The sequence below is a fragment of the Monodon monoceros genome, unplaced genomic scaffold (assembly GCF_005190385.1).
Source record: "Monodon monoceros isolate NGI ecotype Baffin Bay Population unplaced genomic scaffold, NGI_Narwhal_1 Super_Scaffold_15, whole genome shotgun sequence".
Classification (NCBI taxonomy): Eukaryota; Metazoa; Chordata; class Mammalia; order Artiodactyla; family Monodontidae; genus Monodon; species Monodon monoceros.
Genome location: NW_021703771.1, coordinates 74,213,863 through 74,358,041, shown reverse-complemented (window position 1 = coordinate 74,358,041; position 144,179 = coordinate 74,213,863). Strand labels below are relative to the sequence as shown.

The window sequence follows — 144,179 nt, the reverse complement described above, 5'->3', positions numbered from 1 at the left end:
CATAACTTAAAATTTCAATCTTTTATTCATGACTTCATCTGACTTTACTTTTTTTTTCTTCATATTTGTTTCCACATTATCAGCTGGGAAATTATGCCTTAAATAGGGGACTTCATAGTCTGTCTTTTTCAAAAAACAATTGAGCAATGTCTTGTGGTAATTGAGTCTCACTCAAGAGACATGTGTTGTGTATTTTGCAAAAAGCAATAAAATATTTTGCAATGAGAATTCATTTTCTAAATCTGTATTACTGCTATTGCTGCTCACGATGAAACAAGGAAGCTGCAAGGTAGGCTGTTTGTAATTTCATGGCCATAGCTGTTTCCCAAGTCAATACGGACTATGCGATATATCACAGCATTTCTCCCCCTGGCCTTATGGACCCTTACTGTGGCTGATAAAGAAAAATAATACTCGGATTTCTGGAAAAAATATAGGAGAAAAGGAAAAATCATTATAGGATTTATACTAAGGAAACGTTTTAACTTTTATGAATTCTGTGGCATCAAAATGCTGAACACAGTATGTGCCTTATTAAGCTACCAGATCCACTCCCATTAGAAAACTTTATGAATGCATCTATTTTTTTGGAAATGTAAGTATGCATGAATACACATACACACACACACACACACACACACACACACACACATACACAATCAACTCATCTTTCAGTGGGATCCTGGCAGCCTAGTGAGACTGCTAGTTACCTCACAGGCAAGCCTAGGATTCCTTGGGGCCATCAGGCTATAAGTGCAGTGAGTCTAGAGAGAATCTCCCAGAAACTCCACAATAGACCTGATCCAGGTCAGAGGGTAAATGGATCCCAATCATCTTCCTAGAATTTCCCCCAGACAATCAGAACCACAAGAAAGGGATTCAGATTTCCAACCCCAGAGCTTCAGATTGCAAGCAATCCACATTAAAGGCAGCTACTCCCAGGGATGCTTACAGCCATCCAAAGCCCACACAGCCCAAACCCGAAGTCCCCAGGTGTCCCCAGGTGCTCTCGAGGATGTAGAGCTCCCCTGAGATCCAGAATCCTGCCCACGTCACCCTGCTTTGCATCATGGCAAATGCACAGCCTTTCAGGAGTTCTCCACAGCTAGAGGGTAGGGGCACAATAAGAGAATAAGCGTAAACTTTGCCAAAAAGTTTAAAACTGTTTCCCTTTGTCCTACTTCTAATCACCTCTATACTCTGCTTCACTCCATAAGAAGCTAACAAGGCCATTTGTGAGTTATGAAGACGCAGACTCTCACCTCAGACTGAGCAGATTCGAATTTGACCAGAGTTGCTGCAAGTTCACTCCGGGCAGCCTCGGCCACATTCCGATAGTGGTTTAACTGCTCCCGAGTAACTGTGACTTCCAAGAGATGATTATAAGTTTCCTGATAGGGTTCCCCAAAAGACAAAATATACAAAGGAGAGTTAAACAATCTTTTCCATGCAGCTGTGCAAAGCAAGATTAAGTACAGAAGCATTCTTTGTAGTCCAAATATGTTGGAAAGGCTGCCCAGAGATGTGTTTGGTTCAGATTATTTCATTCTCCTTCTCAAAATTTTAAGGGAAGCAGGAGGCAGCCCAGGAACGAATGATAGGCTCCCCCAGGATGGTAGTGGAGTTTGACTTTTAAGAGTTAGTATGTCCCCTTGGGGGACTTCCCTGGTGGTCCAGTGGGTAAGACTCCACGCTCCCAATGTAGGGGGCTGGGGTTTAATCCCTGGTCAGGGAACTAGATCCTGCATGCTGCAACAAAGATCCCACATGCCACAACAGAGACCTGGCACAGCCAAAAATAAATACATAAATAAAATAAAATATTTAAAAAAAAAAAGATTTGGGCTTTGACACTTTACAGAGTTTCCTTCCGCCCAACTCCAATGTTATTTGACCTCTGACCAGAACAGATAGCATCAACAAAGAACCACCAGAAGAGATGGCTAACAGGAGGCAGTTTTTATTGTTCTTCTATTTCCAGACTACAAAGATTATCAACTCATCTCTGGTCTGCTGAATAAGTGTTTCAGGTGTTTATCAAAGAGACCCTGTGATTCAAGTATAGAAGTCTGTCTCCTTCATAATTATCCACTATGCCATTTATTCTCAATCTCATAGCCTATCTTGGTTTTTTGTTTTTGTTTATTTATTTATTTATTTTTGGCTGCGTTGGGTCTTCGTTGCTGCACGCCGGCTTTCTCTAGTTGCGGTGAGCGGCAGCTACTCTTGGTTGTGGTGAGTGGGCTTCTCATTGCGGTGGCTTCTCCTATTGCAGAGCTCAAGGGCTCTAGAGCGCAGGCTCAGTTGTTGTGGCGCACGGGCTTAGTTGCTCCACGGCATGTGGGATGTTCCCGGACCAGGGCTCGAACCCGTGTCCCCTGCATTGGCAGGCAGACTCTTAACCACTGCGCCGCCAGGAAAGCCCTATCTTGGGGTTTTGAAGGTTACTCAGATGAATGCCTGAGGCCAGAGATAGTGGTCATGCCTGGAGTCCTTCTCCATCCAGAAGGGAACAACTCCCAGCTCCACTGACGGCTGCCAATGCAGAAATATGGATCCCAGCGTGGCCTCATTACTCTAATTTTTCAAGACAAGTCCTATATTTGGGCTTTTTGAAGTAAAAATTCCCAGTTTTTCCCTCTGGGTAATTAATTTAAATTAAAAAAAAAACACCATATGATCCCAATAAACACATCTGCAGAGCAGATTTGATGGGTTTGGGCTGTGGGTCAGTATGTAACCTCTGGTTCTGTTTCTGTCCGATTCATGCCATAACACCCGCTTTCTGAAAGAATTATTCCAGAGTTTGGACAGATACCCACCTCTATGAAGTTTCCAGGGCCTGGGGTCTTTGTGAAAGACATACAAGAAAGCCATTCATTTTTGAAGGAATATGAAAGAGGTCACATAAAGGAGGGTTTCCCTGGAATATCTAGTGTCCTCGGGGGACACACCAGTAAAACCTGTTTATGATTCTGCCCGGCTACTGAACTGCCAAAGACTACTGTTTGGAAATACTCATGAATGCAAAGTCATCTTAAAGCCCTGAACTTCACAACAAGCGTTGTCATGACTAGTGTGTTTCAATCCACAAAATGCTAAACAAAACCTTCAGCGCACTTAGTAACAGCCAGTGTTTGTCAATTACAACATATGCAAGAAGATGGTAGGCATGTACTCCTGGGGAGAAAGCATAAAACAATTAACTGCATCTGTTAAGAGAACCACATCCTGTTCAGCCTCACCCAGCATTCAGAAGGAACTTTTCCACCCTAAACACTCCAGCAATATTTTCCAGAATAAGCCATGTGAGGACCTAGGTCACCTACAAGAGGTCTGAGCTACAGCACGTATGGACCATTTTCTAAATTTCCTTAGGGAAATAAGTTTCTTAATGGCCATGATTATTTCTTTCATTGACTAACATGATTTTTTAGGACATGACAGAGTCATACTATAATTTTATATCTCTTTCTTATGAAAAAATAGTGTCCGTTGGATATAATATTAAGAGCCCCTGAGACAGTTCAGAAGTGGGCCTTTATTTGAGGAGGTTACAGTGTAATGCAGGACACCACCAAAAGCATTAGCGTCTTCACGTGCTCATGGGCGAAAGAAACCACATATTAAGATATTATTACCTTTGACACTGGAGCAGGGCCTACGTGAGGAGGACTCTTGATTACTGAGTTTAGAAGACAGGCGCTAGGATCTAAATCACCTTTCAAAGTCCAGCAGACTCGAGATTATTCAACAGCAAGTGTTTACAAAAAGCCTGTTCTGGGTCAGGCACTGAGCTTACAGTCTAATAAGAAAAAGAGCATTTATCAAACAACCACACTGGTGATTGTGTAATTACAAACTGAAATAAATTCAAGCAAAGAAAGAAACAGACAACAAAGGAAAGTGACTTAAAATTAGGGAGGTGGAAGGAAAGATTTCCCTAAAGAAGTGATGATTAAATAGAAATTAAATAGGCAAGAGGTACTGAAACAGGAGCAACCCACATCTTTCAAATAGCCAGAAGTCCGAGCAAAGGTCCTGTGGCAGGAGTATGCCCTGTGTCATTAAGGATCAGAGAGAAGGCAGTGAGGCCTTCTGAGGGGTCAGAGCAGGTGAAGAATACTGGCAGCAGGGCTCGAAAGACAGCCCTGAGCCCATTGATATATTTTAGTACCTGACAGGGCTTCTTTTTAAAAATACTCCTCCTTGGCTATTCTTACGTGTTCATTTTACCATATGAAATTTAGAATCAGCTCATCAAATTCCAAAAATTCCTGTTGGTATTTTTATTGGGAGCATGTTAACTTTATAAATAAACTTAAAGAGAATTAACATCTCTTAAATGTTGAGCTTTCCAAATAAAATCATCTTTTTTCCATTTGTTCAGGAATTCTCATATGTCACATATGTAGCTGTGATGGTTAATTTTATGTGACAACTTGACTGGGCCACAGAGTGTCCAGATATTTGGTTTAAACATTATTCTGGTTGTGTCTGTGAGGATTTTCTGGATGAGATTAACATCTGAATCAGTAGACTGAATAAAGCAGATTGCCCTCCCCAATGTGGCTGGGCCTCATCCAATCCACTGAAGGCCTGTATAGAACAAAAAGCCTGAGTAAGGGAGAATCTGTTCTTTCTGCATGTTTTTGAGCTGGGACATCAATCTTCCCCTGCCTTTGGATTCAGACTCAGACTGGAATTTACACCTTCAGCTCTCCTGGGCCTCCAGCTGGCCTACTGCAGATCTTGGGAATTCTCAGCCTCCATTATTACTCAAGCCAATTCCTTGTCATATATATATATGTATATATATATGTATATATATATGTATATATATACACACACACACACACACACACACACACACATATACATACATATACATCCTACTGGTTCTGCTTCTCCAAAGAACCCTGACTGAGCCGCAGGGACACCTCTGTGTTGAGCTGGGCTCTGGAGTATACCACACTGACATAAATCATACCAATGTTTTCTTTTTTTTTTTTTTCTGTTGCTATACCAATGTTTTCTTAAGCAAAAATAAACAAATGGGACCTAAACTTATAAGCTTTTACACAGGAAAGGAAACCATAAACAAAATGAAAGACAACCTATGGACTGGGAGAAAATATTTGCAATGTGACCGACAAGGGCTTAATTTCCAAAATATACAAACAGCTCCTACAACTCAATGACAAAAAATTAAACAACCCAATTAAAAAATGGGCAGAAGACCTAAACAGACATTTCTCCAAAGAAGATATACAGATGGCCAATAGGCACATGGAAAGATGCTCCACATTGCTAATTATTAGAGAAATGCAAATCAAAACTACAATGAGGTACCACTTCACATCGGTCAGAATGGTCATCATCAAAAAGCCTACAAATAACAAAAGGTTGGAGAGGGTGTGGAGAAAAGGGAACCCTCCTACCTGTTGATGGGAATGTAAATTGGTACAGTCACTATGGAAAATACTCAGTAGTATCAAGGTTCCTTCAAAAAAAAAAAAAAAAAAACTAAAAACAGAGTTGCCATATGGAGTATACCACAGAAATCCATTCCTTCAAGACACTCTGAGGTAGCTTGAAATGAGAAGAAATGCACAGCAGTAGCATGAGAGGATTACAAGGATAAGAAAAACAATATGAAAACTGAAAGAAGACATGAATTAATTTAGTTATGCCTACGCTTTTCCTCTTAGCCCTTCCTTGGCCGTCCCATAGATCCTTATGTAGTCTTCTTCATATTTGGCTTGGATTTCTTCTTTGACCTGAGTTGTTTTAAGGGCTTAGTTGTTTTTGTGGCTCTCTGTCCTCAGAATTTGTTACGATGTCTGTTTTATTGCACTGTGCTCAGACAACCCAACTGTATTCCAGGCTGACATTCACGGGTGTACACCAGTGGGGTGGACCAATGTCCATTCAGAACTGGGTCCATTCAGACTGGAAGGTTGTCCTTCTTATACCAGCCATTACACATTTTCACCATCATCCTTTTCTATATTATTTCTACTTCAGGGAATTTATCAAGGTTTTTGTGAATACTCAATTTTATGAACATCCAATGGGTATTTAAAAGGAAGGTATATTCTCTATCTTCTGAGCTTGAAATTCAATATGTATCAATTAGTTCTACTTTATTCATCATTTTAATTATGCATTTCTAGTCTTGTCTAATTTCTACGCTAATTTCTACTCTATCCTGGCTCGAGAGAGGTGAGCTAGAGCCTCCTATTACTACTATAATTCTCTATCACCTTGTAGCACTTGTATTCTTGCTGAATGAACACTGGTACTGCTTGACTTGGTGCAAAGATTCAGAAATTTCATATATTCGTTGTGAATTATACCACGTAGCACGGTAATGTGCCATTATTTGTCTGACCCTTTTTGCTCATAATTCAACTTTTTCCAATATTGAGATCATGACTCCTGATTTCTTTTTGTTTGCATCTGACTACATATACCTTTGTTCCAGCTTTTTATTGTCAACCTTTCGGTATCACTTTGTCTTGGGTGTCTTATATGTAAATAAAGTTGGTTAAGCCCTTTGGATACCCTTCCAATTACACTATATCTATTAAAAATTTAAATGTAAATACTATGACCCAGCAGCTCTACCTCTCAATTATCTCCCCTTGAAAAACAGTCACATATGTGCATAACGATATAACAGCAAAAAAGAGGGGGTGTGTGAAACAATATAAATTCCCATCAACAAGGCAATTACTAAAAAAGGCACTCCCAAACTATGAATACTAGGCAACAAGCAGTAGGAGATCGTGCTGTATGTTTGGGCATAAGAATATCTCCAAGATATACCACTGAACAAAAGTAAGAAAGTACAGATCCACAATTTGATACCTTTTTTCATAAAACACATAGGGAGGGAAAGCACTGTCTTTTCTATAAATGTATTTAGAGAAGAAAAAGAGAAAAAGGTCTGAAGGGACACACATCACCTTAATAACAGTCCTCACCTCTGGAGCCGACAATAGTATTGGAGCTGGGAGGGGAAAGGCTTTGTTTTTTTCAAGAAGGATATATTTATGCATTATTTGTATAATTAAATATAATTTAAAGAAAAGAAAAATACTGGGAAGAAATGTTACTGTGGTTATCTTTCAGTAATAGGACCACCTTTTATTTTCTTCTTTATTATATGTTTTTATATTTTCCAAATCCTTTATAGTGACTGTACATTAATTTTATAATCAGAGTAAACATCCCCCCTTAAATAGAAACAAAAGGAATAAGGATAAGAATAGACAAAAATCACAAAACCTGCCATGTGGTGCCTTTATGGAAAACACAAGGACAAAGAAACAATCCCAGTAGCATAGGAATTTGAATGCATGTGAGAGCAGACATCTCAGGGGTTTGCTCTTTTAATTAAACCCCCTAAAGTTAGTAAGATTTTTGGAAAATTCTTCAACTTTTTCTATAAATATTAAGCAATCTTCACTTTAAAGAAACGAATTTTACCCTATTCAAAATGGCAAGATTAAAAACTCATCCATTTGTCCTCACATGAGGACACTCCAAGTTATTAGGTCTCCCTCAGCCAACCCATGAAGCAATTTTACATTAATTTTAAAAAGCCAACTACCTATGATTTGATTCAGCTACTGATATTATGATAATGATTGAAATTGCCTCACAGGGTGGCTCATAGGCTTTTCAGAATAAAGGATAGTTTCAAAGCGCAAAGGCAGAAAGAAGAGATCAGCTTATTCATAATTTAGTACACAATGTGTCCAATTATCTGACCTGGGGACAATGTCTTGGGCCAGTCTTGCTTCTATGGTTTAGTTGTCTTATTTTCCCATGGACAAAAAATAAAAAGAAAAGAAAAGGAGAGGAAAATCACTGCCTACCTCTGACACACAAAAGCACCTAAATCCATTCCTATCTTTCTATCCCATAACCAGCCTCCCCTTTTGTTCCAGCATTATTCCATACCGCAGCGTGTGACTGTGTCCCCAGGGCACTTCCACTGTGGAATGCTTCCTTTAGCCTCTCTCTCTCTATCTCCTTCCCTCTCTCTCTATCTCCTTCCCTCTCTCTCCCCATCCCTCTTTAAGCCTTCACTGCTGCCCCAGTGAGCAATCCCTTCTAAGACTCTCTCCCCTACTCTCCAACTTCTTCCCCCCAAGTAGTTTCTTCCCTAATTTACAGAGCATAAATTAAGTCTTACAAATTGTATTTCTCCAACCAATGCCAATTTTGACTACTCATCAATTCTTCTCTGGATTTTCAAGGATTTTCCTGGCCCTCCTGCTTTTCCTTCTTATATCTGCATTTGGTTTCCGGGGTTTACTACTGCCTGCAGGGGACAGTGTGATGGGTGTGGAATTCAGGAAATAAATCTGAGTGTCTACATTTTAGCAGTTGTGGGACAAATTTTGGAGGAAGACATTCCTGCATTAAATCAAGTTTTGTGAAGAAGCCGATCTATTATTTTTCCATTGTTCTCTAATCCCTTTTTTCTTGGGTGTCACTTAAAAACCCTTCTAACTCTATATCTTTATTGCAGAGAATGCAGTATTCCAAAATGTTCTTAATACTGTGGCTCTACTAAAAGAAACTGAGTCATCTTTTCAGATGGGGAAGGGTTGCAGTTAGAAAAACTTAGATGTCAAAACTTTTGAGGGTTTGCTTCAAGTACTAATCCTGATATAACAATATATATTAAATATGTATCTTATATATACTTATATATTAGATATGTATCTCATATATATACATATATATATGATCATAACTAATATTCACTGAACCAGGAACTACTTCTTTTTTTGGGGGGGTGGGGGGGAACTATTTCCATTCAATCTTCACAACAGCCCTATGACTATTCTTTTTTTAATTAATTAATTTATTTACTTTTGGCTGTGTCGGGTCTTCGTTGCTGCACGCAGGCTTCCTCTAGTTGCTTTGAGCAGGGGCTACTCTTCGTTGCGGTGCACGGGCTTCTTATTGCAGTGGCTTCTCTTGTTGCGGAGCACAGGTTCTAGGCGCGCAGGCTTCAGTAGTTGCAGCACACGGGCTTCAGTAGTTGTGGCACGTGGACTCAGTAGTTGTGGCAGGAGGGCTTCAGTAGTTGTGGCTCACAGGCTTTAGAGCGCAGGCTCAGTAGCTGTGGTGCATGGGCTTAGTTGCTCCGCGGCATGTGGGATCTTCCCGGACCAGGGCTCGAACCCGTGTCCCCTTCATTAGCAGGTGGATTCTTAACCACCGAGCCACCAGGGAAGTCCCCTCTGACTATTTTTATCCCCCAGGGACTGTTCTTATCCTCTCATCAAAAAATGAAGCTATTAGGGACTAAAAAGGAAATTCTTTTGCCAAATAGCAAACAACTGGTAGTAGATCTGGAAGCAGTGATTGCTTTTCTGTGCTATATAATTTTAAAATTAAGTTTAAAGTAGGATTAATGAATGGGCATATAAAATGTCCCTGCCACTGCAGGAGACACTTCGGCGTATACCCCGTGACCCACAATTCTACTTGTCATTCTACATGAATGTTCGTGGTTCGCAGTGTCCATCAATACAGGAATTGGTCAACAACAGTACATTCATAAGATGGGAAACTAGAAAGCAGTTAAAAGAGCAGAACTAAACCTATTTAGAGCAGCACAGATAGATCTCAAAAACATATTGTTTTTCAAATAAAGTAAATCAGAGAACAAAACTAATAGTATGATACCGTTTATGTTTTTAAAATACATGTTAGACAAAATAACATATTTTCTAGGTTTAAGTATGAATGCAAAAAGTATTTTTCTAATGGTCTGGAGGATACTCACCAAACATATTTAATAATTCCCTCTGGAGAAGGGGATCAGGATTAGAGGTGATTGACAAAAGGAACTATAGTTTATATGTAATGTCCTCATTTTTAAAGGAAAAGTGGATATAATTGTAATATTAAAATCAGTTTCTTAATTAAGTGAAAGGACAACTGAAAGCATGTTTAAAGAGGCCAATTTTCTATGTTCTCAGCTTTCACACCCTAATCTTCAGACTTAAGAAACTGAATACCATGTGAATTCTTTACTGGCTGCGGAGGCAGCAGGAAACCCTGAACTTGAACCTCAGCGTGCACAAGGCGGCAGCGGTAAAAAGAAGAATCATTGAGTTTCCAGCAATACTTGGAATGTATTTTTTGGGCAGCAAGAAGGTTTTGACTACATTTCGGACAGGAAGTTCACCACAAAACTGAATGGAATAATACAATATTATAGCCAAAACAGTATCTTCAAGGATTAAAACAAGAATTCAATGATTCTTAATGTTTTTATTAACTCTAAAAAGATCTCCAATTAACAAAGGACAAGCCAGAGAGAGAAAACAACCTAAATAACATGTGTTGCACTAAATCCCTGCTTTCTCTTCCAGGGTAACTCTTAGCTCTGCCCGAAGAAAACTCAACAAAAATGATGTTGCTTCATCATTTTGATAATATTTCTTCTGTTAAAAGGAGGCCACGACTTCCAGCATACACACTCCTGCCAGCGACAGTCTCCTGAGAGACGAATTTTGTAAACAATGAGAAGACTGTGGAACGTTAGCATGTGTAATCTCTCCAGGTTTCACATTAGAAAGAAACCAAATAATTTTTAACCTCCTCATGAGAATTGTTGCAAGGTGACAAAGCAAGATGACAACGCAAGATCCACAAGTAAGTTTTCAGAATTAATTTTTCTCTTTTGCGTCCAGAATAAAACGGGTTAAAGGCAGATTTCAAATCCCAAACCACAGGGCTTAGCAAGTCTCATTACTAATCATGGAGAGGACAGGGATGTCCTCGGCACACTCTAGAGGACAGACCAGAGTGGGCAGACTCCTGTTTAGGAAGCCCTTCCTTTCTAAAGATAGAACCCCTAATCTCACCCTCTCTCCTCCCCAGGACCTGCATCACATGATCCCTAATAAAGAGCTCAGCAGGAGGCAGCTGGGGAAGATCAAAGGAGGGGTCAGAGGCCACAAGAAAATCAACTAATGGACAGTGTATTCACCTGAATAGTAAACCTCTCGGGACTTCCCTGGTGGTCCAGTGGTTAAGAATTCGCCTTCCAATGCAGGGGACGCAGGTTCGATCCCTGGTCGGGGAACTGAGATCCCACATGCCACGGGGCAACTAAGCCCGCGCGCCACAGCTACTGAGCCTGTGCACTCTGGAGCCCATGCGTCACAACTAGAGAGAAGCCTGTGCGCTGCAATGAAAGATCCCGCGTGCCGCAACTAAGACCCGATGCAGCCAAAAAAAAAAAAAAGAAGTAATCCTCTCACTCTTCTCATATTTGCAATTTCAAAGTCTTCGCACTCCATTTTCCCCTCTGCTTAATTTTCTAAAAGACTTGACCCATCAAAATTCCCACCTGACCACACCACTATCTTTCAGTTATTCTCATACAGCCTATGCTTCTCCTTCACAGCACTTACACAATGGCAAGGAATACATTATATGTGTAATTAAGTATTTAATGTCTCTCTCCCTCAAAAGACTGTGATGTTCACAATGTCATACCTAGCACCTAACCAGTACCTCACAATGTAAGTGTTCAATAATTATTCGTAGAATAAGTGAATGGATGGATGGATGGATGGATGGATGGATAGATGCTCTTTTTATTAATATCTTAGTCCTCCCATTTGATTCACTCCACAATCTCATCCTGTTCTCATCTACTATACCAAGTTCCATCAGTCTCTGGAGCTGGCTGACTTCTACTGCACACCGAGCCCCAGCGATGATGGGCTAGTTTAGGAAACATACAGATTCTCCCACTATGACCCATCGCAGCCTGTCCGTCTCCAGTAGCATTAGTATCCAGACACCACGGATGTATCACATAACCATAAGCCCTGACAAGAGAAAAGCTGTCTTGCCTTTGACTCTATGGGTGTTCTGGAACATACTTCCCAGTCACTGAATAGCTTCTTCTATATCATGGCAGGATCATAAACTAAAGGCGAGTCCCCACCCCACTAGTGTTTCCTGTAATCTTCACAGTTTACCAAAGGTCAGGACCTTAGAGAACGACTTTAACTTCCATGCAAAGTTTCAAGTTTATTTCTCATCCAATGTCAAAACAAGAAAAACAAAAAAGGAATTAAGCAAATGGCAGGAAAGAAAGATTGAAAGAGGGAACGAATAAGAGGAAGCGAGTGTCCTGTGTGTGCTGTTGGTGCCGTGCACTTGTTAGGGGCGAACCGGTGTGACTTGGCCCTTCCAAGCAGATCAACGTGACTCACACGATCTACCCGAACCACGAGGTAAAGCAAACAAGTTGCTCCGTAACAGGACACCTGTTCACTGCAGGAAATCACAACAAATCTCAAAACCCGTGGAACAATCCAACGGCGTAATGCCAAGCCTTTGTTCAGTAAAAGCACTTCTATAGCAGGGCCAAAACAGTGGAGTCCAAATAGGCATCTCTCTCGGGTTTTGGTTTCTCAGGGATAATTTTGAAGTAGAGCAGAGAATGAATGAATGCAGCTTCTTCGGTCAATCCTCTGAATGTCATTGGACAACATCAGCTTAGTTAATATCAGAAACACATTCCTGAGACCTCTCGTATTAAGACTCATCGTCTGGATCCAGCCTCCTGCTGAGACCAGGAAAATACGTCCTGCTAGGTGAGAACAGAGGCTTCGTATATCTAACTCCAACCTACCAAGCTCTCAAATGTCACATGTGCTAAGCTGATGTAATAATTTTAAGGCGTTTCAACATTAGGACTGAAAATGGCTCTGTCAAAACTGCATCCAAAAATAAACGTAGACGGATGCCACAGCTGTCTCGCTCTCCTCCCTTCCACGCATCTCCTTTTGCGCTGACCTAACCTTCCCACTGCTGCAGAGCAGACGGGATGAAACGCACACCTGATCAGGTCCCTCCCTACCTACCAAAGCTGCCCATCTTAGACAAGGTAAGGGATAATCTCCTTAAGTTGTACAAATCTCCTCTCAATCACCAAAGGCCTGTTATCAGTGTTTCTGTCCCAATGTCAGTATCTAGCCTAACCTTCAGTCACAAATGAGATTTGTCTAAACATGCCATGTATCTTTCGTTCCATGCTTCAGGTCCTTCTGCCTCCTTCCCAGTCTCTTCCTCCACTTGAGAAACGCCTGGACTCAACTCAAGAGTTAGAATTGGCTTCTCTGTGAAACTTTTCTAGCGTACCCAGGCAGAATTCTTTTTTTTTTTTAATTTTTATTGGAGTACAGTTGATTTACAATGTTGTGTTAGTTTCTGTTGCACAGCAAAGTGAATCAGTTATACATAAACATATATCCACTCTTTTTTAGATCCTCTTCCCATATAGGTCATTACAGAATGTTGAATAGAGTTTCCTGTGCTACACGGTAGGTTCTTATTAGTTATCTATCAATATTTTATATATATTAGTTTGTATGTGTCAATCCCGGTCTCCCAATTTATCCCTTTCCACCCCCTACCCGCTTAGTAACCATAAGTTTGTTTTCTACTTCTGTGATTCTATTTCTGTTTTGTAGATAGGTTCATTTGTACCATTTTTTTAGATTCCTTACCCAATTTACCACTCAGCCTCAGCTTGTTTTATTTATTTTGGTTAATAATTCTCTGATTGTCTAATCAATGAAAAAAGATAAATGTCACCCACATTCTTACCAGAGACAATACTGATATATTTTCATGCATTTCTTTATAGTACTTTTCTTATACATATATATTGTGTGCTTTTTAAAAAACATAATTGGGGTTACACTATAACAATAATTTGGTATCCTATCTTCTTCGCTAAATATTAATATTTTCCCAAGTATTCTTTTAAAATGTTAAGAGATGCACAACGTTCCATCATAAAGCTGTAATTTAATCTCACTATTCTATTGATAGACATTTAGTTCTTTTTCCTATCTGTCACTATTACACATCTGTTAGAATTTCTGATTGTTTCCTTAAGATAAATTCCTGGAAGGGAAACAACTGGGTCAAAGTGAATAAAAATTTTAAGGATTTTCGTACATATATCAACACATAAGCAGCACTAATTTACATTCCTACCGATAATTTATTATAATAGTTTCATGACACTAAGGGTCACCGCTTACTCAGCCCCTTCCCAATATTTCTCTATCACTTTAAAGATGGCTGCATTTTAATATTTATCAAATGAATAATAACACAGTAACATAAGTTATCATTTTCTGAGGATTTGAGCTACATAAGCACAACGTGAGGACTGTGCTAACATGATTACATTCGATCCTTACAATTCTTACAGAAGACAATTCTCCTCCTCTCCCAGGCTTGCCCAAAAGATAGTGAGTGACAGAACCTGACAACAAACCCACAGCCTACCTGACCTAAATCCATGCTTTGACCAGCGGGCCTACAAATGTTTTTGCTTATGCAACCTATCAGTATCAATTTGTAGAATAAATTTGAATATTTATTTATGTAAAAATATACTACTGTCATATTAGGCATATTACCAAATATACACAAAGATACAAATTAAGACGAGATTAAAATAATAATGCAAATATTTTCTTCCTGAACCTCTCATAAATCATTTTGCACACCTCCTGTAGACACAAGCCCACTTCTGAGCAGCACAGCCCTTATCTTCTACACTGGTTTTTATGTCTACCACTAGGACATAAGCTCCACGAGGGCAGGCCCTGTGTCCGTTTTTTAGCACTGTATCTCCAGTGTCTACACTGCCTGGTACACTAATGAAAGACATGTTGAATATTAATAAATGAATAAATGATTCAGCTGCAAGGTTGTGGGTTTGAGGGAAGAATCTAGAAATCAGTTTTATTTGTATCCCTAGCACCAAGCACATTTCCTAGCACATGATGGACACCTCTATAAATGTCTGCTGAGTGGATATACATTTGCTGTTTGATGAGTAAATGAGTGAATGGAGGGATGATGGATGGATGGATGGACAGATGGACAAACAGAATGGAAAGGCTTCTTCCCCTCTGTTCACATCTCTAGGATTAGCATATCAAAGATAAAAATACCTGGCTGAACTTACTTATTTAATTTCAGTAACACTTTACTACTGCTAAACAGTGGTCCTGTTGGAACAAGTATAGATGGAGTTTCACTCACCTCTTGTAAAAACAGAAAGTAACAAGCCTCATATTTTTAAAATTAGCTCTGGCGAGAGATCAACCTAGAACAGAGATATGAGCTTCAGAAGAAGATGGGAGGGAGAGGAGATAGTTGACCAAGATGCACTGGGGAGGAAAGGCCATGAATTATTTATTCATCCACATCTTGCTAGATAAGAATAAAAGTTTAAAAGACTGAAAAAATACTTACCTTGAAGGAACCAAAATTATAACTCAATCCTTGTTAGGGTGAAGGTCTCATCCTATCTAATTTGTAATTTTTCTGTATCTTGTTATGAAAATATCTTGGCTAATAAAATTGCAGTTGTTTCTTTACCTCATCCTGTCTTTAGAAGCTTATTGTCACTCCCTGTGTAACAGCTATAATCTCAAGGTTTACATGCTACATGGACATGAGGGGAAATTACATTAATCCACACTCTCAGTATCTCTAGTTTGTAACCTTGCTGATACATCACTTACATTCACTTGTTAATCAGAAAACATTAAGATGTTTTGTCTTGCCTTTTTCTTCAGCTGTGACTGTAATTTTAAAAATCATTTCTAAAATGAGCATAAATGTGGAAGCTCTTCAAACAGCTATTAGCCTCTCTTTGCTTATTTCCATTCTTGAGGTGGATATGATTACCTCACCAGAATGCAAACTCCATGAGGGCATTATTATTTATAGACACCAGGTAGTCAATACTAATCATGCTAGCTCTGTATCAAGCATGATTCAAATACAATGCCATTTAATCCCAAGTGCAACCATGTGAAGCTGTTACAACTATCCACATTGCATAAAAAAGAAATTTAGGTTCAAAGATGATAAGGCATTTGATCTGAATCCCACAGCTGTGTTTTCTGGCTCCTCTCTTCCCCTCCCCTCCCCTCCCCTTCCCTTTCCTCCTTCCCCCGGTCTCCTTCCCTCTCCTCTCCTTTCTACCATCAACTCTAATCTCTTACTCTGGCTCACTCTACCTAGCCACTGTGACCTGTTTTCAGTCTTTAAATCAATGTTCCCTGAGCCTCAATCTAAATTAGTTTCCTGTGTTATTCACGCTCGTGTCGCCTAATACTTATCCTTCGTGTTATCACCAAATTAACTATTATTTATTTGTATGATTATTTACTTAATATCTATGTCCCCCACTAGACTATGAGGTCCACAGAGGCAGGAAAATGCCTGTTCTTTTCACCACCGTGTCCCCTGTGACTGAGTATCAGTAAAGATCACAGAGTGAATGAAGGAGTGAGTGAAATGGCACAGCCAGAATTCAAACCAAAGCCTATCTGACTCCAAAGTCCATATTGTTAATCACTATGTTATCATCCTATATATAGATATGCAATCATTTCTCCCTAAGTTGAATTCTTTTCCGACCTTCATTCAATATTGCTGTCTGCAAGGCAAGTAGGGCTGCTGTAGTAATGAGGTGCATTTCCATAACTAATTTTAAGTTCACAAAATTTAACTTTAATAAATTCATAAATCTCTTTCCAACCACTTTCTGGAAGATTCCTGGGGGAAGGGATAAATTGGGAGACTGAGACTGACATATACACACTACTATATAGAAAATAGATAACTAATAAGAACCTACTGTATGGCACAGGGAACCCTGCTCAATACTCTGTAATGATTATTTGGGAAAAGAATCTTAAAAAGAGTGGATATACGTATAAGTGATTCACTTTGCTGTACAGCAGAAACTAACACAACAGTGTAGATCACAACAGTGTAAATCAACTATACTCCAATAAAAATTAATTTTAAAAAACGATTCTTGGGACTTCCCTGGTGGTCCAGTGGGTAAGACTCCACGCCCCCAATGCAGGGGGCCCAGGTTCGATCCCTGGTCAGGGAACTAGATCCCGCATGCATGCCACAACTAAGAGTTCACATGCCACAACTGGAGGATCCCGCATGCTGAGACTAAGACCCGGCGCTGCCAAAATAAATAAATAATTGATTAACAAATAAATGAATAGATTCCTTCTGCTTTCTACAAGTTCCTGAATGTTGTATAGGTCGGGTCTAGTCAATTTAGAAGCTTATATTTTCACTTAACGTAAAGTCCTTTGAATTTATTTTTAATCTGTTACCAAGTTATCTGTTACCAAGATAACTTCTTAGTTAAGAAAGTCACAGGCAAGTTAATTAATTTCAGGTCCTATTTTAAGTGACTAGCAATTTCTCAGCGTTTATATTGGATATATCTCCATGGGAGGTATCAGGTGTAGCTATCAAGGCTAATAATGGATGCAGATTTGGGAACACTGTCACATATGGAATAGCTTCTGTGAGTGGAAGGGTGGAAACAAAAATCTCTGTTGACAACTAGATGGGACATTTTATTCATTGGAATCCTGTATATATCTTTTTGCATATTAATGATTCTAGAACTCTTCCCAAATGGGATTTTTTTCACTCTATCTATTATCAAACACTTGATAAATTATCTTAAAGTGAAAAATTTTCCAAGATACAATATTTTACTTCCTATGCTGAGTGGTGTGCTTGAAACTTTAATAAGTTGTCTATTCAAAGTGGCTCCTCAGGAATATTTCCCTTAGAATGAACTTGAAATATAGCTTAACCCATCTTCCAAAAGAGCAATTGTCTAGTGCAATAAAATTGTCATAGGGAGACTTAAGTCTTGTTGGACTTCATTTCAATACTCATCATTTTATGTCAACCTTTAGGAGAAGGAAAAGCAATTTTAAGACAAAATTTTCTTCAGCATTACTCACAATTCACAAGACGTGAAACAACCTAAAAGCCCATCACTGGACGAATGGATAAGGAAGAAAATGTGACATGTTTATATCTACCTATATCTAAATAATGGAATATTACTCAACCATAAAAAAGAAGAAAATCCTGCCATTTGCAACAACACGGATGGACCTTGAGGGCATTATGCTCAGTGAGATAAGTCAGACAAAGACAAATACTGTATGATCTCATATGTGGAATCCAAAACAAGCAAAAAACTCATTTTTTTAAAAAAAAGAGGGGCTTCCCCGGTGGCGCAGTGGTTGAGAGTCCGCCTGCCGATGCACGGCACATGGGTTCATGCCCCGGTCCGGGAAGATCCCACATGCCGCGGAGTGGCTGGGCCCATGAGCCATGGCCGCTGAGCCTGCGCGTCCGGAGCCTGTGCTCCGCAACGGGAGAGGCCACAGCAGTGAGAGGCCCGCCTACCGAAAAAAAAAAAAAAAAAAAAAAAAAGAGGACTTCCCTGGTGGCACAGTAGTTAACAATCCACCTGCCAAGACAGGGTACACGGGTTCGAGCCCTGGTCTGAGAAGATCCCACATGCCTTGGAGCAACTAAGCCCGTGTACAACTACTGAGTCTGCACTCTAGAGCCTGCGACCCACAATCACTGAACCCACGTGCCACAACTACTGAAGCCCACGTGCCTGGAGCCTGTGCTCCGCAACAAGAGAAGCCACCACAATGAGAAGCCCGCGCACCGCAACGAAGAGTAGCCCCTGCTCACTGAAACTACAGAAAGTCCGTGTGCAGCAATGAAGACCCAACACGGCCAATAAATAAATAAATAAATAATTTTTAAAAAGAGATCAGATTTACAGTTACCAGAGGTGGGGGGCTGTCAGGGGTGGGGCCATTGGAAGAAGATAGTCGTAAGGTATAAACCTCCAGTTATAAGATAAATAAACGCTGCGGGTGTAATGTACAACATAATGACTATAGTTAACACTGTTGTACGATATATTTGAAAGTCCTAAATATATCTGAAAGTTCTCATCACAAGGAAAAAAAGATCTTCTTTTTTTGTATCTATATGAGATGATAGGTATTAAATTTAAGTTAACTAAATTTATTGTGGTAATTACTTCACAATATATTTAAGTCAAGTCATTATGCTGTAAACCCTAAACTTACACAGTGCTGTATGTCAATCATATCAATAAAACTGGGAAAAAATATGTTCTATTATCTATGTCTTCGTATCATCTCTTCTGTTGCTTAACAATGCTTTCTATACAATGTTTCTACACACAGTTTCATCTCCCTACAGGACTACATTATAAATTTTGTGGGTCCTGTGCACTTTTACCTTCATGGTCTCTTTCCTCCATAAAGATAGTAAAAATTATATTTTATAACTAATTGGTATAAAGAACATATCAAAATATTACATATTAAAATATTTTTTCAACTTAAAAGTTATTTTTTTCTCTCTCTCAACTGATTTTAAAAGAAATTAAAACATTCTTATGGGTTCCTTAAAATATGGTGGTCTCCAGTGACACTGATGGATAGATTGGTCCTGTCTCTCTAAGAAAATCAGGCAGTAGATATGACAAACTCTCCCCAGTTTTCTGCTGTTGATTATTAGCTTTTGTGTTTGTGTGTTGAGCACCTGTGGGCCTTGCTCCACTGTCCGTTTTTTTTTTTTTTTGCGGTATGCGGGCCTCTCACTGTTGTGGCCTCTCCCGTTGCGGAGCACAGGCTCCGGGCGCGCAGGCTCAGCGGCCATGGCTCACGGGCCTAGCCGCTCCGCGGCATGTGGGATCTTCCCAGATTGGGGCACGAACCCGTGTCCCCTGCATCGGCAGGCGGGCTCTCAACCACTGCGCCACCAGGAAAGCCCGCTGCACTGTCCTTTGTGGTGGACTACAAACCCATTGGTTCTCACAACCTCCTCAAGCATGGAAGGACTCAGCGAAGTACCCTGTGTATTAATTAAGGTTCTCCAGAGAAACAGAGCCAATAGAATGTAGATAGATAGATAGATAGATAGATTTATTTTCAGGAATTGGCTCACATGATTGCAGGGGCTGACACGTCTGAAATCTGCACAGTGAGTTGGCAGCCTGGAAACCGGGAAGAGTTGATGTGGCTGTTTGAGTCCAAAGACAGTTTGGAGGCAGAATTCTCTCTTCCTTGTGGATCTCAGTCTTTTCTCTCAGGCCTTCAACAGACTAGGGGAGGCCCACCCACATTATGGAGGCTAATCCGCTTTACTCAAATCTACTGACCTAAATCTTAATCTCACCTAAAAGATACCTTCAACTGTGAAATATAGGCTGGTTTTTGGCTATATATCCTAGCCTAGCCAAGTTGACACACAGAAGTAACCATGACTGGGCTTCCCTGGTGGCGCAGTGGTTGAGAGTCCACCTGCCGATGCAGGGGACACGGGTTCGTGCCCCAATCTGGGAAGATCCCACATGCCGTGGAGCGGCTAGGCCCGTGAGCCATGGCCGCTGAGCCTGCGCGTCCGGAGCCTGTGCTCCGCAACGGGAGAGGCCACAACAGTGAGAGGCCCGCGTACCGCAAAAAAAAATAATAAATAAATAAATAAAATAACAAAGAAGTAACCATTACTTTGCTGTACATGTGAAACTAACACAACATTGTAACTTAACTATACTTCAAAAAAAAAAAAAAGTAACCATTATACCCTGTATTTTGAAAAAAAATATGATCTTGAGGTTGCTACCAGGCTGTTACACAAGGTTACAACGATCTTCATGCAAATATCACTGCCACACTAGAGAAGAAATAAATTGTCTCAAGGTCAAAATAATGTGAAACAAAACTGTATCACCTGTGTCTTGAACAAACCTAGCCTTGTAAACTTGAATAAATCTGAATATTTTGATTTTGTTTTTAAGTAAATGTCAGCCTGCCCATTTGCCTTTATGAACAGAAGTGCAAGCATTCTTCTTTACCCAAATAGCATGGTTTTTAAGCCAGGGGCCAGAAATGGCCTTAAAATACTTAGTTAATTACATCAGAAAGGAACATTTAACAGTCAGTATGGACAAAACCATAATCATTGTTTTTGGCAGCTATTCTCAAAATTCAAACTGTCAATTCTAAATAAATCCAGGCTCCAACACATGGGAAAAGGAGAACTGGAGGGAGGCACGACCAGTGCTTAGATGATGCTGGCCCTAGTGCGACCTAACACCTGCCATGAGTGGTGCAGGCTGCGGGCACTAATGAAGACCCCAGCTAATGCCCTTGCTTCCCAGGATGTGGCCCTGGAGTGGAAGCCTCTCACAACAGCCCTACAGGCAGGAAGCTCCCGGGCATAGAATGAATGGCGATGACCGAGTGTTGTGCCCACTGGGAAGCCCCCCCACCAGCACCCACTCCTCAGGTAAGGAGGGGAAACCATACCCTGGTTTCCCTGACACGAAAACACTATTTTTTTAATTTATTTTTTTAACTAATTTTTATTGGAGTATGGTTGCTTTACAATGTTGTGTTAGCCTCCATTGCACAACAAAATGAATCAGCCATACACATACAGATATCCCCTCCCTTTTGGATAGACAACTGATGGGAACATACAGTATAGCCCAGGGAACTCTACCTAATGCACTGTGGTGACCTATATACATTATTGATACTATGTATAAAATAGCTAACTAATGAGAACCTACTGTATAGCACAGGGAACTCTACTCAATGCTCTGTGGTGACCTAAATGGGAAGGAAGTCCATTTTCCCAAGTAAAGCAAAAAGGTAGACGTAGATAAGACAACAGACTTAAGGGACTTGGGATGGAAATAAAGAGCGTACAGCATGGCTGAACCTTCAGAGCCAGGGCAAAGTTAAGGATCTCAGTAGAAACTGCTGTCCAAGTCCACGAGGGAAGTCGGGGCCAAAGGGAACAGAGGATGGTGCTCAGCCCAATGCTCCACCCCACCTTCAGTGCCAAGAAACTCATAACCAACTCCACTCCCACTTGCAAAGACTTAGTTCATCTAAGGGGAAAGGGAATGAGGAAAACAAATGGAATAAGTTTCCTTGAATTGACAAAATGGCATTTTTCTTCTAAAGAGAATAGCCTCTGCTGAGCTAAGCTGAGTTGTTATAAAATGTTACAAAATGTTTGCCCACCTAAGTTACATCGTCTCTAAGCCTTATACTCACTGTATATGTAGTAACTGAACTTCAGTCACTCACCAAAGAGAGCTATCCATCACGGCTAAATACATAAAGAAAACCGATACATAAGCAGAAGAGTAACAGAAACAAGTTAATGAATCGCTTCAGGTTCTACAAGTTAGAGTGGCAGAAAGTTTATTTCTCTAGAGAAGTGACTTCGCTAAGGTACAGCTTAATACACTTCAGCCTTTAGGGATAAATGTTATGAGGAAACTTCATATGAAGAAAGTTGTGCAATTAAAGACAATGTCCATTATGTTCCATCATAGTTACACTTTATGTTTATTTGAAAGACCTCTGTGGTGTGAGCTCTGAGCACCAGTGGTTGTACTAACTTTAGCAAAGGCTGACTATTAGTCAGCTCCCGCTGTTGTAACAAAATACCTCAGATGGGTGGCTTCAACAACACATTTATTACCTCACAGTTCTGGAGGCTGGGAAGCCCAAAATCAAGGTGCCACTCAATTCAGATCCTCCTGAGAGCTCTCTTCCTGGCTTGCAGATGGCCACCTTCTCACTGTGTCCTCACATGGCAGAAAGAGTTCTAGTCTTTCCTCTTCTTATAAGGACATTAATCCCATCATGGGGGTCCCACCTTCATGACCTCATCTAGACCTAATTACCTCCCAAAGGCCCCACCTCCTAATACTATCACATTGGGGGTTAGGATTTCAACATGTAAACCTGTGGAGGACACAAACATTCCATCCACAACAGACTGCACATTGAATTGCATGGAGTGCGAACAGGTAAATCCGAAGTGCAGGCAGTGGAAGGGCACTGGGGGTGCAGGCAGCCAATCCACGTTCTGTTCATCAATTAATCACCCCAAGTTCTCCCTACTTCCTAATCTGTATCCCTAACTGGCAATTCCAAGCATGGAACCTTCCAGAGGTCTCTGGGAAGAACAATTCCACCTCCACTGCTATCTTCTCCTATGCCATTTATTCACCAGCATGACGCCACTGCCTTTGTATTTTCTAGAATGGTTAAAAAAATTAAAAATTTTTGGTCTTATTCCCAACAGTGCTGGAGAATGATTCTATTACCTACTTTTTCTCCTCTTTTCATGGGGTTTAGAGAAGCAGAGGACATAAACACATGTACTCAAGTCCAGAATCTTGAGCAAAAAGCCCAAATCAGCTATTAATAATCCCATTTTCACAAAGAGCACACTGAGGCCTGAAGGGTTAAGCAACGTTTTCAAATGGTGGGGCTGACTTACACGGTATCTTCTAACTTACTGTCTTATACATAGCTCTTTATAAGCCCCCTCGAATTATTTGGGAAGTTATGGTTAGTTTATCAATATTTCCTAGAAAATGTAAGGTGGAAATCAACCTTAAAACATCCAGAAACCAGACCTGCAGAAAGTGAGGAATGAGCTCAGGACAACAAAATCAACTCATTTCAGAGTCAACAAGATCCAGGGTTCTTGACTCCCTGTGGCTAATACTCTTTTTAGGCCAACAGACGTTTGCTCAATAGATGACTGAGTTGACAAGCAAACGATTTTCTTATGAGGTGCCCATAATAGGGAGAATTTGTTCCCTTCATTTGTTCCTCTCAGTTTCCCTGGTCTGCTTATCCTCAACCATCACATGGTAAATTTCACTGTGAATTTAAAAATCCTTCTCGCTCTCTCCTTAGAAAACCTCTTATTTCTCTGGCCTTCCTTTATTCATAACTTCAAGAACCATCTAAACGGTGATGAGCCCCGTCTATCAGACGATCCCCAGCCCAAACCTGTCTTTTGGGCTCAGGATCTACCCAGCTAACTGCCTTCCGGATATAACGTGAAAAACAGACAGACCCTTCACACCCAACACGTCTCCAGCTGAGCTCATGCTATTTTCCCCCAATTTGTTCTTTCCCCATCTCGGTGAATGGCACCACACATCCACCCAGTTCCTCCAGCCAGAAACCTGTGCTTTACAATCTCTCCCTCCCAGTTCCAATGCCTCTGTCTTGTTGATTCTCACCCCCAAACAACGACTCACCCTCAACCTCCTCGTCCACCACCCAAGTCTCGGTTACCATAACAGCCGGCACACAGTCTCCCCGACGTCAGATTTATTCCCCACCCTCACCACTCACCTAGCCTCTAGTCCATTTATAGCCAGAGTGATCTTTTCAAAATGTAGAAGTGCTCAATATGCCCAAGGCTTGAAATTCTCCAGGGACTTCCCCTTGGCCTTGGGACAAAATCCAAACTCCTGGGCTTCCCTGGTGGCGCAGTGGTTGGGAGTCCGCCTGCCGATGCAGGGGACGCGGGTTCGCACCCCGGTCCGGGAGGATCCCACATGCCGCGGAGCGGCTGGGCCCGTGAGCCATGGCCGCTGAGCCTGCGCGTCCGCAGCCTGTGCTCCGCAACGGGAGAGGCCACAACAGTGAGAGGCCCGCGTACCGCAAAAAAAAAGAAGAAAATCCAAACTCCTAGGGAGTCCCGCATAACCTGACCCCTGCCTACCTCACCGGCTTCATCTCCCACTACCCTTCCCACCTCACGGTCTCTCCCAACTACTCTCCCGCCCCAGTGGCTTCCACGGTTGCCTGAACGGACTTTGCTTCTTCCCATTCCCCACGGTGTGCGGTGGAGAAAACTTATCCAGCACTCCCAGCCCCGATCCTTTGCCTAGCTAACTCCTACTCACCTCCCAGAGCTCAGCTGAAATTTCACTTCCTGGGGTAAGACCGCCCCCAGCACCAAGTCCAGGGGACACTTTCACTCCTTACCTGACCTGACCTCCCTCTGGCACTTGCCACACAAAGGACACCCTCCTTGACCTCTCCGGACTCACACCCCCCGCGCCACCACTCTCCCAGGCAGCTCCCCGTTTCTCTGACGCACCTGGCCCTCCTCTGCCAGTGCCTCCTGTAGCTCATCGTCCTCTACCTACTCCAGCCATGCTTGCCTTCCTCCTTTTTTCAAACTTTTATTTATGACCCCATTTATTATTTACTTAACTATACTGTGAGCTCGATAGTTAGAAACAGCCTCTTCTACTTAGTATCCCGATTTATTACAGGCACGTACTCTCTTTAAAGTCTTATTTCAGTCTTACAGGAAAGTTACAAGAATAATCAAGTATATGCTTCGCTTAGTTTCATCAGCTGTGAGAACATTTTGTCACATTTGACTTATTCCTTTCTCTCTGTACATTACAATCACGATAGCCGAATCATCTGGGAGTACTTTGCAGACATCGTAGCCTTTAACCCCTAAATACTTCAGCATGTATCTCCTAAGAACAAGGACATTCTTTTGCATACAGCTGTCAGATTCAAGAAATTTAACTATGATACCGTATTATTCACCAGTTATCTCGATAATGTTCCTTAGAGCAACTATAAATGTGCGGCATGTATTGTCAGGTATCTTTAGTCTGTTTAATCCAGTTCTTGGCCTTCCCTTCTCTTTCATAACATCAATAACGGGATAAACTGACATATGGCTCCTGACATGAAGCACTGAGAAGTAAACAATGTGTCTCATATAGAATCACCATAAATGCCAAAAGTGATTAACTTGAATCTAAGGATGAGGAAACATGAGGCATACCCAAACTGAGGGACATGCTACAAACTGTACTCTTTTTTTTTTTTTTTCGCGGTACACGGGCCTCTCACGGTTGTGGCCTCTCCTGTTGCGGAGCACAGGCTCTGGACGCGCAGGCCCAGCGGCCACGGCTCACGGGCCCAGCCGCTCTGCGGCATGTGGGATCTTCCCGGACCAGGGCACGAACCCGGGTCCCCTGCATCAGCAGGCGGACTCTCAACCACTGCACCACCAGGGAAGCCCAAACTGTACTCTTTTTAAACACATTGCCCCTAAGGGCCTGTAGTTGCCCTTGTTATTTCTGAGAACACTCCCTCCCATCATCACCGACAACTCCGCACAGATGGCTTCTCCTTGGAGAGCCCCCCGGACCCACTCCATCCCCATCCCCACCCCAGTCAACCTCCATCCTGCTATCCCACTTCACTGCCTTTTCGAAGCATTTAACACACTTTGAAATTACTTTGTTTATCTATTTGTTTTCTTTTGTTATCTATTTCCCCCACTAAAATATAACTTTTATGAGTAGTGGGACCTTATCTAAAACAGTGCCTGCTTTAGACTTTAGACTAAGAATTTCCATATCTTTGGTGCCCTAAGACTCAAAGAACATTCGCCACATGGGTGACTCATGCAATGTATGATTCACCAAGCAGAATTTTTCTGGTTCAGGTTACCTCCCAAGTTCTCATTTTTGCTTACTCCAAATATTCACAAAATTTCAACACCAAGACCTTCCTTTTTGATTCTCCACTCTACCCATTTCATTTACCCTTAAGTAGAAAAGACTTAGGAAAATGTGATAATTATAGTCAGTTCTTAATATTGTTCCCCTTTGCACTGACGTTGAGATTAGTTGATGATGACCTGGAAATGCTGAAAAATACATTTCTGTACAAAGCTAACAGGGAAGGTCCAGGAGGGACAGCACAAGGGTAAATTCAGTCAACAGAAAGGAAGTTATTTCAGTTACTCAGAAATAAAATTCACATATTTCCTTTTATTAGCAATATTTAAACTATTTTATTCAAGCATATCTAAACATGTAGAGATAGAAGCAATAATCAATAGCGGTGCTGGTATCAGTAAGAGAAAGAGTGCAGTGTCACTGGTCCACCTCAGCAATGCTTTGAACTTCTCTGACTTACATCAAAGTCACCAAGGCGCCGATTTCAAAGGGAAAAATTGGAAGCGAAACAAAGAAAAAAAGAAATCTTGGGTAAATAACCTAGCATAAATAATTCCTAGTACAGCAAATGTTACTCCCTTTTTAAATTAAAATTTTTAATTGTCCTTGAACACAGAAAAAGTAAGTCTTTGTAATGAGTCAACTTAACTCAAGTACAAACCAAGAAGCACTCACTATTGTTTCAAATACACTACCCATTACATCTGGCAACATTGAGTAAAGATACACACGACCTTTTTAAAGTATGAAAGGAAAAACTTGCTGTCTGTTTGGGGTTCAAAAAGGTTTCTCCTACCTGTTCTTTGAATGCTTTCCCTCATGCTGCATTCTAAAGCCAGGTGGTCAAAGAATAATTAGATACCAAGAGAAATTAAGTGTTACAGTTAAAATAAAGTTGGATATACAAATGAATTAACTGGTTATCATTCTTTTGTTTTAGCTTTTTATTCTGAAGTAATTTTAGACCCAGAAAAAAAGTTGCAAAATTAGAACAGAGAGATTCTGTTTACCCTTTACCCAGCTTCGCCTAATGTTAATTACATAACTGAAGTCTGCTAAAACCAGGAAATCAACGTTGATGCAATACTATTAACTAAACTACAGATCTCATTCAAATTTCACCAGTTTTCTAATAATGCCCTTTTTATGGTCCAGGAGTCATCTCAGGCTCCCACACTGCATCTAGCTGTCACGCCTCCTTAGTCTCTGCCTATCATGACCTTGACACTTTTGAAAAGTACTGGCCAATTATTTTGCAGAAAATCCTTCAAGGTGGGTTTGTCTAATGTTTTCTCATGATCAGATTGTTATGATTTATTTTTGATAGTATAAAGCTCTTTTTTATTTGAAACAAGGGAAAACATTTAGTTACTTATCTAGTTCAATCCCTACCAATAGAGTACACTTTCTAGGAGTTTGTCCAATTGATTGTTTCATAGTCTAAAGGTATTTATTCCCTTGAGCAAGGAGAAAAAGTCATCCTGTTAACTTTTACAGCCATATCCCAAATATTTTATATACTTTTCTTCTTCTTTATAATGACTTAACCAAGTTTGTATTTTTAGCTTTTTAAATAGTTCCCTTACCAAATTTTTGTCTGGTGTATCTCTCAAATACTAACAGAGGTATGTTAAAAGTGTTCTACTGTAGTTGTGGATTTGTTTATATCTCCTTATAGATTTTTGCTTCTGTCAATTTTTGTTTTATATATTTTGAGGCCATTTAATTAGATGCATACACATTTAGAATTGTTAAAGTTCCTGATGAATAAAAATTTTTATTATTATGTGATAGTGATATAATTTGTGTTATTATTGTGACTTTGTTTACCTCTAGTAATGCTTTTTTGCCTTAAAACTATTCTGTATAATATTATTATGCCTAAAAGCTTTCTTTTGCTTATTATGTGTCTGGTAAATCTTCTCATACACTTTGCTTTCAACTTTTCCATATACTTTTGTTTATATGTGTCTTTCATAAATAGCATATACCTGGATTTTTAAAAAATTCAATGTGACAGTTTTGTTGGTTAACTGAGCATTTAGTCCACTTATATTTATTGTAATTACTGGTACATTTGTATTTCTTTTCATCATCTTTTTTTTCTTAGCTTTTTCTGTTTCTTTTTCTCTCCCTTCTTACCTTTTTGGGGAAGCTTTAGGGTTGTTGTTGTTTTTTCCTTTATATCTAGAATAGGAGGCTTCTGACTTAAGTTCATATGAAGATGTGATTAGAGTCAGATCTTTTCTTAAAGTGGATTAAAAGGAGAAAACCAAAAAGAACAGAGCAAATCAGAAGAGAGAGGAAATGGTTCTTTAAAAGGTGGAAAATAGGGACTTCCCTGGCAGTCCAGTGGTTAAGACTCCATGCTTCCACTGCAGGGGACACCGGTTCGATCCCTGGTTGGGGAACTAAGATCCCACATGCCACACAGTGCAGCCAAAAAAAAAAGAAAAAAAAAGTGGAAATAGATACTACCTCACACCTAGTAGGATGGCTATGAGAGAGAGAGAGAGAGAGGGAGGGAGGGAGGGAGGGAGGGAGAGAGAGAGAGAGAGAGAGAGGAGGGAGGGAGGGAGGGAGGGAGGGAGGAAGGAAGGAAGGGAAGGGAAAATACAAGTGCGGACAAGGATATGGAGAAACTGGAACATTTGTGCAATGCTAATGAGAATGTAAAATGGTGTATCCACTAAAACAATATGGCAGTTCCTCAAAAAATTAAAAATTGAATTACCAAATAATCCAGCAATTCCAATTCTTATACCCAAAAGAATTGAAAGCAAGGTCTTGAGGAGATATTTGTACACCCATGATCATAGTAGCATTATTAACAGTAAAACAGTCCAAGTGTCCTTGTACTGATGAATGAATAAACAAAACATGGTATATACATACAATGGAATGTCATTCAGCCTTAAAAAGGGAGGAAATCCTAACGCGTGTTGCAACATGGATGAACCTTGAGGGTATGATACTAAGTAAAGCAAACCAGTCACAGAAGGACAAATGCTGTATGATTCCACTTATATGAGCTGACTAGAGTGGTCAAATTCAGACACAGAAAATAGAATGGCGGTTGCCAGGAGCTGGGGTGACGAGGGAATGGGGAGTTATTGCTTAGTGGGTACAGAATGTCAGTTTTGCAAAATGAGAAGAGTTTCAGGGATAGATGGTGGCGACAGTTGCACAATAATGTGACTGTACTTAAGGCCACTGAACTGTACACTTAAATATTAAGATGGTAAATTTTATATGTATTTTACCACAATTTTTTAGAAGTTTGAAATGGTGGGGAAATAAAGGAAAAGTGACTTGACTTCCTTCATAATTATACATGACCAGCTCTATGTCCTTTACTTTAAGGAACTATAGCTGTTGATTTACATTCGCTTCTCAAAACAACCCCATCAGACAACAATTCTAATTAACCCTTGTTTTACAGAGAGGAATGGAACTTGCTCAAATCCCCAACAATGGTATATACTGGAGCCATAACTTTGGTTCAGGTCTTCCAAATACATGAAAACACTGACACAGCAAAGTAGCTCCATGTTTGTGGCCTCTGCGTCCAAATCCAAGCACTTTTCACCAAATGAATGCTAGAGCTTTTTGCTGACTGATGATATAATTTGGTGACATTTTCCAGCTTCCATACCTTATTTCAGATGCATGGCAAAGTTACACTGCTCTGCTCAAAGTGACATCTGTCAATTTCCCCAAAGCACGTTTCTGTCTTCCACGCTTGAGCTGTGACACTTCAATTCACACAATATTGCTCTTAGTATTTGTCACTTTTCCTAGCCTAGTAAAGCTCTGCTGATGATAAGGGGTAAATCCAACTTGAGAAAAATGCAACATTAGATTTGGTGCAGGGATGATACTACAAATGACACAGTCTTGTTATGGGTTATTGTAGACTCTTGATTTTTCATTGACACCAGGGACTGTGTCAGATTCATTTCTGTATCCTCATTCCCTCACACAGATCCTCAGTAACTGACTGCTGACGTGGTCCTGAGGTAAGGATGGAGGTGTCAGGGGTGGTGGCAGTGGTGTTGATGTACGGCAATCTCACAAGTTATAAAGACTAATAATAGCTAATAGATAAAATAGATAAACAACAACAAGGACCTACTGTGGAGCACAGGGAACTCCACTCAATATCCTGTAATAAGCCATAATGGAAAAGAATCTGAAAAATTATACATTATATACATATAAACAACTGAATCACTTTGCTGTACACCTGAAACTAATACAACATTGTAAATCAACTCTACTTCAATTTAAAAAAAAGAAAAAGGAAAGAATAAGAAGAGCGAATATTAAGAAGCATTTACTCTGTCACTCTGTTGGGAGCTTTACATATATGAACTGTGAATCCTCAAACCACACTATGTCATAAGCATTATGATCCCATGTTTCAGATGAAGAAACTGAAGTTCTGAGACATTAAGTAATTTTTTTGCCCAAGGTGTCACAGATAAGTGGTATACTCAGGACTGCTTGAACTCAAAGCTAATACCTCCGGTCCCTGCAGTATTCTACTTCCTCATACAATTGCATATTATCCCTGTTTTGTATTTTAATCAGTTTTTCAGTGTCATAATGGTGTGGTAGGAAAAGTACTAAACTTTCAAAGAAAAGATATTTAAGTTCCCGCTCCATTATTTGCTAATTGAGCAAGCTATATCATCTGTATAATGGGAAATTTCTGCCTTGCCTATCTGAGTTATAAGATTGTCTCAGATGAAGTATTTTGGAAACTGAAAAAACAATTATAATAAATGCTGGCCTTTTGCTTCTACTTTTATTCTCAATAAAATTTAGGTCTTTCAGGTCAATTAACATCTTGGGCTTGGTGGGTATTTTCCTTTATGTAGGTAGTGAAATTTATCCTAAAAATCTCAATATGGGGGCTTCCCTGGTGGCGCAGTGGTTAAGAACCCGCCTGCCGATGTAGGGGACACGGATTCGAGCCCTGGTCCGGGAAGATCCCATATGCCGCAGAGCAACTAAGCCCGTGCACCACAACTACTGAGCCTGCGCCCTAGAACCCACAAGCCACAACTACTGAGCCCGCATGCCGCAACTACTGAAGCCCACGCACCTAGAGCCCGTGTTCCGCAACAAGAGAAGCCACTGCAATGAGAAGCCCGCGCACCGCAGCAAAGAGTAGCCCCCGCTCACCACAACTAGAGAAAGCCCGCGCGCAGCAACGAAGACCCAATGCAGCCAAAAAAATAAAATAAATTTACTTTAAAAAAATCTCAATAAGATGACTCAAAATGATCACTTATTTATTACTAAAACTTACTTATTTTTCCACCTTTACAGTAGAAAACTCTGGCACATACCAACGGTTTGGAATATCACCAATAGTGGGACAAACTGACATCATGCACCTCTTGCTGTGACACACTGTGACACACCACTTATATAGTATTCCTACCAAAAATCTTATCATGAAAAACAATCAGATAAACCTATTCTGCAGAACAAATGACCTAGAGTCTGTAAAAATATCAGTATTACTGAAGACAAAGAAATGCTGAGGAACTGTTCCAGGTTTACAGAGACGAAAGACACACAAGTAAATATAATGTGTGATCCTGAAATGAAAAAAAAAAATTGCAGTAAATGGCATTATGAGGACAATTGGCAAAATTTTAGCTGATAGTGTACCTTAGAAAATACTATTACAACAATGCTAAACACCCTGAATTTGATCATTGCATTTTGGTTAGAGAACGCCCTTGTTCTTAGGAGATACACACTGAAGTATTTAGGGATGAAGGGCCATGAAGTTTGTGATTTACTTTCAATTTGTTCCCCAAACAAATATAAATGATATAAAAATTCTACATACTCATGCATGGGCTAATATTCTTAATTCACAGAGGATACCAAATAGGGATAAAATATGCAAATGTCCAGTGGAAGAAAAATTAATTTTATTTGTACAAGACGGTACTAGTTTTCCAAAAATATACCAGGAATCAGAAAAATCTAAATGTAGGTAAGGCACTATTGGGTCAGCTGTAAGGCAACAATCAAAGCTGCTGAATATTACAACTCCTACAGCATGTTGGAGAATCCACCCCATGTTTTGAATTGAAGAGTGTGCCCCAGGGATTTTTGTGGTCAGTACGGCTGGGCTGAGGACACCCTCTGGGGCTAGCAGTTCCGCTGAACACAGTTCCCCCGTATCTCTGGCAAGCACCCCTGACACACTCTATGCCTGGTGGGCCCCTGGTGCCAGGTCCAGAAGAGGACACTTAACCCAGGCTGAGCCTGAAAGTCCCCAGTGCCTAAGTACCTCCTGGGAGTAAATGAGTAAATGGAGCCAACGACAATCGAATTACTGTTTCTGGAGTGGCTGGCAACCAGGAGGCCAGCGACTTTGCCCAAGACTGGCATTAATCCTACCACCTCAGGCTTTGAAGAAACTGCTCTGAATCACGTCTTAGTAGCTAAGTAGTCTAAGTTAACTGCAAGAATGCTTTGCTCCGGGGCCGGGGAGGGTCTACAGGAGCCAGACACGCCGTTTTTAGAACTTAACCCGTTTAAATGGCCAAGAGAAGCAAACTGGTACAACCTCAAAATTCAACAGCATTTCACAAACTCACGACTTGCCCCTAACTTCCTAAGATTAACCGGCCGCTGGCAAGTCCAGTCCCGTTCCGACTACGATCTCCCCACGCCATCGAGAGGAAAGTGTGCCGGCGAGGAGCGCCCAGCACAGCCCGGGCCGCGCAGCCGGGGCCGAGCATCCCCCGCGCCCTCCCGGGTGGAGACGGGCCGCCGGTGCCACCCACGCGCGCGGCCGCGGGCTGCTACGGTACCTCGGACGCTGGCGACTTGACGCCGAAGGCGGCGCGGCGGGTGGGCTGCGGGCGCCAGCGGCCGGAGCAGCTCATGGCGGCCGGAGCCCCGCTGCGCGCTCGGACCCGCGGGCGGCGGGGAGCCAGGGGGCGCGGGAGCCGGCGGTGCGCGCGGTGCGTCTCCTCGGGCAACCGGTAAACACTGCGGCGAGGCCCGGACGCACGCTGCGCCCGCGAGACCCGGAACCCGGGCCTGGCTGCGAGCCGTCCGGGCCTCCGAGAAGCGCCCGGGGGCGCCGGACCGACCCCGTTTCTGCCGAGGGTGTCCCCCACGATGCGCGGCGCAGCGGCCGAGCGGCCGCATCCGGCCAGGATGAGGCTCACCCACCCGCCGGAGCGACTGGGGACAGCGGGGCTGGAGGCTGGTCTTCACCGCGGGACTCCATCGCGAGCGCAGTTCCGGGTCTTGTCCTCAGGTCAGGGACAAATGATAGCGAGGGGTCAGTATTGACAGGACTGGTGGCGTGCGCTGTCACGAAGGTGAATGAGCATTTATTTAGCGCCCACTGTGTGCCAAGGCTTCTGCGTCTTCCAGCGCCGGGCCGCTTGCTGGGTGTGCAATCCGTGCAGTGGCACAGGCCCTGCGCTCAGAAGGGCCTCACGCTTGGTTTTACTCCCTGCTGTCCCACTCTTGAAATTCTTAGTGATTTTTGAACAAAGGGTCCTACATTTGCCTTTTGTACTGGGGTCCACAAATCATGTAGCGTTCTCTCATTCAACCTTCTCAACAACCCTGCAGGGAAATATAAATATTAGTAATACTAGTGTTAGAACAGCCATAGCTTCTGGTTATAAAACACTTACATGTGTTCTTTCAAGAGCTTTTCTAACTGCTTTCCAACTAAGATTTCATTACTTAAAAGAAGATTATGAAGTAGATATAAGAATGATCCATTTTTAAAGTGAGGAAACAATCACAGGGAAATGAAATAAATTGTCCAAGAGTATACAGCTGGTCAGTGGCAGAATGATGATCAGACCCCAGACCATAAGACTAAAAGCACAGAGAAGGTGAGTAACGTGCCTAAGGTCCCACTATTTGTAGCAGAACCTCAAACTGGAACCCACATTCATCTCACTTCAAGGCCCTTGATGGACCTCCCTGTGTGCTGTGCTAAAATTAAATGAACTCACAGATGTGGCAGCTTTTCTTAGATTCCATCCAACCATCCTACTCTGAGGACTTCTTGGCCTTGAGGATGGCTTTTGATTTTGTTTTATATTTATTTTATTTGTTTATTTGGTTGCGCCGGGTCTGGCTCCTTAGTTGTGGCATGCGAACTCAGTTGCGGCATGCATGTGGGATCTTGTTCCTTGACCAGTGATGGAACCCAGGCCCCCTGCACTGGGAGCACGGAGTCTTAACCACTGCGCCACCAAGGAAGTCCTTATGGCATTTGATTTTACAGTAACATTGCCACGTATCCAGTCCAGAATCACCTCCATGCTTTCACTTGAAGCAACATTAAAAAAAACAAAAAAGTCCTTAATGCAAATGAAAACTTTCAGAAATCTCCTATTAATAGTATAGTTTGTAGTAAACATGCTTTCAACTTGCAGTTTTTCCTTGCAGTAGAATCACTACACACTTGTCAATTTTTCTTTTTTTTTTTTTAATTTTATTTATTTTTGGCTGCGCTGGGTCTTCGTTGCTGCATGAGGGCTTTCTCTAGTTGCGGTGAGCAGGGGCTACTCTTTGTTGCCGTGTGCGGGCTTCTCATTGTGGTGGCTTCTCTTGTTGTGGAGCATGGGCTCTAGCTGCGTGGGTTTCAGTAGTTGTGGCACGTGGGCTCAGTAGCTGTGGCTCGCGGGCTCTAGAGCTCAGGCTCAGTAGTTGTGATGCACGGGCTTAGTTGCTCCACGGCATGTGGGATCCTCCCAGACCAGGGATTGAACCCATGTCCCCTACATTGGCAGGCGGATTCTTAACCACTGAGACACCAGGGAAGTCCCACTTGTCAAATTTTCAGTGAAACGACACTGCCCGAGGAAACACAAAAGCTGATTGAAACCTCAAGTCACCTGGAAGAGAAACTGTCTGAAAATGTCCCTTCTCCATTAACTCCACGTCCAATTGTTGCAGAATTCAGTTTCATAAAGTCTAATTCTGGTCACTGTGGTCAAGCTTGTAACTCTTCTTCATGACACCAGAAGATATGAATTTACACAGTCTTTAAAAATCGGTGTTGGTGATGAATGTGTTAATTAAAGAGATGGGAGGAATCCTTTCAAAATATAACTTATATCAAATCACCACTATGCACACTTTTAACATCTTACAGTTTTGTCAGTTATACCTCTATAAAGCTGGAAAAAAACAAATACACACAATAAAAGATTTTAAATCAGTGTTAAACAGATTCTTCTCTATGAAAGCAATACAGTTTTGCAGTAAGTGGGAGAAGAAAAAGTACCTGGCCTGACCCTTCCCTGGACGCCTGCAAACTTTCTGGGATGTCAAGACATGAGCCAAGTGACCCTTCAAGGTAGCACCCGATGATGTGTCCCTTGAGAATTGAAAGGAGCACCCTGCGTCCGGAGGTACGTCTGAGCTGGACCCTGGAAGGGACTACAGTTTGGGACTAGCTGGCACTATGGTGACAGAATACGCAGGCTGGCAGTGGGGGGAACTCTGGGTATGATGATAGTTTAAGCAAGGCCTAGGGGGTGGGCACAGTTAGTGAAAATGCACAAAGCGCGGCGTTCCAGCCCAGCTTACTCACAAAACTGCATGTGTGGACAATATATTATGGTTTGTAATATCTCGGTACAGACTTCTAGTTTTCTTTATAATGACAACAGAGTCAGGAAGCTGCCAGGTGCGTGACCTAGTCCACCTCATATACCTGCTTCTTTATAGAAGAGGGAGGTTCCTTATTAGATACCAGGCTAGTGTATAGGAACCCTTCAGCTGGCCAAGTTTTTAGCCATAGTTGATTAACAATGTTGTGTTAGTTTCAGGTGTGCAGCAAAAGTGATTCGGTTATATGTGTATATTCTTTTTCAGATTCTTTTCCATTACAGTTTATTATAAGGTATAGTTCCCTGTGCTCTACAGTAGGACCTTGGTGCTTATCTATTTTATATATAGTAGTTTAGGCCAAGTTTTTAAACAGCAACAGGACGAAGGCTGCAACCAAAGGAAGATAACAGGGCAACAGGAGGTGGGATACACAGGAGGAGAGAGAGGGAAGGCAAGGAGGCCTGCAGGGGGAGCTGTCACAGGCCAGGTGAGAGGAGGGACCGGCCGGCTGGGGGTGGTCATGTGAGGAGGGGAAGGTTCGGAGGGGGAATCCACTGGAGGCTGAGTTTACCAGCCAGGCTGAAAGCATAGTGAGGCCTGAAAAGCAGTGAGGACATAAAACAGAGGAGGGCAAAGGAGAGAGAGTTCAGTTTGGGACAAATTTAGTCTGAGGTGCTGACAGGAGAAGGCAAACAAATATTTTGTAGTTTGGGAACGGGAAGCCCTGGGCACACCCAGCTTAAACCAGAATTTCCGGCTCATTCTGCTATAATGTTAAATCTTATCCTGAAATATGTTTACAAAGCTGGCACGTTGAGATATACATTCAATAAACATGATATCTGAGACAAGATAAAAAATGCCTCATCGGTAGCTCTGGGAAGCGAGGAAGATCTACATCTCTCTGGCACTTGGGCTTTTATTCTGGAGCTTTCTTGTGGTTTCGTAAGTTTATTTCTCCGGTTTCTTCCTTTTGTTTGTTTACTTGTCTGTCTTGCAAATATACAAGTTTCTCATAGGAAAAATCTGTAATAGGAAACTTCGGGGGCTTTCAATATATTTAGAAACCTGTCTGGAAAGCACTCCTGTAACATTTTGTTTGTCTAAAGATTGTTTTCAAAGAATGTTTGATTTAAATATTTTCCTAACCTGAATGAAATGTTGCCAAACCTGCAAACTACTTTAGTCATCCAACACAAGATTCCTTGGTAAAAGACCACCAAAACCTACTTCTATCCTTTAAGTGACTGCATTTAAAGGACTTTATAACCATTCTCAGCCCTGTCTTAGACTTGTTTCAGTTGCTTTGCTGATTTCTATTTGATCGCTCTAATAATTAGTCCTTCTTTAGCGATGGTTATTGTTTTACCAATTTATCCTAAAACAAATCCCCGTCCCTTATTTGTCCTAGTAGGACAACACAGCTAGTTGTAAAACAGTCTATCACTGTCACTTCCAAAGATCTTCATAAATTTTCATATCATTTATTTTTAAAGTCCGTTTTCTTTTCCCAATACATATAACTGTTTCCAACATATTTTATACCTAAAATAAATGTGATCCATTTTATAACTTTATGATAAGCTAAGCTTAGAAACCACTGAGAGCTCTCTTTATAAAAAATAACCAATTCAGGGACCTTTGGTTTCAGCATTAAAGTCAATCACAGACTGCTCTTTTTATTAAAAAAAGTAAAATCCTTATCAAAAACTTAAAGTGCTTTTTAAAATATTTTAGCTGCGTAAGTAGAAGGTTCTGAAAAACATCCATGATAAATATATACTTTCGAAACTCACATGATTTTTATCTCACTTTAAATTCAACATATTTTCACTCAATTGCAACCTATATTTCCTCAAGTCAGCAAAGAGATTGCGTTGTACATAACGCCATCCTCCGTGGCCTTACTGAAGCAATCCTTCAGTTGTAAAGTTGCAAATTTAAAATAGTTCAATATCTTAGGAAAAATTTGGAAGGATTAATCATGCAGTCAGTGTTAATATTTTTTATCCCAAGGGGACAGTGAACTTTCCGGCAGACTGTCAGAAGAACTACTTCACCATGTGTGTCTTTACAGGAGAAGTGTCAACCAGTCAGGAGGATTATGGCAAGTCTGGGATGAAGCAAGAGCCCTAAGGGCCTTCTTTGACTGCTCTCTCCTCCACATTCCCTTGCAGCTTTTAGATAAGTCTCCTCCACATTCCCTTGCAGGGTCTTTTAGATAAGTCTCTCCCCTTTGGCGTTAGTTCCCCAGGAAGAGCCAGTGGTCAGGATTCGTAAGGAAGTGGTTTACTGAGGAGTGCTTCTAGGACAAGGAGGTGAGGAAAACAGAATAGGGCAGGAGAACGAGCTACTCCAGCATGTGGGGCAAGCCTGGAAACTAACTTCCCACTTTGGTTCCAGGGGGCTGGCCCTTTGTACCTGCAACCCCCCTCCCCCTGCCCCATCCAGGTCTCCTGTCAGTCAGCCATTGGCAGGAGCACAAGTCTCCAGCGAAAGGGACAGCCTTTTACAGCCAACACTCACAGCAGCTGTTGGGGGGAGGGGGGATTCCAGCTAAGGAAGGGGGTTCCAGAAAGGATAACATCTTCAACTGCACAATTCAGACTCTGAAATAACTCTTCAGTCTGTTTCTCCTTTCTCCATTCTTGCTATCAATTGATTGCCTTAGACTAGGTTTTAAGGAGTTTTTTAGGGCTTTTTCTGTTTGTTTTTTTTTAATCTGGGACTTTATACCAGTCTGCTTCTAATCCATTTTCAAACCAACACAAGAATTATTTTTTAAAAACCCCAATCTGATCAGATGATTCCCATGTTCTAAAACTTCAAGGAAACCCCACTGCTTATAGGAAAAGAGGGAGAGTCTTATTAACATCATATGCCTCTTTTTTTTATAATTTTCATAGGTATTTTATTTTTCCTCCTCAAATCAACTCCTCTGAAGTGGGTATTATTATCCTTTTATTACAGATATAAAAACTAAAGTTCAGAGAGGGAACTTGCTCACATGCACATGACATAAATGGCAGTACAGGTATTTCAAGTGAGATCTCTCTGCCTCCAAGTTCTCTACTCTTTATAACTGATGTTATTTAACAGCATTTCTCAAAACTTGAACCCATCCACTCTGCCTACTGTGCTTCCCCTATGCAACCTAGATACAATCCAGGCTGCCACATATGGTTGGTCAGGTTGTGCACTGCACGAGGGCACCGCATTTTAAGGGACACTGTTCAAAGCAGAGACATTTTTGCTATTTTGAAATTTCTTTGTATTTTTATTACGCTTTTGTAAATTTTGAAGATGGGCTGTTTGTACATTTAATATGACATTTTTTTCAACTGATAGAAATAAAATGTCTTTTCTAAAAGGTTAGATATGTACCAGCTGCTTTGATCTATGAAGGAGGACTAACTTTGATAAGTGAATAATAACTAAAACAACTTGGGTTTCTAAATAAGAAGCTGGTTTTCTGACACACTGATCAGTGTATATCTTTAAGTTTTACAAATACAGTCAATCCTTGCTATTTGTGGATTCAATATTTGCGAATTTACCTACTTACCGAAATTTATTCACAACCCCAAAATCAATACTCACGGAGCTTTCTCGGTCATTCACTGACGTGCACAGACTGGTGAGAAATTGGAGTCAACCGACATGCATGTTCCCAGCGGAGATCAAACAAAGCGACACTCTGCCTTCTTGTTTCAGCTCTCAGAGTGTAAACAAGTGTCCTTTTTGTGGTCCATTTAGTTCCACTTTTTTTGTTTGTTTGTTTTGCATTTTTTTGCTTTTGTGTGTTTGTGTGATTTTGCTATTTTAAATGGCCCCAGGCATAGTGATGAAGTGCTGTCTGGTGTTCTTAAGCCAATAAGGCTGTGATGTGCCTCACAGAGAAAACAGTGTGTTAGATAAGCTTCATTTAGGCATGAGTTACAGAGTTACTCATGGCTGTTGGTCATGAGTTCAGCATTAATGAATCAACAATATATATTAAAGTGTCTCTAAACAGAAACACACGTAGGACAAGGTCATGTATTGATCAGTTAATGAAGATGCTGTGACCAAAGGCTCACAGGAACCTAAGCCTGTATTTCCCCTGGAAGCAGTGGATCAGTATTTGCTAATTCGGTGTTTAAAGCGACTTTATAGAATATAACTACTGTGAGTAACAAGAATCTATTGTATTCCACTGGAATTAATTGCTGATTAAATTTGACACTCACAATGCAGTTTGTATCATCTGATGTTTGGTTTTTGTTTAGAATGGTATCTTGGAGTTAACAATTTAAATCTACAAGTGTTTTCATTATGACAGCTGCCATTAAATAATTCATATTTAATAATGCAATAATTATGGGACCTCCTGGTGGTGCAGTGGTAAAGAATCTGCCTGCCAATGAAGGGGACACGAGTTCGAGCCCTGGTCTGGTAAGATCCCACATGCCTTGGAGCAACTAAGCCCGTGCACCACAACTACTGAGCCTGTGCTCTAGAGCCCATGAGCCACAACTACTGAGCCCACATGCCACAACTGCTGAAGCCCACACGCCACAACTACTGAAGCCTGCGTGCCTAGAGCCCGTGCTCCACAACAAGAGAAGCCACCTCAATGAGAAGCCTGCTCACCACGACGAAGACCCGACAGGGCCAAAAAAAAAAAAAAAAAAAAGCAATAATTAAATGGGATGAGTCAAATGTATTTCCTGCCAATTCAGTTACATGACCATGTAATATAAATTTTTTAATTCTATATTCTTGTTAAAAAATGATCCACCTGAAGTAAAATTAGATTTTCCAAAATACTCTATAGGTAGAAAGTTTTGGAAATTTATCACACATTGCAAAATGAAAAAAATCTGTGAATCCTTGTTATTTTTTTTCTGTCTCATAGTATTTTTTAGTCTACCTATATTTTAAACCCTTTAGGGATGAAAAAATGAAGTGAAGAGTAAAAATGAGTTCAAAGATTTGCAGCATTTATCATGTATTCTAAAAAGCAAGCCAAACGTTACTTCAAAATAACAACTTTTAAGTGCCTTTGCTCTGTGTTCATTTGGTATGATTTTAAAAACAAGTGTTATCGGCGAAATAACGCAGGAATTGAAATTCATTGTGCATGGAAGCATCAAAGAGATTAGGAAATTCTTTGAATAAAAAAAGAAGCAGTGGTGTTTACAAACATATTTTTGGTTGTTATGTAGCAATATAATCTTTAAGAGAGAGGTTTGCGATGTTGAAAGAATATCACTGCTATGTCGCTTCAGTAGATGCATTACTGAAAGATTAGAACAGATTTTTCCCAGATGAAAGCCAGCCCTCCTTGGTAGCTGGAAGTAGCAGACTGACTACCCAGTGAGACTCTGTAGGGTCAAGCATTTCCCCCGCTTTAACAAAGTTGGCAATCAGTAGATATACCCTTAATTGAAATCAGATTATAAATGAGATCTAGTTATTTTCATACATATGAAAAAAAAAAAAGCACCAGTAGAATATAAACTTGTATGAGAGGTCTTGTCCTTTTTTAAAAAATACTAAAAGTCCTTGAATTTATCTCTGGCCTTGGAGGCCTTCCAACAGTGGTTAAACGGACAGACCCTGGAGCCAATCTGCCTGGGATGAAATTCTGGCTCTGCCACTTCCTAGCCTTGTGATCTTGGGCAAATTTCTCTACCTCCTTGGGCCTGTTTCCTCATCCGTACCATAGAGGTAATAACAGTACTTAACCCATGGAGTTGTTGCGAGGATTACATGAGTTAATGCATGTAAAGTGCCTGGGACAGACCCTGGGACAAAGTACAAAGTAAGTGTTAGCTATTCGCATTATTATTTTAAAACAGAGTAGAAAATTCCCCCACAAGACACTGCAAAAAAGCACTAGAAAAGCAAAGGGTTTACTCTTATTCTAAATTACTCAGAACTTTGGACTATCACAGGATTAAAAAAAAGTTTTTTTTAACTACTCAGTATATAAGAATAAATTCTTAAAGCATTTTCATTACTTTTGGAAAATAAGGATCTTAGAAAGAGGCTGTAGGTAGAAGCAACAGAGGCACCTCATCTCCAAGAACTTAGAAATCAATTGCCCTTGGGACTTCCCTGGTGGTGCAGTGGTTAAGAATCCGCCTGCCAAGGCAGGGGACACGGGTGCGAGCCCTGGTCCGGGAAGATCCCACATGCCGCGGAGCAACTAAGCCTGTGTGCCACAACTACTGAGCCTGTGCTCTAGAGCCCGCGAGCCACAACTACTGAGTCCGTGTGCCACAACTACTGAAGCCCGCACGCCTAGAGCGCGTGCTCCGCAACAGGAGAAGCCACCGCAATGAGAAGCCTGCGCACCGCAACGAAGAGTAGCCCCCGCTCACCACAACTAGAGAAAGCCCACGCGCAGCGACGAAGACCCAACACAGCCAAAAAAAAAAGAAGAAATCAATGGGCCTCAAGGTATGGAGGCAATCAAAGTGTCCATCAACAGATGAATGGATAAAGATGTTATATATATATAAACTTTACATGTGTATATATATATATATATATGCTTTATATGTATGTGTGTATATATACACATATACATATATGTGTGTATATATATATATATTTACACAAAGGACGACTACTCAGCCATATTAAAAGTGAAATTTTACCATTTGCAGCAACATGGATGAACTTGGAGGGCATTATGCTAAGCGAAATAAGTCAGAGAAAGACAAATACTGTATGATATCACTTATATGCGGAATCCAAAAAATACAACAAACTAGTGGATGTAACAAAAGAGAAACAGACACAGATATAAAGAACAAGCCAGTGGTAACCAGTGGGGAGAGGGAAACGGGCAGGGTCAATATAGGGGTAGGGGAGTAAGAGGTACAAACTACAATGCATAAAATAAGCTACAAGGATATATTGTACAACATGGGGAATATAGCCAGTATTTTATAATAACTATAGGTGGAGTTTAACCTTTAAAAATTGTAAATCACTATATTGTACATCTATAACTTATATAATATTACTGTACATCAACTATACTTCAATTTAAAAAAAGAAATCAGTTGGCCTCATTTGATTAAACCGAAGCAGAGATATGCAAAACCCCTTATAAAGACAATGTTTCCCCAGCCAAGACAGGACTGTAACTTAATGGAATATATTAACATATAATGAAGAAAATGGTAACCACAAGAGAGGATATTGTCCAGTGGAGGCTCAGGGGAAAGATACTGAACCTCAACTGTTAATGTCATGCCCATTTGATAACTTTCTCATCTAAATTAATAAATAGGATTTCAAGTTTTTAAAGAGCAAGATCCCACCCTCACAGCCTACAAGCCTGTGGACACCAAGTCCTCCCCAGGGACCTGGCCTTCCCTCAGGATGGTCATCCATACACAGGATGTGTCCGGTGTTGAAGACAACAGGACCCTCATGTCACGGTTCTGTTTCGACAGGGTCACTCCAAGACAGCGATGAAAACAGGAATGCAGTTCTTCGGGTTCTTTTTGCTCCCACAAGTTGAAGTTCTTGAAGGACCAATGTCACATTCCAACCGAAAAATATGATAACTTGCCAAACAAATGTTCCATTAAAAAAAAACAACTTTCAAAAGCAAATGTGGTTTCTAAATTAAGCAAAACCCCAGCTTCTTCTGGATCTTTAAAATGTCTTTATTATTTTGGAAAATCTTATGGCTTTGGGTGGGGGAGTGTGGGATTTTCCTGACCCCATTTTAGACATGCTTTGGGTTTCTTTTAAAAGGATGCCAACTTTCCTTCAAAAAGCAACAAATAATTCTTGTTAATAAAAAGTTTATAGAAGTTGAGAGGGAAGACTGTTCCTCATGTGCTCTGGGTCTTCAGTATCGATTCTAACTTCCTGTTGAGGTTTGTGCAAAAGTATTCAAAAACATTTTGATGATTTTTCTGACTCGGACCAGGCTAGATTTTATTACCAATTCGATTTAGCCAAACTTATACATACATATAAAGTCATCCTCATCTACTCCTCTCAACAACATCATAAAAATAAATTTGTCTAATTTTTGGAAAGAGATTTTAATCTTCTGCTAATTCACTGATTTGACCTCAATTAAAATACCCTCTTTATAAGCTTGCATTATGAGTCACAAATTTCCTTGGTTTATAAAACCTCTAATGAAGAAGAAAGAGAAGGAAGCAAGTTACAGGAAGCCGAGTCTTTGGCTAATCATTTTCTAAAGAAATGAACGCCTCAGCCTTTTCAGGGACAGACGTCTCTTGAGGTGCTTCCAAAATACTGACCTATGAGTGTAAACTGCCTTTATTTCATTTGCTAAATCAGCCACAGTTACTTAATACCTGCTCTCGATACAGAACGGTGATCAGAGTGTACAGTGAGTTCAAAAGAGTAAAAGGTATTTAAGTCTAACCTCGAGGACTTTCTGGTTAACGAGGAATGATAAGATGCAGAAAAGAGAAAAACCATAAAACGCAATCGCAAAACAATTAGTCACCAAGCAATATTGCAAACATGGTAAGTCATCATGGCTGGAGTTACAAATGTACCTGATGGTAGGTGAAAGACTTCACTAGGGAGGTGACTCTTCCCAGCACTCTGAAAAATAAAATGAGGAAAAGTCAGAATTATCCTCATTCCTTAGCACACCATGCTTCAGAGGCAGCCATTCTATAACATATCTGCGAACAAAACTCTCTGAATCAGTTCTTACACATTTCAGGATTCACATATAGTCACAAACACTCAGACATAAATTCAGCCTGACTTGCCCCGAGGTGAAAACATAAATCCAGGGCCCAGGTTTATGTTTTCCAATTATTATATTGCAATCATGTATGTGTCAGGGACAGGTTAGCTGTCCACTAAACATGGTTAGGCGTGACCTTGAATTTCTGGCCTTTGGTACGTGGACGGAAGTAAAGTACATCAGTCTCAGGTTGGGCCTGTAAAAACTTCCCGTGTGATTCTGTACGCTCTCTCTTCCCCTGCGATCTGGCTAGATCCTGATTCCAGGATGGCATCTGAAGCCACATACTGAATGTGGTCGAACCTCCATCAGCCTGGGTCCCGGAATGTCTGCGTAGAGCAGACAACCCCGTCACCTCCCCTACACGCGTCCTGGCTGATTGGACTTCCCATTTGTTAAGCCACTGAGCTTTGGGTGCTTATCTGCTATAACAGCCGACATAACCTTACCTATATAATGTATCGTATCTGAAAAAAAAAGAAAACATTTCATTTTTAAAAATAAAAAAATAAAGGGCTTCCCTGGTGGCGCAGTGGTTGAGGGTCCGCCTGACGATGCAGGGGACACAGGTTCGTGCCCCGGTCTGGGAGGATCCCACGTGCTGCGGAGCGGCTGGGCCCGTGAGCCATGGCCGCTGAGCCTGTGCGTCCGGAGCCTGTGCTCCGCAACGGGAGAGGCCGCGGCGGTGAGAGGACCACGTACCGCAAAAAATAAATTTAAAAAATTAAAAAATAAAATAAAACATTTGAATGGCAAGTAAAATCAAAACTCTTAAGTGTAAATATGGTTAGAAGAAAACATGGAGCGATACAATTATTTGAGGGGGAAATTTTTTCTTAACGGGGTCAACTCTGTAATACAACTAGCTGTGCCCTGTTGCTCCCGCCCCCCTCCCCGCCCCATGACCCCGGCAGTGCTGTGGGACCAGAATAGCTTCTGCCTGTGGAGAAGACTAAGACTCTTCATTCACTAAGACTTTGGGGTGTGTGATTTCTTACACAGTAACCCCGCTCCTTTTCTTTTTCCTGTGTCATACCTCGCTTCGAAAGCCACGATTTACATTGATTCAATCGCAAATATTAGGTACAGTCTCACCAAGCATCCTTAGTTTCCAGAACTTACAATGGCCTTATCATATACCATGCATTATCTGCATTTTTGGAAATTATTTAAATTTTCAACCTATGTATACTCTTAAGACGATAAACTCCATTTTCCTCTAAAGTATTTCTTTACATTTATCTTTCTTCCATTTTTCTCTGTCATCAGCCTAGTTCAGGCCCACATTACATGACTCCTTTGCCTCAGTTTCTCCCCACTCTCCCAATCCATCCAGCACACTTCCTTTTAAGAGTCTATTCTCTGTCCATGGATAAAGATGTGGTACATATATACAATGGAATACTACTCAGCCATTAAAAAGAATGAAATAATGCCATTTGCAGCAAGATGGATGGACCTAGAGATTATCATACTAAGTGAAATAAGTCAGACAAAGACAAATACCATGTAACATCATTTATATATGGATTCTAAAATACGACACAAATCAACGTATCTACAAAACAAAAACAGACTCACAGATATAGAGAACAGACTTGTGGTTGCCAAGTGGGGCACAGGTGGAGGGTTGGATTGGGAGTTTGGGATTAGCAGAGACAAACTATTATATATAGGATGGATAAACAATAAGGCCCTACTGGATATCACAGGGAATTATATTCAATATCCTATGATAAACCATAATGGAAAAGAATATGAAAAAGAATATATAACTGAGTCACTTTGCTGTCCAGCAGAAATTAACACAACATTGTAAATCAATTACACTTCAGCAAAATTAAAAAAAAAAAAAAAAAAGAGTCTATTCTCTGTTCAGCAAGCACAAGTGGCCCTTACGGAATATGCATCTGAGCAGGTCACTCTTGCTGGAAACCCTCCGATGGCTACCCATCACACTTTGAATAAAAATCCAAAGGCCTTTCAATGGCCCCTAAGACCCCACATGACTTGGCCTCAGCTCCACGCTCCCGGCTACTATAGCTGCACCTCGCTGTTCTTCCTCAAACGTGGCAATGACGCTCCCATCCCAGGGCCCCTTACACTCACGTTTCCCTAAACCTGCACCTCTCACTTTCCTGATGACTGGCTGGCGGTTTCCTGATGTATTTCATCCGGGACCAAGATCAGATCTGGCCTGTTCAAAGCCTGTCCCCGACCACCTTGTGTGAAACAGCTTCTCCTTTATGCCCCTACCCAGAGTATATCATTTCCTGACATTAAATCACACATGGGCTTGTTTCCCCTCACTTAGACTGTAAGCTCTTTGAGGATAGGATTTTGATTTTGTCCATTACTCCATCCCAACACCTAAAACAGTACATAGCACATATCTGTTGCTCAGTAAATAATTCTATAAGGGAATAAATGAACGAATTCCCTCAGAGAGTTTGTAGCACCTAATGATTACTCTTTCCAGCTCAAAACCATTCAGGCCCCAGCATTACTAAGGCACAGCTCCCTTCTGCAGCCTTATTTCCTGTCTCAGAGTCTCCTGGATGTTGACGCTCACGGCAACATGTGTGAACCTGAAAGGCATTATGCTGGATGAAAGAAGCCAAACTAGAAAGGTTTGTATTGTATGATTCCATTTATATGACATTCTCAAAAGGACAAAACTGTAGGACAGAAGAAGATCTGTGGTTCCAGGAATTATGGGTGAACAAGATCTGTGGTTCCAGGAATTATGGGTGGAGGTAGGGGTGACTATAAAAGAATAGCACGAGGGAGCTTGCGAGGGTGGCGGTGATGGATGGAATTGTTCTGCACCTATTATGGTGGTGGTCACGAATCTATGCATGTGCTGAAATTCATAGAATTGTACTCCAAAGGAAAGAAAGTCAAGTTTAGTATAATTTTTAAAATAAAATAAATAAATATGCAAAAACAATTTTGGTCCTGTGGACACTAAGATCCAGACAAATTGAACTTTTGCTGTTCCTACTTCTTGCTCTGACTTTCCTGCCCTCTCCCATCCGCTCCCGTAACCTCTCTTGTAACCTCTCCTTTTCTATCCCCTCCTTCCTAAGTCTCTCTCTACCAGACTCTCTACATTGAAAGCTTCCTGCCACAAAACTGCCAGACTGATCTTTCTAAAACATGACCTCCTCAGAAACTTTCAATGGCTCCCTTTCACTTATGGCAATGGTTTCCAAGCCTTTCTCCTTTTCTCCAGTGAATCTTTGTCCAACTGGAATCTTTTTCAGGAGCCGAGTGTGCAGAACAGACCAATTTGGAGATTTCCCTGGTTCACCTAGTTGACAAAGGGTGGGGTGCTAGAGTCCCACTGAAGCGCCTCCCCATGGCTCCTTCTTACACACCACCCCAAATCCCCAACACTCCTCCATGGAGCCCCAAGAGCTACTAGAAGCACAGGATGAGAACCAGTGGCCAATAGAACAAAGTCTAACTTTCTAGAGAGATATTTCTGATCTCTGAGAGATCTTGCTATTTGTCCTAAAGAATGTATGGGACCATTAAAGGGCAGGAGGCTTGGAAGATTTGGGGTTCAAGCCCCAATCTAGCCACTTACTAGCTGTGTGAAACTCTTTTGCCCTTAGATCAAGTTAAGGTAAGAATAACCTATCTCACAGTGCTCTCGTGATGATATGACATAGTATGAGAATTCTTTTGTAGAGTATAAAGTGCTTTGTAAAATGTGTGATAGAGTATTATTATGAGAGGCAGTGTAGGTGTGGGCAAAAACTATGGGTTTGGGCTCTTGGTTCAAATGTAGGTCCTGTCACTTGCTACCACTGGCGAGTTTCTTATCGTCTCAGAGTCTTTTATCTTGTGTGTAAAATGAAGCAAATATAGCATCACTTCTGGACATGAAAATCTCCAGAAGAAGAAGAGGGATATCTCCTTCCATAAGCCCCTTTTTAAGCGCAATCACTGGCAAAGGGAGTGGTACCAACATAGGGAAGGATGTTCAAACAGCTGGTGCCCATGCCAGGAAAAAAGAAGGGAAAATGACTTTTGTATTGTCACTCAACAGTCTCAGCTTCAATTTCTACCTTTGGAGTCCTGTTGCTAAGCCAGACTTCTCAGTGTAATAAAATATTCCTCCATTCTATAAAGAATGTCTGTCTATAGTGTCAACAGTCTACAATGTGCAATATTTTCATCAATTCTTTTAATTGAAGATAAATTGTATTATTTGGTTCTTCTCACTGACATATTTAATTATATCCTCATGATTTGTCTTATAGAAACTAGCCAGTCTTTCAATGGGTTAAACAGAGATTAATAGAAACAAAAGTTTTCTATGGAGAGAAAAATGACATTAATAAGTAGGAAGAAGGAAGTAGAATTTTCCACAAAGGTAAAATGCCAACGTTTGTGCAAGAGTAAATAGGATTATGCTGTCTTGGTGCATGGCAGAAAACACAATTGGATCATAAAATCATAGAGCTAAAAGCAAATTTATGGCTTATATACAAAACATTAAGCAACAATAATAGAATGCCTAGCTAAAAATCACATAATTAATTAGTAACATAACTGGGACTGGAGTTCAGATTCCTTGAACAAGAACTCTGAACAAGAACCTCCCTCAATAAAGGAAGGTAGCTGATGGGTCTCCTGTAAGATCATCATTATTAGGGTTTCAGCAGTTCAAATAACATTCCATTTGGGAACTAATGAGAAACGAAACAGAAATATAGAATTAAGGTATAAGCTTACAGATTAATATAAAATTGTGCTTCATTTAATTTTAAACAACTTATCAGTAATGCTATCAAAGACCAGGCAAGAATTGGAAGAGTTTATTTGAACAGATTTTGGATTTCACCAAGATAGCAAAACAACTTTTATATCATCCCTTCAGTTGAAAAAATAAGCCAGTTCATTCTTGTTAAATCACTTCCATCTGGTCGCAAGAATAATTTCCCTTCAAAATAACTACCCACTGGTTTTCAGCTGGTTGGTGGCCTGAAACATGAGAGGCTTTCTTTTCATTACTGGATTTGCTGATGTTCAGCTCTCTACACCAAACTTCTTAGAGACTTCCTTTCTCAGTGTGGTGTTCAGCCTACTATAAAATTCCATGAATTCATAAGTGCCCAAACTATACAAAATGTATGATACAGAAAAACAATCCCCATTCCCACCTACTCCCATTCTACATGACTATTTTAAAACATATAATTGACCTTTAGCTTTATTTCTTCTGCTGCTGAGATTTCCACATGTTAATAACTCATAATGTGGTTGATCATCCACATAATCTTATGGCTCAAATTTCCATTGACAGTAAGTATATTTACTCATATTTAAAAGGAACTTAAGTAAATGGTTACAAATTATGGGAAAGGCATAGTAACTTCAAATAAAAGCCATAACTTGACTTTTGGAGTCCAACAGAGCAGAGTTTAAATTTTTTTTTTTTTTTTTTTTGCGGTACGCGGGCATCTCACTGTTGTGGCCTCTCCCGTTGCGGAGCACAGGCTCCGGACGCGCAGGCTCAGCGGCCATGGCTCACAGGCCGAGCCGCTCCGCGGCACGTGGGATCTTCCAGAACCGGGGCACGAACCCGTGTCCCCTGCATCGGCAGGCGGACTCCCAACCACTGCGCCACCAGGGAAGCCCTCAAAGTTTAAATTTTGTCTCTGCCATTGACTAGTTCAGTGGCCTTGTGCCCAGTTACTTGAAATCACTGAGACTTGGTGCGCCTGTAGGAATAATGGAATAAAAATATTTGCCTCCGGGAACTTTATGAAGATACCATGCCACGTTATGAGTAAAGCACTTAATACTGTGCCTGGAATATAGTGCTCCATAATGGTATCTATTCTGTTATAATGTATCTATAATGTGCTTGCTATTCACTGATTGCCATAATTATTATAAAAATTAAGAATATATGTAAAAGAAATTTTTTGAATTTTGCTTCTTGCTTTATACTTTAAACAGCTTTTTCTGATTTCTGATTTTTAAGACCTTTAAAATATTTTAAGAGTTCTAAATAGGAAAACATTCCTAATGATTTTTCATCTCTTTTTATTTTAAAACACAAACACACACGCACAAAAAAGCCTTGTAGTTGTAAGATTAAGGATGACTCATTCTATGTGCACATGTGAAATCTTTTCCTTCTTTTAAGGACCCCTGGAAGAAATCAAGCTAGACAATAAAGGAATTATATTAACTGAAGTTTGAGATGGGAAGAAAAAATACAGTATGATGTATCTTCTTCATCTCAAAAACAAAATCATAAAAATAAACCAGGGCTTCCCTGGTGGCACAGTGGTTGAGAGTCTGCCTGCTGATGCAGGGGACGTGGGTTCGTGCCCCGGTCCGGAAAGATCCCACATGCCGCAGAGCGGCTGGGCCCGTGAGCCATGGCCGCTGAGCCTGCGTGTCCAGAGCCTGTGCTCCGCAACGGGAGAGGCCGCAGCAGTGAGAGGCCCGCGTACTGCAAAAATAAATAAATAAATAAATAAATAAATAAATAAACCAAATCATGGCTTTCACCAACTGTGAAAAAGAAAGAAAGAAAACTGAAAGAAAAGGAGAAAAATAAGAGCAGGTATTAACTGTTTTTGTGCCATCAACTTCTCCAGGTAAAGCATCTAAATTTTTGATGTAATGAAACAATAATTCACGAGAGTTGAAGTAACCGTAATATAATATGAAAAGGCTTGTGATTTTTGCAGTTGACGAAAGTACAGGTACTGCTAATACTGCTGAGGTTTATGGCTCATATTCAATATTAAAGGAAATACTACATTTCAATTAGAGATTAATGAAAATAAAGACGCAATTTTTTCTCACCCAAGCTTACAGACCACCTCAATTCTATCTGCTGAACCCCCTGGACCCCAGTTGCAGAATTTCTGCATTGGAGGTATACCAAGCCCAATTTGTATCTCCCTAAATGTAAGATAGAATTGGAATATTAGTTCCTTTAAATTTTCTGAATCATGGTAAAAATTAACTTGCTGTGTTACAATTAGCAAAATAAGGAAACAAGTACAGTTTTGCTTCTTTCCTTCAAGCAAAGTTTAAGTGAAGTGACAAGCAATTCTTTTTATTTTCTTACAAAGTTTTTTCTTGGGTGACTTTTCTACATTGTTAACAAAATTGTTTCTTTTTTCCACTTTTCCTGAATTTTCTTTTCAAATTCACCTATTTTGATATACTTCTATGATAAACCACTGTAACACTGGGTCACAAACATTATATGTATACGGAAAATTTCAGCCAAGAAAGGAATGAGGACACAGTTTTGTTGTCATTGACCTTACTGTGTTTTACCAAATCCTTGCTCCAGCATAATGATTTTAAAGTTGAAACCACAAAAATGTGTGCAGTCAACAATTAATATTATACTCTGCCAGGTTTTCTTGCTGAAATCGGCAATTCTAAATAGTACAGAAGAAAAATCCAGCCACTTTACCGTGCTAAGGGATCTCCCCCTTGTGCCTAAACTTTGTATTGAACTCAAGCAGGATTGAAAGTCATCAGCATGACATATATTATGAATTATTTTTTTTCTTTTTGGCTGCGCAACAAGTGGGATCTTAGTTCCCCGACCAGGGATCGAACCCGTGCCCCCTGCAGTGGCAGTGCAGCGTCTTAACCACTGGACTGCCAGAGAAGTCCCTGAATTTTTTTTTAAAGTAAGGCAAAAAGTGACCTTCCTTCTCATATAAAGCAATTACTCAATGTTGAGAGTTTGGGGCTAAAAGCCTAATACAAGCACTATTCTAGGACTAGAATAATTGGGTGGCTTCAAATAATTCTCCGTTACTGAAGACTTGCAAAGCTTAATGGGTATTAGTTGTCTGAAGATGTTCATATCAGCTTCTTTTATAATAGCAAAGATTCTGAACAATCTACATAGCAAAACAAAATATGATCTAGCTATATGATGAAATGTTTGCAGCCATGAAAAGTCACATTTTTGAAGAATTAACAAATGGGAAACTGAGCACAATGTAATACTGAAGGGATAAAGCAGTATTCAAAGATGTATACATTTATGGAAAACACCCAATTATATAACATGTATTTCTTTATTCATTTAACAAGCACCAACTGGTCTAATTGATCAGACTTTCAAGTAGACCCATTTCATCCTTCAGACTTCAATTTAAATAGCATCACATCAGGGGGTTAAGAAAATTATTTCAAGTGCTAGAATTTGTCACCTACCAATCAGTCATTCATTGAACACCTACTCTGTGCTCTACATTGTGTGGGGAGCAAACACACAGAAGTCAGTGGCTGCCCCCAAGAAATGTACAACTGATGGGATTCAACACTTTAGAAGTGTCTTCCCTAAGAACTGGTTTTCCTTTCTCCAAAATTCTGGAAGGTCTGAGAGCGAGGTGGATGTTAAATAAACTGAAAGGGGGAAATGTGACCCACCAAAGAAAAGCAGGAAGGTAGGAGAACCAGGTGAACAGTGGCCTCTGATTGGATGGCTCAGAGTATACTAACTCCACTCCCAACAGTATCTGTCGTTTACAAATGAAGGGAAAAACATCAGGGTTCATGGAATACTCAGGTGGCCGCTAGGGGATGCCAGAATGCTGGTATCTTTCAGCGTGACGCTCGTTTCCCTAGGGGAATCTGGGTTTGCGATTGAATGTAGTTCAAGTTGACCAGAAATAACTTCTCCTTTTCCAGTAAAATTGTGAGAATGTGACTTAGGTCACGGAGTTAACAGTAGACCAGGCATTAGCAATCAAGTATTTATGAGTCCCAGATCAGTATTAAGTCCCAGGTCATACTGTTATCCAAGGGGAAAAAAAAATCTTCCATCCCTCCAGCCGGAACTAATTACAGCAAACCAGACAAAAATTACAAAAGTAAAATGACAACAACAAAACCAATTAACCAAACTAAAACTTCAGAAGCTGGAAAACCACTTCAGAATTTTTTTTTAATTTAAATAGTACAAACCTGGTTTTTGTTTTTTGTCTTAAAAATGTAAAAAATATGTCTAGGCACGGAGAAAGAAATACATCCAAATCTTAACAGGAGTGTTGGAGGTGGTGGAATAACATCCTTATTATTTTTCTCATTTTTTCCCTCTGCTTTATTCATTTTCTGTAATGTCAGGATATCATTTATCGCATACCATAAATGTCAGACACTGCATTAGCACTTTATCATGGTAGTAAGACACGCATGTGTAGAAGTGTTCAGTCTCCTCGACTCCCCACACCCAGTCCAGGGAAATAGGAGAGTAGAGGGGAGAAAGTTTTGTGGAGTTAGAGGCTCCAGAACAAGGCTCAGTGAGAGCTTGGGCGGAGGGAGCTGTTAGGAAAATGGGTGGGAGAGGAAATTTTAATAATTCTAACTCTGAACTGTGTTTTCAATTCACCCTAGGGCTTTCTTAAAATCTAAGAAAACAGTTTGAATTACGTTGGTATTGCCTTTTGCAGTGGGAATTTCTTTTATAGAAACATGACCTTGAGGTTGAACAACATGGGTTCTGGCTATTAAAAAGTTCAAAAGCATTACTGCATTTTATCAAACACCAAAATGCCACCTTGAATTACAGAAAAAAGCTGGGTCATCTCAAGAAATCTTGTTCATTTGATGTTTAATCAAAAAATAACATAGAGCTTCCCTGGTGGCGCAGTGGTTGAGAGTCCGCCTGCCGATGCAGGGGAAACGGGTTCGTGCCCCGGTCCGGGAAGATCCCACATGCCGCGGAGCGGCTGGGCCCATGAGCCATGGCTGCTGAGCCTGCGCGTCCGGAGCCTGTGCTCCGCAACGGGAGAGGCCACAACAGTGAGAGGCCCGCGTACCGCAAACAAACAAACAAAAAACACAAAAAGTAACATAAATCAATGGAGTATAAACCGCCATCCTCCACCTATTTACCTGCCCTTCATCCACATTTTCATCATAATATATCTAAGATACTGGATCTATGTCTTGCTAAAAAAGGGTTGCATGAAATTTATAGGCTGCTTTACCCAGGAGTTACTTCATACTTAAGCAAGTATGGTATTGTTAGCAGTTGAAACAATTGAAGATGCTATTTTAGGAGTTTCCCAAGATCCCTCAGCTCTTCAGTGGAAACTTCACCCCCAGCTGACTCCAGAGCCCCAGCTTCCCTCATCATGCTCCTCTGTACCTACACCAAACAGAATATATAGGCCAAATCTGCTAGGGTAGAAACAGGTGGGGAAGCAGGAGAAGGCGACAGGCAGAGCCCTGTCCATTGGGTGTCTCCAGCCCTCATTTCAGAGGCCCTTAGGTGATGTTAAGAAGCAGTTCAAAAACCAGTGTTTTCCAACAAAAGAGAAACAAAAAACATAAAGAAGACTTCGTGAAAACGTAAAACTTTTGTGCTGCAAACAAAAAGACACCCCATAGAATGGGAGAAAATATTTGCAAATTATATATCTGATGGGACTTGTATGCAAAAGATATAAGAACTCTTACAATAAAAAATAAGTAAACATAAACTCTTGGGACTTCCCTGGCTGTCCAGTGGTTAAGACTCTGCGCTTCCACCACAGGGGGCAAGGGCTTGATCCCTGGTCGGGGAACTAAGATCCTGCATGACAAATGGCAACATGGCCAAAAATAACAATTTTAAAAATTAAAACTCTTACGACAAAAGATAATCTAATTTTTAAATGGAGAAAAGAATTGAAGACACTCCTCCAAAAATATACAAATGACCGATAAACACATGAAAACATGTTCAACATCAGGGAAATACAGATTGAAACCACAGTGAGATACTGCTTCTCACCCAGTAGCATGGCTATAATGAAAAACACAGACAATAACAAGTGCTGACAAGGATGTAGAATTGGAGCCCTCATGCGGAATGTAAAACACTGCAAACACTTTGGGAGTCTGGCAGTCGCTCAAAATGTTAAATGTAACTGCCACAGGATCTAGCACTTTTACACCTAGGTACATGCCCAAGAGAACTGAAAACACACATACATACAATCACGTGTACATGAATGTCCACAGCAGCATTATTCATAATAGTCAAAAAGTGGAAACATACCAAGTGTCCATTCACTCATGAATGGATAAATATGGTAGACCCATATATGGTATACAATGGTATACAATGGAATGTTATTCAGGAAAAAAAAAAAATGAAGTACTGATACACCTTACAACTGATGAATCTTAAAAAGAAGCCAGTCACAAATGACTACATATTTTATATTCTATTTATATATGAAATGTCCAGAACAGGTAAATCCACAGACAGAAAACCGTACTAGTTGCCAAGTGCTGAGGAGAGGGGGCTGGCGAGTGACTGCCAATGGGTGCAGGGTTTCTTTTAGAGAGGGTAAAACTTTCCGAAATTAGACTGTGGTCATGGGGGCACAACTCTGTGAACATACTGTACTAAAATACTGCACACTTTAAATGGATGAATGGTGTGTGAATTTTATCTCAAGAATGCTGGTTAAGGGCTTCTGTCGTGGCGCAGTGGTTGAGAATCCACCTGACAACGCAGGGGACACGGGTTCGAGGCCTGGTCTGGGAAGATCCTACATGCCATGGAGCAACTAACCCCGTGTGCCACAACTACTGAGCCTGCGCTCTAGAGTCCCCAAGCCACAACTACGGAGCCCGCGAGCCACAACTACTGAGCCTGCATGCCTAGAGCCCATGTTCCACAACAAGAGAAGCCACCACAATGAGAAGCCTGCGCACCACAAGGAAGAGTAGCCTCCGCTCGCCGCAACCAGAGAAAGCCCACGTGCAGCAACAAAGACCCAAAAGCAGCCAAAAATAAATAAATAGATAAAAATTATTAAAAAAAAAATCAACTGGTGAAACTCCAAGAGGCCCCTCCCTCCTGCTAAATAAGCATTTTTAAAAGTGCCGCCTTGACTTCCTCTTCCATGGTGCCATCTTCTTGCTTGCTCTAGTTTGCTTCCTTGCTCTGTTTCTTGTAGGAGAGGGTGAACTACTTCCTCATAATCTCATGTTCTTAATAAAACATGAACATAGAAAAAAATCCCATGCTTTGGAAAAAAGTAATGTATTATATACCATAGCTCCTGCTGTGGCTACGAAGTCAATACAAATATACAATTGTCTTCTAGTTTATGGCAAGTGTCTACAAGTAATTCTCATGTGCTCAGTATTTTAGTAACAACGTTTAAAACAGGAACACATGTAGATAAGGAAATGAGTAAATCCAAAATGTGCAGCTTTATATAAACATTTTACCAAAACAATTTTAAGCACTTAGCAAGGGCACAGACTATCACTTCATTTAAGTGACATAATTTAACAACTGCTTGGACAACATCTATAATATACATTATGAGTTTCTTCATCATAAAGACCTCATCTTTAATCTTCCCTTCTTGACCTTCCCCCACTGGAAGATAAAACCAGTGAGATTTTCAGTACAATTTACAATTCATTTTATTATTCTGGTGCAAGAAAACGTTCCCAGGTTTATTTCCAATTTCAGTTTCAAAACAAACTGACCTGAAACTTAGTCTTTAATAGCTGTGATCACCAATAAATGCATAAGATTATAAAAGGTGAATTAACTCGTTGGTAGTACAAAGTCAATGCAGAAGAATCTTTCCTACCTAAAGCATTTTTTTTAAACTGTAGAGCAATCTCATTCATTTAAAACATTTATGTGTTAAAATAATATACTTCAGTTGATTATGGACATCACAAATAGAATTACTGTAAAAGATATTACATTTCTTCAAGTACTATTTGTTTCATTCTGTTCAGTTTTGTGTCTCCTACCATCCATTCTACAGGTCAATCAAAATACAAATGCGTGCAAATAATACAGGTTATTGAAATGAAATAAAATTCAAGGAGAACAAAATTAAGAATTAACTTATGAGGTAAGTTTTACTTTCGTGTGTTCAGATATCACAGTTGTTAAGAAATGCCTCTCTTTACAAAGCATATTTAACATGTAAATATATTGTATCTTCACTGAGCCCTTATCTCTAGAGCCCAAAATCAAGTTGAGTAAAATTCCATGCCTCCTAGAATATTAAATACCATGCAGCATAGTATTTTTTAAAATGTTAACTTTTAAAGCAGAATTCACTTATATTTCTGCCCAACTGAAAATAAGTTCATTAAAACCATTTGAAATGATGCATTTAACTTGAAATAAGTTACTAAAATTCCAACATAAATGTAACTACCTGTAACCAGTGTAATCCACCTACCCCCAAAACAATGTAGTGGGGCAAAACGTTCAAAGGAGAAAGCATCAGTGTGTGTGTCAAAGAGCACGGAGAAGCCAAGCTTCCCAGAGCTTTTCTGGGGATGAAGAGTGACTGTCAGATCTTCCTACCCAACTGAGAGTTCCTACAGCACGTCAAAGTGGACCATCAAACTGAAATACTCCGTATTTCCCAACGGTCAACCAGTTGGGCACAGAAGCTGTGAGCTGTTCACCTTGCCCAGGCTGCAGACCAACCTGAACTTCAGCTTTTAATGTTCTTATACTGCAGACAGGTGCAGGGTGGAAGCCATTCAAAGCCTCATGAAATGGAATGGTAAATTCCCATCTTCTGTCCCCCGTCAACTTCCTGTAATTCAAATCACCCTTAAATAAAATTAAATGTGCCTTTTGTAGTGTAGCATATAAGTCAGGAGCGACTTGAGGCATTGCACTGAATTCATGAGGCAGAGTCCAAAACATGTGATCGAGGTAAACCCATCTGCCCATTTTAATATGGTTTTCCCAGTCAACCCCACACTTGGACACCCACTTATGATTAGAATGTTTTAGTTGTTCGATTATCCAGTTAAAATCATGTAGAGTAGTATCAGAAACAAACCATGGAATCGTTTTCCCATAAAAATGGATCTCAGTAGCCAGTTTAGAGGACAACAGTAAGTCAGCTAATACTAAATCTGTAACAAGTTCAAACCCAGAATTATCCAGAACAATATCCACTCGAGTAATAGATGCTTTTCCTCTTTTTTTTTTGCAATTGCTAAGCAATGACCAAAGATGTTCCATGTCATTCACTAAAATGAAAGGTTTTAGGTCTTCCAAAGAATTTATTAAATTGATCTTCTGAGAAATAGTTTTCCCACCTGATAGAGACAGATCACACTTATTTCCCCACAGTGAAATCTGAAAAAGAAAAAGCACAAATCATTTACCCTTCTTTTGAATAACCAACAAAAACTCTATTACGTAGGATGTAATGGGAGGTGGGGTTGCTAAAAGTATTCATAAAATTCTTAATATAAAATGTCCACCCAATCTACATTTACTCTAAGTATACTGTATAAAAAAGGTAAAACAATGAAACTTTAGCCAGTATGCAATGAACTTAAGAAAAAAAACAGTTTGAATGATTTTAGCACTCACATTGTTTAATCAGAGTGAAAGTTTCTGCATCTTGCAGATATTACTAGAACATGATCAGATGCTGTAAAAATGAGGCTACAAAGTTTACTTTATAATCCAGAGTCAAGAGAAAATAAAAATTCCCCCAATCCTTAGGACCTGGCAACTTTTCTGGGATTTAGTTCTCTCACTTGTAAAATAAAGAAATTGAACATGGTGATAACCAAAGATTCTTCCAACTCTAATAATCTATTATTCCACTTTGAAATACTCAAGTTTATTTTGTAGGAAATGGCATGTAGCCCCATTTTTTTAAGCTCTAACTAAAATTACACGTTTAGAACTGTAGGCTCTAGAATCAGACAGACCTGGGTTCAAATCCTAGCATCTCCAATAAACAACCACTGGTAAATTAAGCTCTAAGGCTCAAATTCCACAACTGAAAAATGAGATAATAATAGCACTTAGCTCGTAGAGTCATTCTGAGTATTTGACATAATGCATGTAAGTAATGTACCCAAAAGCTGGCATACAGAAGTATTCAATAAATGTTAGCCCAAACAGCCTCTAGTATTCTGTGATTCAAAATAAGAGGAAAGTGCATGTTCCAACCAAGAATATTATTTTAAAAAGAAAGATAACTCAAGCGTCCAAATTTGATGAAGAAACATACAACGGCACACATGACAGCACTCTCCAGCTGAGGTCAGGGTCTCTGTTGGCCTACGGCACATTTCCTTCAGATCATCTTCCAGTGTGTAATTCTGTATTTATTTGTGCCATTATTCGTTTATATTCCTTCAGGATTACAAGTTCAATGGCAACAAGGACTAGTCTGTTTTCCTCACCACCACATGCCCGGCATCTAGAACAGTGTTTGATGAAGTTGACACTGAAATATTTGTGTGAACAGCGGTGGAGTGCTGTGGCTTTTAAAAGCATCAATAATTCCCTAGAAACTAAGACACCTTCAGGCTTCCTGTAGGGAGGTAACCTGCTGGTCATTGTGAGCACTAATGGGGACAACTTTGGCTTCCTTTACGTGGGAGAAGAGGGGCAGTTTGGGGTAGCTGGCTGAACTAGATGACAGAAGATAGATCAGTACGCTTTCTTCTTCACAGTTTATTATACTTACGGGACAAAGAACATATTCAAAGAAGATGATTTCCCAAAAGAATGGGCTGGCTAGGGGCAGCGAGTGACATGCTGATTTTTTTTTTCTTTTCTTTTCTAATTCTAAGCTAAGTATAATAGTGAGAGGGGGAAATAATACTCCGGTTTATTAGTTAACAGAACCATGACCACTTTTCTTCCAAACTCAAAATATGCCTTTCCTGCTTCATCATTCAGCTTACTCTGCTCGCCCTCCAAGTTTCATCAGGACTTTATCACATCCCACAACTATCAGAACATTCGGTAGCCTCTACTTTCAAGGTACATCCAGAATCTGGTGACATTTACCATCTCTGATGCTACCAACCCTCACCTGAGTCACTGTAGTAACAAATCTCCCCGTTCCCACCCTTGTGCCTTCAGCCTGTCCTCAGAAGTAATCCTTGAAATAAGTCATTTAATGTTACTCCTCTGGGCTTCCCTGGTGCTGCAGTGGTTGAGAATCCATCCACCTGCCAATGCAGGGGACACGGGTTCGAGCCCTGGTCTGGGAAGATCCCACATGCTGCGCAGCAATTAAGCCTGTGCGCCACAACTACTGAGCCTGCGCTCTACAGCCCGCGAGCCACAACTACTGAAGCCCGTGTACCACAACTACCGAGCCTGCGCTCTAGAGGCCGCGTGCTGCAACTACTGAAGCCCGCGCACTAGAGCCCGTTCTCCGCAACAAGAGAAGCCACCGCGGTGAGAAGCCCGTGCACCGTAACGAAGAGTAGCCCCCGCTCGCTGCAACTGGAGAAAGCCCGATCGCAGCAAGGAAGACCCAACGCAGCCAAAAGTAAATAAAATAAATAAATTTATTTTTTTTAAAAAGTTACTCTTCTGAGCAAAACCCTCTAACAGCTTCCCGCTTCATTGTGAGTAAAAACCAAAGATCTCGCCTTTGCTCTGGAGGCAGCCTGGCTTCTGTGCAGCCGCGGCCCGCAGGCCCTCTCACCTCTGCTCCCCATTCCCTGAGGCCTCCCCGGCAGGGTTTCCCACACACCTGGCAGGCTCCCCGCTCAGGGCTCCGCAGGAAGCTCCACCCAGACGTGAGGGGACCCCCTCCCTCACCTGCCTCGGGGCCCGCCCCCCTCCTTAGCAGGCCCTTCCCTGGGGGCCAGGCTTAAAACTGCAGCTCCGCACCCCTCCCCCACCACTCCAGGTCCCCCTTCCTCGCTTTATGTCTCTTCCGACCACTTTCAAACATCTCTTTATGGAAATGTTTCGAACGTCTGTCGGGAAATAAGGGCTGGGGAAACTGCTGTGTAAAACCACATACTTTCAAATAGTTCTGATTATAATGATATATTTTAAATTTTAGGATGTTTTGAATGAGAATTCAAAACTAAACTTAAGACAAGATAGATGAAGAAATGTAATAAAAGCATATGAAATAGGCCATGGGCCACCCGATTGTTTCCACCTGCTGATCACAACTGCACAACAGCTGTGCTCCACTCTGTGCCCAACACTTACAGGAACGAAGCTAGTTTAATTCTCAGGTCAAATTACGAGGCACATAGTACCACCCTCAGTTAACCGATGAGGAAACTGAAGCTCAGAAACATCAAGTACCTTGCCTCAGGTCCAAACACAAGTAAGTGACACGGCCAACATTCAAAGCCAAGTCAGGCTGGGCCGATCAGATGACTGTGGACTTCAGTATCTCTCAAGAATGACAGAGCTATGAAGCCAGATGACTCCTGTGCCACTAAAACCTCCAGTGGGAGGAGAAGAAACTTCAAAACCCCTTTTCAGAGATTAAATGGATTTTCATCTCTCGAATAATTATTAAAATGATAAAAAATGATCACTGATAACTTAAATGACAATATGTAAACATGCTTTGCTGTTAAACGTGTACCAGTTTATTTTTCAACTATTTAAATAAACTCAGGAGATTAATTATTACATTTACCTGAAGAACTTTAAAAAGCTCATTTTTCAGCTGATTTTCATCTAGGTCTTCAATAGTTTTCATCAACTCTTGCAGGTGAGTACATAAAGCAATGATAGATTCCTGAGACTCAAAGAAATTTTGGTCTTTTAATTCTTTAAATATATCAAAGTCATCGATTGGTGGACTAAAGTAGGAAAAAAGCATAAGTGAACATTTATATAACTGTACCTTTTTTTTTTAATATTTGGGTAATTGCAGTTTATTAAAGGAAAGAGAATAGTAGCAGCCCATCTAAAAACTCACTGGTAATCTTTACTAAGTATAACATAGGTCAAGTTACACAAAATAAATCAAATTAAACAAATTATGCAAAAGTAAATCCCCACACTCATTTTAACTAATTGTCAAATGTTCCTTAATCAAATATTTTACCGGAAGCATTAAATAATTATAAGGACTGTATCTATAATTACTTACCCAGTGGGTTTTCAGGGCAAAAGGAGAAAAAGAAACAAAATTTCAAGACAATTGCTTTAGTTCGACAAACATTCTTTTGGGTGCTCAGGGTGGCCAGGTTCCAAGTAACAAACATATAAACAGAATAGTTGAATACAATGTAGTGATTACTAATAGAGTCAAATACAGATTATGGGAACCCAATGACTACTTTAGATCAGATAATATTAATGTAAATTTTATTATAATGACAAATTTTGATCATTTATGTGTAGATTCTTAATTTTTTAGCAACTTTTACTCCCAAGTTGACTTTGACCAACGGTGATGTATGTGCCATGGCTACATCTTCATGTTGTCCATTGAGAGATCAAATAATATTAATACTGGCCTAAGAAAAACACAACTCAGAAGACAGAAATACTAACATAAAAGACTTTACAGAATCAAACGTCAACAACATTCAGATCATCTGTTCTTCAAAATTAGCTACTTTTTCCATGGGTCTTCTACCTTAGGGTAAAAAGGCAATATGGCTGATGCAATGGGATTGATTAAAATCAAAACCAAAAACATACCAGAATTTACACATCCAAATGATGGCTGCCTCCCTTCTCAGTCAGTCACCTTGGGAAGCTACACCCTTAGTCCAAGAATGTTGCCATTGCTCAAAGCACTTTTGGAATTCCTCTCTGGGGATTTTCTTCAGAACCTGTGGCACATTATTAAACGTCCTATCAGTGACAGTATACCTTCATCCTTTGGAGTTTAATTTGTTTTTGGAAACAGCCAAAAGTCACTCAGAGCAATTTCAGTAGAATGAGGCATGTAAATCAAATGGAATAAAATATTTTTGATCAAAAATGAGGAGTGACTAAAAAATAATGAGACTAATCTTTTTTTGAGGTTTGTAAATTGGCTCTGAAAGAAGTTCCAAAGAATTAAAAGACGTTTTTAGCAATGGCAGCATTGCTGAAGTGAATCAGTCTCTCGAGGTGACTTAAAAGGACAAAAATTATTTGGGTGCGTGGGTTCAACTACAGGGGTCAGCAGACTGCAGCTTGCAGACTCCCTCTGGCCCACCACCTGTTCTGTATGATCTGCAAGCTCAGAATGGTTTGCACATTCCTGAAGAGTTGAAAAAAATTAAAAGAGAAGATTTTGTGACACATGAAATTCAAATTTCAGGGTCTATAACTGATGTTCTATTGGAACACAGCCATGCTCATTTACATACTGCCAATGGCTGCTTTGGCACCGCTAGAGCTGAGGAGCTGCAACAAAGACCATGTGTCTTCCAAAGCCTAAAAGGTTGGCTATCTGGCCCTTCACATAAAAAGTTTGTGGACCCTTGTTCTAGTGCTTTATTAACAAATCCTTCATTAATTTAAAGTCACACCTCATGTTAAGAATGAGACTTGTTCCTTATATTTAAGAGAGCAAACTCACATAGCTATAAATGATTTCAGATTTTAAAACGTTTGCTAGTTTAGAATCTACTATAGCTGTATATGTGTACACAATGACCCAGGGGTTCTCTCCTAGGTATATACGCAACAGAAACACACACGTATGTTCACCAAGAATATGTGTTCGAGTATTTGTAGCAGCACTCTTCATAATAACCCGAAACTGGAAACTACTCAAATATCCATCAACAATAGAACAGGTCAACAGATTGTCCTGTATTCATATCAAGCAATGCTATACAGCAATGAAAACTAATGGTTTACAATTATACGCAACAGTATGGATGAGTCTCACCAATGTAATGCTAAGTAAAAGAAAACAGACACAGAACTACTTCCATAAAATTTCATTTAAATGAAGTTTAAAAACAGGCAAAACTAATGCAGGTCAGGATAGTGGTTACCCTTAAGGGGCAGTGATGGTGGTGACTAGAAGTGGATCCAAAGGGGCCTAAATCCTGCCTCTTGATCCAGGCACTGGGGACACAGCATGTTCTGGTAAAGACTGCTGAACACTTAAGACATGTGCACTGTTCTGCATGTATATCACACTTTAATAAGAGCTTAAAAATGTCTGCGATTTTCTCCGTACTTTCATCTTTCAATATCTGAAGTATATTTACTTAATATATTTAAATTTTACATATGGCTAAAACTTTGAATCTTAATTTAGATTTGCAGATTTTCAACCATTTAACTCTAAAAAAAACAAAATATACATCTTGACAAAGAAAATTAGAAGTATGTTTCAGTGTAAGGGGCAAAATCAACAGAAACATATCTTAAAGCTAATGTGTGCTTTGGGATCCTGCAAAAGTTAGGAAGACCATTCTTTGGTCACTCTGGAGGCGTCACTGACACAGGATAGGAATTCCTCCTATAAGAGCCCTAACAAATTGGACACTTAAAAACTACCTCAGGGGTAGTGATAAATTAGGAGTACGGGATTAACAGATACAAACTACTATACATAAAATAGATAAGCAACAAGGATTTACTACATAGCACAAAGAACTATATTCAATATCTTGTAATAACCTATAATGGAAAATAATCTAAAATATATATACACACACATATATATTTATCTGAATCACTTTGCTGTACACCTGAAACTAACACAATATTGTAAATCACTGTACTTCAATTAAAACAAACAAACTACTTCAGTGCTAGTTCTGCGTAGGACAGCCTTTCTTTGCACCGACCTGACCTGGAGTATGGTACAGTACCAGACAAATCCCCGGACCTTCAAGTATCTGCCACAGAGATCACCTTAGCAGAGTTCCACATCCATGGCTGACTAATACTCTCATTCCTGGAACTTAAAGCTGAATTTTGCCTCTACCCCTTTTATCAAGCTATTCTTGGACCAATGGGTTGAGCAGCACAGGCTGGGCAGAGTCTCCCTGGGGCCTGGAAAGAAAAACTGATATGCAGGCCCCACCACAGACAAATTAAATCATCAGGATTTAATGTAACAATTTCCAAATCTGTATGTTTAAAAACAAAACAAAAAACTTTTCCCCAACTGGGTGACAAATGTGCAGTCAGGTTTGTAAGCTCCTGCCTTAGAGTTTTCATTCTCTGAACCTGATCCGCCTCCAAAATCAAACTCAGAAACAGCATTCCTTTTACCTTTCTAACTTCCAAACTCCACTAAGCCTGTTCAGGGTGCCACTCAGCATTTCAGCACTTCAGCAGCCTTGTCTAATACCATGGATATTTTCCAAAGTTATGAAACCATCACCCAGAACGTCAGACTAACCTTAGTCCTGGAAAGATATCCAAATGTACTACTTGTTTGAGGGCTCTAATCCAATTTACACAGACCAGGCTCAAATACTGGCTCTACCATTTACTAACCATGCAGCCCTGGGCAACTTACTAATCTCTTTGAGCCTCAGTTTCCTCCACTGTAAAATGGAAATCATAATACCTATACTTCACTGGGCTGCAAAGTAACTAGAACAGAGCTGGTGTTCAATATATGACAGTGCCTAGTGTTTGCTATAGTCCTTTGCTTGGATCTGCGAGCCAGAAAATGTGCTATCTTTTTAACATTGTATTCTGCTTCTAAAGCACAAGACCTAAAACATACTTATTCAGCAAATACAAAAACTTTTGACTTTAAAGTAATTTATAAAGATGATAAAATAATTTATAAAGATGAAGACAGAAAAAAAATAGTGAATAGACTCAAATTTACGCATGTTCCCCAAAGTCATCTTTTTTTTTTTTTTTTGCGGTATGCGGGCCTCCCACCGCCGCGGCCTCTCCCGTTGCGGAGCACAGGCTCCAGACGCGCAGGCTCAGCGGCCATGGCTCAGCGGCCCAGCCGCTCCGCGTCATGCGGGATCTTCCCGGAGTGGGGCACGAACCCGTGTCCCCTGCATCGGCAGGCGGACTCTCAACCACTGCGCCACCAGGGAAGCCCCAAAGTCATCTTTTTATTTTAATAGTAGTGCTGGTTTAATCAATTGTTTACAATTATCCTATGCTATGTTTAGGAACAGATACCTAAGGATTCCTCTTATTCAGCAAACCTGTATTTCTGTAACCTGTGAGCTAAAAGAATGATCCATATTACACTTTCTTCTGCTCTACAGGTCAGTTCTCTGTCAGAATTTTCCTAGGAAAAATTAAATTAGTATAAACAAACCTATAAAAAATTATTTGGGGGACTTCCCTGGTGGTCCAGTGGTAAAGAATTCACCTTCCAATGCAGGGGATGCAAGTTCGATCCCTGGTCAGGGAATTAAGATCCCACATGCCGTGGGGCAACTAAGTCCGTGTGTCCCAACTACTAATCTCACCCACTTTGGAGCCCGTGCGCCACAACTAGAGAAGAGAAAACCTGCACGCCACAACTAGAGAGAAGTCTGCGCGCCACAATGAAGATCCTATGTGCCGCAACTAAGACCCGACGCGGACAAAAAAAAAAACAAATTAATTAATTTAAAAAAATTATTTTTTTCTAATCTAGCTGTTAAATAAAGAGCTAAAAATTATTAAGATAGTGCGTAAAACAATATAGTGACTCCTTTCACCAAATAATTCTAACATATTATCTATTTTTATAAACAAAACATATGCTTACTTTGTCCTGTCTTGATTTTTTATATAAATAATTATTTCAAATTAACATTTTCTGCTCAATAAGTACATTTTGTTTTACTCTACAAATAAGTAAGTTTTTATAAGGATTTTTATATCTGAATATCCTAGTCAGATATTCAATCTTAGGTCTCTTCTGGGCAAGTGGATTGTAATTGCCAAGAATGTATTACAGCAGTAACATTTGCAGAAATTTCCAATAGTGCCACTAATATCTGTTGAACTGAATACAGGCTTCTACTGGTTTTTATTTTAAAACTTACCATTTTATAATTTTTAAAAAAGCACAAATTATCTAAAACATTTGTTATTTGATGGCTATATACTTACCTTTGGATAATTGCTTCATGAATTCTTCGATACATGTAGCATTCTACAAACAACCACGGTGAGAGAAACCACCTTGGTTTTCCATTACTTTCATTTAAAAGGCTCTGTTGATATTCTAGGTACTGATTCCATAGGTCAGTATCAACAAACTTCTCAACCAAAGGAACAATTGGTTTATCTGTTTGCAATTCATTCCGTAATTTAGAAAGAAGAGAAATTGCTTTCTTTTCAGCTTCCAGGCCTTTCTGCAGAAATACAGGGGGAAAAAAAATACACACACACACACACACACACACACACACACACATATTAGTTTACATGTAATTAATTTATATATAAGTATTTCATCTACAAATATAAGTATATATGTATACACATATATACATAATTCCTCTAGGGTAGCAAATGTTTATGTATCTAAATTTAAGAAGGAAAAACTAATACATTTCAAAACTACATTTTATGTCTTTCAAAAACTATTATAAACATTTAAATTTAGAATTCTTAAGTTGAAAAATCAAAGAACAACACAGATCTCATATCAACATTATGTTGCCTTATCTAGCCTGCCTTTATTCTTTTACGTTTCACCATATGAACTTATCTCCAGGTGGAATGACCATTACCACAGAGGGAAAACTGTTTATTGTGTTTCTATTAGAGTTAACCAAAAAAGAATTAATGTTAAAACACAATTCTTACCTCTCCATGTTTCTCGAAAAATTCACTTTTATGTCGATGCAATGTATCAATAGCCTTGGTTAAGATCTGTGGTAATCTGTCTTTAACTGTAAGATATGCAAATGACCTAGAAAAGAGTCATATACACAGTATATTACTTAGTAGCATTAACATTAGAAGGCTGGTCATCTTTCAGTTTCTGGAACACCTCATTTAAATTCAAATTCCTTCTCATACAAGCCCTGTAAAGTAAACCAGCATTGCCCAACTCCTACAGTAACACAGGAAAATCTGAAAACCTCTCTGGTATATTGTAAAAGCTAAGCACTCTCTGTGCCTCAAATTCCAGGCTCTACCCTGGAGTCCTCTTTCTTATCTTTCTCATTGTATTCCTTTTATTTTCCTTAATCGGAAACCAGTTTAACAATGTGATAGGACAGAAAAAGAGTTATCCTAAAAATCAAACAGCCTTTCCTCCTAGGTCTATTACTTACTAAGCGACTTCTACTTAGAAAGATGAACGAGGCAATGGATGGAAAACTGCCTGAAAGACTTTACTGTGCTAGAAAAATATAATGAAAAATATTTATGAACCTGCTTCTTTGTCTATACTCTTAGCCAACTTAATTCTTTTCTAAGGTTTTTCTTGCTGCCTTCTTTGCCTGCCTAAAGAAAATCCTCTCTGCCCCTAAACAAAATTAAGGCAGATTACCATCTTGCTCTCCCAACCAGAAAATTAGAGATTTTCAAAAAGTGTCGAAGAATGAAGAAACCTGGAGAGGAACAAAACTTGAGTATACCTGAATCAAAAATTAAAGATATTCTTGACTTTAGACATGCAAAAATCAAGGGTTACAGATTATCACTGTATGTTTAGTTTAAGGACATACATGATTCGGTTAGAAAAAAGACTTTAGTACTGTGCAGTTTTTAGATAGAAAGCACAAAACTTATCAGTTCATGTATATCTTCAGATCACCAGAGACAAAGTAAAAATGAAGAAAGTTGGAATACTTCTGCCCAAATCTCCTATTCTAACTTTAATGTGGGATCATCACACTACTAAAAATTCAAAGACCTTATTGCAATTTTTAAATATAGGGTTATATACCCTGAGTATTTTTTCAAGAGCCTTCCTCAAATGTTAACCATAAAACTCAAAAAAATAGCAAAAAAATAGGAAAAGTGCTTTCTGATTCTGTGGTGTTTTACGGCGAGTAGTTTTTAATATGCATAGTAACTGCTCTGATCAGAATTTAACTTTTAACAATTACTACTAATTCCCTGGGAGAAGAGAAAGAATATTAAATCAATTGACACTTGAATTTTCCAAGGCAGCAGATACGAAAAGAAGTGCCAGTCCTTTGAGATTTTACTTAACTGGAAAATTATTCTATTTTTCCAGCTAGTAAATTTCCTCAGAGGCTTCCATCTCTAAGGGTAAGGTCTCAGGTGTAGGACTTGGGTGAGAGCAGAGATGCCTAGGACTCAAAATTTAAGGACGCAGACACTCCCTATATTTGCCTGAAGGTGAGCACATGCTTAAATTCTGGGACATTGGCCTCTTTGGCCTCAATCTACTGCCGGTACAGTCAATTTCTTCCAAGTTCTCTTTGTTTTGCCATCTTTCGCAGTAAGGACATATTTCAAATATAAACTGGGCCTCTCAATTTACACAGAGAGATATAATAATTTTATAGAATCTATAACATGACGCCTAAAACGCAAGAAAGTACAGGCACTTGTTATATAGCGGGATTATGAATTAATCTGGTCAGCAATAGGAAGAAACACGTTTCTCGATAGATCTCAGACCCCTAACTTTTGCAGACAACTTTAACCCCCCCAAAGTAGGTTTATTAATTAAAATATGATTAAAGGCACGCGCTGCAACACTCTGAAAGGAAGCATACACTCTCAAGACAGTCATGCGTAAGTTTAAAAAAAAAACCAAAACCAAAAAAAAAAACCGTATCGAACCACTTGAAAGACGCGCTAACTGATTCACATTAATAGAAGACTATCAAAACCCCTGAACCACCATTGTAGAGAGAGGTGGGGGTAAGCGGAGATTTTCAGTCGGGGTTCGCAGTCCGTTCCCGTGTAGGCAGGGAAGAAGCCACGAATCAGCTTAAGGAAAAAGCTGCAAAGCCGATCCGAGCCTGGAGCTCAGAGAGCAGCCTCCTAGCCCTCGCCTCCCCGCGAGCCGTTAGAAACCGAGGCACCGCCCCCGGGAAGCGGAGCCTGGACAGCGGGATGGAACTCCCTGGCAGCGGGGAGCAGGCGCCTCCGGCCCGCCGCTGCTTCCCCGCTGGTACCCACAGGTTCCCGACGAGGCCCAGCTCTCCGCAAAAGTGGGGAGGAGGAAAAGGAGCGGAGCTGGCGAGGAAAGCGACACGAACCCTACGTCCCGTGCCGAGAGAGACACCGGAGGCCCCGCCATCACCTTCCGCGCTCCCCACGCCAACGCTCGGGTTTCACTCGCCGCAGGAAAGGAGGCGGTGCAGGCGCGGGGGAGGAGCTGAGAAAGGGAGGGATGTGGATTAAAAAACTGCTTTTGAATGAAGAAACTTTATTTGGTGCCCGTAGAAGAGAAAAACAATGGCCGAGGACGCGGAGATCTTCCGGGGACGAAGGCGGGGACGGCTGAGGGGCGACGAGAGAAGCGGAATAAGGAAGTGGGCGGAAGGCGGAAGCAACCAGGGACCGGGACGTCGCAGGGACCAGGGAGCGGATAAGGTCGCGGCAGCACGGGTCACGTGCTCCGACGGTCACGTGGACCGGGCGGCTTACGCTCCGCTGGGCCAGGAGTCCTGTGCGCCTGCGCAGTGTCGGGCGCTGGGCGGGGCACTGGGTCGGTGTTGGGACTGGCTGCGGGAGCGCGGGACAGCAGCCGGTACTCTGTCTCTTGCCTGCGGCGGAGGGGCAGGAGCGTGCGCCTTTGGCGCGTCTGTCTTTTCTTCCCGCGGAGAGGTTAGTGCACTACCTTGTTCTGGGAGCTTGTATGGTCTCCCACAGAGGTCCGCCCTTTGCTCCCCGCCGCCCTGAACGTCTCACGTGTTTCACCAGTACAGCGGAGGCCTCCTGCCTATTACAGTGATCTTTGGTCGATTTAGCTGGGAGTGAAAAGCACTCCGTCCATACCCACGTACTGAACCCTTTGAGCCAGTGCATAGCGGTAACTGCAAAATAAAATAATTTTGAGCAGCTTAAAGAATTGGAAGGTGTGCTCCAGAGATTAGCGCCACTTATCCATTGACTTATAGCCTAGTTGATACAGATTTCTTAGTTGGTATGTTCTTAAAAAGTAAAAAATGTGTCCAAGAACTGAGTAGCTGCCTTGTATTTCATTCAAAAAATACGAGTTGAATACCTGATGTTTGCTGGGCACTCTGGTTACAGGAGACACAGCATGAACAAGAGGCAAATCTTTATCCTCAAGGAGCTTAGGTGCTACAGGAGCGAGACAAAGTCTCCTTTCCTCTTGTTTTTTTCCCTGTAGCGTTGTGACTATTTAATGTATATTTTAGTGGTTTACCACGTGTATTATCTCTCACCCCCACTGTGATGTAACTTTCAAAAGATAGGGATTTTCGTCTATTTTATTTTCAGCTGTATTAGCAAGTAGGACAATTTCTGTCACATGGTAGGCACTCAGTTCATAATTTGTTGTGTGAGTTAATAAATTAAGAACACAACGTGTTTGCAAGTGATGTTAAATGCAATGGAGAAATAGTGGAGGAAGCTAGAGTGTGGGTGCTGGTGTGCGTTTTAAATGAAGTGGTCAGGGAAGACTTCACTGTGAAGGAGACATTTGAGCAAAGGTGTGAAGGAGGTGAGGGAATGAGGCTTACAGACACCCGAGAGAAGAGTATAAGGGATAGTAAGTGCAGAGATCCAGAGACCAGAGTGACTGGAGCAAAATGAGCGAGGGGAAAAAGCTGGAGGAGATGTCAGAGTGGTGATAAAGGGCAGAGAATGGAGGGCCATGCAGTCTATCTGAAGGTGTTGGGCTTTTATTTCAAGTGAAATGTGAGGCCATCATCAAATTTTATGAAGAGGGAAGATGTAATCCGATTTGAGTTTGGTTGCTGTGTTCAGAAGAATCTGAAGAACAGAAGCTGGGAAACCAATTTGGAGGCTGCAACAATAATCCCTGGGAAGGACAGCAGCTTGGACCAGGGTGGTGGCAGTGTTGGTGGTGAGGACCAGTCCGAACAAAGCCAGTGGGATTTGCTGACAGATTGGGTATGGAGAAGGAAGAGAAGAATAAGGTGGACTGCAGGTTTGGGGCCTTGGCAAAGGGAAGGATGTAATTGCTATTTTATGAGTGGGGGAGACTGGGAAGAATAGGATTTGCAGGAAGATTTCAGAAGCTCAGTTTTGAGCATGTTACATTTTTCATGCTCATCAGAGTAGTTTAGGGATAAATATTTGCTATTCATCAATTGTAGGTACTATATAAAACTATGAGATTGGGTGAGATCACCAAGAGCTGAGAATAGAGAAGAAAGGTGGCCCAAATACTGAGCCTTGGTACATTACATTCTTGGGATGGGAGACGAGCAAAAGAGACATCCTACCCGTGAGGTAGGATGAAAATGGCCAGTGTAGTATCCCAGAAACGAGTGAGGGAGTAGGGTGGAGTGATCAGCTGTATCACATGTTGCTGGTCAGTCAGGTAAAATGAATACTGAGAAGTGACCAGAGGACTTATAAATGTGGTGGTCCTTGCTGGCCTTGACAAATGGGCTTTGGTGAAGTGACAGAGATGAAAGCCCAATTGGAGTGGGTTCAAAAAAAATCAGAGAAGAGGAGATGGAGAGAGGCAATAAAACTCTAAAAGGAAAGGAGCTCAGAGAACAAGTGTAGTATATGGAAGGGAAGATGGGGGTCGGGGAAGAGTTGTTTTTATAAGGTGGGAGAAATCAGAGCCTAGTTGTATGCTAATAGGAATGTGTCAGTAAAAAGGGAAAAATAAATAGCATGGGGGAGAGAGGGGAGAAGGGCTTAACTATGTCTTCTGTAGGCAGGGAGGGAAGAGACTTGGTGTGCAGACAGAGGACCTGGCTGTAGATGGGACCACGGGCACCTCATCTGTAGCAGCAGAAGGGAAGACAAAGTATATGGGCACAAAAGCAATAGGTGGGCAGGTGGATGATGGCAAGAGCTGGTGGAAGTTCTCTCCTGATTATTTCTGTTTTGTCAACCAAAGAGGAAGCAAGGTCGTTATTGAGAATGAGAAAGGAGGAGGCATTGAAGGTGTGAGGAGAGAGCAAAAAGAAAAATATAGTATGTAAGTACAGTATTTAAGATCGTTGAGCAGCATGAAAGGCCCACCCGAAGTGAGTGGTCATGATTTTAAAGTGAGACCAGATGGTTGTTGGTTGGTTGTCCATCTCCAGCCACGTTGAGGTGCAGGGGTCCAGGCATAAATTGGGTGAATTATATTTAATTCACGTTGAGGTTTTGCCACGTGGGTATGTGGAAGAGTGGGGTACAAGGGATTTGAGGTCCATGGAATATAACTAAGTGTGGAGGAAGTGATGTGGGGAGTGAGGGACAGTGAAAAAGTGGTTGGATCATTGAATTGTAGGTCCTGTTGGGGTTGAAGAACTGTTGGAATTGGGTGATAGAAGGAGTGAGGCTGAAAGATCAGAGGTGGTGTATGGAGAGTAGAATGCTTGAAATTGAGAACATGAGGTTGCAGTTATTGGTAATGACAGGTCTAGAGCAGGACCCTCCAACAGGAATACGATACAAGCCACACACGGCATTTTAAGTTTTCTAGACACTTTAAAAGTAAAAATTAAGAGGTGAGGTTAATTTTATTTAGCCCAATATATCTAAAAATATTATTTCAACAAGTAATCAATATAAAACTTATTGAGATATTTTACTTTTTATATTAAGTATAAAATACAAGGTACCAAAAAAATTATTTTTTAAATTTTATTGAGCCACATTTCAAGTATTCAATAGCCCTAGGTGCCTAATGGCCACGATATAGCTCGGAGCATAAGACCCTGGGAGTGAGTGGCTAAGGGAGGATGGAAGATGAGATCACTCGGGGGGGGGGGGATCACGCCCCCCACCAATCTGCACGGATGTAGAAACCATCAAGAAATATGACAAGGGCAATGCAGAGCACGGAAATTCGGTACCCAAAATGTTATATAAAGCTCTTAGTGTAATTAAAAGTGTAGTGTATTTTTATCTTTAAATTTAGTTTGTGCAATTAAAATTTCACTTTCCTGAGGTGTGTTCCAGTTTTTAACAAAGCCTAAATAATTTTGTGTGTGTGTCGGATACCTTAAATGCTACCCCTCTGTTTTTTCTCAGCAAAGATAGAAAGCACACTTGTTTGTCCTGTAGCTTTTACATTCTTTGTCCCAGCCTCTGTGGGAAGGCAAGATTTAGAGCTTGGAGGTAAGAATTTCCTAGAAGAGAATGGAAGAATCCAGGTCTGCGTAAACAGATTCCTAAAATATTGTATAATTAGGTTCTGCAAAACCCACTGGTTCAACTGGCAGGTAATAGTACTAACTAAAGGTGAACTAAAATAGCTAGTTGGACTGGAACTAAACAGAGAATTCCAACTTTTGAAGATATTTTGAAAGCAGCAGGTTCTACCTCCTAAATATCGCAGTGACTCATCCTTGCCCTTATCCTTTTATTTTATTTATTTTTTTATTTTTATTTTTTTGCGGTACACGGGCCTCTCACTGCCGCGGCCACTCCCATTGCGGAGCACAGGCTCCGGACGCGCAGGCTCAGTGGCCACGGCTCACGGGCCCAGCCGCTCCGCGGCACGTGGGATCTTCCCGGACCGGGGCACGAACCCATGTCCCCTGCATCGGCAGGCGGACTCTCAACCACTGCACCACCAGGGAAGCCCCCTGCCCTCATCCTTTTAAAGGGAGATAATATATATGCAGTGGTTACAGTGTTGTCTCTAGAACTGGAAAAGCCTGGGATTTCCTTCTGTCTCTGCATCACTGATTGTAAGCAGTCAGCCTCCCTAAGCCTCAGTTTCCCCTGTGAAGTACCTCACAGGATTGTCGTGAGGTGAAGCAGAGCGCTTGCTGGGTACAAAGTACTCAGAAAGCAATCTCTTAGTGTCTCTCAGTTCCTCCTCTAAGTTTTAACCAAGGATATGTTTCTTGAATGTACTTTTGACCACGTGAGTCTCACATGAAGAGCTCCGACTTCCCTCTCCTATAGAAACTCTTCAGGACCAGTGCGTAGGACGCAGCCACAGGCTCCTGTTCAGCCCTCAGCTGCTGCTGCAGCTCACGCCTGGCTCCCCTGAAGTTGCATCCTGTTTGTCAGATGAACAATACTGTTTACCTGCGGTGTTCGACTTGCTGATCCCTCTGCCCTTTTGAAACCCGATTCAAACATCACCTCTGATAGGCACCAATAATTGTCTGTTGCTTTAAGGTGTTAAAAAAATGATGTGTGTTTAAAGGACAAATAAACTACTTTTTTTTTTGGTTTGGCCACGCCGTGCGGCATGTGGGATCTTAGTTCCCAGACCAGGGGTCGAACCCTTGCCCCCTGCATTGGGAGCGCAGAGTATTAACTACTGGACCGCCAGGGAAGTCCCTCAATAGCTTTATAGTCTTATAACCTTCCAGAAAGAAGGCTAAAGTTTGACTAAAAGAGAGGTGGTGAAAACACTTGTATGTATTTTTTTAACCTCATTCTTTTACTAGGCTTAAGTTAAGATGTATCTGTTTTGCAAATTGTTTTACAGAAATATACCTGTTACCTGGGAAAACACTATATACTTTTTAAATATTTTTTATTAAAAAACTTGAACTTTGAATTCTTTTTCTTTTAGCTTGAGATGTGGTAATGTCAGCCAGACTTCTCAGATCCTTGGCCAGATCTCACTATATTTTATCAGAAGCGTGTCAGTGCCAAAGACTTGTTCATCGAACATTAAACCCACTTAAGGAATTTGAGACCACAACATGCAACACCCTGACAAGAAGTCAGAACGTGAATTTGTTCTTTCCTGATACAGCAGTTGTTGGTTTGAATAAGTCCCAGGTCCTGGAAATGAACCGGAAAATATCAAATACAAATGTACTCTCTCCGTTAAACACCACACGTTACCAAGATGAAAAAGAGCACCTTCCAACCAGGAACTCCCTTGGTACTCATAGGAAAGTGATTCACAAACCAAGTCTGTTAGGTTTTAAGTGGTTTATAAAAATACCGAAGAGACATTCCTCATCTGTGTCAACGGAAGCACTTGTTTCTAAACAAGACTTTCCGCAAATCAAGAGACCACTGAAAGCATCAAGGACCAGGCAGCCATCCAGGACCAACCTTCCAGTTCTGCCTGTGAACAAGGTAAAAACACTTGTGGGTGGCACCTCTGTTCCCTAATAATCACTCTGAACCCCTGTGGATCCCACCTCAGCCTTACTACCAACATAGGAGAGCCAGCCATCAGCTCAGCACTTCTTTCAGGATCTTTGAAGCCTAATAGTAAAACCTGTCATCTCCAAAGGGAATCAACATCTTAATTTTAGGAATTAGTGGTACATATAAAGGTAAAATAGAGGCAATTAAATATAAAAATATAGTTTATGAAAGGATTAGTGGCCTAAGGAAATTTTGAAAAAGACTAGTAGTAAGTCCATTCTAGGAACAGTGCTATAAAAAGCCCCCATTTAAAAAAAAAAATCAAACTGTAGAAATTCTGTATTAAATTAAAAAAAATTTTGTTTCATTAAGTATGCAGACAGGTATACATTCATTAGCCAATGGTGACTGCATGGGAGGGGGTGGTGAAAGGACATGGCAAGGTGGAATCCAAAAAGCAGAGTGAAGGTTTTTGCTTTTTTTTATCATTTGAAGGTTGAAGTGGTTGTTTTCATTCACTGTTAAGAGGTTTATGGGAATTTCTCAACTACAGTTCGCATTTGCCCACTAAATGATAAATATTTAAGGTCAGGATCAAGCCCTTTGGTAACCTGTGTATCTCGCATGTTACTTGAAACTGTGCCTTATACTTAATAAATGTTTATTAAACAGGAAAGGATAGAAGAGAAGCAAAGGGACCTTTGATGTCTGTAGCCATCAACATTAAAAGTAGGAATGTCGAATATTTAACACTTGATGAAGCCTTCTGAATCTATCAGAAAACAGGTTATACTGTCTACCTTACAATCTCGATTCTGAGAAGGAGACCTTGAGAGCGTTTAACCTGTTCTGTTTTTGTTTTTGTTTACTGCGTGGTTGACTTCCTTTAAAAAGGTGTACAGGCCTTCACGTCTTGTCCTCAGGTTGTGAAGCTAGGAGTTGGTTAATGACTTGTTTTGGATTCTAGCTTTGTTTACATTCTTGTTTGGCTTCCTTGAACCCACGATATGAAGGATGGGAGTTTTGGATGCATTCTGCCCTCACCCCTTTCTTTCTAGCTCTTGAGTGTTTAATTATGTTGTTTAGTGTTGTGATCATCTGGGAAATTTAGTATTTAAGTGACTGAGATGAAATTAAGTGTAAAAACCTGAATTCACAGCAGATCCAAAAAAGAGGAGGACCAAGTCCCTTTTTTCTTCCGTTACATCTAGCAGCGCAGAGCAGAAGCAAGTTTCTTATGAAAGGCTGGTGAGGTCAGAAATGGCACTTGTTTTTGTAGTTGTCGGTTGTAAACTGTCAAAGAGGCATTATTGCTTTGGGCTGTCTGTAGACTTGAAAGCAGTGTTCCTGGATTCCGTTTTTTATTTTTCTTCAGGACTTTTTTCCTTTCTGCTTCCAGGAAAGGATTTGAAGTAGATTGTCAAAATTTAATAAGTTTCAAATGAGATAATAAAAGCATTACATTTAAAATAGAGCAAGCAGTTGATACGAACAGCGAAGTAAATATTATCAGATATCTGATACGAGTAATCTAGTTGAATATTTAGTTCCACGAAGCCCAATGATTAAAGAAAGGCAGGAATACTCCTGGGTTGTACATTTCTTGTTGTCTAACAAGAAGAAAAGAAAAACATAAGAATGTCTTATAAGAAATAACTTTTTCTATCACCAAACTTAAGGAGTCATTTATTTCCTGGGTCCTGACATAGGACATGTTATGTAACGTAATAGCTGTGACTTCAGTTGGAATTCCGCGAAAACAGAAACAGCATGTTGTTTCTCTGGAAGTACAGGAAAATAATAGACAATCTTTTCTATTTCTGAAGGCATTTTGAAAGTGACCTGAGGGAGTATGATTTTTGGAACATTATTTTCTAATGATCTTACAGGAGAACACAGTCTTGAGGTATAACGAGGTAATATATGCCCAGGGCTGAAGACTGGCTTTTATCTGTCCCGAATAGAGGGCCCCTCCATTTCCACGTGGGCCTCATGGGGCTGGCGAGTCCCCTTTGGTGGTAAAGCCCTTTCCTCCCCTCTGGACTGAGTCAGGAAAGGACTCTACTTTGTACCAGAAAGAGGTACCCTTTGTCTCATTCCCCACGTGTGTGCCTGAGCTCACCCTCTTACCTCTGCCACATGGCATGTGCTTGGAATTGGCGGGGTGAGGCCACTCACCCTCTATATTAGAATCAAGTCTTCACCTGATTCCATTTGTAGAGATCATAACCTGCTGAGATATTCAGCCCACATACCGTTGGCTCATCACTTAACATGGCAGGGCCAGTGCTGCTTGTTGGCCTGTCCTGTCTTTGAGGAGGACGATGCCCGAGGGTAAGGACCAACCTCTGAGCAGCGTGGAGGCTGGCAGAGAAGGCAGGGTGCTGGGACGCCCAGCAGTAGTTTGCAGGCTCACACCACAGTGTGTAGTAAAATTAACCAGTGGGTTGTTAATAGGTTTGGGTTTTTTTTGGTGTGTTTGATGAAACAGAATACAAAGTATCAATGCATTACTCATGATAAAGGTAAATATTGTTCTGTGAAGCTTTTGTGTCCATTATTGGTGTGGGTGTCTGTGTGTGTGTAGGTACCGTGTATGTGAAAGGGTTTCTCACCATGGGTTGTAGTCAGAAAGGTTAAAAGCTAAAGCTTTATACTAGTAATGTAAAATGCATCTGTGTTTTCTAACTTTTGCCTATAATCTGTACATAACAGGAAAAACATGCATTTTTTCCCCTTAGTAATATAGGAGCAACATTACTGTAATGCAGTAATTTCTTGTTTTAGTAAAAGAACACGAATAAAAATAAACTTTCTTTTTCAGGAAAAGTATTCTGTCAGAGTATGTGATGCTCTAAAACAAGAATCATATATAAATTTCTAGCCCCATCTGCTGGAATATGTTTTCTGTGGCCAGAAAAATGAAACATGGTGGTTTTCTTGGCTTTGGTTTTGTTTTGTTTGGGTTTGGGTGGTTTTCTTTTAACATTTTAAAATAGAAAGGCCTAAATTTAAGTCTTAAATCCAATAACTATTTTAGGTTGGTTTGGCACATTTATTTAAGAACAAGTTGTTGATCCCCATGCTAGAACCTGAAATTTGGTGTATATTTATATTTAATGCTCAAAAAATAATGGTTCATTATAGAAATCCAGAAAAAGACATGTCTGAAGATGAAAGCTTCTTGCAGAATAACAACATCTTTAAATAATAGGGGGAAAAAATGCAAAGATGACACACACTCTTTCCCTTTACCAAGTGGATTTAAATACAATCTTGAAATTGAAAAACAAAGGAAATAAAACCCAAAAAAGATATTTCTAACAAGTCAAATTGGAAAACCTTGTGAATCATCTATTCACAGAAGATTCATAACTTAAACAGAGACTCACATCCCAGATGTTTAAGGAGGATACAGAAAGTAGTGTGGCGAGCCATGTAAGTTATGTAACGTAGGCTAAACCAAATAAGCTGTGAGACATTGGCTAGGACTCTGAGCCAAACTAAACAGGAGATGGTGAGAGAAGGAAAGGTGACCATCTTCAGAAAATCTGCAAAGATCCTTGGAATGACTAAGTTAAAAACAAATTGTGTTTAAAAATTTATAACCTGACTCTTTGGAGCTCAGCATATATTTTCTCATGGAAGTAGTGGTTGAATGCTTTGACTTGTCCCACTTTTTTTTTAAATTTATTTTATTTATTTATTTTTGGCTGTGTTGGGTCTTCGCTGCTGTGCGCGGGCTTTCTCTAGTTGTGGCAAGCAGGGGCTGCTCTTTGTTGCGGTGCGTGGGCTTCTCATTGCGGTGTCTTCTCTTGTTGCGGAGCACGGGCTCTAGGCACACGGGCTTCAGTAGCTGTGGCAGGTGGGCTCAGTAGTTGTGGCGCACGGGCTTAGTTGCTCCGCGGCATGTGGGATCTTCCCGGACGAGGGCTCGAACCCGTGTCCCCTGCATTGGCAGGCGGATTCTTAACCGCTGCGCCACCAGGGAAGCCCGACGTGTTCCATTTTTGAGAAGGTAAAATAGTATACGTTTTTTTAGCACAGATGGGCCTGGTCAGTAAGAAAGATGATGGTGAAGCCAGGCACGAACCAGGGAGTGGGAGGGACTGCATCGGCTGGAGAATCACGCCCCCCGCCCGCCCCCCACCGACCCTGGTCAATTACTGCTAGATCTTCCACTGGAGCGAAAGATGGTGGAAATCTGGATTGTGCGTCAAATGGCCATTTATTGTTGATAGTTTGTTCAAATCTTGAAAACACTATGTGGGTCAGCTCTTGAGTTGGATGGTTGTCTGGGCTGCCAGTTTACGGCAATGATTCTAGAAACAGTCGGCAATGCCGTTTCTAGTACAGTTCTGGGAAACCCTCCGCTGGACTAGCTGTCGACCTTCTCCTTATCTCCTGTCTTCTCCTTCGTGCCGCCTTCTCTTCCCACTCCAGCCTAAACTAAGCATGTCAGCTCTAGCAGCCCCAGAGTCACTCTGACATGCAACCTAATGCACTGGGATTTTGCTTAGCAAACTTGAGTAAGTTTGTCAGCTCTTGTAGGGTAGAGCCTGCCTGCCATGGCCTTACCTGATGCTTCTTTCCAGGATTCCTTTCTTTCAGCCAGCTTAATCTCACATCCTGCCAGCTCTTTTTAACTCCACGGAGCCTTAAAAGAACAACTAGTGCTGGCACTTCTAAACCTTAAGCACATAACTGATTCCTATACTCCAGTAACCAGCTTTACTTTGACTGTATGGGTCCATATGTTTTTGTAAATTAACGTGTTCTTACCTTCATAATGAATACGGGAATCAGCATATCAGATATCTGCAACAGGAGGATCCTGCATCCGTTTAGCTCACATTCAGTGACAATTTCAGCTTGCTTGTCTGACTTTTAATTTTTCCTCTAATTGAATTAAAATCAATTAGACAATTGAATGTTTTGCTTATGAGTGGATATTTTACGGATTTTAGGTTTCTCAGGTCCTCCGTTTATTCCTCTGCTACTTTTTAAACCACACATTAGAACTGTGTAACAGATGGAAGAAAAAGCAGAGTTAGGTCATCTCTTGAGAAAGAGCCAGGAGTTAGGTAACAAAAGTGGGAGGAAGGAAGAAATTTATGTACTACTTTTCTTGAATTTCATACTAGGAATGTAGCAGAAAGGGAAAGAATTTAGGAGCCAAGATGAGTAAATCCTAGGAATAAATTTTGATTTAGTGACTCATATACCTCTTTTGATACATATGGGCCAAAGCACCATATGTATCAAAGACAGTAGAATCACTAATGTTCTGATTAATAGACACTAAAATATAAAATTACGAACAAATGAAAATTCAGATGTAAATCTGATAAACTTTTGATAAACTTTTTAGCCTCCCATAAATTTTGATGGTTTAAACATACCTGCATGTGCCGTAATAATAAGTATTATCTAAAAAATGTTGAACATTTGTGCTAATCATGGTTCTGAGCAGTTGACATTCATCAGCTTGTTTAAACTTCACAACAACCCTATCAAGTAGGCATTATTGTTATTCTGATTTTTTTTTTAATGAATCTAATTCTGTGCCTGAACTCTTAACACCTCTGCCGATAGCTTTTGAACTTTATTGACCGTATTCCATAGTGAGAAATTTATTTTACATTACAGTGTATATGCAGTGACCCAGGATACCTATATAGACATATATGTGACAGAAAATGTCATAAAATAAAATTTACCCTTACTATGAATTATGTACTCTAATATTTTCTGTTTTATTCTGTTTAGTTTATTTATTTATTTATTTATTTATTTTTTGCGGTACGCAGGCCTCTGACTGCTGTGGCCTTTCCCATTGCAGAGCACAGGCTCTGGACGCGCAGGCCCAGCGGCCATGGCTCACGGGCCCAGCCGCTCCACGCACGTGGGATCCTCCCAGACCGGGGCACAAACCCGCGCCCCCTGCATCGGCAGGCGGACTCCCAACCACTGCGCCACCAGGGAAGCCCCTAGTTTATTTTTTTTTTAAGCTGGTTTGGGCCGACTAAATTGATATCAGGACTCACTAACGGCTTGTGACCTACAGTTTGACAAAAACACTGTGTGCTGTACCATATGCTTACCATATGTATACTGTATAGCTACACACAATATAAATGTATGCATGTACACACAGGTAAGACTCCTAGTGCAGAAATCCAAAGCACTCACCAAACCTGGACACATTCTCAGATTCACAGAACTTTTAACCAGAGTACAATTAACTAGAGTAAAAATTTCTGTAATTCCTTAGTAGATTCAAAGTAGTCTCTGCCTGTACAAGGCTAGTGGCAAATTATCAAATGACCTCAAATAATAATGCTGCTGTGAAAAAGAACCATGGAAACTCAAGGTTGGACAGACTTTAACTAGCATCTCATCCAGGCGCCTTGTATGGTGCCTAAATCCTCTCTATTTTTTGATCAGTCTGTGCTTGAAGCACAACCAGCAGGTGTGGCTCCCTGTTCTGATAGCCCATTCCATCTCTTTGACTATTAAGAGAAAGTTCTTGCATAGATTGAGCTGAAATCCGCCTCCTTGTAACTTCTTTCTCTGCATCCTTCTCACATCCTTTGTCTGAACCGTTGAAATGTTTGGATAAAACTCTCGAGTGCCAGCTTTGCAGCACGCCATCCTCCCTGTAAAGAGACAACCATCACAGGCACCTCTTGGTAACCCATCTCATTCTCTTCTCTCTGGCACAGGACCTGATGCGCTGTACTGCGTTTGCAACCGCAGATGAATACCATCTTGGAAGTCTCTCTCAAGACCTGGCCTCCCATGGATATGTTGAAGTAACAAGCTTGCCTAGAGGTACATCTTCTTGAACCTGGGGCCAAGTATGTTAAAATGTATTGGAAAATAATTTTCCTATGATAACTGTCTTAAATATGCATTTGTTTAGTTTTCATTTTCTCTTTCTTTTATAAATTTATTTATTTTTACTTTTGGCTGTGTTGGGTCTTCGTTGCTGCACACGGGCTTTCTCTAGTTGCGGTGAGCAGGGGCTACTCTTCTTTGTGGTGCACGGGCTTCTCATTGTGGTGGCTTCTCTTGTTGCGGAGCACGGGCTCTAGGCACGCGGGCTTCAGTAGTTGTGGCACGTGGGCTCAGTAGTTGTGGCTCACAGGCTCTAGAGCACAGGCTCAGTAGCTGTGATGCACGGGCTTAGTTGCTCCGCGGCATGTGGGATCTTCCCAGACCAGGGCTCAAACCCGTGTCCCTGCATTGGCAGGTGGGTTCTTAAACACTGAGCTACCAGGGAAGCCTCTCATTTTCTATTTGAAGGATTATATCATAAAAGTGGCGTTGAATCTCTTTATACAAATGACATACAAAGATAGGAAATTTAAAACATATTCACAGAGAACTTAGTTCGAAGATTAAAATCAATATGGTTTATTCAGCTGTATTTATAGGATCACTCTTACTTGGGATGATCAAAGGCCATGACACTTCATTTCTGTCACGTTAAAAAGTTATTTTAGTATTACAGAAGAACCATATAATTGATAGAAATGTTGGGGAGAGCCTTTAAAGAAAAATTTACCAGTACAGTCCAACACTTTAAAACTAACAGAATTAGTTAAAAGATAAGCTCAATGAATATTTTAAAAGAGAATTAAACTGAGAAGATTTTAGGATAGTGTGAGGAAGGCTTCTTGAGAAATCACCTGCTTTATGTTTAAAAAATGACTTGGAACACTTTGATGGAAGATTCATGAATTTACCTCAAAGTAGCAAAAAACAGTAGGTTGAAAACCTCTCTGCTACAGAGAAAGTTCTTAAAAGAGTCACCGACCCTGTAAGAAACAATCGAAATGTCATTGTGCTTTCTCAGCCTTGATGATCTGAACCAACTGTTTGTACTATTTGGTGGCAAAAAACGAACATAATTGACTTAGAAAAACAGAGCTATGTCCAGGGCCTCTAAGAAGGAAAATTGCCCTGCGGTATTCTTGGCTGATTCCAGAGGCTGTCGGCAGGGTGCCCCTGTGCATCACACACTTGGGGGCTTCTCGTACTATTCTCACTGGCCTGGATCTTTCCCACTTCATTTGTGGTGGTCTTGGCTATATGGGTGAGCCTTGCCCTCTATAGATGTAGAACTCAAGGAAGTGTGATTTCACCAAAGAAAAGGAGTTTAGGAGTTGGTCTTTTTCTGAATCCCCCGTTCCCCAACCTCTATTAGGAGCTCTGAAGCTTTGAGGATCCTAATTTTATGTTAAGAAATTATGTTGGTGGGAAAGAAAGATTCTTTTTGTGGCTGCACTTCTATTCAACAATTCTCTCCCCTAAAAGGACAGATTGTGGTAAAGAAATGAAAATAATTGGAAGTGAAACATCAAAAGATAGAATTAGAAAATGTTGAATTTCCAAATGATTCCGAGGTGCGGCTTTTCCAGTGTCTTTTTCTCCTGAGATCGTCCCTCCCACCTCCTGCTTTGCAGTAGCAATTTAATGAACAGTCTGTGAAACAAATCTTAAATACAAACACACGCATCGAAAACTATGCTCTGAGGATATAGCAACTTCTAATTTGTGGGAAAAGGATTAAATATTTCTGTTTTCTGAAAAGGGTTATTTTGTATTTTGTTTTCTATTAAAATGTATTTAGTTTCAAAAAAGAAATTATGTAACATGTTACATACTAATATTAGTATATTTATTAATTGATAGACTAACATGTTATTTATAGTTTACATTATACAATATTTATATACTTATAATAAATACTACTAAACTAATATACAAAGTAACTACTTACTGGTGAATATTTGTATATGTATGTATTTAATATTTAAAATGTTAAAATATTTAAATAGTTACAGGTGATTATCATGGTAGTTCTCATGATTAACTTTGAAATCAGATATGTTTTGAAATGGACTGTATCTTTGTTTCTGTATGTTTTCTATTTTCCACACTTTATACAATATAATTTAAAATTCAGTGGAAAGAGTAGTTTGAGAATATTAAAATTATATTATTAATAAAATGATATTTAAAGGAAGAGAATATATTAATGGCGCTTCAAATTTTATTTTAAATTACTTTTACAGAAAGAAGTTTAATTCTTTTTTCTTTTTTTTAATTGAACTATAGTTGATTTACAGTGTGTTAATTTCTGCTGTACAACAAAGTGATTCAGTTATACATATACATTCCTTTATACAGATACATTCTTTTTTATATTCTTTTCCATATGGTTTATCACAGGATATTGGATATAGTTCCCTGTGCTATACAGTAGGACCTTGTTGTTTATCTGTTCTCTATATAATAGTTTGCATCTGCTAACCCCAAACTCCCAGTCCATCCCTCCCCCACCCCCCCAAATTCTTGAACCTTAGTTGTGCTGATACTAAGACTTTAGTAATTATCAACTGGACTAGCGATTACTGAATCAAAATGGGCGTGAATGAGTTTTAAATAGCACTAATAATAGTGTCACAGGTTGTTGAATATTTTGTTCAAGTAATTTCTTATGGTCTTTTCATTTTCATATATTAAATACTTTTAGAAACCTTAGTAGAAAAATGGACAGTGTGTTGTAGAGCACTTCATGGTATATGAAGCAATGATCACAAATACTTTGTTAAAAGTTTATAGGTGACTTAAATCTTGTGTCACCTTGTGACATAGCTTTTTGCTCATTTATCACAGATGCAGCAAATATTTTGGTGATAGGTATGGAAAATTCTGCAAAAGAAGGTGATCCTGGAACAATATTCTTCTTCAGGTAAGACAAGAAAGCAACTCCATTGGAAGATGGGCTGTGGCCAGGTAATGTGTTCCTCAAAGATGCAGGTGTACCTTCTCTCTTAACAGAAGATGTTTCAAAATTTATTTGTGATTTAAATTTATCCTTTGGTTCTTATTTGAATAGGAGAGTTTGTCACTTTTAGGTATCTGCTGGTAAATCCTCTTATGAAATAAAGAATTTTCCCCCCTAGGGAAAAGATTAGGGATTTTTTATTCATTTTGTTCTAAATTAACTTTAAGCATTATGTCATCTTTGTATCATATATGCAAGTTTTTCGCACTGCTCATAATTCATGACAGTAAAGGGTGCACTTAACACGTTATAAAAAGAGAGCATTGGGGGGCTTCCCTGGTGGCGCAGTGGTTGAGAGTCCGCCTGCTGATGCAGGGGATGCGGGTTCGTGCCCCGGTCCGGGAAGATCCCACATGCCGCGGAGCAGCTGGGCCCATGAGCCATGGCCGCTGGGCCTGCGCGTCCAGAGCCTGTGCTCCGCAATGGGAGAGGCCACAACAGTGAGAGGCCCGCGTACCGCAAAAAAAAAAAAAAAGAGCATTGGACAAAGCTAAGGTCAGGAACCACTGGTGGAAATAATGGTGCCCTGCAGAACACAGGGATTTAGGGAACCGAGTGGACTCCCCCCAGCTTCCGGCCTTCCTGAGAGCAAGAGACTGAAGGAAGCTCAGGCTGAGGTCATTAACAGAGGCCCATTCGGGTAACTTGGTGTGTACTTGCCTTTATTGGTAAATGTGGGTTTTCATTTACTAAGAATATGTAAGCATCTTATTTCCCGTTCATCTTCAGTGCCCCTCATCAGGTGCGTGCTACCTGCCCCGCTGTCTTTCTTCCTTTTCCATCTTCGCCCTCTGAAGCTAAAGTTTTAGATCACCTTACCTCTCTGGAGACTTCAGACTGGGACCCTGATCCACATACATTTATTCCTTTTATTTAAAGGTGTTTTTTTTTTTTAAGGTTGTTTTAATACCAGATGCTCCAGAGTAGCTGAGTGGAAGTGGTAATGATAATAGAAACCATTTAAAATAATCTCATCCTCACAACATTTGAGGAAGATCTTTTATTCCCAAGGGTCAGAGGGATTAACTGAATTACCCACAGTCAGAGGACTAATAAGTGGCAGAACAGAAATACATGGAACATCCATGAGAATCCAGACTTTGATGAAGTTTCTGTGGTCTTAGTTCTTACAGTTGATGATAACTGGAAGCTCTGTCTTTGTTCCTGTGGATGCCTTACTTTCCTTGGACATAATCAAGAGTTCAACATTTAGTGCCGGTAGAGAAACACCCCTTTTGACTTGAGTAAGGAATTTGGATTTCTGAGGTCCTCCAGATCAGCATCATCCAGTAGAAATACAACGCAAGGCACAAATGCAAGCCACGAATGTAATAATATATTTTCTTGTAGTCGCATTTTTAATTTAAAAAAAGATGAATTTAATTTTGACCAACACTAATAATAACATCATATATTGCCTGAAATTAATTTTACTGGTATATTTTATTTAACCCAACATATCTAAACTATTATCATTTCAGCATGTAATCGGTCAACAATTTTAGTGAGATTTACATTCTCCTTTTCATACTAAGTCTCTGAAACCCGGCGTGTATTTTCCACTTATAGCAGCTCTCAGTTTGGACCAGGCCTGTTTCAGGTGCCCGGTAGTCACGCGTGGCTTGAGCACCATACTGCAGAGTTCCTGGGATCTCTCATCTGCCTTGAGGTGCTTCTCTGAACCAGCGCTCTGGCTGTGGCCTTAAACACCTCCCAAATCCATATCCTGAGACCCCACCCTGGCCTTTTGCCACACTCACTGCTTGGTCTCCCTGCCTGTCTTCTCACCCCACCAGCAGTCTGTCTGTCTGTTGGTAGGCAGAGCAATTTTTCAGTGGGTAATTCTGATCACTATACTGTCCTTAAAATTCTACGGAATGTGACCAAACGCCTTGTCACAGCACGAAGTTCCTTCAGGGGTTGGCTCTTCCCCGCCTCTGACCTGAGTGCCCTCCCCTTCCCCTCATCCGCAGCCATTCAAACTACTGGCTCTTTATTCTGAAACGTTGCCTGCCCCCCTTGCACCTTTTCCTGGAGCCTGGGGTATTTCCCCAGGGGTATTTCCTCGTTTTCTCATTTGGCTCTGCTAGTCCTTTAGGAACTGTGGCCCTCCGGTGTACATCCACCTAGATTCTGCGTAACTCTGTTACAGCGTGGATCACACTATTGTAATTGGTGGTCCGTGGATCAATGTTCTCTGGATTGGGACTTCCTTGAGCAGAGGATTTAGACCATACTCATCTTTGCATCCCAGATGCTAAGCACAGACCCACACACATACTAAGCACATTGCTCAAGATGGTTTGAAGAATGGTAATGGGAACATCATATTTTTACCATTTATTGATGGATGGATGGATGGATGGATGGATGGCTGCGTTGGGTCTTCGTTGCTGTGCACGGGCTTTGTCTAGTTGCGGCGAGCAGGGGCTACTCTTGGTTGCGGTGCGTGGGCTTCTCACTGCGGTGGCTTCTCGTTGCGGAGCATGGGCTCTAGGCACGCAGGCTTCAGTAGTTGTGGCACGTGGGCTCTAGAGTGCAGGCTCAAAAGTTGTGGCACACGGGCTTAGTTGCTCTGCGGCATGTGGGATCTTCCCAGACTAGAACTCGAACCCATGTCCCTCGCATTGGCAGGCAGATTGTTAACCACTGCACCACCAGGGAAGCCCCTACCTTTCTTTCATTTCTACCCTTCCTTCCTCTGGTGCAATGACCCAGAGCTGTAACTCCTTTTTCTTTTTTTTTTTCTTTTTTTTAATTTACTACCTAAAACAGCTCAACACATCAGACTTCAGAAATCAAAACAAGTTCCCTAACAGTTTTTAGACTTAAATTTTGTCAAAGGCAGACTTGGATTGTGAGGGCCTCCTGTGGCATTGTTGCAGGTCTACTCTGAGCACTGTAGGGATGGCTGGCATGATTTCATAGGTGCCTTTACCATCTGAAGCTTTAATTTATCTCAGTCTCTTTATTCCACAGATATTAAAAGCATGACCCTTTATTCTTTTCTGATAGCAGAATCTGCCTAATGAGAGCTAATGAGACAGGTCTCAAAAATTTCCTTATTCTGATATCTGTACACCAGAATTGAATCAGGGTACTTCTGTGGTGCGCAGTGGTTGGGAGTCCGCCTGCCAATGCAGGGGACACGGGTTCAAGCCCTGGTCTGGGAAGATCCCACATGCTGCAGAGCAGCTAAGCCTGTGTGCCACAACTACTGAGCCTGTGCTCTAGAGCCCATGCTCCACAACAAGAGAAGCCACCGCAATGAGAAGCCCGCACACCACAACGATGAGTAGCCCCCGCTCACTGCAACTAGAGAAAGCCCGCATGCAGCAACGAAGACCCAGCGCAGCCAAAAAGAAATTAATTTAAAAAAACAAAAAAGAATTGCATCAGGTATGAAAGAGTTTAGATACCTGAAGTTACATGGTTTTACAATAATAGTTGTTTATTCTGCAAACCACAGGAGAAATCCATGAATTTTTGAGGGGTCAGGTTTTTTATCAGAAATTCAAAAAATAGCTTTTGTTTATCATATCCATCCAGGGACCATCATGTCAAATCAATAATAAATCATATTTTTTAAAATTGGCCTTCTAGATGCATTCTAGAAGCTACCTAAGCATGGCTTTATGTGTGGCCCTAAAGAATGTATTCCACCTTTAACGTAGTTTATTCTTTTAAACCAGGGAAGGAGCTGCTGTCTTCTGGAATGTGACAGACAAAACTGTAAGTATAAATAAAGTGTGAAAGTATTAAAATTTAGTTTTCTGAGAATAAATTGTTAATTGGCACTTAATAATCTGAGCAATTGGAAGATAAATTAACAGATAATCCTCAGTTTATTTGCTCTGCATTATGTGATGTTGATTCTAGCACTGTCATCTTCCAAAATTTTCTTTTTGACTTAGAAGTTTCCTACATTTTCCATTCTCTGAGCACACAATAATTTGTGGAAAATCAGAACTATCCTAGCTACACTGCAGACAGAAGGAAGTATACTTCTCATGTGATAACCTACAAAATGAGTAATGTACACACAGTTCACTGGAAGCTGGCTGCACTGAGTCTTATTTTAGATCAAGTTTTCTAGAACTTTTTAGCTCACTGGAAATAATTTCTTCAATATCCCGATCATGATTTGTTTAATACAACCTTTTCAGAGGCAGTTTGGTAATACATATCAAAGCTTTATATTTAACTCAGCAATTTTACATCTAGAAAGTTATCCAAAGGAAATAATCACAGTTATATATGATGATGTATAGAAATGTTCATCAACACATTATTTACAATAGCAAAAATGAGAAATAACCAAAACACATAACAATAGCAAGTTTGTTAAATACATCCATAGTATGTATTCAGGATGTACATACTACAGCTCTTAAAAGTCACGTGGGAAGAAACCAGTTCCTGAGGAATTGCCTGTGTATATGCTACAGTTAAATTAAAAGAGCAGGTTACAAAATATAACCAATATAATGTCAGAGCTGGTAAAAAAAATATGCCTCATACAAACCCAGTTTTACTGAAAGGAGATACACACATAGGGGGCAGGGGGAGGGAGACTGGGGAGCGGTTTCCTGGAGAAAAGGAAATATAAATGAGCAATAAATGTAAGAAAAATGTACAAATTGGCTATTTGAATTTGCAAAGATGTAAAAGGCTGACAATACCCAGTGTTTTTTAAGAATGCGCTCATTAAAAAAATAAATAAAAGAATGCTCTCATAGGCACAGATGTAGAGAACAAACATATGGACACCAAGCGGGGGAAGGGGGGGCAGTGGGATGAACTGGGAGATTGGGATTGACATATATACACTGATATGTATAAAATAGATAACTAGTAAGAACCTGCTATATAAAAAAATGAATAATGTTCAAAAAAAAAGAATGCTCTCGTAAATCTTTGGATTCTAAAGCTGGAAAAACTGTTTTGGAGAGCATTTTAGAAACATTTATCAAAATTATAAGTGTGCATGTCTTTTGTTCCAACAAATCCTAAAGAAATATTCCCACAAGTCCTTGAAGATACACGCATAAGGCTGGCACATGTGACATCGTGATAGTAGAGAATGGGAAAAAAAACCCATGGATGGACATTTAAGACGGTTAAATCAATTACGTTTCCTCCATGAAGGAGAATCGCATTGAAAATGTTCATATGTACAGTATCATCCCATTTATATAGAAAGCAAACTAAATGTACATACATATACAAATAGGGAAAAGTCTGGAAGGGTATGCACCAAGTTTAATGGTGGTTACATTAGAGGATTAGAAATTCAGGAGACTGACTATACTGCTGAACTGAACGAATAAGCATTTTCAGAACTCTAATGGAAAACTGATGAATTCATAAAAGTGCTCACAAAAGATCAAGATGAAAAAAAATTAATTACATGGGACTGAGTGAACTGATGAGGGTGATTATAATTTTTGTGACTTTCTGTTTGAATTAAAAAAAAAAAAATCCCACAAGGACTCAGAGGCAAAAAATACACAAATCAATTTTCACTGCAAAGTGAAGGAGCTGTTACAGTGGAGGATTCCTGGACTGAATGTCAATATTATGACACAGTGTGAGTGTGTTTCATGTTTGGTAATTGCAATCATTGTTGCTTTTGTTGTGGCCATCCAGTTACAATGCTTGGTGTCAGTTTATCTCTTGTAAAAATAAAATACAGTGTGTGTGTGTGAAAAAAAAAAATTCGGGAGAACAGAGAGAGAATCACTTTCTATACCTCTGTGTTTAAATTTTTACAAGTGTGTTACTTAAACTTTTTGTTTTGAAGATTTAAAGAATACAAACCATAATGTTATTAGGGGTTTTCTTTGGGTCGTGGGATAATGGGAGGTTTTGTTCTCCTCCTTAAGCTTGTCTGTGTTTTCCAAATGTAAAAGCAAATGAATATATCGTTCCAATTAGTTTAGTATCACCATGAATTTGCTTTCTCCTTAAAACCTAAAGAACAGAAGAAATGGTATCAAATGTAATTTTAAAAATGTTATAAGCATTAACTCTATAACATTATCCTGTACTGAGGGAGTCGGTTATAATTTCAGGTTGATCTTCCTTTTCTTCTAGATGAAGCATGTGATGCAAGTTCTTGAAAAACATGAAATTCACCCCTATGAAATTGCATTGGTGCACTGGGAGAATGAAGAGCTTAACTACTCAAAAACAGAGTAAGCAACTTTTTATCAAGTTTATGAAAAGGGTGCTTGGAATAACTAGGTACAGCAGTAGAGAAGATAAATTATTAACTTGGAGACTAATTTTAAGAAAAAAGTTATTGGTACAAATACAGAGCTGAAACAATTAATAAATATTAGTGGGTAGATATTATTTTTATAGCTTCTCAGGCTACCCATAAATTAAAACAAGTAGATAGTATAACCCCAAAATAGAAAGTTTCCTAAGCGGCCAAAATCAGTAATACGGTGTGCCTTCGTTAGAATGAACCTGTTCAGTTATTCTAGTAAAGTCTTCTCTGAAGTAAATCCTTTTTGCTTTTTTCCCATTGACTTTGAGTGTAAAAAGTATAAAGTATAATGACAGGGTGCTCTAAGAGAACCACTTGTGGAAATGGGGGTACCACTGCTGTACCACTCTCAGGTCAAATGTATGGGTAGGCAACGTACTGACCAATTTCCATGTCACAGCAAGGGTGCAAAAATGAGGAGGGATGTTAGGGCGGAGAGAGAAGGCAGAATGAAGGTCTTTTCTCTCAGGGAGGTACTGGTCTAGTGGAATGTGAGAAGGAAAAAAAGTCTTTGTATTGAGAAAGGAAGCGACACAAGCAGAGCTTTAGGGAAATTTGGAAGAGACACCAGCTATAGAAAGACTAATTGGGATGAGAGCAAAGTGATAATAGACAGCGATGAGCTTTCCTGTATCGTCTTCTCGTCCACCAACCTTTGTCTATGTCTTCTGGTCTCACGTATCTCGTGAAGGTTTAGCCTCTACTTTTCCTATTTGCTTGTGATACTTACACTCCCAGATTCCCTCCCTTCCCCCCTCCTCCCCAGTCGCTCCAGAGTTCTCTACATATACATCTTGGTTTGTCACAGCTGCCTCATCTCCCTCCCCGTACTCACCATGTCCATGTGATTTCAGATTATACTGTGTATAGTTACATAGTTTTATATTCAGCATTTTTTCACTTAGCAAATTATTGTAGTCATTTTCCCTTTTCTACTAAATATCCTTTCAAAACATGCTTGTTCATTTTTGTTGTGTGAATTCCTATAAATGAACCGTTCTTCTGTTGAACTTTTAGTTTCTTTCCTGATTTCTTACTATTCAACATTTGACCATAGAAAGTTTTTTTTTAATGTATATCTCTGTTCATTTGTCTTTTTTCTTTAATAAATTTATTTATTTATTCATTTATTTATTTACTTACTTATGGCTGCGTTGGGCCTTCGTTGCTGTGCGCAGGCTCTCTCTAGTTGCGGTGAGCGGGGGCTACTCTTTGTTGCAGTTCACAGGCTTCTCATCACGGTGGCTTCTCTTGTTGCAGAGCATGGGATCTAGGTGCATGGGCTTCAGTAGTTGTGGCATGCAGGCTCAGTAGTTGTGGCACACGGGCTTAGTTGCTCCGCGGCATGTGGGATCTTCCTGGAGCAGGGCTCGAATCCATGTCCCCTGCATTGGCAGGCGGATTCTTAACCACTGCGCCACCAGGGAAGTCCCCATAGAAAGTTTTTTGTACACAAATCTTTCCTTGCATCTTTGATTATTTCCTTAGGATAAATTCCTAGAAGTGGAATTACTTGGATCGTATGGTATAAGAACATTTGTAAGACTCTTGATACAGATTGCCAAAATGACCTCTAGAAAGATTATAAAGATTATTTTTCAAAAGAAAAAAGGTACTTTTTGCGATTTAGAAACTACTTTTTTTTCTTTTCTCAGGGGACAGTCAAAACTTCACAGAGGGGAAATCAAGTTAAATTCAGAGCTAGATTTAGATGACGTCATTCTAGAGAAATTTGCTTTCTCAAATGCTCTTTGCCTTTCAGGTAAGTTACTACTACTTATCAGAGACGGTATCACATAGTTTTCATTTCATCGAGGGAAGCTGAAATATTTAGTAAAGACTTTGACATGTTTTCGCAGAGCACTCAGCAAAGCCTTATAATTCCTTTTCCTTTTTTTTCCCTCCAAGAGAAAAATATATGTAGCATAGAGTATAATATATAGTATCTGTGCTATAGTTATTCATTCCTTATTGGTATTGATAAAGCTTACCTCTCCAAAAATATTCTTTTATGTTGTTGCTGTTATTATTATTATCACTACCTTTGTTTTTCCCTCTCCTTCTCTCTGAGATTGTTAGTCTTAGATTGTCTCTAATCCAGGCAGAGAAAGCACAGCCTTCTGTGATTGGGCACAGGCCTCTATGTAGAAAAATACACTCTGGTTTTTCACAGGAATGGGACAGAGAGTCACAGTGGCTCTCAGTTTTTTCGGCAAGATCCATGCACCTGAATAGAACTGTAGAAGTTCTCTAAGAAATGTTCCTGCCACCAGTCTGCACTAGGCTGCTGCTGTGGTGGACTGCACATACCATCCAGGAGGCTTCGGGACTTCTGAGCTGTACCCACAGCCCAGAGTGGAGGGAAGGTCAGGAAGGCCTGATTTCTGCCCCTCTACAGAGCCACCCTTCGTTCCTCTCAGCTTCTGAGATGCAGTAGGAGAAAATCAGGGATTCTACCCAGTGTAGTTTTGGTCTGCGAGCAGGGCTTGGAAATCCACTCAACTTTCTTCTGTCTCTTTCTTTCTACCTAGTGCCATCTTTTGTAATAATAAGTAACGACTCTTAAATTTCAGTCTCAAATTTTTTGGACATCTGCTTCTTAAACTATTGTTGAAATGGCAGTGAAGGTACTGTGCAGTTTTACATTTTGTAGAAACATGAATATGATGATAAATGTTCTATTGTTAATTTTTTTTCCCCCAGTGAAACTGGCTATCTGGGAAGCATCACTGGATAAATTTGTTGAATCTATTCAGTCGATTCCAGAGGTAATTATACAAATTTTATGCTTGTTTTCAAGGATTGAGTTCTATTGGGGAAAAATACAAATTTCCCACTATAATGATGAATTTAGAAGTACAATAAAGTAATAATAAACATTAAGAAAGCTGCACTGAATTTAAGCAGGAAAAAAAAAAAACCCGGTTACGTATAAAATGATAAAATAAGAAACCTTTTAAAACTTAAAATTCAAGTTACTTTTCTCTAATGGTATAGTATTTTTAATGTAACTGAATTGAAGGGAAATAAAATGAAATGTTTCCTCTCTAAGGAAGGAAATTATGACCACTTTTCTCGATTAAAAAGTGTCTTGACAAATTACAAGGAAAATAGTGGCATGAAAAATGCATCTAAAATTATATCAAAACTTCAGAATACATTAAAAATCATGCTTACTGTAATTAACTTTGTTTTTACTGTGAAAGAATAATTATACTAGGGAAAAGAGCCCCTGGTTTTTCATTAAGCGATTAGGAATGTACGTCATAGAAAATGCTAGTGAGAAGGGAAAGCTGTGTACGTATGTATCTATTTTCCCCTCCCAAATAGGCTTTAAAAGCTGGGAAGAAAGTGAAACTATCTCATGAAGAAGTTATGCAGAAAATGGGTGAACTCTTTGCCTTAAGGTAAAATTTTCTCTGTAAATGAAATATTTCATATATTTAACCATCTCCAGAAAATATCCCTGTAGCTGTACAGTAAAGAGCGAACATTTATATCTGTATGGGAATTGCAGCTGTTTTTATTTCATTCACTATAGGCATGGAGAACTCTTACCCATTAGAAGCAGGTGGGCTGTATTAGGACTGTACTGGAAGAAACTGTGCATGTGCAAGAGAGACCATAATTACTCTACGTTAAACCTACGTCAGCGAGCGTAGTAGGTGTTATTCAAAGGTGGAAAGATGCATTCTAGAATTTGGACAAGGGTAATTCTCAGTAAAAGTATATCACTGCATCATAACGCTGAATAGACCTCATTGCTACGGAAAAGTGATGTACCATATTTCATCGACTCTGAGACACCATACGACGCCACAAGAAAGTGAAAGTGCTGCCCACTAACATACGAGACAACGCTTTTTTATCACAGAATTTTAATTTTGCACTACGGAAATAGCTCTCAGTCTTATTTGGATGTAGATTGATCACATTTCCTCTTGGGCACACATAAAAAGGAAAGAATAAGAGAAATAAGTCATCTAAGGCAATGACAACTAAGTCTCAACTGCCACCTGTAAGACATCATCAATTTTAAAGATGCCTCCCACTTTCAGAGATGTTAAAATGGGAAGAAGAGTGTCTTAAAATTGATGAAATATAATAGTACGTCGTTCAAAATTAAGTTAAAAGGCCTTCAGTTTATTTCATTCTTGTAGTTTTCCCAAGATTTATGGAATGAAACACCCTGAATCTTGGTGTTATTCTCACTAGGCAGGATTCTCAGTGTTTCGGCCCTTGTCGTGTGTGGGGTGAGTTACTGGAGTTCCTTGTCAATAGTTTACCTAAGAGTTGCTTTTCCACATTCTCCTTAGTTACTTGCCCTGGAGAGAAGTGGTCCAGTGTTGCGTCATCTAGGCCCTTCTCAAAGCTCAGGGACCCTAACTCAGGGCACCAACAAAAATAAAAAGCCCTGCATGAGAGCGTCCCACAGCACATCTACAGCCTTGAGCTCGCTAAGAAATGGGGGAGACAGACTCCTCTCCCCTCTTCTCTTGGTCATGCGAGCAGAACTTGATGTAGCGAATTATAATACTAGGACTCAGAAATTAGGACTTGATATACTTAGGTATGTGAATAGTTTCGTAGAGTCTTACTGTGGTTATCCTGAGTTTTCGTCTCTTTACAATAAGAGTGCTTATGTGTTATTCAAAGGAATGTGGCGAATCTATGACGAGAAATAGAAGTAGAAATGTGGCAGTCACAGCTTATACATGGTATGATCCTACTTGTAAGCAAACAACATAAATATTCATCTCTATCTTGATACGTATACATACTACCAGACACGTAGGTGTATGTGCACGCACACACACACACGTGCACGTGTGTGCATGGAAGCAGATCTGGAAGGACACAGGAGAGTATTGGCAGGGCCGAAAGGATTTGATTTGTTAGGGTAACGGGCCTACCAGTGTTTTCTGAGTTCTTCTCTAGGGTTTTTTTTTATAGTGAACAGCTATTTATGTGTTACTTCTATAACATAAATTTTTGTTTAAAAGCAAACTCAGGCCTCATATGTAAAAAAGGTAGAAATAGAGAGTGTGTGTGTTTGTGTGTGTGTGTGAAACTAGCAGCGGCTACCCTCAGGGAGTGGGAGAAAGGGAAAAATGGGGATAAGAATAAGAGTAAGATTGGTCAATTTTTACCTTTTTCTGTCTTTTTTATTTTTGAGCCATCTGATTACCTATCCACACACACACACACACAAAAATATATGTGCATGTATATTGTAACAAATTTTAATAAAGAAGCTTAGAAATTTTTTTTTTAATAAGTTTATTTATTTTGGCTGCGTTGGGTCTTCGCTGCTGTACACGGGCTTTCTCTAGTTGCAGCAAGCAGGCACTACTCTTCGTTGCGGTGCACAGTCTTCTTATTGCAGTGGCTTCTGTTGTTGCGGAGGACAAGCTCTAGGCGCGCAGGCTCAGTAGTTGTGGCTCACAGGCTCTAGAGCGCAGGCGCAGTAGTTGTGGCGCACGGACTTCGTTGCTCCGCGGCATGTAGGATCTTCCCAGACCAGGGCTCAAACCCGTGTCCTCTGCATTGGCAGGTGGATTCTTAACCACTGCACCACCAGGGAAGTCCCTAGAAATTTTTTTAATTGGGTTTTTTTCTCTCTACTTCATAAATGTTAATATAAAGATTGAATTAATTTGGTTGCACATTTTGAAAATTTTTTGTTTACATGTTTCTCAGAAATATTACAAGAATCAGCATTAAAAACTACTTTTGGGCTTCCCTGGTGGCACAGTGGTTGAGAGTCCGCCTGCCGATGCAGGGGACACGGGTTCCCCGGTCCGGGAAGATCCCACATGCCGCAGAGGCTGGGCCCGTGAGCCATGGCCGCTGAGCCTGCGCGTCTGGAACCTGTGCTCCACAGTGGGAGAGGCCACAACAGTGAAAGGCCCACGTACCCCAAAAAAAATAAAAAATAAAAAAGCCTACTTTTATAAAGCACCATGTAAACAAGAAATAAACTTATTTACAAAACAGAAGTAGACTCACAGACATAGAAAACAAATCTGTGGTTACCAAAGGGGATGGGGGCAGATAAATTAGGAGTTTGGGATTAATATAGCCACACTGCTATATATAAAATAGGTAAACAGCAGGGACCTACTGTATAGCATAGGGAACCATACTCAATATCTTGTAGTAACCTATAATGGAAAAGAATCTAAAAAAGAATATATATATATGTGTAACTGAATCAGTTTGCCATACACTTGAAATTAACATAACATTGTAAATTAACCATACTTCAGTCATCAATCAATAAATATCTTCTTCAAAAAAGAAATAAAATAGACCATGCTTTTTAATTCAAGATAAAAATTAAAAGTTAATGATTTTCCTTTTTTTAAGACACCATATAAACTTGAGTTCAGACTTCTTGATCACTCCTGATTTCTACTGGGACAGAGAAAATCTGGAAGAACTTTATGATAAAACTTGTCGGTTCCTCAGCATTACGCGTAGAGTTAAGGTATGTATTTTGCACTTCTACTGGAAGTGACACAGTGTCACCTATAAGTTGTATGACTGTGTGAAGAGAAGTTTTTAACTAAGTAAATGTGTTTAACTGCTTTTGGGGAAATGTCTTGTTTGACTTCTACTCAGATCTCTAGATCTCCCGTTCTAGTTTTCCTGTGTACAGACAGTTTTCAGCTTTCACGTCACAGGATATTCTGATATTTGCTCTACAGACTAGATAAGGTTGGTGAGAGTTTGGAGGCCTGGTGGTCTGTTAGGAAGTTTCTCATCAAGTTTCAAGCAAGAGTTCATGGGGTCCAGAACTTTACTGGTGGCAGTGAGAACAGAAATGAATTTTTAAAAGAATCCTTTAAGACAAATGAACTGGTTGGTACTGGGAGGCCAGGGAGAAGGAAGAATAAGGATGACTGACGTTTGTTGTGGGTGACAGGTAGAAAGATGGCAAAACGTAGAGAGGTTGGGGGGAGGGGAGGAGCCACATTTAGGATGTGTTGAGAGTAGAGTAGCAAGAAGACATCCAGTTAGAACTGTCTGAAAGCATTGAGAAGCGTGGAAGAAAAGTTGAGGAGGGAGGAAGCTGATGGAATGATGGAAGTGCGTGGAGGGCGTCACGGTGGAGGTAAACCACACGGGAAAGAGAGCAGAAGACAAGATGGACAGTAGTACCATGTGTGTGCATAGTTCTGTCACATTTAATCACACGTGTAGATCCAGGTAACCACCAGATCTGGATACAGAACTGTTCTATCACCACAGAGATCTCCCTTGTGCTTGTCCCTTTATAGTCACACCCTTCCCTCCCCGACCATCCCTAACCGCTGGTAATAAGTAATCTACTCTCCAGCTCTATAATTTGGTCATTTGGGGAGTGTTCTATAAATAGAATCATACAGGGTGTGACTTTAAAATGGGCTGTTTTCAATGAGTATAATACTCTTGAGATCCATCCAAGCCATCGCCTGTATCAATCCCTGCCTTCCTGTGAGTTACTTAGCCATTTGGGGGGATTCCATTTTGATTTATCTGTATTGTTTTTGAGTGTATCTCTTTGCATAGATACTTAGTGGTTGCTCTAAGTGTCACATTATACATACCTAGCTTATCACAATCCACTGGTTTCAGCATTTTGCCAGATTAAATCAAGCGTGGAAACCTTACTGCTCTTTACATCCCTTTACTCCCCACTTTGAGAACTTCATCAGTGTTACAATTTTTGCTGCAAACATCAAACATAATTTAGAAAACTCACGAGGAGACGGAAATCCTATTGTATCTACCCCCATTTTTATTCTTTCTGTTCTTTTTTTTTTTAAACGATTTTGCAAGATTTCTTCTTTTATTGTTTCTTTTGTTTTAAGAACATTCTGTAGCCATTCTTTCAGGGTAAGATTGCAAAAGCATAGTCTCTTAGTTTTTCTTCATCTGAAAACGTCTAGATTTCCCGTTTATTCCTGAAGGAGTTTTTCACTAGGCAGAGGATTCCAAGTTGATAGTTCATTTCTTTCAATACCTACAAATTACTGTGTCACTTTCTTCCGGCCTCCATGATTTCTGAGGAGAAATCTACTATCTCTCTGTGACGTGAATGTCAGACCTTTAATTATACTCCAGCAAGTCTTCGAGGCTCTCTTTATTTTTTTCCTAATCTTTTCAACAAATGGTGCTAGAACAATGGGATAGTCATAATGAACCCTATCCTTTACTTCACACCATTTCTAAATGAGTCAGAGACCTTTTAAATATAAAAGCTAAAATTATAAAACCTCAGGAAGAAAATATAGGAAAAAGGCCTCATGACCTTGGGGAAGGCCAAGATTTGTTAGGGAAAAAAAAAAAAAACATGCACCTTGGGGAATGAATTTGATGAGTTGAACTTCATCAAAACTAAGACCACTGCTCTTTGAAAGACACTCTTAAGAATATGAAAAGGCAAATCACAGGCTGGGAGGAAATATTCTCAATATATAACCTGACAAAGGACTTGTCCATAATAATCAAAGAACTCTTTCTACTCAAGGGGCTTCCCTGGTGGCGCAGTGGTTAAGAATCTGCCTGCCAATGCAGGGGACATGGGTTCGAGCCCTGGTCCAGGAAGATCCCACACGCCGCAGAGCAGCTAACCCTGTGCGCCACAACTACTGAGCCTGCTCTCTAGGCCCACGTGCCACAACTACTGAAGCCCGCATGCCTAGAGCCCGTGCTGCACAAAAATAGAAGCCACCGCAATGAGAAGCCCGCGCACCACAACGAAGAGTAGCCCCCGCTTGCCACAACTAGAGAAAGCCTGTGTGCAGCAACGAAGACCCAATGCAGCCAAAAATAAAATAAATAATTTTTTTAAAAAAAGATCTATGCATTAAAAAAAAGGAAGAACTCTTTCTACTCAAAAAGACAACCCAGTTTTTTAAATGGGCAAAAGATTTAAACTGACGTCTCACAAAATATGTGAACGGCCAAATGAACGTGAGAAGATGTTCAACGTTATTGTTTACCAGGGAAGTGCAAATTAAACCTGCAATGCGCTGTTACTACACACTCACTAGAATGACTAAAATTAAAAGGACTGACAATACCAAGTGTTGGGAAGGATACAGAGCAGATGGAAGTATCATACATTACTTGGGAATGTATGATACTTTACTTGGGAATACTTTACATTACTTGGGAATGTGGGAATATACATCGTTACAGCCACTTTGCAAAAACAGCCCGGCAGTTCCTCAGAAATTTAATTGTTGTGTTACTATACGATCCAGCAATTCCACTCCTGAGTATTTACTCATGAGAAATGAAAACATATGTCCTCACACTGATTTGTACCTGAATGTTCCTAGCACCTTTAGTCATAATAGCCAAAAACTGGAAACAATCAAATGCCCATTTGTAGGTGAATGGATAAAGAAATTGTGGGATAGCCATACAGTGGAGTACCACTCAGCAATAAAAGCGATGAATTACCCATCCATGCAACAACATGAATGAAATCAGGATCATTATGCTGAGTGAAGAAAATCTAGACACAAAAGAATACATGCTGTTATATTTATAGGAAATTCTAGAAAGGCTAATCTAATCTATAGTTACAGAAAATAGATCAGTGGTTCCCTAGGGCTTGGAGGTGGGGTGGTGGGTAGGGCAGTAGATTCCAAAGGGGCACAAGGGATCGTGGGGTGATGGAAACGCTGTGGTGTTACTTACATAGTGTCTATCTGTGAAAAGTCTTCAAATTGTATACTTAGAATGGAAACAAGTGCAGATTACTGTATGTAAGTTATGCCTCAAGGAAAACTTGAAAATAAACCTTTTGTGAGAATTCTCTAATGACATTAAACAAAAGCGTCAACCTTGATGAGCAGCCGTATTTACTAGGGACGAATTTGAAAGTGCTCAAGAGTTATGGCTTTTGGATGTCTCCCCTTTTTCTCTTGGAATGAAGATGTTTAGTGGAACCACGACCGTTGGGGTGAAGTATAAAGATGATCGCCACCAGGCAGATGCATCAGACCTCTTCTGATGACCAGCCTGTTGTGCTGAGTTAAGTCAGTAACGGTGGCTGAGCAACAACCAAGGTAAACCGGCTGCCTGGGAAGTGTGCGCTCCAGCATCCTCGCCCTGTCCCCACCCCCATCCTGTGTCCTTCCTCAAATCACGGCACCTTTGATGCCCACGGTGTCCTTCACATGTCCCTCGTGGACAAGAGTACAGGAAAAGAGAACAGAAGCACTGAAGTCACCAACGGTGAAGGTGGTTTGAGCAGGAAACATCCTGAGTGTGTGGTCCAGAGGAGGAGAAGTGTAAAGATAGGAACTTACTCAACATGAACACTGCATTTAGCGTGAAAGCCACAGCTGAACATGAGGAATGTTAAAACAGGATCGATCGTGAACATTGACACGCAGTGAAGTAATCAACTAGCTGGACCAGCATCACAGTGCCAAGTAGGAAGGGGAAACCTGGAGAAAGTGCCTCTGCGTCTTCACTTTGCTGAAGCAGAGGGAGGGTATGTGCCAGGAGGGCACTTGGGGTTCGCTGGGGACAGTGCTCCTCTGAGTGGAGAGGCTTCCTCAGTCCCCAGTGTGGGGAAATTGATCGCAGCCCAGGGAGCAGGTGGAGCAGGTCCCCTCAGTCCCCAAACTGGAAGAGCCCCAGAACAGGTCAGTTCCGTGGTATTTTTCAAAAAAATCTTATGTGAGTTCTGTATAACTATAATGCTGCTGACTTCCGAATCCTTAACTGAGTACCTGGAATAATGCGTACATTGCACTTAATCCGTGCTGTAAAACAAGTGGAAAATAACTCAGGTAGTGTCCTGAAGAATAAAAATAAAGGTCTGTTTCAATCGGGCGCCACTTGCCCATGTGCTTCTGCAGTACGTGGTGCGCACTCCTGGGGGCGGCAGTTCACGTACCACGTCGTACTGATCTGATGGCACCACGGATTCAGTGCCTTTGTGAGAAGCCTCTCCTCACCTTCTCGGTGTAGCCTCCTCACAAGGCAGGGAGAGAGCACCCACTCTGGTGTCTCTGCCTCTCCTTGTAAGGATGTTAATTTAGACCTCCTCTAAACCTAATCACCCCCAAAGGCCTCATCTCCAGATACCATCACATTGGGGGTTAGGACTTCAACATGAATTTTGGGGGAACACGAACATTCCGTCCATATTACCAAGCAGTCCCTGGAAATCCACTTTAAATTTTCTTTACGAGCTAAAATTTGTTTCTTTTAAATTGTGTTTTATAAATTACATATTTCTTCCACATCCTTATTGGAATCTGTGTAGGAACTGGGGCAAGGTGGCTAAAAGTAGAAGTAGCAGGTATTCAGAGGGGAAAAGGGGATTTATATGAAATTGGAGCTGCACTCGTGAGATTCCCCCTCTCCTTCCTTAAAACACAGCAGCGAAAGAGGTAGAAGCTGCTTTCCCTGTAAATATGTGATGGATACACTCCCCTCTAGAACGCAGGCTTCATGAAATCAGAGAACAGGATCGTCTTCTTCCTGGCTCCCTTCCCGCTTCTTGGCAAAGGCCTCACATAGAATATGTGCTCCATAAATATTTGTAGAATTAATCAGTGATTAAGAGTTCAAAATGAAACTCACTGTCTTCTCCCAGAAAATGCAGTTGAACCTTCTCTATTTCTGTCTCAGCTAATAGCACGACCACCTGGTCAGTCAAGCAGGAACTTGAAACTCACCATGGTTTCCTCTTTCTCCTTCATCTTCCACATGCAGTCAGAGCATCCTTTCGTTTTCTCCTAAGTGTCATGCATTCATTGCCAGATATTTATTGAAAGTCTCTACGATAGGCCCTGGGCTGGTGAGACAGGGAGGGATACCAAACCGACCCGCCTCCTGCGCCCTGACGGCTGATGTGCATCTCCCACCCCCGTTCACCCTAATACCTTCTTCTTTGTCTCCCAGCCTCTAGGCTGGGCCCTGTAGCCAGAAGACAGAGACATATCTGTCTTATTCACCATTTCATCTCCTCTGCCCAGCACAGTATAGTAAACATTGAACAAATATTTTAAGAGTGGACAAAGGACTCCCTTACCTGCAGAAGAAAGTTGCAACATGATCGTGCTATGTATTCATTTCTACTGCGGCTGCAACAGATTACCACAGACTGACTTAACACAGATGTATTATTTTACAGTTCTGTAGGTCCGAAGTCTGACCTGGGAGTCACTGAGCCAAAATCAAGGCGCTGGCAGGGCCGCGTCCCACTCCGGAGGCTCTGGGTGGGAGCCACTTCCTGGGCTGTTCCAGCTCCGAGGGGCCACCCACTGCCCTTGGCTCAGAGCCCCTCTTCCATCTCGCATCGCTGAGCTCTTCTGCCTGCCATTCCCACTTTTAAGGACCCTTGTGATTGCCCTGGGCCCACCCAGATAATCTAGGATTGTCTCCTTATCTAAAGATCGTCTGACTTAACAAGCTTAACTCCTTCCTGCACAGTCTTAAGTATCCCTTGCTATGTAATACTCGTGGGTCCCAAGGATTAGAATGTGAATATCTGGGGGACCATTACTCTGCCTACCACCTATGGTCTGTAGTACCTCTCACAATTCAGTACTTAACCTTTTTTTAACCTTACCTCCAAGCACTTTCAGGTTTTTCGCTATCTAGCTGTACTTGCCTCCATGCTGTTTCCTCTGCTAGAAATACTGTCCCCCTGGCACCCCACCTTTTCTTCCTGGCACCTGCCTATTTAGAGCCTACTTCACATTTACCACCTCTGTGATCCTGTCCCCGTTTTCTTCTGCTCCATCATCTGTGCGCATGAAACACGTCTGATTCTGTAACCAAAGGACATAGGAAGCATATGTTAGTTGGGGCTCCCTTGCTTGCACACGACAGAAGGACAATTGGAATGACCTTACTTATCCCCGTGTACTGGCTCACGGGACTGAGAAACAGGGAGCAGGTGTGAAACGGAATGTCTGTTGCACAGACCCAGACGGGTCACCAGGACTGTTTCTTGCCTCAGCATCCTCCGTATCCATTTGGCCTCATCCTTTCCTTCTTGGTGGCATTCTCTCGGCGATGGGGGGAAGGGGTGTGGGAAGAGGGAATATCCGAGCGACATTTTACTCTGCCTGGCAGCGTCAAAGGACTGGGCCACGTGTCCGTGCTTTGACCAGCCATGTGATGAGGCAACTGGGCCTCACAGTTGGCCAAGCCTGGGTCTTGTACTGACCCCGTCTCCCCCTTGGGCTTTTCGGGGGAGGGGAGAGGGGTTGGTGTCAGGTGGGTAGTGATACTAAGATTGGCAGCATCATGTGGTTGGAAACAGGGAAGAGTAACTCTCCAAAGCAAGGGGGCAGGAGCGGAGGGTGCCGGGCAGGTAGCAGGTGGCTATGAGGCAGAATGAGGTAAGTTCTAAAGGAGGGAAACAGCGAGGTGCTGTGGGAGTGCTGAGCGAGCAGGAGGTCAGGAAGGGTCACAGAGACCTCGCCTTCAGGCGTGAAGAGGGCGCCACCCACTGAAGAGTGCTTGGACTAAACCATCTGGGGTCATTTCATGTCATCGAGAAGGCAATAGCAAGACGTTCGAAGCTTCTGAGCAGGGGAGTGAAACGATCCATCCTGTTCAGGATGAGAACTCTGGTGGCCCGTGCAAACGAAACCTGGAAACCCCCCAGCCCATCACCACCACCAAAACGACCAAACAGACCAGTCTGAAGAGGTGACAGATGGTTGATGAAAGCCTACTAGGTGTATTAAGAAATGCTAAGGAGAGGATAGACTCAACTCCATACAGCAAGGACAACTGAAGTGCCAGGGATCCAGGAGTGCGGGATAGAGATCAAAGGTTTCTACGCTGGGTGCCCGAGAAGATAGCGTGACCTGCTTTGAGCTAGGGACCCAAGAAGAGGGATAGGCTTGAACAGGATGTCAACTATAGTTTGAGAAATGCTAAATTTAAGGTGCCGGCAGGAAAATAGTAAAAAGATGTTTTATAGGCAGTTAGAAATTCGGGCAGAGGAGAAATCGGGATTAAGCAGTTAATACTTGGGACTTATCAAAAAAGTTTAAACCAGTGTTTCTCAAAATGTGGAATACATACACTTGTACAAGAGATGAACTTAGGTAACACATGGACCCTGAAATAACATGTAAGCGTTGAAGCAAGTAACACTTCTGTTCAGAGTTGAGGAGAAATGCTTAGCTTGGCTTTAGTGGCTCTTGACCGGCCCTCTAATGTATAATCTACCAAATTCCCAGGCACCAGGCTCAGCTTTGTGTATCCAGCACCATTTCACATCATACTGGTTTTCCATTTTGGCAATGTAGTTTCCTTTTAAAATAAACATTTCTAAGGTTGTTTTTGTGGTTTTTTTTTTTTTTTTTGGTTGCACCAGATCTTACTTGCAGCTCACAGGCTCCTTAGTTGTGGCTCGCCAGCTCCTTGGTTATGGCATGCAAACTCTTCGTTGCTGCATGCATGTGGGAATCTAGTTCCCTGACCAGGGATCGAACCTGGGCCTCCTGCATTGGGAGCACAGAGTCTTAACCACTGTGCCACCAGGGAAGTCCCCATTTGTAAGTCTTTTTGACTTTAAATCCAATTGGCACATGTGTATCACAGAAGCAGTGACGGTGGGATGGAAATGACTGAAGTTCAGGAAGCGCCTACACAAACCAGATGGGCAGGATCTGATGGACAGGAGGGACCAGATCAGGACCCTGGAAAGTGTCATCCACAGGCCAGGGGAGGTCCGAGAAGACTCAGAAAAAGAGTGATGGTCGGAGGCAGAACTTAGTCCCTAGGGGAGAAAAAGCCAAAGGAAGTGTGCATTTCAAGGTGTTGTCAAATGCTTAATTGAGATTTCAGAATCTAACCAAGAAAGGGTGTTACTGTTTAGGAGACATCTGGAAGTTTCGGGGGAGCAGAGGTAATAGCTACAGCCTCTAAGGGCTAAGGAATAAGTTGGTGGTGAGAAGTGGAGAAAGAAAATGTCTGTTCTTTAGTCAAACTTGAAAGAAAATGTAAAAAAGGGTTGGGTCAGCATTTCGAAGAGAGAAGCTTAAGGCTGAGTATGTTTCTAGACCAAGATCGAGCAGCCAACAGAAATAGGAAGACGAAGAAAGGGAGAAAAGAAAGAGGCACTGTTCTAAACATTTATACAAATTGGTGACTACAGGATTACATGAAGTCTGGAAGCGTGGGCAAATACGTATTATCAGTGTGCTTCCACGTGTTCGCTCTCGTTAGTAATGCTCTGTGCAAAATGATAGTAAATATGGTGCACTAGCACATTTCAGTCAGTCCCCAAACATGCATCTGTGATTTGTCTCAGATTTCCACTGAGCATACCTGCATTCTCAGCCTACGTACCCCAGAAGTTATCAAGGGGAATCCAAAAACTTTTTAAAAATTTGTTTCCAGACTGTGTAATTTCCAAAAGAAAGTGAGATACAGAGAGATTAAGGAAGTATAACTTGCCAGTGGTCACATTCAAGTCTTAACTTCAAAGATTCTGTTTTCTGTGAACCCCTCAGCCAGCTTGTGGGGCATCAGAATGCAGAACCTCTGCAGTTAAGCATTAAAAGCAGCGCCATCGGGCTTCCCTGGTGGCGCAGTGGTTTAGGGTCCGCGTGCCGATGCAGGGGACACGGGTTCATGCCCCGGTCCGGGAAGATCCCACATGCCGCGGAGCGGCTGGGCCCGTGAGCCATGGCCGCTGAGCCTGCGCGTCCGGAGCCTGTGCTCCGCAACGGGAGAGGCCATGACAGTGAGAAAAAAACAAAAAAATAACAAAAAAAAACCCAGTGCCATCTAGTGGCGAGTGTGCAGCAGGTCAAGTTTTGTGTTTGCGGGGCTTGGAACAGTTTTAGTAGAAGGTAATCATTGTCATCTTAAGGCCATGCTAAAAGAGTATTTCAGGTTTGCTTTTAATAACTGCTGAAAATCCAAGGGCAGCAACGAAAAACTAGAAATCAAGAACTTTTAGATCTTCCATCAAAGTCTTATGAATATAAGAGCTTCAGTATGCAAAGTATTTCTTGCAGTCAAATCTGTGCATGACAGAACGTCTCTAGGTGGATTCACAGAAAGGAGACAAGTGGCACTGGTAGGCTGCCTTTGGGGAGGGCTGGGGAGCAAGAATTGAAGGAGTGATTTTTCACTGCACACCTATTTCAAACTTATAATTTTGAAGCATGCGACTGTTATCGTAAGTGAATGTTTAAATATACAGGATACTTTGAGATTTTTCTAATGCAGGTCATGAATGAAAAGCTTCAGCACTGCATGGAGCTAACAGATCTGATGCGGAATCACCTGACTGAGAAGAGGACGCTGCGCCTGGAAGGGATGATTGTCATCCTTATCACCATAGAGGTAGGTAACTTTTATGAAAGTAACTTGACAGAAAACAATAGCAGGAAAGAGCATGACTTTGTTCTAAATGTTAAGTCTATTTGGAAGTGAGGCAGGTTTCAAGTGACTGTGGTAATATTTTGAAAATGCATTAAGTATGATTTTTGGAAAAGTTCCACATTTTTATTTATTTTATTTGGCCATGCTGCGCAGCTTGCAGGATCCCAGTTCCCTGGTCAGGGAACGAACCCAGGCCATGGCAGTGAAAGTGCCAAATCCTAACCGCTTGACCACCAGGGAATTCCCTCCACGTTTTTTTCTTAAATTATTTGCTCTTTTAATTTATTTATTAAATAAATTTATTTTTGGCTGCATTGGGTCTTAGTTGCGCACAGGCTTTCTCTAGTTGCAGCGAGCGGGGGCTACTCTTCATTGTGGTGCGCAGGCTTCTCGTTGCGGTGGCTTCTCTTGTTGCGGAGCACTGGCTCTAACCGTGAGGGCTTCAGTAGTTGTGGCGCGTGGGCTCAGTAGTTGTGGCGCACAGGCTCATTTGCTTTGCAGCATGTGGGATCTTCCTGGACCAGGGCTCAAACCGATGTCCCCTGCATCGGCAGGCGGATTCTTAACCACTGCACTAACCTGGGAAGTCCCTCCCTCCACGTTTTTAAAGATGGCATTTAGGGCAAGTTCTAGCTGTAAATGTATAATGTTCAACCCAACACCAAGCACCTGTGCCTCAAATCTGCAGCTTGCCCTGTAATGCCCTGTAATAACAAAAAAGTTATTCTTAACTTCGGGAGCATTTTTCATTAATCACGACCTTAGAAAAGTCATTTTAAGGTTTGTACCAGTGATTTGCCATGAAATTATTAATACTTCTCACTTTTTATTTGTAAGGTAATGTTTGAGCTGGGACGAGCATTTTTCTGATTAAGTGACGACCAAAGGAAAAGTGTCATTGCAAGATATATTGAAGCTCTACAATCAAAAATAAATGCTCACCTGTTGAGATTAATAGGTATTTAATTTTTTTAATCAAGAAATTGTCACAGTGATCTTTTTCAGTTTCTAAATGTATTGCTGCTTGAATAAAAACTATAAAGAATCTGGCATTTGGGTCTATAACACTGACAGTTTGAAAGGATAATGTTCATTTTATATTTTAAAGAACTTTGGATAATCTGGGCATCTGGGGAATTTGGGCATTGCTCCTAACCTTTCCCCAGGGAATCCCAAGCTTGGCCCTAAGAAAACCATACAGGAACTCCAAAGTGTTGAAATTTATAAAATAAGTAGGCTTGAATGGCAAAAACGAACTTTCTATACCTGTTTATTTTTAGGTGGCGTAATTTGAGTCTGACTGCTCACTGGCACTTTCCTTTTATTAATCAATACTTTCCATCCTTTCACTACCAAGTTGGGTCAAAATATTCTTCCCACAGAGGAATATTTTTTTTAAGTTTCTCACATACTCAGGGAAAATTAAAAAATACCAAGTACAAAGAATTTAACACTTATGTGCTTACCATCTTGAATTGATAATTAACTTTTTAAAAACAAAGTCCTGGGGCTTCTTCCCTGGTGGCGCAGTGGTTGAGAGTCCGCCTGCCGATGCAGGGGACGCGGGTTCGTGCCCCGGTCTGGGAAGATCCCACATGCCGCGGAGCGGCTGGGCCCGTGAGCCATGGCCGCTGAGCCTGCGCATCCAGAGCCTGTGCTCCGGAAAGGGAGAGGCCACAACAGTGAGAGGCCCGCGTACCGCAAAAAAAAAAAAAAAAAGTCCTTTTTATCTTCATTTGCCTTATTTTTACACATATCCCCCTGCCCTACTACCCTCTCGCCATCACAATGACTTTTTCATAAGTTATATACATATCCAGAGTATTACTGTTCTAAATTGGGACACTGTCAGTCACTTTATAGCTTGTTTAACTGCTAAATGGTATACTCCCAAGAGAATACACATTTATCTGTACCCTCACTGATGACATTCATGTATATATTTGCTGGAACAGTGTGAAGTTGCCCATCCTGGTGTCTTTCAGTGCACCGCAAGAGTTCTTCCTGAGTACCGGTCTTCTATTTCAGGTACCTATACCAAGGACTATGCAACATGTGGGCATAGATAATTTAAGAATTGCTTTCTAGGGCTTCCCTGGTGGCACAGTGGTTGGGAGTCCGCCTGCCGATGCAGGGGACACAGGTTCGTGCCCAGGTCCGGGAGGATCCCACATACCGTGGAGCGGCTGGGCCCGTGAGCCATGGCCGCTGAGCCTGCGCGTCCAGAGCCTGTGCTCCGCAACGGGAGAGGCCACAACAGTGAGAAGCCCACGTACCACAAAAAAAAACAAAACAAAATTGCTTTCTAGGGACTTCCCTGGTGGCGCAGTGATTAAGAATCCGCTTGCTAATGCAGGGGACACGGGTTCGAGCCCTGGTCCGGGAAGATCCCACATGCCGCGGAGCAACTAAGCTCGAGCGCTGCAACTACTGAAGCCCACGCACCTAGAGCCTGTGCTCCGTGGCAAGAGAAACCACCGCAATGAGAAGCCCGTGCACTGCAACGAAGAGTAGCCCCCGTCCGCCGCAACTAGAGAAAGCCCGCACGCAGCAACAAAGACCCAACGCAGCCAAGAAACAAGTTTTTTAAAAAAGAAAACTCATTTCTACCTTTAAAAAAAAAAGCTTTCTAGATCAAGTTCCACATCAGCACTTTCATAAAATCGCTGTGCCTGCACTGTCACCTGTAAGCAGCGTATCAAGCCTGTTCTCCTTTCCCATTTTCCCAATCTCACAATGTACAGAAGGCATCTCACCCATCTTCAATTTTAGTTTGGTCCACTATATTTTAAAACCTTTAAATATACTTAACCTGCATTTCAAAATCTTTAGAAAGCCAAAGGACAATTTGAAATACTGGTCAACAGAGCCTTCTTTAATAAGAGGGGCCATTTCCAGTAAAATTTTACTCCAAGTATCAATGTGTACAATTTGCTGTCTGGGTCAACTGTGTAATTATAAAATTTTAGTACAACAAAAAGGAACACGAACATTTAGTGCTTTATGGTCATGGCAAATTAAAATTTAACATTTCAACTTATACACAAATACGTAACAAAGAACAAAAAGACAGTGAGACCTTCAAGCATAAAAATTTATTAGGATAACGTTTTGTGGGGGAAATGTAACAAATACAGTTTTCAAGAAGAAAAAGGAAGGTAACACTTGGATCGTTTACTTACGTTTAAATGGATCACGGTGGACATCAACTTATTGTATTACATTCCACTAAGATATATTAAAGATATAAATTATAATTTTATTGTTTATATATAATTTAAATATTTTAAAGTATCAATACTTATGTCAGAAATTACACATTTTTCAAGTATTTAAATTTATGATAAAAGCTTCAACTTTATATATAGAGTTTTTTTTAATTATTTTAGGTATAATACAAACGTAAAAGTTTTTCAAGATCACAGCTTCTCTCAGAACAAAATGTCTGTGAGGATTAATGGAATTAACATATGTGAAGTTATGAGTTAACTGTTAGTACAGTCCATCTGCGTAAAAACCCATATATGATTCTGAGAGTAAATGAAGGCTGAATCAAATCCCCAGGATCCCCTTTGAATCCTTAGTTAAGAAACATGTCTGAGGGCTTCCCTGGTGGCGCAGCGATTAAGAATCCGCCTGCCAATGCCGGGGACACGGGTTCGATCCCTGGTCCAGAAAGATCCCACATGCCGCAGAGCAACTAAGCCCGCGAGCCACAACTACTGAGCCCGTGTGCCACAACTACTGAAGCCCGTACACCTAGAGCCCGTGCTCCACAACGAGAGAAGCCACCGCAAGGAGAAGCCCGCACACCACAACAAACAGCCCCCACTCACAGTAACTAGAGAAAGCCCATGCGCAGCAACGAAGACCCGATACAGCCAAAAATAAAAATAAAAAAATATATATATATATATATAGCTAACATAAAAATATGGACCTGGGACTTCCCTGATCGTCCAGTGGTTCAGACTCCTTGCCTTCCACTGCAGGGGGGCACGGGTCTGATCCCTGGCTGGGGAACTACGATTCCTTGCAGCAGTGCAGCCAAAACAAAGAGAAAGAAAAAAATGAAAATGGACCAGAGTGCTTCTTAAACTCACTCAAATGAAGACTTACAGAGGACAACAAACTAGTATCAAATACCTCTCTGATGGTTCACTAATGAAATCTGAGGAACTGGAATCCTCCAATTTCCTTCAAGTGGCCCTTTTAGATCCTGGGTTTCCCGGCACTGGGGGCTTTTCTGGAGCAGCCAGGCTTTCAGGGTTAAGCTGGGGAAGGTCTAGGCAAAGCAGCCAGCTGTTATCTTCAGACCACATTTTTAGAAATTAATGATGTTTAAACAACCACCTTTTTCAAATCAGGACTGTGCTGGCAACTCTACAGATCTTTAATAAAACTAAAAACAGGATCCTCTCCTACCAATGATCAACTATCTTCACAAAGAAAAACAAGCTGATACGTACACAGCTGTCATCAATTGGGGGAAGTAGTTTTCCCCTATATATTTCATCATCAATTTCACTTTCAAACATTAAAAACTCCAGTCACACACAATTCTATAAGCAGAATTTCAGACTCACTTTTTTTGTTTAATATTTCACAACTATATCTTTAAAAATCCGTTGTGCTATTAATACATGTTACAACTTTTTATGACTCTTCCACTCAGCTGACTGAAAGCAGCCAGTCTCAAAAGACTACATATTATATGATTCCATTTATATACCATGCTAGAGAAGACAAAAAGTGATGGAGAAGGAATCACTGGCTGCCAGGGAGAGGAGTGGGAGGAGGTTAGTATGCCAAAGGACAGCATGAGGGAGTTTTCTGAAGTGACAGAGCTGTCCTGTATCCTGACTGGGGTTACATAAATGTGCACCTATATTCAAGTTCACAGAACTGTACACCAAAAGGAAAAAAAGTTAATTTTACTTTAAGATAACTCTAAAGATTTCTTTAAATCAGTGACTATTTTAAAATATTAATGATCCTGTCATTTACTGAGGCACTGTGCTAAGCCCCTTAACATACACTTTTTTAATACTCACACAGCCCTTTGAGATAAATATTATCCCTATTTGAACAAAACAAAAACTAAGGCTCAGAGGTTAAATAACATGCCCAAAGCCAAACAGCTTAAGGGACAGAGTATGATTCCAACCCAGATCTGACTCCAAAGCCTATATTCTTAACCACTGTAAATATATACTCTCTGCCCTCTACTCATAAACACCAACCACTCTGTCTCTCCTAATGTCAGGAAGCTGTTAAGTTTTCTCACTCTATTCCTAACTTAACACTCTACAGATAATGTGAAAATGTGCAGACTGACTCTGGAGCAGCACTGTCCAACAGAACTTTCTGTGACAAGAGAAATGTTCAATATCTGTGTCACCTAATATGGTAGCCTTTGGCCCCATGTGGATACTGAAGCACGTGTGGCTAGTGTGACATTAACTTACATAGCCACATGTGGCTAGGAGCTACTGAACTGGACCAGCACAGTTCTAGAGAAATAATATACCAAGAGCATGCATGCCACAGAAAGAAGCAACTTATCAAACTATGACGGCCACTTGCCAACAGTAAAACAATTCAAGGTAGATGTATAATGGAGTAAAGCTGAGAAATGCACAACCCCAAACATGTCACAAAACCACATCTTATCTTATCCACTCACCCTTCAAGATTCAGTTCTAACACCAACTTCATTGTACCAGCACACCATTTTGCACATGTGTAGTACAGAACAAACTGTGTATTAAGTATATGATTGTGTTCTCCCCCACTGGACTGTGGGCATCTAAAGAACAGAGATAGTGATTAACACATACACCAGCTGCACCTACCACATATATCCAGAGGCTTTCTTCAAAAATAAACATTTCTTCATTCAGTTGTGGTGGTAGAAATTATCATCTTCGGTCCTTCAACTACAAATTCAATTCAGTTCTTCAAGTGCTTGAGTACCAGCAGTATATATGAAAGTAAGTCCCTGTAAGGATCTTACAGGGGGATAGGAGATACAACATATATAAATAAATACCAAGAAAAGTAATTACATAAGTAAGTACAATCAGTGCTTTAGGGCAGAATAGAACTGTCAGGTGTCCTGGTGGTAAGACAAACTAGAAAGCAGTCTAAGAAAAAAGCAGCCATTATCCAATTCTGTAACAGCAGAAGTGTAAGACGATTTACTGTATCCCCACCTATTACTCAGAAAAGCCTAATGGAAAAAAAAAAAAAAACCACAATCAAGGTGAGCCTTGGTAACTCATCCTGGCCTCACTCACGCTACCCATGCCAGGGACTCATCCCACTCCTTGGAGCGGTCAGCCAAAACTAGGCTTATAACAAAGCCTTCTAGATCCGAAGTTTCCATGAAAAATTCACAGCAGAAAAACATGGTATAGTTTTCTTTACACGCACACCCTGATTACCTTTTAGTTGTAACATCTTCTTTTAGGTCCTGGAAATGTGCTAATTGGAAGAGTTACAGTACAATTAGTTACAGTTACAGTACAATCTCAGGGTCAGTAATATAGGCAGCACATGGAGCTAACCATAAAGTAGTTAAAATTCATTTAATAAGTACATTTTCCGTTTCCTCTAAAAATCAGTTGGGACAGGGGTGCTGGTATGAGGAGTCTGCAAATTCATAAAGACATCAAGCATTATCCAGAGACCAAATAAATTGACACTATAACTATGATCATGTAAAAATACAAGCTGCAAGACTAGAGAACAAAAGTTCCACACTATAACTTCTTCAGAAAAGATTTTTTTTTAAAAATCAGCCAATTTTCTCATCTCTATCAGCACACAGATTATTATTTTCTCATGACAAAAAGTCAGAGAAAATCTGTTTCGTTTTCCTAGACTGAATGGGCCTGGCTAGTTAATTACCTAACTTCTTTGAGCCTGTCTTCTCAAATTTTAGAGGAAGGAGTGTGACTAAAGGCCCTCAGAGAAAAAACTGACTTAATTAACTAAGATAATTACTTACAGATTGACTTCAGCAAGAATTCTGGTTCAATCCTAATTCATCCATAAACAGGAAAAATATAGAACTGTGGTAGTTATTAAAATGTCATAAATTCTTTGAGACTCTTCCCTTCAAGACATGGAGCTTAATTCCTCTCCCCTTGGCTGCAGGCTGGACTGAGTAACTTGCGTTTAACTAACAGCGTGTGGCGGATGGTGATGTCTCCGCGCTCTTGCTTGGATCGCTTGCTCTGGGGGAAGCCAACCACCACCATGTTGTGAGGACACTCAAGCAGCCCCAGAGAGAAGAACCGAGAACTACTAACCCGCTGGAGTGTAAGCCGCCCTGGAAGCAGATCCTAACTCAGTCAACATCTTGACATAAAAAACACCTCATGGAAGACTCTGACCCAGAACTACCTAACTAAGCTACTTCCAGATTCCTGACCCACAGAAATTCAGAGATAAACAAATGTTCACTGTTTTAAACCACTTAAGTGTTGGGATAATTTGTAACAGCAACTAATACTAAAAACTGAAATACCAGTTTTTTCACACTGTGGACCCTGATCCATTTGTGATTTATGAAATCAATTTAAGGTACCACAATCAGCTAATTTTTTTTTAAAAATGGGACAAAAGATAGCAGAGTATATACCCATAGTAACAAGTACTATTTCCTGAAAATTTTGTTTCAACTTTACATATATGTGTGTACCAGGTAGCATTTAATAAAATATATTTTTTTAGAATCTCAACAGGAAAAGTTTGAAACCCACATGCCTACGCTAATAGGTTTAAAACAAACAAAAAAAAATTGCTAAAGTATAGGGAATCCTTGAAGGAATACAGTCTCAATAACAATCAACTATAAAATAAGCATTTTCTATAGACTTTTTAACAAAAACAACAAAATCTAAGACACACAAAATACATCTTTTCTGACTTATACGTTAAGCTTGCAAACACAGGTGTGGCATCTACCCTAGACTTAGAAATCTAGCATGTAAAAAAGCATGTCGTTCTCCCAATTTAAGAAATTACCCGTAAGACATTCTTCAAAAAATTATGTAGTGAAAAAGCTTTGGGATGTACCCGCATGTATTACTTCCTCTTACTATTACTTTCATCATCAGTGTTAAAGGAAATTCCATCTTCAACCTGAGCGCACACAAATTCTTGCCCACTCCCCCCCCCCAAAAAAACCCCGAAAGTACAGTACTGTTAAACTGCTTTCTGCCCACTGTCCAAGTCTCCCTGGAACTACCCCTCTTCAGAACACAAGCAAGTGCATGTATCTCTGGTTGCACCTCAGCATAACACGTATCAAAGCTTTCAGCAGCGCAAGACTCTGCAGAGCAGTTACGCGTACGTAACTTCCGATGAGTCCACTCGATTATTCGCTTGCACTGAGATTTTCTTTGAGGTAAAATGTGGGAAACTATTTTTGAAATCCCAATTTGCCGAATTTATTTTCAAAATGAAAACTAGATCAGTACACAAACACTAAACAGATGACTTAACTTCTTTTTCTTATTACTTAACTCAGGGCATTTGTGGCTCTCCCATAACCAGACTAATTGACAGCTTCCTTTGGCCCAATCCGGACAGACTACTAGCCATTCTCCGCAAGAACTAAGTTTTCTCCCCAACCTTTGCATATGTATCCATCAAAATGTTTCTACTTCAACCAGTTGTAGAAAGCAGATATAGTCTGTATAGCACTCCTTATGATGCTTTTACTTGATGATGGTGACTAAAAATCAAAATAACTGACATACTCGGCAAAATCCAAGTATCCATCATTATGCCTTCCAAGAATTAGCAGCAAAGCCACCCCAGTTCTAAATTCCAGAGCAGCAGCTCTAAAAGAAAAGACTAGGATGCTCCTGACAGCACTTTCTCTAGGAAGGAGATTCAGTTTCAGGAATAACCCCAGGGTTTATTTCTATACAACTATATAGAGTATGGTACTGAGAAAATATTTGTTGATCTTAAGAATAAGCATAGTTACTCTGACTCAAGGCCAAATACTTGAGACACATAGCCAAGTGTCTGCCCTATGGCTTCATCTAAAACTTCAGCATTAGTTTTGCTCAGTTTTTCCTTTGGTTTCTCTTAAATCAGTTCACTCTCCATGTAAGCACTCATCAGACTATAAACTTGAAAGTTCAAAGTCTAAAAGAATTAAGAACCCAAAGATCTCTAACGATGTCTACCAATCAAAATCACTTTAGTTTCCTAATGAGATGAAACAGATCTCAACTGTAAAGCAAATCCAAGGAAACTGGCATGCCAGTCTAATGGCCAACTTTGATGTTTTAGTGATAGTGCACCAGAAATGCTTATAGCAGGGTCAGAGTTTGGTTTTGCAAGGCAGACATTTAGCCATTCACAAGTCATTTATCTAGCTGATCAAAGAACAAGAAAGTTCAAGGCAGGTACGTACTAAATCTATTACTCACTTCTGGACCACTAAAGTTACACAGCTGCTTATTTTGTCTTCAAAGAAGAAGGAATTAGTCATCAGCAGCCCCAGGTACGACTGGATTACCGAATCACATGCAGATTTTTAGCAGGACACTGCTGTATGTTAAATTAACTGTCTTAAGATAATAAACTTGCCTTAAGTATTTTGTGAACTATGTGCCAGTGCACTGTGCTTAGGTCTGGCTGTGTCAACCAAAATGGGTTCCACATCAAATCAAGGAGCTTATATCCAGGATAGCATGCTTTAAAACCAGAGTACCCTAGGAACTGCTGCCTCCATTTTCTTACAAATCAAGCCATATTCTTTTTTGTCTTCAAAATCCTAGATATGTAAAACAAATCGTTAAATGCATTCCTCAAAGGACTAAATCATACTTCTAAAGATATAAATAAAATTCTAGCAAAATGGCAACGACGCAAAAGTAAACTTTAACATGTTAAGATTGACCATCAATGAATATTAAACCCCATGCTTGCCCTGTTACCATGTTTCAGGACCTCCCCGTTAAAAGATTTCAGGACCTCTAAATTTAACAGAATGGCCAACTCTGGAATCCACTCTAACAATATCTCAGAGACCAAAGCTTAAAAGGAGAGTAAACTGTTCGTAAGTAACAAACACGCTTTGCAGACTTCGACTTTTCTGGACCAAAGCTTCATAAGCTAAAACCCAATTACTGAAATAAGCACCAAATTCAATCCTAACAGAAACGTCTTACATCACACTCATCTGGTCGGTAAGGAAGCACTTCTACCTCTACACACAGCACCAGCAAGCATGTCTACTCCAGTATGCCTTCTCAATTACCACTGGCGGTAAAAAAACTATTAGTAATTTCACAACTATCTCCCTGGTTCTCAAGTCCAATCCATTTCAAGTCTTTCAAGGTTAAAACTTATGCTAATACGGGAAGCAGAGGGACAAAGCTATAGGCCAGAGATGTCAAGCACAAGCTTGCAGAAGGATCCAAGCAGTAATTCTCCATCCCTTCCCCGAGCATCTCCAGGATTGTCCTACCTAACACTTCATGTAAACATGGGGCTTGTGACTCAAGCCTCCAGCCCCAATAGGTGGAGAGAAGTTTCCTCGCCTCGGCTGCACATGGTCTGCAGAAGTTTGGCTGGAGTAGAGCGCGGAGCCTGGGTGGGAGCGGCAGCGTACTTAGTGCTGCAGGCGGCGGCGGCTGCGGCGGCGGCAGAGCAGCAGGAGGCGGAGGCGGGCGGGGGGAGGGGAGGCGGCTGGGGGGGCGGAGGGGGCTCTTGCCGCCACAGCTCTCTCGCCGCCTCTCCCCCCCGGCGGGAGCCGCTCTCAGCCTCTTTGCACTAGTCGCTCCGCTCTCTCGGTCATGTGACCTTAACGTAACCGGACAGGAAAAGCCCCGCCGCCGCCGCCGCCGCCGCGCCGGAGACACCGACCGCGGCGGCAGCAGCAGCAGCAGCAGCGAGAAGCAGAGGCGGCGGCGGCGGGGAGAGCACGGCCAAGGCTGCCCAGCGGTGCCTCCTCCACACCCCCCGCCGCAGCGGCACCGGCGACAGGTAAGCGCGCACCGCCTCCTCCTCCCGGGGCCGGTGCCCACGTGCCGCCCCCGGCCCGGGCTCAGGGAAAGCGAAGGGGGGGGCGGGGGCCACCGGAGCTCGCAAACGGTTCCGGCAGCGACGGTGGCAACAAAGAAGACGAATGACCCCAGTCCCGGGGCTTCAGCTGAAGGCAGGCGGAGGGCCCGGACCACACGGGGACCCGGTTCTGGGAAGCGAGGGCACGGGCGCCCCGCAGGGGCGGGGGCGGCTGCGCCTGGCGCCGGGGCTCTGGCCGCCTGACAAAACCATCCCCCGGAGCCAGGCGGCGGCGAGTCGGCAGCAGCTCCATCCGGGGCTTTGCGCGAGGGGGAGGGGACGGAAGCCGAGAGGGCGGGCGGCGGAGAGGAGGAGGGAGGGAGAAAGGGGAGGGGGGCGATTCGCGTTCCGTTCCCCGTCGCCGGTCCCTCCCTTCCCGCCGCCACCGCGAAGCGCGTCCCGAGCGGCGGCGGCCGGTGAGCGTCCCGCGCTGGAGCCCCAAGAGGCCGGCCCGTCAGGTGCGTAATCCTTCCGTAATCGCCTCGCCGCCGCCTCCTGCTGCTACCGCCGCTGCTTCTTCGGCGGCAAGGCTGCGAGCTGCGGAAGTGGGTTTGGGGGAGGGGAGCGGAGAGGGAGGGGGAGGGGAGGGATCCGGTCCGACCGGAGCAGGCCCGGCCTCTCTGGCGCTTCTCCCAGCTGCAGCGGCTCCTACAGCTGCTGCCGCTACTGCTGCGGCTCCGCCTCCCCGCTCGCGGGCGGGGGCGCGCACGCGCGCTTCCGGCCTCCTCGGGTCTCGCGCTGTCTCCCGCTCTCGCGCGCGCTCTTCCCCTCGCCCTGTCTGGCCACCACCCCCCCGCCCCCGGCGCCGGAGCTGTTGCGCCGGCCGGGGCGTTGCGCACGGCGTAGGCGTCGGCATTGTGTTAAACTCCGCGGGACTTGGGCGAGCGCGCGCGCGCACGCGGGACTGAGGAAAGCGGAGAGCGTGCGGCGCGGCCCAAGTGCGTCGCTCCTCCTCTCCCCTCAGCACCTCGGGGATGGGGGCGGGGCCGGGGTGTGCGGCGCCTGGCCCCGCCCCCGGCCCGGCGCCCGCCCTTGGCGGGGCGAGGCTGGCGGGACTAGGCTGAGTAGGCGGCCGTTGAGCCGCTTTATGGCAGGGGGTGGGGGGAAACGCTGGCCCCCGCCCGTGCCGCGGGGGTGGGCGCGCTGAGCGGCGGCTTCCAGCTTCCGCTCCACGGGCGATCTACGCCTCCGGTAAGGCCGAGGCTAGCCCAGAGCTGCGCTGTGGCTGCTGGCTGCTTGGCCTTGGGGCCGGCCTCCGAGCCGCGCTCCCGGCCGATGCGGCCTTCACACCCGTGTAGGGCTCCGCGGAGGGGAGGTTGGGGCGCGGAGGCTGCTTCCCGGGGCCGGAATCGTTTTCTCGGTGTAGCGAAACCCCCAAACCATTCATCTTTAAACAAGGCTGCAAAGAGACATGGTGATGCAAAAGGTGCTTAGGAAGCGAGGTTTTTGTTCCTTTTAGCTGGTAGTGAATTAAGAGGGCAGTAAAGAAAGCAGGGGTAGCAGAGCGGGCAAGAAAGTGGTTGGGCAGTGTGAAAATGTAGTTATTGCTACCCCATTTACTGCGAGAACTTCAACTGCTGAACTCCTAATTATGCCGTAGGGAAATAACCCAGGCTCGTTGCCCCGCCCCCAGTTTGCGGTGTTCCTTAGCTCTTCATCATACAATGGGCCCCCTTGGCGTGTGAGTCTCAGGTCTATTCATTTTCATAGGTTATTGTTTTAGTAAAATAAAGCATTAAAAAGATTGGAATCACGGGCTCAAGTAGAATTCCAAGGTGCTCTGGGTTTCCTTAAACCCAGTCCTTCCTAGGACCGACCCTCTGTGTTGACCCCTAATGGGTCACTGGAGCAGGGTATAAACATCACGAGCATTTTAGTCTGAGGGGCCTGAGATTTTATTAGGAAATCAGAACTAAGACATTTTAAACCCTAATTTCTCTGATTTATTACAAGCCAAAATTAATTGTTAAAGGAAATTTTTATTTTGCATTCTAAGTGATCTTGGTGTGTGTCCAGGGCATTTTCAAACTGTTAAAAGTAATTTTGAAGAAGGAAGTTTACGACTAATAATACATTCCTGTAAACTGGGCGTTTCTCACTTAATAAATGTGTGGTTTGTATAAGTTTATTTTCTAGCCAAAGACTTGACCTGTGTTGAAACCATCACCAGATCTCAAAGTACAAGAAGTGGCATACCAATGGTATCGGTGCCACAGATAGTCAACAGTGGAGGAACCCTGTTACAGGACGGCAGATAAACCACCCCTAAAGCTTTGCTGTACAGTCCAGCCGCTTACTTGCCAGTTTCAAAGCTTCTCTTCAGAGAGGACGTAAATAACCGGTGCTCTGCCAACTCTTCCAGTGGAATACACCAGCAGCAGAGAATAAGCACTAGATGTATTAGGTCATAGAATAAAAGCTATGACAGTTTCTTTTTTATCTTAATGGTTAATATGAACTTTGCAGTGTCCTCCAAAATCTGCACTTTTGTGATATAAAAATTTTATTAAATTATATAAAATTGCATTTACCCCAGTTCCTCCAAGAAGATACATGTCCCTGTGTAAGGCGATATGCTTTTTCCCCAGCTTGAGAATCACCAACATAGAGGTGGGAAGTGAAGGAGATGTCTAAGGCTGACCTATGGCGTTGGCTTGGGATCAGCTTCTTTGGAGTTGGGAGACTCTCCTACCATTTCTTACCTGTGGCTTGTTGCTTCATCCCTAGACCCACTCACCTTTCTGTGAAGTAACTTTTGAGACTGGGCAAGTAGTGTAGCGCCAGGCCATCACAGTAAGGGAGGAACTGCTGGTCAGCCGGAGACTTTACCATAAATTTCAAAATCCACCTGACAAAAGGGCCTTTTCCTACTTCCTTATGATCTTTGGGTCACAAAGCATGACCCTGAAAACCAAAAAGGGAATTGAGAATTTTTTTTCTCCTGAAGAAAAAGAAATTTAACATTCTAAGCATTAGGTCAAGAATACTTCTAAACCTTTTTTATGCTCAAGTAGGTTGTAATTTTTATTAACAAATTAAACTTAAATAATTACATATTTCTTTGAATCCATAGTAAATACGGTTGTGTTTTACAGTGCTGATATGCCTTTGATGCAGTCAGTAGCCACAGAAAGAACACTTACAAGGAGTTGGCTGGCCAAGACGGTGAAGACTTTAGGCAAGTTTGAGGCTGGTATTTATGCTCAAATGCAGAATCCCCAGCTCACATGCATTGAGGTTTGCATCATGTGACATTCTCACATCAAGAAAGCTCCGTATGCAAAGATAGGAATTTGTAAAACACTTTACTGTATCTGGTTAAGTACTTATCAAACAAATCTTTTACTTTACAAGAGGCTTTCGTGTACAGTTTCTTTAAATATTGTGCACCCCTAAGTTCTGCATGAAGCAAGGGTGAACTTCAAAATAATGTGAGAACAATTTCAAAGCGTACACATGTTCTTCTATGCCCCACCTAGTCATTTAGATTCTCCATGTCCCCAGAGTGATTCTGAACAGGGATTGTCTAAGTGTGGTCTACGGTCCCTTGTGAATCCCCAGGACCCTTTCAGGGTTCCATAAGGTCAAAGCTATTTTGCTAATGATACTAAGATGTTACTGGCCTTTTTCACTGTTGACCAAAAAATGTGTCAACATTGGGGAGATCTGCATAACTCAATGAACTGACATTTTCCAAATAACCAATAGGCAGTGTTAAAAGTCATGAAATGGGTAAACGATCCATTCAAAGTGTAAGAGACAACAATGAATTTTACTGTAATAGAGCAGGTAAATTTCATTCATTGATGTGTAAAACTTTTAGATCGCACAACTAACCTTTAAGAAATTACCACTTGTCAAGTTTTGGTGTAATATCAAAGAAGAATAACCACAATTACCTGAAAAGTCTACTTAAATGCTTTCTGTTTTTTTTTAACTGCATATGTGAGTGAGACTAGATTTTCTTTAATCCTCAACCAAAACAGACGTCACAGCAGAGTAAATGGAGAAGCAGGGTGAATGCAGAATCCAGTTGTCTTCTATCAAAGAGATTTGTAAAAATATAAAAAGATGCCACTTCACTATTTTTTTGTTATTTTGGAAGATATAATTATTTTTCACAAAAATGTGTTATTTATATTAACATGCAACGGGCTTATTATTGCTATGTCTAATTGAACTAATAAATGTTTTTAAATTTCTCAGTTTTAATTTCTAATATAAATATCAATAGTTATATTCCATATAAACAAAAGCTCTTGATATCATCAGTAATTGTAAAGAGTGTGAAGGGGTCCTAATACCAAAAAGTTTGAGAACCCTGAAATAAAATACTGAAATGAATTAGTTAAGTCTTTGAGTTAAAATGTATTTGGAGCTCCTCTCTGGCATACATGGAGCTACACCTATAGGTGATTATGTTTTCTTCAGATTAATTTTACTAATCATCACACAACATATGAAAAAGGAAGGCAGTCTCTACTTTGGAGGGTTATTAGAAGCAAATTAGATTAGGTTTTAAATTTTGCTGTGTGGTCACATCCACATCTAAGTTTCCTTAAAGTTGGTGGTAGCATAATACCTTACAAATTATCACTTAAATATCAACTCTTTTTAGCCATAAATCTCTGACCTGCTTCTCCTTGACATCTGAACTATCCCTGAACTCCCTCCTTCTGACCTCAACTTATACTCAGAAATTAAAAACTAATTTTAATGTTAACTTAAGCAAAATACAATTAAAAAGAAATCTTTTACAAATGCAATGCTTTCCAAAGTCAGAATAAGTGCCAGTGGTAAGTGTATGTCCCTCCTTTTCCTAATTACTATGGGGAGGATTGACTAAAGAAATGTTAAGAAAAATATGTCAACCTATCATCACAACTAAAGACATTTCCTAGCCTGGAAATACGGTTTTAAAATATATTAAAATTCAAACAACCAGCCTCATTCCAGTTTACTTTATAGGCCCTCAAATATTAATTATTAATAATACTAATTGAAAAAGCAGTTTTTTCCTCCTGGTAAGTGGTCTAAACTACTACTTGAAAGAATCAATCTTACTTGTGGGTAGTGCTTTTTCTATTACTGAGGTGTCCTGTGCATTACAATATTCATTTATGCTTCACTTAAATAAAATCAAGGACTCCAGAGGACCCTTTTAGTGCCCTTGAAATGGGTAATCTAAGTGGTATTTAGTATCTTAGAAGGGCTATTATCTTTAAAAAGTGAATCATCAATTCCCAAAAGCTGTTTTGGTCTCCTGTTCTTATACCAAAAATGAAGGAGGAACTTGGGTTGTCAAAATATAATGATTACATACGTCCCATTCAGCTATTCCTCCAGAAGATGAGTCATTTACTTAAGGATCAGCCCACCGTGTGCTGTGTGATGGCAGCTGACAGCACTCGACATCCAGGTAGTAGCCCATTTTCAGAGTGATACAGTGGTGAAGGCAAAACCCAAAGCATTAAATAATATAAATGATTATTTGTATTTGGCTTTGGAAAGTGTTTTTAGTTTATTTCCACATGTTACGTCTTACGGTCTCTGAATTTGCTTCAGAAAAAAGCCACTTTGTACACCTATACGTACATAAGAAGGCATTCTGTGAAATCTCACTTTTAACAATTGACTCCCCTCTTTAACTCTATTTGTCTTCAGTTCCTCTCTGCTCACTATTCTGATTTAGGAAAGACAAATGATTTTTTTTTTTTAACGTTCCATTTATAGTGTTGAATGGGTGGGGGCTTTATATAGGTCTTCAGTTTTATGTCAGGTCGTTGGCCCTCTGTGACTACGACTGGTAAGAACTTTTAGGAATGACCTGTAGAGCAAAGTAGTGTCGTGGAAGGAGTGTGAAATTTACACCCAGAAGACCAGGGTTCAGTGGACTCCTGTTAGTTTACAGTTTTAACCTCTTTGAACTATCATGTAATGATTTAAGGATGTGACTTCTAGAGTCAGACACACCTGGCTTCTCCAAAGACTCTCTGACATAAATTACAGACAAGACTTCGGAGTTCCAGACCAACATTACTGACCGACAAGTACCCTACATCCCTACCTGGCATGTCTCAAAAGCATCTCAATCCCAACATGTCTGGACCTAACCTCATGATCTTCCCCCACAAAACTGGGTTTTTGCCTGTGCTCCCACCACTGGGGGGAGCCCCATGCTCTATCCAGTTACACAAATTAGAAATCTGGGGATTACCTAGGACACCTTAATCTCCCCCACCCTCCTCCATTGAATCCACCAACAACCAGTTCTGCTGATTTTTTTATCTTCTGTTTTTCAAATTCTGTCCATCTCCCTCCCATCTTCATCGCCACCACCCGATCTGTCATCTCTCTTCTAGACCACTGGAAGACCTCCCCTCTCAACCACTTCTAACAGGCCTACCCTTGCCCACCTCTTTGCCACCATCCCCTGTTTGGTTGGCCCTTCAGCTGCAGCCATCTGATCATGTAGATCAGCTCAGAACGATATTTATATCGTACACATCTGGTCATGTCACCTTTCTTCAAATCCCCTTTGGGAGCTCCTCACTGCTCGTAAGATATGGACCAGAATCCTTAACAAAACCTGAGTCTTCAGCTTCACCTGCCTCATTCGTCTCTGGCTCTTTGCCCTTCAGCCACATTGACCTTCTTTTAGTTCCTCAGTTGCATCTTGTTCCCTCCTGTCTTAAGGCCTTTGCAAATGCCGATCCCTCAGCCTGGAATACTCTACCTTTGCCCAGTTAACTCTTCTCGTTCTTTAAATATCTCCTTAACTTGTATTTCTTCACAAACACCTTCCTTGACCCACAATCCCCAAATTAGACCCTAGTTTTGTGACCTCATAGTTCCTTATATTTTTCTTTGATAGTTCTTATCAGAGTTGGCTATTAGCAATCTGTGCACTTGCTTGATTATACCCTTGAACTCTGTGTATTCTTCATACTTGTATCCACTGCCCCTGGCACCTTAGGAAGCTCTCATGTGCATGACCACTTCCCAGATCTGCTTCTTAAGAGCTGGCTCTGCATGTGGGCAAGTTACTTAACTTCCCTAAGTCTAAATTTCTTCTGGAAAAAGGCTAATTAATCCTTGACACATAAGTGGTCATTTATTATTAATGCTGTGGTTATTATTATAATTAATAATGAAACAAATAGTAAAAGACAATATACCATGGTATTGACCAGGATTAAATGATGTGTGTGAAGGGTTATTATAAACTATAAAGCACTATTAAGAACATAATTATTAGCATGAGGAAACACGAGGTGACATTTTAAAATTGAAAAATTGTTCCAAAATATAGCACACATTAAATTGATGAGAATTTTGGAGTTAATCTAGGAAAAACAGAAACTGAACTTTTACCCCCAAATCACCCAACTAGTCAGGGGCCAACCAATGATTGGAACTCAACACTCTTCTCCTCTCTAAACATGTAGTTTTTAATTTATTTAACAAATATTGAACCTCAGACAGTATGCTTAGGCACATGGGATAAAGTAATAGATGATAAGTAGCACTCAATGCTGGCTCTCCAGAAGCATCAGGCAGGTTCACAGAGGCTCTGGGGGTAAGAAGACCCTCCAGTCTTGAAGGTCAGGGAAATTTTGCAAAGGACAAGTAGAGCTGGGGGGGAGGGGCAGGTGGTCAGTGGTGGTCCCTCTGCAAGTGGCACATTCAAAGGTCCTGCACAGAAGTTCCAAGGCCCAGTTCAAACAGGCCTCGTCTCCTGACCATGTGAGTAGAAATCAGGTTGCTGAGCTGCTCAGCTTTGAGAGGGAGGCCCCTGAGCAGTGAGTGTTATGTTCTGTTAGGAGCCCAAGAATGGCCTGGGCATTCAGGACATTTTCTGGGCAAAGAAAACTGCAGTTTATCTGTTCACCCAGAATTTCCCAAGTGAGTGAAATACATCATTCTGTCTTCGTTATCGTCAACATACTCAGATAAAACTGGATTTGTGATCATACCTGGACTTCAGAACAATGGGACACTTGTTGATCACTTGGTAAAGACCACCGAACGGACAGTCTTGTATCAAGAAAACAATTAGGCACAACTTAATGTCATAAAGTAAAACTTTATGTTGTAATTTTTTTTGCATTAGAAAAATTTTTTTTTCCATATGTTGAATATAGTGCCACTGTACTTCCTCTAGAAGTATATTCTGAAGTTATGTCCTGTCTACCTTTTTATGTTGAAAAGCCCTCCATTCCTAGCAGGTATGTAAATATTTTATGTCTTTTCTTTCAAAATAAAGAGGGAGCACACTCTGTTGGACCCCCAGTTTCAAGGTTGCTTGGTTTGTTTTTAGTAGGTCTTGGCAGCCCAGAAGTCTGGAAACCAATAGTTTAGATTAGCACTAGAGCATGGAATGCAGAGTGAGCAGCGGTGAGGTCATCTGTAAGCCATGTTGAGGAATCTGGGATTCATCCTGAAGGCGGTGGGGAAACAAGAGGAGGATTTTCAGCAGGATGGTAACATCAGATTTGCCCTTGAAAAGATGGTTCTAGCTGTTCCATACGGATAGGTTGGAGAGGCTAGAGCTGGAAACGGGGAGATGAGTAGGGAGGTAGAGTTAAGGCGTGGGGTGGGATAAAGAGTTTAAATTGGTGGCACATGGGTGGCATATGGGGAGTGAGAGGTAGAGGCCTGAAAGGGGAGTTGGGGTTCCTGGCTTGGTCGAGAGGTAGATGATGGAGCCATGCACTGAGCTGGGGATACAGATGGAACAGTTTTGTGTCTTTCGCTTTTATTGTCCCTTTGGGATCTGAGTTGTTTTGCCTAGACTGAATTTTAGGTTCCTTTGGGGCAGCCAAGTGGGAGTGGACCAGATCACCACAGAGAGTCTGCAGAGTGAGAAGTGGGCTGTGGACCAAAAGCAGAGGAGCAAAAGAGGAATCTTGATGGGGATTAAAATAGAATAGCCAGAGGTGAGATGAAAACCAAAGTGCGGCGGCCTGGAAGCAGGGCCCGAATATTTATGGAGCAGGAAGAAGGGTATTAAATGCGGCAGAGAGGTCGAATAAGCTACCCTTCCATTGGGCTGGGGAGCAAGAGGCCATCAGTGACTTTGGTGGGCAGTGCAGGGCCGTTTCAGTGCTCGCGGGCAGCAGCAATATGGTTGGGTGAGCAGTCGATGGCGGTGGGAAGAGCAGATGTCCATTTCCTCAAGTGGGGGTAGCCTGGAGCAGAGCCAGCCCGTGAAGGAGCTGCATCCTCGGCCTACGCAGCACTGTGCAAGTAAAGCCTCATGGAAATGATTATGAAGGGGGCCGAGATGAGGAAAGAAGATCGGTGAAAGGGCGGTACTGTCAGCTGGATGGGGGTGGGGCAGGAGCTCCCTGAGATGCTCCAAGCCCAGTACCCTCTCCTCCCTCTACCCTCTTACCCCGTTTTCTCAGGTTCATTTATATATGTGAGAATCTAGGGGGTTGTTTTTCTTTTTCCCACTGAGAAAGGCTTTTTGGTCTCTAGAGTAAAGAAGATTTTTAAAAATTGATCTGTATGGGGTTTTCCCCCCATGTGAAATATGAACATATGACACATTTTCTTTGTTTCTCCTTTCATTTGGTTTTTCCACTTTTCAGAGACTCCGGACATGTGTTCTGCCTTCTGTATTTGAAAGACACATGCAGTTCATTTCCTATTCTAGATGCCCCTAAATTGAGATCCTAAAATAACTAGTAGACCCTCTTTAAAAATAAACATTTTGCAGTTTTATCATAGTTTTATTCTTATGATCTGAATAAGATACTTACGTTAGTCCGTTTTGGAACAAGGGGGGAGCCATACATTTTGCTAAATCGAAGAGATGATATATATCCATTCATGTAAAAATCCCAAACCTCAAAATCGTCCTATAAAATGTTGATAAATTTGATGAAAATTTTATATGTCAAAAATCTCTCTAAAACAAAAGAGAGAAAAATATTAGCAACATATGTGACAAAGGGCTCATTTTCTTTATACACAAAGGGTTTTACAGATAAGAAAAAAGAACAAATAACCTGATAGAAAATGGGCAAAGCTCATGAAGAGAAGCAAGAGGACATAAAAATATACTTCAGCTCATCATTAAATCCATAGAAGGTAAAAAGTGATATTGGCAAAGATTCTTTAAAAAGTGATAATACCCAGTGTTGGCCAGAGTGTGGGGAAATGGGTGGGGTGGATGGACACTATTGTGTGTCCATAATATTTGAATCTCTTATAACAAGTATATACACTTTAAAGTAGCCATAAAAAATCCCCTATTAATTTTAAACAGACATACTTGTATGTAGTGTGTTCCAAAAAATCAAATGAACCCCAGTTTAAACCCTACTTCTTGTTCTTAGGTATTCTATAATCTTGGGCAAGCTACCTGACTTCCCTAAGCCTGATTCCTCGTTTGTAAAATGTGGTTAGCAAAACCTCAAATAGCTCAAGTCAGTGTTAAAGTAAATGAATGACATATAGGTATTATACTTTTTGTAGAGAAAGGCAAGTTAGATGGGAAAGGAAGTGTTCTGGCGCTTTTCAGAGAACAGCCTTGAAGGCAAGTTTCTAAAGTTATATCCTGGTGGAGGTCAGATGAGAGCGATGTTTCTTAGTCATCCCAGTTACTTTGCCACATGGCAATGTCCCTGTCTCTCCTTCCTGATCTTCAAGCTTTCGCCTTCTCTGACATACGCAGAAAACCCTGGGCAACTAAGTTCCCAATCCACGCCACTGATGTTCACCTGCAAGCAAGACTACAGTCCAGGTCTCTTCACACTCAAACTCCTGCAAACAGGGATGGCTTTCCTGCCCCTCATGCTTGGATATATAGCTCTTGGTAGAAAACACGATACTTGACATTCTGGAGTCTTGCTCTGTGACCAGATCAGTCTCTTAAAGAATCATTCCACTTTGTTCATTTATTTTAGGGCACACTTGTCAATTTCTGTATCTGCCAGATCATCCCCAGAACCTAACCCTAACCCTAGAACAGGAAAGAGGGTGAGGCGTTGAGCACCAGCTGAGTAAGAATCGATGTGTTTCTGTTTCTATATTTGTTTTTAAGCTTACTGGTAATGCTTTCTCCACAGTCGCTTCCCTGATTCTGAAGTTAAGCATCGTGGTTATCCATTTTTAATCTAATTAATTAATGTGTGATGGGCCTTCCTTTTTTAACTTTTTATCTTGAGATAACTGTAGATTTACAAGAAATAATACAGAAAGATCTCATGTGCCCTTTACCCAGTTTCCTCTAATGGAAACATCTTGCAAAATTCTGCTCCATCACAACCAGGGTATTGACATTGACACCGTTGAGCTGCAGAACATTTCTGTCACCACAGGGCTCCCTCCTGTTGCCCTTCTACAGCCAAGCATCATTGCCCTCCTCTCCCCTCGCCCCTCCACCACTAATCTGTTCTCTACTTCCGTAATTTTCAAGAATGTTATGTAAATGGAATCATACAGTATGTAACCTTTGGGGACATAATTCACCCAGGTTGTTGCCTGTTTCTGTAGTTCATTTCGTCTTAAGGCTGAGTAGTTTCCTGTGGTTTGGGCATACCACATTGTTTTAACTGTTCAGCCATCGAAGGGCATCTGGGTCACTTCTGGTTTTTAACTGAGGAGTAAAGCTGCTGTGGATACACAGGTGCAGATTTTTGTGTGAACCTAAGTTTTCATTTCTCTGGGATAAACGTCCATGTGTGCAATTGCTGGGTAGTATGGTAGTTACATATTTAATTTTTAAAGAAACTGCTTACTTTTCCAGAGCGCCTGCACCGTTTCACCTTCCCACCAGCAATGGCATGAGCAGTCCATTTCTCCACATCCTTGCCAGCACTTGATTGTTGTTCTTTTATATTTGGCCACCCTGCTAGGCATGTGGTGAATCTCACCGTGGTTTTAATCTGCTTTTCCCTAATCGCTATTGAACTGTCTTTTCATGTGTTTGTTTGCCATCTGCATATCCTCACTTCAAGTATTTTGCCCATTAGGTTTCTAATCCGATTGTTTTTGTACTGTTGACTTTTGAGAATTCTTTATATATTCTAGATACTAGTCCTTTATCACATTTTTTTCTCCTACTTTTTAGCTTGTCTTTTCATCCTCTTACCAGCGTCTTCCTCAGAACAAAAGTTTTTAATTTTTATGAAGTACAATTTATCAATTTCTCCTTTTATGGTTTGTACTTTGGATGAATCCTAGATTCTCTAAGATTTTATCCCATTTTTTTTCCCCAAAAATTATAGTTTTGGTGTTCTACATTTAAGTCTGTGATGCATTTTGAGTTAATTTTTATGTAAGATATGAGACTTAAAGATCAAAGTTCTTTTCCTTTTCTTTTTTCCTTTTCCTTTTCCTTTTTTTTTTTTTTTGTCTATGGAAGTCCAGTTGATCCAGCACCATTTGTTGAAAACTGTTCTTTCTCCACTGAATTATTTTTGTGCCTTTGTCAAAAATCTACTGTACATAATTATGTGGGTTTCTCTATTCTGTTCCATTGATCTGTGTGTTTATCCCTCCGTCAGTACCATAAGGCCTTGAATACTGTAGCTATATAATACATCTCGAAATTGGATAGACTGATTCCTCCCGCTTTATTACTCTTTTTAAGAACTGTTTTAGCTATGCTAGTTTCTTTGCCTTTGCATAAACATTTTAGAATATTCTCGTCTGTATCTACAAAGAAAATCTTGCTGGGATTTTGAAAAGAATTATATCAAACCCATATATCAATTTAGAAAAAATTGATTTATATTATGTGTTCCTAAACATAAATACAGTATGTCTCTTCATTTATTTAGATCTTCTTTGATTTCTTTCACCAGCATTTTGTAGTTTTCAGTATACAAGTCCTATACGTGTTTTGTTAGATTTACATCTATGTATTTCATTTTTTGTATGATTATAAATGATCTATTTCTAATTTCAGTATCCACGTGTTCAGTGTTAGTATATAGAATTACAATTGGGTTTGTTTTTGGCTGCATTGGGTCTTTGCTGCTGCACGGCATGTGGGATCTTCCCGGACCAGGGGTCGAACCTGTGTCCCCTGCGTTGGCAGGTGGAGTCTTAACCACTGCACCACCATGGAAGCCCTACAATTGGTTTTTATATGTTTATCTTGTATCCTGTGGCATGGCCAAAGTCATTTAATAATTCCAGGAGGTTTTGTAGATACCTTGGGATTTTCTGTGTATATAAAAGTCATGTCATCCGCAAATAGGGACAGTTTTATTTCTTCCTTTCCTGTCAGTATGCCTTTTATTTCCTTTCTTGCTTTATTGCTCTAACTAGAATATCCAGTACTATATTGAATAGTGAGAATGGACATCCTTGCATTGTTCTCAGTCTTAAGGAGAAAGCATTCACTCTTTCTCCCCATTAAGTACACTGTTGAGTATAATGCTGATATTTGTGTGCTGGGCTTTTATAAATGCTGTTTGCCTGTGGGAAGGAACACATCAGGATTTGATACACCGGCTCCCCCAGAGGCAGTTCCCCTACTACAAATAGATTGAGGCCATGTGGTTTGCTGGAGTGAAGTATGAGGAATTAAAGAGGTTAGAACCTTGGAGTCAGAACATTCAGATTTAAATTTTGACTCCCCCCACCTTCTGGCCAGATGGACCAGGCTAACCACTTGCACCTCTCGAAGCCCATTTCCTCCTCCACAAAAGATGGAGAAGAGGACCATTCCTGAGCCCTTGCCCTTGAGGAGTAACCGTGTGGGGTTATTATAGCCCTGCCAGCTGCAGCCCTGTCCACACGGCAGGAGCTGGAGGATTGTCCAGACTTGGTGAGATCTTGGCCCTACCCTGCTGTGGCCACACCCCAGCACCTTAATTTACTTGTCTTTCTGGAAGGTTGGACAACTTCTGATGGATCATTAGAATTTGCGTTTGGAATCTTAAACTCAAAGACAAAAGATCCAGGAATGTTTGCTGTCTGGCGGGCTGACTGCTCAGGCCCATTTCCTGGTTCCTCCACTTACCATCTGTATAAACTTGGGCAAAGCACGCAGTCCCCGAATTCACCATAAATTTCATCCTCTGTAAAATGGGCGTAACAACAGAACTACGTCACAGGGCTGTTGTGAAGACTGAGTGAATTTATGTAACGTTTCTAGCAGTGCCTGACATATTAGCCGTGACCATTACTGTTGGTGACTATAAAGACACTACTTATTTGTGAATCATCTTTCTTAAAACAAAATTGTTTGCTTTGCAGATTTTTTAAAAAATGGATTTGGCCAACCATGGACTTATTCTTCTGCAACAGTTAAACGCTCAGCGAGAGTTTGGTTTCCTGTGTGACTGCACGGTTGCCATCGGCGATGTGTACTTCAAGGCACACAAATCAGTTCTTGCTTCATTCTCCAATTACTTTAAGATGTTGTTTGTCCATCAGACCAGGTAACTAACGTGGTTGATAATAATCTAATGACTGTAGACTCTGAACTTCCGTGGCCCTCTTTCCCGTGAACATGCGCTTCGCCCTCATCACCACCGGGGGTCTCGCCGCCTCTCCCCAGGTTCCAGTCCCTCATCACCTCGCTTGCCCCGAGCAGCCCCTCCACCTCCGAGTAGCCACGCTGGGGGTCACCTACACAGTCAGGATCGGCAGGGTCGGGTCCACTACGAAGGCAGCTTCCTCTCACTCCTCCGGCCCTGTCCCGGCTCTCCCCCAGGCTTTGAGTATTTATCCTTGTCTCCTAATGAGAAGCTTGGCGGCCTGAATTCCCACAATTTCCTTCTTTTCTCTCTTAAAATGTCTCAGTCTCCTTATCTTTGCACAGTTTTTTTTCTTCCCATCTCTCTGTCTTGGGGAAAAGGGCCCCTGGTTGTCTAAGGAAAGCAATCTTCCTCCTGCCCTTATGCTCCCAGATCCTACCCTGTAGTTTTCATTCTGTACTTTCCATTTTATACTTGTACCCGCATTGCCATCCCCAAGCCTGTGGAGGCTCAGCCCTTCCGTGGCACGGCTGTCTACCTGCGTGATGGTGCTGCTTTTCCTTTGTTTCACTGTGAAAGTTCTACAAAGGATGACCGATGGCCTCGCTTCTCTCCTCATCCCACACTCTTCCTCTCTGTTGGCCCTGTGGTTTCCACCCATCGCTCCACTGGCATCATTTTTCCAAGGCCGCTTCTTCATCAGAATCACTGCCTCTTCCCAGTCTCTGTCGTCCCTGACCTCTGCAGCCTTTGCGACTGTTTTCTTCCTTCTGAAGGGCTGTCACCTGCATTTTGATGACTCTGAATCCCCCTTGTTTTTCTGCCTTCTCCACAGGCGCCTCCTGCAGTTTTGGTGAGTGGGGTCTCCACGCTGCTTTCTCTCTGCCTCTCCTGATGGGCGCTCATCTTTTCCTGGGTCTTGCCTCTGCTGGAAACCCGTTGACAGCTCTGGGCTTGATCTTTCTCTGTCTCCAGAACTCTATTTCCCAAGGCCACAGGCTGCCTGCTGGACATCTAGAATTGAATATCCTCTTTTATCTCATTTTGCATGCCTAAAACTGAATTAAGTCTTCCCTGAAGTCCCTTCTGACTTCCCTATTTTTTTATCTTCAAGTAAGCCATACTAAAAATCTCTCTAAAATCGTATCCTGTCGGTGCCCAAATCATGTTTTCTTCATAATTACCTCTCACATTAGTTCTTTCCTTCCCTTCTCACTTCTATTTCCTAATCATTTTCCACGTTACTGTCAGATTAATATTCCTAAGCATTGCTTTGATTGGAGTGTGCCTTTGATCCGAAACCTACCAGATCGTGTTACTCCTTTGATTGGAAACCAAGAGGACACCCATCACACATCAAAATAGCACACAGATTCCTCATTCTGTCTTTCAAGGCCCTGCAGGCATGAAGCCTGACCTCCTTCCAGCCTGTCTCCCGACCGCACGCCCACCTGGACCACGCTTTGCTGGCCTTCTGCCCACTCCCTGAGTTCTAGTTTACACATCACCTCTTCCGTGACCTCCGCCCCCGCAACAGTCAAGTGAGCCGAAATGATCAAAAGCAGTCTCTTCCTCTCTCAATAGCACTTTATTTATGCCATTTTGTAAGAGCAACATATTTTCCCTTTGTTGTTGTTATTTGCGTACTTACTTACCGCCCCTCCTCATTTGTAAGATGCTTGAGGGCAAAGACTGGGTTTTACAAATGTTTTTGAAGATTTGCAGCCAATAGTTCGGGGATTTGTACATAATAGACACTTGATAAATGTCTAGAGGAGCAGAATGGGGGATTAGTAGGATTAATGGCAGGCGGAGCTTGCTTTATCTTGGGACACTAAAGATGCTTCCGTTTCCTTCATTGTCAGAGACATCACAGCTAATAGGCACTGGAAGTCTCTACGCAGTGAATTAAATTGTCTTGCAAAGGGACAGGGTTTCATTTTGAGGAATAAAAGAATATAATGTAATGAGTTTTAAATAGATGCAGGAAACTTAAGTGTAGAACAGTAAGCAAATACCTTTCTAACAAAGGAATGTGATGTTGGTGCAGAGAGGAGCCCCAAGTTTCAGCAACAGTGTGTTATTGCCCCAGGGCTGGCACGTGCCATTTGGGCTGCCTGAGGCCTTGACCACCTCTGGTGAGAGGAGAATACTGCGCGAAGACCACAGCCATGCTTTTAACTGCTGGCTACTGTAGAGATAGACCAAGAATACAGTTTTTTCACACTTAAGAAGAGTGTTTTATGTCTGCAGTTAGCACTAGATGTCTCTGTCTTATGGACACTCTCTAAGTGAAAGTTTTAAATCATGTAGCACTGCAGACTTGGAGCTCTCAAAAATAAAACAGAGACAGGCCTTGCTAAGTACAACCTCTGACAACATCTAACGTTATTTTAAAATCTTTACTTTCAAAGTTCTTTAAGCCCAACTTTTACTTGAAGGGTCTAGTGAAGGAAAGATTGAAAATGTAAATGACTGTGAAAGTTTACAGGAAGGGCATGTAGCTGTGCTAAAACTATATTTTTCCTCCATAAAAGTGTTACGTCAAACAGACCTCTGCAAATCAAACCACTTAGGTGTAAGCATATTGTAGAGAGCTGTGTCCTTCCCAGAGCACTTGCAAATGACCAGAGTGGCCCAGAGCAAGCTTGAGCGAATCGACAGGAGGTCTGGCTGACTGGGAGGGAGAGCCGTCAAGGACAGCAATGGCTGGAACGTAACATAAGGAGTTTTTTGGGTTTTTTTTAATTGGTTGCTAACTTTTTTTTTTTGACTGCATTGGGTCTTCGTTACTGCGCACGGGCTCTCTCCAGTTGCGGCAAGCAGGTGGCCATTCCTCGCTGCAGTGTGCAGGCCTCTCATCGCGGTAGCCTCTCCCGCTGCGGAGCACGGGCTCCAGGCTCACGGGCTCTAGAGCGCACGCTCAGTAGTTGTGGCTCCGGGCCCAGTTGTTCCGCGGCATGCGAGACCCTCCCGGACCAGGGCTTGAACCCGTGTCCCCTGCATTAGCAGGTGGACTCCCAACCACTGCGCCACTAGGGAAGCCCTAAGGAGCTTTTTAAAATAACTTCTGAAGTGTCTTGAGTGTGTCTATGTGCTTCTGCTTTAAGAAAAGAAAAAAAAGGGAACAAATCAGGATAAATTGGCATCTGGAAACCTCCCAGAGCCCTGGGCACTTGCAGTAAACTCCAGGGACATGCCCTTTCCTCTCCCTGGGGGTTCCTCACTAGCTCTGCGGCCCCTGGGGTCCTTCCTTCTCCCTCTAAGCCTGGCTGAAGTGTGGACGGGGCCTCCCCAGCCCCACCCCTTCTCTGCCATCAGAAACTGTATGAAGTTCTTTAAAATTTGAGAGGTTTACTGTCCAGTCACCTCCATTCACAGTCGGTAGACAGAGGACAACCTATACAATAACAAATAAGGGGAAATTATAAAACTTACAACAGAGTTTTTCTGGAAGGGGGCCCTGCTTTGTATTTACCTCTCATGGATGCTGAAAAATATAGCCCTGCTTTGGATTTCTGCCCTTCCCTCTTCTCTGCCCTGGGGGCAGCGGGGCTCACTCTCCCCTCCTCCTGCCCGGAGGAGCATTCCTACCCACAGAACAAAAGGTGCCCTATGGTCTCCTGGGGGTGATTTGCATCTCTGAAGGCCTGTGGCTTTCCGGTTCATTAGGCCTTTGCCTGGCCCTGGAAAGATCCCCAGTAGTTAAGTCTTCAATCTGGAGTTGATTGCTTACATTATGAAAGTATCCTTCACCACACCTAATCCCTGCAGCTTTATTTTGAATATTGAATTTCCCTAAAGCATCTAAATATGTTCTAGTATTCACATAATATTGTTGGCACTTACCTTGTGCTTAAAGGGAGGCCCACCCAATAAAGACATGAATGATCTGTGTGTCTTTTTTAAAAACAGAGTGACATAAACTCTTCCTCTTTCTACGGTCAAAGGGGTGCTGGTTTTTAGGCTTGATCTTTATTCTTTGGCTTCCATACTTTATAGTCAAACATTTTCCACATGATTATTTGTATGCCGTCATGTTGAAATATACACACATTGATAGCGATGCAGTAATTATCCAAATCTATTTTGTCACAAATTGCTATTAAAGTCACTTTCCCCCCTTTTTTTAACAGAATAAAATATTAAATTTAGAAGAGCAGAATATACTGATACTATTTTAGCGTATTGGAAAATATTTGTTAATAAGATAAATAGCTTAATAGTAATAGTAAATCATAATAGTAATAAGTGGTATAATCAAAAATGATTGTAAATTCTAAAGGAATTCAAGGAAGGTGTCTTTAAAGTTTAAAAATGCACTGTCGGGCTTCCCTGGTGGCGCAGTGGTTAAGAATCCGCCTGCCAATGCAGGGGACACGGGTTCGATCCCTGGTCCGGGAAGATCCCGCGCGCTGTGGAGCAACTAAGCCCGTGCACCACAACTACTGAGCCTGTGCTCTACAGCTCATGAGCCACAACTCCTGAGCCCTCGTGCTACAACTCCTGAAGCCCGGGTGCCTAGAGCCCGTGCTCCACAACAAGAGAAGTCACCGCAATGAGGAGCCCACGCACCACAACGAAGAGTTAGCCCCCGCTCACTGCAACTAGAGAAAAGCCCGTGCACAGCAACAAAGACCCAACACAGCCAAAAATAAGTTAATTAAATAAATAATTTTTTTTAAAAAAATGCACTGTCTATAGAACATATTCACTCAGTGTGTGATAGCACACATACCTCATAATATGTAGATATATATCTCACTGATTTATAATGATGCATTAGAGTTTCCCTAAGGGCCCAGGGAGAGTTCTTGGGACCTTTTTATTATTGTTGCTTGAATCAGAATGCTGTTTCTGGGATGATGCAAACACTAAAGTCTAAAAGTTATAAAATCAATTTTGCCACAACTGCTTTAGCTACCTCAGATAAATCATTTAACTTTGGGGGACCTCAGTTTCCATGTCTGTCAGATGGGAATAATCAGATCTGCCTCATCTACTACACAGGGTTGTCTTAATGCTCCAAAGAATCTTGGTGCTTTGGCTTAGGAGTTAGACTCAAATTTAAATCCCAGTTCCGTTGCTTACTAACTCTGATATTGAGCAAGGTATAAATCCCTTTGAACCTTAACTCCTTATCTGTAAAATGAGAATTAATGGCAATTAAATGAGGAAATGCCTATAAATCCCAGCTGCAGGGACATCCCTGGTGGCGCAGTGGTTAAGAATCTGCCTGCCGATGCAGGGGACACAGGTTCGATCCTAGGTCCGGGAAGATCCCACATGCCGCGGAGCAACTAAGCCCGTGCGCCACAACTACTGAGCCTGCGCTCTAGAGCCTGCAAGCCACAACTGTTGAGCCCGTGTGCTGCAACTACTGAAGCTCACGCACCTAGAGCCCATGCTCCACAACTAGAGAAAGCCCACGTGCAGCAATGAAGACCCAAAGCAGCCAATAAATAATTATTAATTAATTCTTTTAAAGATAACTGGAGAATATTAGAAACAATTTAAAAGAAAAAAAATCCCAGCTACAGTTCTAATGAGGATGATTACATATGTTAAGGAACTGAGTTGTCCCAGAGCTGCTTTTCATGCAGTCTAGCAATGCTGGGGCAGTGATCTGACTCCATTCGAGCTAGAATGTGGTTTGCCGTTCCTGTTCTTCCCAGCTCTACAGCACCCCATCCTCATGCTGGAGAGAGCAGAGGGTTGCAGAGCGGGGGTAAAATGAGGTTTTCCTTTTTCTCGCTTTTGTTGTCTTGCTCTTAGGCACTAGTCCAGCTCCTCCATGTTATATTGTTTGACTCTTACCTTGAAAGATCTGCTGAGCTCTGGATGGCCCTGGATCAATACAGAGTCCTAGACATTTAGCTAAAAGATCTGCAGGTCAGTGGTTCTTAACCATCTACTGGGTCACAGGCCACTCTCAGATAGAAAGCAATGGATCCTCTCCATAAAACACAAAGTTTTTTATATATGATATAATTTTACGTAGATTACTAGGAGAAAAACTGCTTCAAGAGTCTATGAGTTAAGATACCACATTTGTTTAACATGAATTTTCCTTTCTCGGTCCTTTAAAATATCCTTATTGTATTTCTCTCTGTTCTTAATAGGATTAGAGTTAAATTATATAGGCTCCAGTATTCTAGTTCATGAAATGAACAGTAAGATATACGTGAGATGGTCTTGTTTCATTTGCCTTTATAAGTACCGGGTTTTTCCCCCAGGCTTTATGTTGTCATTTGAGTCATGAATTGACGTTCACTCACAGGCTTGTTTTTTGCCTGTGTCTTGCAGTGAGTGTGTCCGTTTGAAACCCACTGACATCCAGCCCGACATCTTCAGCTACCTCCTGCATCTGATGTACACAGGGAAGATGGCACCTCAGCTGATCGACCCTGTGCGGTTAGAGCAGGGGATCAAGTTTCTCCATGCTTACCCGCTGATCCAGGAGGCCAGCCTGGCCAGTCAAGGAGCCTTTTCTCATCCTGACCAGGTTTTTCCGCTGGCGTCTTCCTTGTATGGCATTCAGATTGCAGATCATCAGTTGAGACAAGCCACCAAGATTGCTTCAGCGCCGGAAAAACTTGGCCGAGAGCCACGGCCACAGACGTCCAGGATGAGCCAGGAGCAGGTGCCTGAGGCCTCCCAGCTCTCCCAGCTGCCCTCGAACCTGACCCAGGTGAATCGGACACACATGACCCCCTCAGACCCGCTGCAGACCTCACTGTCGCCCGACCTCGTCTCCACTCCTGTTCCTCCCCCGCCCCCCGGGGAGGAGACCAATCTGGAAGCCTCTTCCTCGGACGAGCAGCCTGCGCCCCTCACCATAGCCCACGTCAAGCCGAGCATCATGAAGAGGAACGGAAGCTTCCCCAAGTACTACGCCTGCCACCTGTGTGGGCGGCGCTTCACCCTCCGGAGCAGTTTGCGGGAGCACCTCCAGATTCACACGGGGGTCCCCTTCACAGCCAGCCAGCCCGGAGAGAGCCGCGTGCCCCTGTCTCTCTGCAGCAACACGGCGGACCTAGGAAAAGACGCCATGGAGGTGCCTGAAGCGGGGATGATCAGCGACAGCGAGCTGCGGCACATCTCGGACTCGCCCATAATCGACGGGCAGCCGCACTCGGAGACGCCGCCGCCCTCAGACATCGCGGACATTGACAACCTGGAGCAGGCGGACCAGGAGAGGGAGGTCAAGAGGCGCAAGTACGAGTGCACGATCTGCGGTCGCAAGTTCATCCAGAAGAGCCACTGGAGGGAGCACATGTACATACACACCGGGAAGCCTTTCAAATGCAGCACTTGTGACAAGAGCTTCTGCAGGGCCAACCAGGCTGCCCGGCACGTGTGCCTCAACCAGAGCATCGACACGTACACCATGGTGGACAAACAGACTCTGGAACTCTGCACCTTTGAGGAAGGCAGTCAGATGGACAACATGTTGGTACAGACGAACAAACCCTACAAATGCAACCTGTGTGACAAAACGTTCTCAACTCCCAATGAGGTTGTTAAACATTCATGCCAAAACCAGAACTCAGACGTTTTCGCCCTAGACGAGGGGCGGTCCATTCTCCTGGGCAGTGGGGACTCTGAAGTGACGGAGCCCGACCGCCCAGTGTTAGCTTCCATCAAAAAGGAGCAGGAAACAGTGTTATTAGACTGAATGTTACTTATCTTTTTAAAAAACTGTCATTTTTTACAAAGACTATCTTCCTTCCCTTCCCCCAAGTCAGAACTCTTGTTCTCCATGGCATGATACAAACAGGTCCCCACTCCCTCCCTCCCCCTCCCCCTGCCCCGTCCCCAGCCCCCCCTCCTCCGTAAAGGCTTTGTGCATTATAAACCTGGAACATATTTACTTTAATTCAGGGGATATTGGAAAGATAATGGTCAGTAGTACTTACAAGCTCAAATAGACTTCAAGAAGTTTTGGATGATTGGAACTAATGAAGGGTATATAACAAAACAAAACAATTCGAATGCAATTTGGTAAGCTAAAATTATGACTTTCCCTGGGTAATAAGTCTTCCTTCTCAGAAAGACAATGTCTGAAAATACAGCATGCTGCCTAGAGATACAGTGGGGCTCTGTACTATGCAAAATCTAGAGGCGTGGGGAAACTTTAAATCCAAGAAAACGTACTTAGTATTTATCCTCCAGAGGTCTTATTTCAGAATGCATCCTTTGAGATTATGTCCAGTTAAGAAAAATTATTAGTCAAGAAATCTACTTGAACAAAACACAAAAGAGAAAAAGTAATAATGTGATGGCAATCTTAATTTTTGGATAAAACGTGACAAGCTGTGAGTTTGCATGTCTGGAAGAGAAAATGTGTGGATACTTGATGTAAACAGGTGAATTAATGCAAATGCCTTATCTAATTGCTGGCTTCTTTCAAAGTTGAACAACAACAAAATACTGTGTTTTAGTTTCTGACAAATTTGTCAGTTGTTTTAAAAACCAGATTTGAAAGTACTGTTCTATAGATTGTCTTTCTGAATAGAAAACAACATGCCATTCTAGCAGTTGCCAGTGGTAAATTTGTTTTTAGCACCAGTCAGCTGCTTTTAAATCAGTGTGTGTATGTGGGGAAAAGGATACAGGAATATGCATCTTACAGGGAAACTTGTGAGCAGATGTAGCAACTTCAATAACTTTAAATGTTACTGCTAATAGTTTACTGGCAACATTCATTGAAGCATCAAAAATGGCAAAGAGAAATCAGGACAAAACACTTAACTGCTGTTTCGGAAAAAACTTAATTTTGATGTTTAGTCTCCAGTTTTTTTTTTTTAAACACTGAAATTTCCTCCATCGGCCTGAAAGCAGTAAAAGTCGTCCATTAATCTTCCTTTAGGCCAGTAACAGAATGGTCTCACAGGATAAAACAGGAGCCAGAAATAAGGACCGAAGGGGAAAGGGAAGAACAGTTAATAACTGTGCTGTACGTATATGTTAAAAACTGAATATCCCGTCATCCTATTTCATGTATAGTTGAGTTCTCAGATTTGTAAGTTTTTATACATACTTTCATTGAATAAACATTTGACTAAATGGGTACATGATTTTATCTATGCATTAGTTTGTCTACCCAAAAAGATGCAGGAAGGCCAAGTAGAGAGCATTGCCCCAAGAGTCAATTTCTTGCTATGTCTCCTCCTCTCTCTATCTGTTGAACTTTGGGCAATTCCCCTACCCAGAGTGGTACTGTCTCTATTTGTAAAATGAAGACAATAACTGCATTGGATCATAAGACTGTGAGAATCAAACGAGTCAACAATATAAGAAGATGCTATGAAGAATCAGGATTTGACCACGAATGGGTCTAGATATTGTCTTATCCAACTTTTTTTTACAAGGAGGTAAAAAAGAGGCTAAGGTGTTTGCCTAAAGATGACACGAATACAGGCTATATAAACCTAGATTATTAAATATTAAGAGGTTTCTACCAATTTCATCTTTTTAAAAAAAAACTACAGTAGTCTCCACTTATCTTCAGGGGATACGTTCCAAGAACCTGAAACTGTAGACAGTACCAAACCCCATATACCCTATGTTTTTTCCTACACATACATACTTA

The 144,179-nt window shown here is 41.4% G+C and overlaps 4 protein-coding genes across 6 annotated transcripts in view; 2 read left to right on the top strand and 2 right to left on the bottom strand.

Annotated features, from left to right (window-relative positions):
• Positions 1-1,720, bottom strand: part of CCDC170 (coiled-coil domain containing 170) — a 54,162-nt gene extending 52,442 nt beyond the window's left edge. The window contains 1 exon segment of the mRNA XM_029224361.1: positions 1,263-1,720. Coding sequence (XP_029080194.1) covers positions 1,263-1,484 — 222 coding nt within the window. The 5' untranslated portion in view covers positions 1,485-1,720.
• A 55,170-nt stretch (positions 1,721-56,890) lies between these two features.
• On the bottom strand, positions 56,891-70,659 carry ARMT1 (acidic residue methyltransferase 1). Its single transcript, XM_029224293.1, has 5 exons — positions 70,560-70,659; positions 68,179-68,284; positions 67,477-67,721; positions 62,123-62,288; positions 56,891-58,830 (listed from the first exon to the last, which is right to left on the bottom strand). The coding sequence occupies exons 1-5, from the start codon at positions 70,598-70,600 to the stop codon at positions 58,063-58,065; spliced, it is 1,326 nt and encodes a 441-aa protein (XP_029080126.1). The 5' UTR covers positions 70,601-70,659; the 3' UTR covers positions 56,891-58,062.
• Positions 70,660-71,024: 365 nt separating this feature from the next.
• On the top strand, positions 71,025-110,729 carry RMND1 (required for meiotic nuclear division 1 homolog). 2 transcript variants are annotated; one of them, XM_029224137.1, is made up of 12 exons: positions 71,025-71,130; positions 76,004-76,521; positions 83,262-83,370; positions 86,224-86,299; positions 90,088-90,127; positions 92,492-92,592; positions 94,325-94,431; positions 95,373-95,437; positions 96,000-96,076; positions 99,039-99,159; positions 108,891-109,007; positions 109,884-110,098. In XM_029224137.1, the coding sequence occupies exons 2-12, from the start codon at positions 76,018-76,020 to the stop codon at positions 109,914-109,916; spliced, it is 1,350 nt and encodes a 449-aa protein (XP_029079970.1). In that variant the 5' UTR covers positions 71,025-71,130; positions 76,004-76,017; the 3' UTR covers positions 109,917-110,098. The 2 variants fall into 2 exon arrangements, with proteins under 2 accessions (XP_029079970.1, XP_029079971.1); XM_029224138.1 differs by lacking the exon at positions 76,004-76,521 and having other exon boundaries at positions 109,884-110,729.
• A 9,114-nt stretch (positions 110,730-119,843) lies between these two features.
• Positions 119,844-143,659, top strand: ZBTB2 (zinc finger and BTB domain containing 2). 2 transcript variants are annotated; one of them, XM_029223302.1, is made up of 3 exons: positions 119,844-120,062; positions 134,361-134,545; positions 140,891-143,659. In XM_029223302.1, the coding sequence occupies exons 2-3, from the start codon at positions 134,373-134,375 to the stop codon at positions 142,260-142,262; spliced, it is 1,545 nt and encodes a 514-aa protein (XP_029079135.1). In that variant the 5' UTR covers positions 119,844-120,062; positions 134,361-134,372; the 3' UTR covers positions 142,263-143,659. The 2 variants fall into 2 exon arrangements, with proteins under 2 accessions (XP_029079135.1, XP_029079136.1); XM_029223303.1 differs by lacking the exon at positions 119,844-120,062 and adding an exon at positions 130,072-130,238 and having other exon boundaries at positions 140,891-143,655.
• Positions 143,660-144,179: the final 520 nt, after the last annotated feature.

Excerpts from the sequence above, each read along its gene's own strand:
- RMND1 (XM_029224137.1), top strand. The coding sequence starts at position 76,018 with ATGTCAGCCAGACTTCTCAGATCCTTGGCCAGATCTCACTATATTTTA. Across the intron at positions 86,300-90,087 it reads GGAACAATATTCTTCTTCAG|GGAAGGAGCTGCTGTCTTCT; the intron begins GTAAGACAAGAA and ends CTTTTAAACCAG. Across the intron at positions 96,077-99,038 it reads GGTGAACTCTTTGCCTTAAG|ACACCATATAAACTTGAGTT; the intron begins GTAAAATTTTCT and ends CCTTTTTTTAAG.
- ARMT1 (XM_029224293.1), bottom strand. The coding sequence starts at position 70,600 with ATGGCGGGGCCTCCGGTGTCTCTCTCGGCACGGGACGTAGG. Across the intron at positions 68,285-70,559 it reads CTCTCGGCACGGGACGTAGG|GTCATTTGCATATCTTACAG; the intron begins GTTCGTGTCGCT and ends ACTCTTTTCTAG. Across the intron at positions 58,831-62,122 it reads AGCTTTTTAAAGTTCTTCAG|ATTTCACTGTGGGGAAATAA; the intron begins GTAAATGTAATA and ends TTTCTTTTTCAG.
- ZBTB2 (XM_029223302.1), top strand. The coding sequence starts at position 134,373 with ATGGATTTGGCCAACCATGGACTTATTCTTCTGCAACAGTTAAACGCT. Across the intron at positions 134,546-140,890 it reads TTGTTTGTCCATCAGACCAG|TGAGTGTGTCCGTTTGAAAC; the intron begins GTAACTAACGTG and ends TGTGTCTTGCAG.